Source organism: Arachis hypogaea, chromosome 4, assembly GCF_003086295.3.
Source record: "Arachis hypogaea cultivar Tifrunner chromosome 4, arahy.Tifrunner.gnm2.J5K5, whole genome shotgun sequence".
Taxonomy (NCBI): domain Eukaryota; kingdom Viridiplantae; phylum Streptophyta; class Magnoliopsida; order Fabales; family Fabaceae; genus Arachis; species Arachis hypogaea.
Window position 1 is genome coordinate 123,900,251 of NC_092039.1, and position 142,516 is coordinate 124,042,766.

Here is a 142,516-nt window from a genome sequence, read left to right on the forward strand (position 1 = left end):
CCGGTTAACACCAAGTCATCAACATATACTAGAATGGCAGTGAAGCTTTGAGATTGTTTCTTAATGAAGAGGGAATGATCATCAAAAAACTGCTTATAACCAGCATCCACAAGAGTCTGAGTGAGCTTAATGTTCCATTGCCTGCTTGCTTGCTTAAGCCTATATAGAGATTTTTGCAATTTACAAACCAAACCTGGTTGTGACACAGCCAAACCGGGTGGTATCTTCATATAAACTTCTTTGTCCAAATCTCCATGAAGGAAGGCAGTGTTGACATCCAGCTGTTTCAAATGCCATTTCTTTGCCGCTGCTAATGCTAACATTACTCGTAGGGTAGTCATTTTGACAACTGGACTAAAAGTATCACCATAATCTACTCCTTGCACTTGAGTGAATCCTTTTGCAACTAGCCTCGCTTTGTGCCTTTCTATGGTGCCATCGGGATTGAATTTTACCCGAAAAACTCATTTGCAACCCACAGCCTTCTTGTCCTTTGGGAGTTCAGTGAGACACCAAGTTCTGTTCTGATCTAGAGCTGTCAATTCATCTTGTATTGCCTTTCTCCAACATTCATGTGCAGCCGCTTCCTCATAAGTGCTAGGTTCTTGATTTGAGGTGATGATTAGAGAAAGTGACTTATATTTCAGGGTTAGTTTATCATATGACAAGTGTTGTGAGATAGGATATAAAGAGTTAGAGTTGGAAACATTGCTAGAGTGAGCTGTGTGGGTTGTCATACAATGATAGTCCTTCAAATAAGCAGGCGGTTTCTTGACTCTTTCAGACTTTCTAGTAATGCAGTCATGTGTGATGTCAGAGTGTTGTGATGCAGGTGCATTATCAGTGTGTGGTGTGGTAATGGGTGCAATGGTGTGTGAGGAAATTGGTGAGTGCATTGAGCTTGAGAAATGTTCATTTGAATCTATGAGTGTGGTATGTGTGGGTGATTGCAAATGATGTGTGGATGGTGTATCATATTGAAAAAGATCAATGCATTGTGGAGTACGAATGGGCACTACAGAAATGTCAGTGCTAGTGGAATGTAAAAATGGAAAATGAGTTTCATAAAAAATTACATTTCTGGATATGAAAATTTCCTTTGATTTTAAATCAATAAGTCGAAAACCCTTTGTTCCTAATTTAAAACCAAGAAAAGCTGTTTTTCTGGCTCTTGGGTCTAATTTTGTTCTTGAATTTGTTAATGTGGAGGCATATGCAAGAGAACCAAATACTCTTAAATATGAAAGGTCAGGTAAGTTGCCATACAAAAGCTTATAAGGACTAGCATTATTCAGGTTAGTGCTGGGCAGCCTATTAATTAGGTGAATGGCGTGAGCAACTGCGTATTGCCAAAAACAATGTGGAATTCCTGATTGAAATAGCAGTGCTCTAGCAACACCTAAAATATGCTGGTGTTTTCTCTCTACAATCCCGTTTTGCTCTGGTGTTTCTACACAAGAAGTTTGGTGTAAAATTCCAGTTGATGCAAAAAAGGATTTTAGAGTGAATTCTGGCCCATTGTCGGTCCTTATACACTTAACTTGTTTTTCAAAATGTACTCTGACAAAATTCACAAAATTAATAACCAATTGTGATGCTTCAGATTTGGTTTTCATAAAAAAAATCCAAGTGAATTTGCTCTTACCATCCACCACAGTCAAAAAATACCTATGTCCTTCATTGGAAGGGACAGAAATAGGACCCCAGATATCCATATGAACTAAATCAAAACAATCTTTTATTTTAGTTGTACTAAGATTAAAAGATAATTTCTTTTGTTTTGCAAAATGACATGAATCACAAGGAAAATTTGAAGCAATACTATCTATAAAAGGATAATACTTCTTCAGAAAAATCAATTTATGCATGGGTATGTGTCCTAATCTAAGATGCCAAATGTTGTTGTGCTCACTGTGTGAAGGTGTGGTGGGATGAGTAGTAGTAGTAGTTACCGCCAATGAAGCTTGCTTTGTTGGAAGAGGGGGAAAATGAGAGAATTCTGGTTCTCTACTCATTGTATATAACCCTTCTATACACTCAGCAATGCCAATCATTTTTGATGTGGATCTATCTTGTATCTCACAACACTTATCATTGATTAACAATTGACAATGTAAGTTTGAGGTTAACTTTGACACAGATATCAATTTAAAATCAAAAGAAGGAATGTATAAAACATTTTTGAGAAAAAAATTTTTAGAAAATGTGATTGTGCCAATGATGGTGCTAACAGTTTTGGTTCCATTTGGCAATATCACATTGATTGGATCAATATTTTGAAAACTTGCAAAATCTTTTAAGTCAAAAGTCACATGATCTGTTGCACCGGAATCAATGATCCATAGTGCAGATTTTGGAGTGATAATGCTCATAATTCTCGCATTAAAATGTAATGCAATGGTTTTACCTGGAGTGGAAGTGTGAATGGAATTAGTCAAAATTTGATTTGCATTATGAGGTTGTTGCTGCACACTTTTGTCTTTGATCAACTCTAACAAGGCAAATCTTTGCTCTGGAGTGAATCCAGATCTTGATATTCCAATGTTCTCTTGGAGACAATTGAGCTGGAATTGTTTGTCACTGAGTATATCATCATGCCCCTCAGTGATCACGTGATTGATAGTGGTGTTATGTTGCTGCCATTGGTAGAAGTGGGAGGAGTACCCATGCTTCTTATAGCATACATCTTCTGTGTGGCCTTGCTTGTTGCAATGAGAGCAAGCCAATGTAGCTCCACGACCTCTGCAATGGGAGGATCTGTTTGCCATGTTTGCCATTTTGAGAAATCAATGAATCACAGAGTAATAGAGATTCAGATCTTCTTCCTTCCAACTCGTTGATCGGAACAGCTATGTTCACCAAGAAAGAATCTTGCGAAATAGCCTCTCATCAAACTCTATTGGATGAGTTTGAAGGAAGAGGTAAGAATGGGGGAAAGAAAATGTCGAAAGAAAAATTAGGGATAGAAAGAGATTGGCAAAATTGGATTCGCAACTTTTTTTTTTTTTTGATTCACAGCTTGGTTGCTCTCCACGCTCACCGCACCATGAAGAAAATCTCATGCCCTAAGCTGTTCAAGCTGTGATGTTGATGGTTTGATGAATCAGAAAGGATTAAGAGAGGGAGAGAGATAGGTTCTTCTCATTATTGGAGAGAATGAAAAATCCCCTTAGAAAATATTTGTTGAGTTATTACACCTTATATACTATGTACTTTTTTTTTATGTACTCTCACTAAAAAATAATTACAATGGTAAACCTATTATTGATAAAGAAATAATCTAGGTAACAATATATATACTTTAATTTTTGTTGTCACTCAAGTAAAAAATAAATATTAACTTAATTAATATAAAACTATCAAATTTAGAGGATATAAAAATATGTATGTTTTTTAAATAAACTTACGACAAATCACGTGGAAATCATCCTTTTTTGAAAATGATTTAAGAATGGTTGGATTAGGTGCATTTTTGGTGGAACTAAAGCATCTTTTGAAGGTCAAATACTCAAATATCATTTTATGAAAAAATAAAGACTCGGAGAAGACTTAGGAGAAGACTTTATTTCCGTCAACTAAAAGAAAAAAAAAAGTAAAGAAGAGGTTCAAAGGAAGAGAGAATAATCAAAGAAGACTCATGTCTATGCTCATAGATATATCTGTTTACTTATTAAGCTTATGGATGGATAGATGCATTATTCATTAGAACTTCAGAAGAACTAGAAAAGAGTTGGAGGGAGTTCAAATATGGAGGAGAAGGTGTTTACAATAGGACCATGGGGAGGCAATGGTGGAGATAAATGGGATGATGGGTGTTTCAGCGGTGTCAGATAAATTCATGTTGAGCATCGTGACTACATTATGTCACTCACTTTGGTTTATGATAACCACGGCAAGCGTTTCAAAGCAACAAAACATGGAGGATCTAATCCAAAACTTAAGGCCAAAAAGGAAAAGGTTATAATCTTATAATATATACATTAACAAGCTTATTCTATTATTTATTTTCCTTTCTTTCTTCATTTTATATTATTTATGTGTCTTGTAGATTAAGCTAAAATACCCAGGTGAATTCCTTGTTGGTATTTCTGGGCATTATTTTCCCTTGCAAGCTAGGGATGGCGGTAATCCGTACATACGGTCATTGAAATTCATAAGTAATAAAAGTATACTGAATCCCAAGAAAAAGGGGGGTGCCATTAATTTCGTCCAAGAAACCTATGGACCGTACGGAGTTGAAGAAGGGACACCATTCGACTTCGCAATGAAGGATTTAGAAATTGTGGGATTTCATGGTCGGAGTGGTTGGTATCTGGACTCAATTGGGATCCATCTGCGACATCGCCAAGTCAAAACAGAGAAAGGGGATCACCCTCTAAAAGGTGCCTCCAACTCTACCCATTACTCCATCAACTTTTAAGAATGTTACATTTTTCGTTAGGTGATTGTTTCCACCATAAAAATTCAAGTACAGTTAACTTGACTTGAAACTGATAGATAAGAGTTGTTAGAAAACAATTTAGTCAAACCTAAAAATTGACTAAACTAAAGATCGACTCCTTATTATTTATAGATGGAAATTCAGGTGCAGTCAATTTTATGTGAAGTTAATAATTGAGAGCCGTTAGATGATTTGACTGATTTGACTAAATTTTCATTTAACGGCTCCCAACTATCAACTTCACGTGAAGTCGATTGCACCTGAATTTTCTCCTTACTTATATCATTTTTTCCATTTACTAATTACATTCACTTTATCAAAATTGAACCACTAAATTAATGTACATAAAATAGTAATCATTTGAATTTTATAAAGCTAGATTGATTTTGGTGTGACAGGACCTGAAAAGAAGGCTGATTATTCAGCCTTAGGAAAATATGGGAAAGATTTAACAGGGGTGGCTAAAGCCGGAAAACTTGACAAAGTTTCTAGAAGGGATGGTGATATAAGAAGGTGTATCCAGGTTCTTTCTCGGAGAACGAAGAATAACCCCGTTCTTGTTGGAGAACCTGGTGTTGGCAAGACTGCCATTGTCGAAGGGTATGTAATGTGTTGTGATGCTCCATAACTACATACTTTACTACTATTCTTGACCTAACACTATCTTTGAAACAGGCTTGCTCAAAGAATCGTTGAAGGAGAAGTTCCTCAAGTTCTAATGAATCGAAGGGTATGCGTTGGAAACATCTATTCCAACTCACAAACCTGAGTCCTAAACTCAAATCTTTAAATATAACTAACACACTTAGACATATATTAAAAATAAAAAATATTATTTATATACTAAAATTAGTTACTAAAATCAATTACGATGTATTTATATACATGTATTGTTAGTTTATTTTTAATGTATATTTTATATTTTAAAATATATATTTTATACTAGTGATTGATTTTGATATACACATAACATACTCAAAAACTAATTATGAGTTAAACCTTCTCTGTTTGCAGCTTGTTTCCCTTGATATAGGTGGCCTTGTTGCAGGATCAGAGTTAAGGGGACAATTTGAGGAAAAGTTGAAAGCCGTTCTCAAACAAGTAAGCGAATCCGAAGGTCAAATTATACTTTTCATTGATGAGATCCACACTATTGTGGGAGCAGGTATAATTATTTGATCGACTATGCTATCTAATCTATACATTAAAATTAACTATCAAAATCAACACAAATATAAAATATATATTAAAATATAAATACATATCAAAAATAAATTAAATTATACGTATATTTATATATAAATATATTAATAATAAATTTTAATAATTGATTTTAATTTTGATATTCAAATATTATTTTTGTTATTAGATTTAATTTACTTGTTTTGACATCTATCTCATCATTCCATCACATGTTTCTAACAAGATAAAAACTCACATGTATTTATTTTAATGTAAAGTTGTTAATTAAAAGTGTTAAATAATAAATTAATTAAATATATTAAATTATTTGATGGTTATTAGTGGTGAGAAGGGGGTTGAATCTTAACCCATTTTTTTTAAAGTAATACTTTTTGCCCTTTGAACTAATTTCAGAAAATTTTTCTTGTTTTTGTCTCAACCAAATAAGAGATATTTTTTAGTTTTGTCTCCTACGCAGTAAAATCAGAAATAGAGTAGAAGAGAGATATAATCACACCAAGAAATATTCTGGTTCAGCTACCAAGTGCAATGCAGCCTACATCCAATCTCCATCACAATAATGATGAAATTTCACTATAATCATCTTGATTACAAACACCAATTCTCTCTAGGAACTACCTTTCCTATCCGGGACAAGTCCAAAATCTAACCCCAATCCTAAACTTGACTTGGTCACCTACCAAGCTTTTAACTGCTAAGTGCTAACCCAACTTACAAGGAAATTCCCACAGAATCATGACCGAATTGTGGGACAAGATATTGCTGTGAAGGCAGTGGCGGAGGCTATCCAACGTTCAAGAGTTGGCCTTGCGTTTCCTAACCGTCCCATTGCTAGCTTCATGTTTATGGGACTACTGGTGTTGGAAAAACAGAGTTGGCTAAGGCACTTGCCTCTTACTTGTTCCACACGGAAGAAGCTCTGGTTCGCATCAATATGAGCGAGTACAAGGATAAGCATATGGTTTCAAGACTCATTGGAGCTCCACCGGGATTCAGAGGGACTGGGGAGGCAGGCCAGCTCACCGAGAGGGTTCGCCGCCGGCCATATTCTGTTATTCTGCTTGATGAGATTGAGAAGGCTGACCGCGGCATCTTGGATGTTCTGCTTCCAGTCTTGGACGATGGAAGAGTGACTGATGCAAGTGGTCGCAAAGTGAGTTTCACCAACACTGTCATCATTATGACCTCCAATGTTGGATCCAATGTCATTCATAATGCCATGGAAAGACAGTTAGGATATGAACACATGAAGAAGGAAGTGATGGCTGCTGCACAGAAAGAATTCCGGCCTGAATTCATTAACAGAGTTGATGAATTTATTGTGTTCCGGCCTCTAGAACCTGACCAAATAAACAGCATTGTCAAGCTTCAGGTAAATTGATTGATAATCTCTTGGATTTGCATAACTTTTTTTTTCTTTTTGTTAGCCCTATGGCAAAGTTCTTTCTATTGAGGCCAATAAGAATTGAATTATGATGTCATGTCATGAAACTACTCCTTCTAAAATCTTATCTGATAGGAAGCAGCACATGAATGGTTATATCTCTAATAATATCGAATGTTTCTTTTAAATACCCATCCTTCCTTCCTTTATGACAGTTGAATGAAGTGAAGAAGATATCCAAGGAGAGTCAGAAGATGGAAATAACAGTAAGGGATAGTGCTGTGAAACTTATTGCTGAGTGGGGGTATGACCAAAACTATGGTGCTAGGCTGGTGAAGCGAGTGATTCAGCAGAAAGTGTTGACCGAACTCACCAACGGGGTTCTAAATGGAAAATTTAAGGAGAACGACAGAATTTTAATAGACAGAGATATCACAAGCAAAGAGGAAAATAAACTCTCCATCAGGAAGCTTAGACCAGGCTCAGCATAAACCTTTCTGGCTTTCTTTTCTTCAGGTTTCAATAAATGGAATGTATGGGAAACATTCTAATTTAATTTCTTGTGTTAAAAGTTCTCATTTTTGTCTTAAACAAGTGTTCATCAATAATGTCCTATTGCGAAGTGGTGGGTTTTCTATTGGCACTCAGAGTGTTGCGAAATGCTACCTGTTACATAGATGTGCAACTTGTTCACCTTTATGTAAGCCTAAAAATATTTAATTTTTTATTTATTTAAATAAAAATCCAAGTCTTGTTTTTTATATTTAGAATATTAAATAAAAAATGCTTTGGAAATTTTTAAAAAATTATTAACAATTTAGCTTATTCAATCCAGTTTTATCCCTTAACCAAACACAAACAGAAAGCCAAGGGGAATCAAGCTTCAAACTCATTTTACAAGAGAAATGTAGTAAAAAGTAAAAACACTATTTCTGCCTCAACTGCTATACAAGAGTACCAAATTAAAAAGCACATTCACATATTCAACAAGTTCGAGTTTGAATTTTTTATTTTTTCATTTTTTCTTTTGCATCAGACACACACGGCAAGTTTTAATCTTTTAGATCACACTAAATAAGTATAGTAATTATTTAAAATATATATATATATATATATATATATATATATATATATATTAAACTATTAAGATTTAACAAGTGATCCTACAAATTGATTTTTTAATTATTAAGTTCTACTATATTAATTAAACAATAATAAAAATTATAATTTTACAAAATTTTAAAGATTTAAATTTTAAAATAACTACTATATTATTTAGTGAAATTTAAAATATTAAATTTTTAAATATATAATCAACAATAATTTTATAAACTCGTTTAAATAAAAAAATTTCACTATAAAAAAATTACGATCTAAAAGTGTAAAATTTTAAAATATAAATGATAAAATAATTTTATAATAATTTAATTATTTTTATTATTTTATGTAAAGATAATTTTATTTATTAAAATCTAAAAAATAACATTAAAATTAATATTAGCAAAATTATTTTAAATTTAATATTATGAAAAAAAATAAAAAAATATATAAGAACTAATTTGATTAATTTAAAAAAAATTAGAAATGAAAATGACTTATATTTCAAAGACTATTTTAATTATAAATAACATTTTTTATATGTCAAGTGACACGTGGTGTATTAAGTGTCATTGACCTAACACGTCAACTAATCATCTTATGACACATGATATTAATTTACCACGTGATCATATTATGCGACACATTCTCATCTAATTAGTTTTCATCTATTTTGCACCCTAGTTGATTTTCTAGCGAATTTGGTACGAAAATGTTGTGTAATTTAAACAAAGGTATCACTTATCACGTATCACCAGATTAATTTTATTTGCAAACTCTATACTTTCAATAATAAAAGTTACAAATATATTCTTAGTATCATCGTCCTTGACGAGTTGTTGAATAAATATTAAGTAATATTTGGAGCGGGAATGTCTCGGGTTTCACTGGTAGTAGCGTCTCAAATTTGTAGATGAATTTTACATTTGTTGAGTTATAGAAGATGAAGTAGCTGTACTAATTCAGCTTCTGAAAAGAAAGCTGTTGGGCGGGGGAAGAGGATGAAGATGATGTTGTGTCTATGCCTATAGAAATTGTGTCACCGTTCTGAAATTCTTGGCGAAGAATACGTTGGACAAGTTGATCCTCCACTTTATCCAGAATCACTCGCCGCACTGGCCTTGCACCATATTGTTTGTCATCATCCTCCAAGTTCGCAAGAAGTTTGATAGCATCAGGCGTTGCCTGAATTTTCATCTCGCGCTGACTTGCATATCTCTTCTCCAACTCCTCCAACTATATTCCAATTTTTTATTTGATGAATTTAATAAATTATATTAATAATTAAGACCTAAATATATATATATATATATATATATATATATATATATATATATATTTTTTAATAAGGGACACAGCAGAGTGGTGGAGGTGGTTTATTTTTGAATGATAGAATATTATAATAATAGTAAATATATTATTATTAGTATTATCGATTAAATAATTATAGAAGCTTAACATGTATGTTATTTCAATTTTACAATTTAATAAATAGAAAGAATGAAAATATTATTCAGACATCTTGAAAGATAGTACCAAGTGTGATTTTCTCATATGAATATATAGTTGTCAATTTATTTTTCGGTAGTCAAAATAGTATTTTTCGTATTAAGAAAAGAATTAACAATAATGTGATAAGAGAGGGGATGGAATTACCTGTAACGCGACAATGGCTTCGATTTGGTCAGTGCTGAGAGGCAAGAAGACAAGAAATTCATCAATGCGATTGATGAATTCAGGTTTAAAATGGGCGTGGGAGCGTGCAGCCTCCATTGCGTTCTTCTTGAGATTTTCATAAGGTAGGTTATCGTTGGCGTCACTGAGAATCTTCTCTGATCCAACATTTGAGGTCATAATGATGACAGTATTGGTGAAGTTGACCAAGCGACCTGCTGCGTCCTTTATTTTTCCTTCATCCAAGATGGGAAGCAAGACTTCTAGAAGCTCCGGATGTGCCTTCTCGATCTCATCAAACAGAATAACGGAATACGGTCTGCGTCGAATGGCTTCAGTGAGCTGCCCTCCTTCTTCATGCTGCTTGTACCCAGGGGGAGACCCTATCAAGCGTGACACCGCATGCTTTTCCTTGTACGCACTCATATCGAAGCGCACCAACGCTTCCTCTGTGTTGAACAACAAATAAGCAAGTGCCTTAGCCAGCTCCGTCTTTCCAACTCCCGTGGGTCCCATAAACATGAAGCTTGCTGTCGGACGCTTTTGATTTCCAAGAACTACTCTCGAGCGTTGCACCGCCTTAACTACTGCCTCCACCGCATGCTCTTGTCCTACCACACGCTTATGCAGCTCCGTCCCTAATTGCAACAATTGCTCAGACTCTGATTCTGTAAGTTTTTCAAGGGGTATTTTAGTCATTTCGCTTACTACGCTAGCAATATCTTCTGCTGTAACTTCATCTCCTAGCTCAAGATTAGATTCGTTCAACTCCACCTTAACTTTATTCAACTCGTCCTTTGCATGTTGAACTTCCCGTTCCAAGGAGAGTGCAATGCTTTCTTTAAAAGAAGCGTTATTCACTGGACGACCTCTAGTATGAGGTTGGATCAGATTAATCATGTCATCATTCTCCATCTTATGTTTCTGCTCCGGATACCTTGTTAGTTAGTTACATTTTGTTTCTTCGTCTCTACCTTTACTCATTTAAATAAACACATCTAAAAAAAAATTTTAAGATATTTTTTAATAATTAAAATTTAATATATATAATTAATTAAATTATATTATTTTTATTAAAATTAGGTCAGACAAATTAATTTGACAAAAAAATAATAAATCAAATCTTTCACTAATTTAAATTAATATTGTTTTTTTTATAAAAAATAATTATAACATCTTTATTATAGAAAATGAATAAAATACTCTTATTATATATATTAATTTTAAAAATTCTAAATTCTAACTCTTTACTTTTCTGAGTCATAGGATTAGGATTTAGAATTTTTAAAATTAATAAATATATATTGATATTTTAGTTATTTTTTATAATATAAATATTATAGTATCTTTTATAAAAAATATTAATTTAAACTAATTTAATATTTAATTTATTAATTTTTTAATTAAATTAATTTATTTAATTTAATTTTAATAAAAATAAAATAACTTAATTAAATTTTAATCATTAAAAAAATTACTTAAAAAAATATTTTTGATATCTTTATAATACTTGCCAGTCTTTTGATGTCTTGGATGTCATGGATTATCCTCTTTCCTCTTTTCATCGTATCAGATTCATCATTGGTTTTAGTAACTCGTAGTTTTACTTTAGAGGCAGCTCGATCTATCACAGCAATAGCTGCAATTTTCAATTAGCTTAAATCAAGAGTTCGTTATTACAATTACTATGAACACGTTAATTTCAGATTGTCAGGCATCATTACGTAGTAACAGAACAGTCACAACAATAATATTTTAATTAAGAAACATTATTTTCTTAAAAAAAAATACTCTGATTCATATTTTAGTATCATTTTTTAAAAATTTATACACATATAATAAAAAATAAATATAATTACGTGTAAAGTGATATTATTAAAAATAAAACAAAAAAAATATGTTTTTATACTATACACGTAAATTTAAAATGTCTAATTTATTGAGGCATAAGATGTTTTTATTTGTGCAAATGCTTTATCACAATTACATTAAGGAAAAAGATAAAAGATCTCATTTAATCATAATTTAGAATTAAAAACACTAAATGAACAAGTACTTTTATAATTAAGTTACGATTAATTTTTTTATATTTTAATAAATATTTCAATTCTCATTTTATTTAGAGTGTTAATTCACATATTCATCAGCCTCGATAATTATCTCAAAAGACAACGAAATCTTTTAACAAAAAAAATACCAACCCGACTCCTGAGAGACTAATTAATTCTTGTGCCAAAAAAAAGTTAATGTTATTTTTTTTAGCACAAGGGTTAATCAATCTCAAAAAAAAAAAAAATCAGGAACCAGATTAAATGTTTTTTTTAGGATTTCATTGTCCTTTCGAGATAATTGTACATGGTTGGATAGATGGGGTATTCACTTATAAATTATTGTGCTAAAGTGATTAAACTTAGTTAAAAAAAAACTTGACACACCACTCATATTTACCTTTGCTAGGGAGAAGTTTGTTAGTTATGTATCGATCTGATAGCTTTGCAGCATTCTGAAGTGCAGGTTCAGAGAAGGTTACTCCGTGGTATTCCTCAAATAATTTACACAGTCCCTGTAATATTTTAACGGTGTGTTCAACTGAGGATTGATCAACTTCAACAGTTTCGAACCGACGTACCAGTGCTCTGTCCTTCTCGATGTACTTACGATACTCGTCGAATGTTGTCGCCCCAATACATGACAGCTTTCCCTCAGCAAGCATAGGTTTTAGTATATTAGCGGCATCTGAACCCGTTGCAGTTTCTAAAGTTTGATACATTATTACAAAATAGATTTTAAACAATTCAAAAGAAAAAAAATCTAAATATAGTAAAATTTTGATAACACAATTCAACTACCAATTCAACTTATTTCTGTTTGCAAAATAAATAAATAAATAAATAAATAGCAATGACAATTATAAAGTTGACATGGTTCTAACATACCATTATCTCATCACTCATTTTTCTAATCTCAGTCTTTTTGTCAATGAAAATGAGATAAGTTGAAATGTAAATATTTTGCCAAATAATTTTTACTATATTTTAGAAGTTATTTTAATGGTTTTCACAAAAGAATTTCAAACTTGATAATGCTCCTACCTGCCTTAAGAAGCAAGTGAATCTCATCAATAAAAAGCAAAATATGACGGTTAGATTTTGATACTTCTTCGACAACATCTTTCAGCTTTTCAAGCCTCCCATCGATAAGAGCATTCACGTCAAGGGATATCAGCTGAAAGTGGATAAAACTTTTAATTTTACAACTCCAAGCCAACATGCAAAAAATTTCAACTTATTATACGAAATTTCACTAGTATTTTTTATGAAGTAGTTTTTTTTATTGTATATGAAGAAAAAATTGTTACTAAAAATAAATTTTATACACACTTTAATTGAGAAGGCTAGAAGAATATAGTAATTAAATTTAAGAATATCACATATTATTTTTATGTTTTATGTTTTGATTTTGTCTTTTTATGTAATTCAAATAAAAAAGTATTTTTTGTTTTATTCAAATAAAATTAAAAATATTTTTTAAGTTTTATATTTACATTTTTTTAAAATATATCTAAATATAAGATAATTTTTTATTAAAATATAAAATTTAATTATTTTTTTGAAAATTGAATTCAAACGGACTCTAATAACTAGAAACATTTTATTTGGATCAATTTTAAAAAATTACTAACCTATCATATATAATTACAAGGTACCAACATTACAAGAAAAACATTGAATACCGGTAAATTTATTGTCAGGTTTAGCAATGGCTATTATCGACAGATTCAGCGACGATTTTTTCGTCATATACGAGCAAAATTTTGTTCCCATAATTGATACCGTCAGATTTTTTATTCCGCCATTAATCCAATAATAATTAGTGGCGCAAAACCTTATTTTACTAGCGCTAAATTTATTGAAAAAAATTTCGTCAGTATATTCTATCGGTATAACAGTGTAGTGAAACACGGCATCTAGACACTTTACCAGCAAAAATTTTCGACAGTAAAATTGGGATAAAATTTAAAGATACTCTCTCTCTCTCTCTCTCTCTCTCTCTCTCTCTCTCTCTCTCTCTCTCTCTCTCTCTCTCTCTCTAAAGCTGCCGCCTCCACCCCACCACCTAGAGCTTCCGTTGTTGCTATCGAATTTACGATAGATTTTTCAAATGATATAGTAGCACGAAATCTCAACTTATGGCGCCAACATTACTGTCGGAGTTTTTCTGACAATAACGTACATCAGATTTTTGTCCCTGAATAATCATATTCTATTGCTAAATTTTGCTGTAAGTTACTGTTGGAATAGAAAATTCAACGATAATCAATTACCAACAAAATTTATACCGTCAAATACAATTCAATATAAATTCTAAGAATAGTTATATTACCGTCGAATTATTTTCGTTATGCTATAGATAAATGTAACGATAATTAATATTTTTTGTAATGTGATACTTTTATAACTAAATAATAATAAATTCTCACTGTCCTAATCTTTCGCTATTGTAAATAAAGATTGAATTGTAAACAGCTTAAATAAAGCACATACCCTACGCTCTTTCAGTAAATCAGGAACATCTTTGTCAGCAATTTTTTGAGCAATTCTGTTTCAAAGACAGGATTAATTCCGATGCAACTCTAAAAAGAACACTAATATATAATCATCTCTATTGTAGTGGTTGACAATTAGGATAAACGTAAATCACCTAAATAAAATGAATTCAAAGTAATATTATCTGAATGTTTTAAATGATTTTTTTTATATTTATCTTTTTTTTTAGATAATAAACTTAGTATGGTAAAATGATTTATCATTTACACCTAAACTAAACCGTGTTATCTTACCACAATAGATTTGTAGTGTGTAGATTAGAAGGCTAACTTTTATATCCTATTACATTATCCTATGATGCAGAATTCGAATCGAATGAATAAATCTTTAGATCATACTAATATTTATGCTAACTTTTCATATATATATATATATATATATATATATATATATATATATATATTGTTAAATTATAAAAAAAAAAAATTTTTGAGAGTGAGAAGTCAAAGGCCCCAAACAAACAAGAAAAAAATAGGAACAAAAAACAAAACAGCAAGGAATAAAACTAATTACACGCTCTAATAAGTCTTGTGCAAGATTATATTGAAAATTTAAAACAGCAAGAGTGTTAGTAAATGGCATTGGCAACACACGTAAAAGAATTACCCGTGAGAAATTACTGTCTTGCCGACACCAGCCTCACCAATTAGTAGAGGATTGTTGGATGATCTCTTGCATAGAATTTCGATGCAACTGTCAATTTCGTTAGATCTTCCTATAACTGGGTCAAGTTTTCTGGCTTTAGCCTGCTCTGTCAAATCACTCCCATATTTTCCCAAGGCTGAATCGGGCCTTATTTCAGGTCCTATATATTACAAATACAAAGCACCGCAATGAGGCTTAGGGAAATTACTGGTAGATTAAAAAAAAAACAGCAATAAAAAAAAATTATTTCATAGAAATAAGGACTTTGGAATTTGGATCACCTCTTGGTCTAGAAGCTTGAATATTGGTTTTTCCTTTCAGAATGTTAATAAGATCTCGATGATAAATGACCCCGATTGATTCCAAATCCGGACTACCTCGTACATGAAAGCCCACAATTCGTACGTTTTCACATGTTAAATCAAATGCTTCACCTTCTTGGACTCCGTATGATTTATTTTTGTTATTGTTCCTCGTGAGTGTCAACGACCGAATGCGTCGTGGAGGACCCCCATTCGTTGATCCCGGTTGAGAATAGTGTCCGGACACACCGATAAGGTATTCTTTTTTTCCTAGCTTAAACTGGAGTAGTTATCGGAGACACAAATTTAGAATTTGTTAGGACTTAGTAGTTAGTACTGAATTGCAATCGAACCAAATCTGGATAAATCGGCAAAAAATCAAAATGAAGCCCTATATGCAAGATATTTTTTCTGGTGTCCGCCTGTATGCAAGTTTGAATTTGGAGAAATCATGAGCAAGAGGCCGAGGGTAGACACTTCGCTGAATTGTCTTTGGATATATTTTAAGGTGTTGTCTACCATGCCTAATTTTTACACTACATGATACAAATATAAAAGGTAAGACCCACACTCTCTTCTCTCACCTTTTAGGCAAATTAGGCACCATAGAACTCTCCATATTTTAAATACGACACCTATTGACACACGTTGTTTGTTATGTTTAATAGTGTCGTAATAAAAAATAAAAAATTTTTTGAATACGTTTAGAAACACTTAAATATTATCACATGCCAATGTATCAAATCTTATTCTTAACATCTATTCTTGAAATAAATTTTTAAATAATATATATTATTATTTATTAAAACAAAAAATATTTTAAATACTCTATATAAATAAAATAAGATTCAATAATAATTTAAAAATTAAATTATATTTTAATATCAATAAAATATTAAAATATTATTACAATTTATCTAAAAATACTTTATATTTTAAATATATACATGTCACCGTGTCTTATAAGATTTTAAAATTCATATGTCAGTGTCTTGTATCATATCGTGTTGTAATTGTTTCATGTCCCATATTCATATCTGTTAGAAACAAGAGACCAATCTAAAAGAAAGTATTTTGTGTGTTATTCAGTATGAGGAAAAGTATAATGTATAAGGGGTATATATAGTTGCTAGCAGAATCAAAGTAATAAAAGTATAGAATCTTACAACTAATATACAAATACGCTATATAAGTACAAATGATACTAATTGATCTAATTCGATTCTAATGATTCTCTTAACATCCCCCTCAAACTCAAGTGGGAGCTAAAGATACCATCTTGAGTTTGGATAACAGAGTCCAAAAAGAGTCAGATGATGAGCATTCGTAAAGATATCAGCAGTCTGATCCAGTGTTCCAACAGCGATGAGACGAACAAAATCAATAAGGATATGTTGCCGAATAAAGTGACAATCATTCTCAATGTGTTTGGTGCGTTCATGAAACACATCATTATGGGCAATCTGAATAGCACAACGGTTATCACAAAAAACATCAGTTGGGGATGACTGAGGAGCACCCAAATCTTCGAGAAGCCAACGAATCGAGATAATTTCAGCAGTGGTGTCAGCGAGAGCATGGTATTTAGTTTCTGTGCTTGATCGAGCAGTGAATGTTTGCTTCTTAGCTCGCCAGGAAATGAGAGAGTCGCCAAGAAACAAATAATAACGAGTAGTTAAACGACAATCAGCAGGATCACCAACCCAATCAGCATCTGAGTACGCCTAAAGGGATAAAAATGAATGGGCAGAAAAATAAAGATCATGGAATAGGGTACCTTTGATGTAGCAAAGAATGCGAAAAACTGCCGCATAGTGAGTAGTACGAGGAGCTGACAAGAACTGACTAAGAACATGAACCGGATAGGCGATGTCTGGTCGGGTGACAGTTAAGTAGACGAGTCTTCCAATTAACTGTCGATAAAAAGTAGGATTATCCAAAACAGTGCCATCTATAGGAGTAAAATGAACATTAGGCTCAAGAGGAGTAGACTCAGTACGACTATCTGTAATTCCGGCTCGAGCAAGAAGATCTGAAGCATATTTAGCTTGAGAGAGATAGATGCCATCATCGGTGGATATGACTTCTAGACCAAGAAAATAGCTGAAAAAATCAAAATCTTTTATCTCAAAAGTACGTTGAAGGAATTTCTTGAGATCAGAGATACTATCAACATCATCTGCAATAATGATCATGTCATCAACATACAGAAGTAGAATAACAACTCCATGTTCGCTTTTACAATGAAGAGACCATTCTCATGAGGGCTGCAAGTGAAATCAAAATTGCATATGGTAGTGCTGAAATTATTAAACCATTCACAAGGAGCTTGCTTAAGTCCATAGAGTGTCTTGCGAAGGAGACAAACTTTGCTAGAAGGACAAGGATAACCCGGAGGGCATTTCATATAGACCTTCTTTTTCAAATCTCCATTAAGAAATACATTCTTCACATCCATCTGACTGAGAGACCATTTTTTGACCGCAGCAATGGCAAGAAGAGCCCGAACAGATGTAAGACGAACAACAGGAGCAAAAGTCTTTTTATAGTCAATACCATACTCTTGCGTACAATCTTGAGCAACCAACCGTACCTTATAACGGTCAATAGAATCATGAGAACGGGTATTGATCTTGTATACCCATCCGCTTTCCACAACTTCCTGATTGGAAGGAGGATCAACTAAATCCCAAATATGTGCCTTTTCAAGTGTCTGTATTTCTTCCTACATTGCTTGTTGCCAATGTGAATTTGTGGAGGCTTATCAGAATGACTTAGATTCATGTTGATGAAGAATAGTAGAAAAACAATGATAATCAAAAAGATGAGGAGGTGGATTTTTTACCCTACAAGAACGAGTGGAAGGAGGAAGCATGACGGTAGGAGCAGAATTGTCATCCGATTTGGAATCATCGGGAGATGGAGAAGGCGGATGTAAAACTCGAGAAATTAGTAAATAATTAGCCAATAAAATAATTATTAACCAAAAAATTAGAAAATAGAATTTTATAGTTTAATAGAGTAGAGAAAATTAAAATAAGAATTTTGACACCAATTTTAAAAGATTTGGCCCAAAATTGGACCGAACGAACCGAACTGGACGAACCAGACTCGTATTAGGCCCAAGGCCCAACCCACCACACTAAATCAAATAAGCTTCAGCTCCTCCTTCCCCTTACCATAATGAAACACGCTGAAAAATTGGATTGGGGGGAAGGGAAGGATAGTTCCATGATACCTAACCCTTGCTCATAATTCAAACCACCATAACTCTCCGCTCAGAGCTCCGATCGTCACACCGTTTGCGGTCATGCGTCCAGCGCGTCGAGTTTTATGATTCTATTGGATAAATTTCATAGGTAAGCTTCAATCTCAACTCATATTCTCTACCCATTTGATTTTCGAGAATTGTGAGATTCTATGTTGAGATTTTATCGATTTTGGTATTCTAGGCTTGATTTAGCTTTTGGAGCTTATAGGGATTGGATTTTTTTCCCTGTGGGTATGGTAAGAACTACTAACCCTAGTTAACTCTTTGATTTAGTGAGTTGGGAATTAAATTGGATATGTATATATGACAATTGTGTTAGGTATATGAATATATGTGAGATGGAGTAAGAATTGAATATACTAGAGGCTTGATTGGAAGCTTGAGAAGCTGAATTGTGGTTAGGAAGGCTTGAAAGCATGCTTTGTGGAGGTGTCTCGGGTTATACGTGAAAAACGGCCAATGTATGGTTTAGGTTTCTCATATTTAATATCTAATGTCTTGTGAAAACTTAGGGTAGATGACCATAGGATCGGAATGAATGTATGAGTATGAGAATTGTTTAGTGATTTAATGAGTCATAATGAATAAGGTTGAGTTCTGGTTATTGTTGATGTTGGTGACAAAATGTTAAATGATAAATTGTGGATGTTTGATAAGTTATGAGAGTGAATATGTGTCTGTGATGAATTTTGTTGATTTAAACGATGAATTCTAAGTATGGGATTGTGCATATAGGAGTATAATTGATTGAGTAAGATATGGAGGTTTGGTATTTGAAATGGTATGTTGTTGTGCGGAACATGTGTGTAGAAAGTGTGATTTGAGTTTGGCTTTTAAAGGAAATAGAGGTTGAGTTTTGTGTGAAATTGGTTTGTGGCCAAACTTTGGTAAGGCATAACTTGGTTTTCGGACCCCTAAATGATTCCAAATTTGTTTCATATAAAATTGGGTTTGCAAAGTCTATGCTGTTCGAAGAACGAAGGAAAAATGATTTAAAATGAAAAAGTTATGTGTATCGAAAGTTTGAGGCTTTAAATCTAATTCCTGCAGATTTCAGACTTAGCCAATTTTTGGAAAAATGTAAGCTCACGCGTACGCGTGGCATGGAAATTTCGCGCACGCATACACTGCCCACTACCTTCCCCATATGCGTATGCGAAGAAGCTTATGCGTACGCGTATTGGGCCAGAATGCATGTCCACGTGTACACGTGACATGAGGTGCTTGCGTACGCGAAATGTCCTTGTGCGACTGGATGCTTCTGTTAGGTACCCGCGCATATGCGTAATAAGGGAAAGCGTACGCGTAATGGGCTATATACGCGCCCACGCGTATGCGTGGCCCATGCGTACGCGTGGCCCATGCGTATGCGTGACTCCCCTGTTTTTAGCAAAGCCATTTTGTGTTTTAAAACTCAATTTTGAACTTTCAAACCTCCATTTTACCCTTTTAGCCCTAGAACATAATGATAAGCTTAGTTATAAGTTGGAGATAGAAAATAGAGGTAACTTAGGAGTGAAGTAAAGGTTAAAAATGAGGAATTGTATAAGAAGGAGGTGCACGTATGAATGAGTTCTGATACTAAGGTTTGAATGATTGATTTTCTACAAGTAATATAAAATGTATGTGGCAAGTAAGAGAGTAATGCAAGAAATTGAGAATTGATGATATTAATTAATTGAGAATAATAGAACATATGATTAATGAGTAAGTGATTATGATTTATTGAGGAAGTGAGGTAATGTCGTGAGTATGCTGGAGATGCATATGTGAGTTAAAGGTTGAGTATTTTGAGTTTGGGGTACTGTCCTTCCCACGTCAGCCAAAAATTTTTCCCATGGATAATATTGAGTTTGGAGGTGTTATCTCCCTCAAGTCAGTTTGGGGTATTACGTTCTCCATGTCAGCTTAGGAGTATTACAGGCATGCATCATATGCATTTGTATGTATGGCTTGTTTGTGCATTAATTGAGATTGCCTAATTGATTATAATATACTAATTGTCATAATTGATATTTGTATTATCTGTGTTCTACCTGTGCTTGCTTTGTCTGCTTGTTTGTCCTTGTATTTACCTGAGATGGAGGAACGGAGGGAATAGTGGAAAAGACTTAGTATTAAGGTCAGGTTTAAGCTAGGTTTAGATATTCTTAGAAGACTACCCTTTTATGGTTTCTGTTTGATAACTTAAGCTTTAAAATCTGAGTGTCGGTATTCTAGGATTGCCTCTGGCATTTCCAGAACCTTATATCTTATATGCGTGGCACCTTTACCACGCTGAGAACCTCCAGTTCTCACCCCATACTGTGTTGTTATTTTCTTATGCAGGTCGAGAGGCACCTCGCTAGGCGTCTGGACTGCTGAAGCGGAGCGATTTCTGGGTTAACTTTCTCTCCAAGAAACTTGTTTATTTTGTCCCTCTTAGAGGTTCAAGGAGAGTTAAGGTTTTATCTCTAAATGTTGGGTATTTTGGGATATGTATATATGTATATAAATATTCTCTGGCCAACCTTGGCTTCGCAGGCTGAGTTGAGAGCTAGTTATTTTGTATCCTTGACTCTCTATTCTCACTTTCCGTCTATTTACACTTATTATCTTTATATTTCTTAGCACGCAAATTATCTTGTTTCCTGAACGTTGCGCTTTTGGTTTGCGTTTTTGTTTTATCCGTTTTTTAAAACTCCTAGTTAAATATCTCTTTCACTATATATATATATATATATATATATATATATATATATATATATATATATATATATATACTTTTAGAGGTTGTAATACATTATTATCTCAATCTTATGACTTAAACATAAGATTAAGTGTGGTAGAGTGTTACAGCAGAAGAACAGAAGGCTGTGGAGGGTGACTCGAATAATAATTAGTGAATTGGCTATTAAACTTGTAGAATTAGAGAGAATTATTTTGATCTTAGTTTTTTGAAATTATTTTATAAAAATAATTATAAAAAATAATTTTGATTAAAAATAATCATAAAAAATTATAAAAGAGAGAAAATATCATTTTAGTGTTAGTTTCTCAAAAATAAAAAAATAGTTATAGAAAAACCATTTTGGTAAAAATAATAATAAAAATAATTATAATAACTTATTTTTAAAAATAAAAATAATTAAAAAATAATTTTGATTTTGTTTTTAGAAATTATTAAAAATAATAATAATAAAAATAATTATAAAAATCATTTTAATAAAAATAATCATAAAAATAACTATAAGAAATTATTTTTAAAAATAAAAATAATAATAAAATAATAATTATAAATATAATTAAAAAATAATTTTGGTGTTATTTTTTTGAAATTATTTTAAAAAATAATTATAAAAAATTATAAGAAAAGAAGAGAATCATTTTAGTGTTAGATTTGATTTTCTTGTCATTTGTCAATATTTTATTTGTACGTTAAATTTATGCCACCCTTAGTCATCAAATTAAAACTAAAGCCACCAATATATTTAAATTTTTTCCTCCAATATATATATATGGGAAATGGGCCGAAACTTGTCAGATCGGTCCGTGTAACTCGCCAAAAAGACAGACCGATGAAAAATTTGAAACTACCATAATTAAAAAGCTCGCCTAACTTGTACCGCCTAATTCACAAACTTTGGCGGGACGGGGCAGACTTCTCCGGCGGGACTGATAATTTTTTTTGTAATTGAAGATGATAATTGAAGATATTTTAAATTATAATTTTGATTATGTTCTATATTTAATTGATTAGAGACTTGAAAATGATTAATTATATGTTTTGGACAATGTTTATTTTAGGATAAAGTACTAAATTGGTCCCCTATAATTGGGCGTAATTCTGTTTTAGTCCTTAAGATTTAAAACATCATATTTGAATCCAAAAAAGTTTTATTTAGCTTCAATATAACATCAGTACAAGAACAAGATCGATAATCTGGAGAACAAATACAAGTTTCAGAGGCATAAAATCAACCGTGAATGCATCAATATATTTATTTATCATTTTCTTTAGTTCTATAGAAAATATTTCATTTAAATTGTAAAAAGAATGATAAATAAATGTATTTATGTATCTACAGTTGATTTTGTGCCTCTAGAGCTTGTACTTATTCTCTAGATTATCGACCTTTTTCTTGTACTACTGTCATATAGGACATTCTGTTATTTATTTAATTTTGACCTCATAATGGGACTACATTGCAACTAAATGAAACTTTTTTAAATTCAAATAAGACATTTTAAACCTTAAGGATCAAAACATGATTACGCTCAAACATAGAAGACGAATTTAGTACTTTATCCTTTATTTTATTTCTACAACGTTAGTTTTATTATTTTATTTTATAAAACTTAGTTGATACTTATATTTATTACATATTTAAAATTATAAATACTTTAATGTTTGTAAATTTATAAATTATAATTTTTTATATTATTAAAAATTATAAATTTATTAAAATATTATAAAATTATATATATTATTGAATATTTAATAATTTATTAATAAAAAATAAAAAATAAATTAAAAAATTAGCGAACTTAATCCATCAACCTACCAAAATCTACCGTTAAACAGGATGAAAAAGAAATTTAGAATTAAGTAACACTAGCTAGTTTGTATGATTTTCACAACCCTGACCTAAAGAGAAGAAAGTAGGCATGATTATTGTTTACCGTATCTTTCTTGGGGACAGCGGAGTCAGGATGGCCATAATTTTGTCCGTCTTTATTATCATAGAGGACACGAAGTGACATGATATGACTATTATACCCCACTGTGATTGCTGTCATCCTTGGGTAAGATCCATCTTCGCGCAATTCGTCTTCACTGCTTGTGCCTCCCACATGTTTCTTTTTATCACTATTATTCCACCACTTCGGAGCCATAACTCTCTTTCAGACTCGCTTCTTCTTAAGTCTCTGTTACCTTATATGCATGCATATATACATTTCTATCAAATTAATTATATGAGACTATGAAAGTCATTTTATTATATTAGTAAGTAGACCTATATATATATATATATTCTTCTTAAGTCTCTAATAATATTTATTTACTTATGTTTCATTGAGGTGAATAACTGGAAAATTTTATGAATACAAATTCTAGCTGTCTATAAAAATATATAAGAAATTTATAATCTACTACGAATTTTTTTCTGACAGTTTCATTGTAATCAAGACCCTTTTAGGTCTTATTTGACTCTTTCAAGGTGGAACCTTATTATAAATACTAAAACACATAAACGAAAAAAAATGCTTGAAGGGAAAAAAAGAAAAAGAAAAAGATCAAATACTTTTATTTTTTTAATAATATTTCAGAATGGTTTTGAAATAGTTTTTGTAGTTGAATACTTAGATTTTTAACAAAATTTTATAGGGAGTCACTCAGATAAAGACGTTGAAAATGTAATTTTTTAAAGATGTTGTTCAGTAATTAAAATTTAATATATATAATCAATTAAATCATATTATTTTTATCAAAATTAGGCTAGACAAATTGACTTAACAAAAAAAATGGTGAATCAAATCTTGAATTGGTCTAAATTAATATTATTTTTTTTATAAAAATAACTACAATATCCTTATTATAGAAAATGATTAAAATACTCTTATTATATATATTAATTTTGAGGATTATAAATTTTAGTCCTTTATTTTTTTATGGAGGGTTAGAATTTAGAATTTTTAAAATTAATATATATAATAAGAGTATTTTAATCATTTTCTATATAATAAGGGTATTGTAGTCATTTTTATAAAAAAATAATATTAATATAGACCAGTTCAAGATTTAATTTACCATTTTGTTGGTTAAATCAATTTGTCTAGCCTAATTTTGACAAAAATAACATGATTTAATCGATTATATATGTTAAATTTTAATTAATAAAAAATATCTTTAAAAAAAAGACATTTTAAACAGCTTTATTTAAGTGACTCCTAATTTTATATTCAAAGATATCTTGGTATTAAAGAATGACTTCTCTTAGAAGAATATGTCTTTTTGTTAGTCTATTTCGTAGGTGGCTAACAGAACTGTTTTAAGTGGCTGCTAATACGTTGATGGGTTATTATCTATGCGTTAACTGATGATTACTTTCGAAGAGAAATAAAAAACAAGTGTCCTATTTTCATATTCGAAAATAAATTTGTAAAATTGTGGTGACGCGTTGGTTTTGAGTTTTTTATTAAAAAAAGAATTAATTGATAAAGATTTTTTTCCAACTTATTGAATGAGTTCGATAAATTGAAAAAATAAAAGGAAAATTAAAATAAGGTAAATTATATTTTTTGTCTCTGAAATTTGATAAAAATTTTAAAAATATTCATAAATTTTATTTTGTTTCAATTTTATCCCAAAAGTTTTCTATTTGCATCAAATATACTTTCGACGACTAAATTTTCAAAACATTTAAGACCAATCTAATAATAATGCATGAAAATTATGCTTGATTTGCTTGTGTTGAGGGTTGTTCTTATGAAATTATTATTGAATTAGTCTTAAATTTTTTGAAAAATTAGGTGTCAAAAATATATTTGATGTAAATTGAAAATTTTTGGGACAAAATTGAAACAAAATAAAACTTAAAAATAATTTTAAAATTTTTATAAAACTTTAGGAATAAAAAATATATTTTATCTTTAAAAAAATCATTGAAAACGAGACTGAGAGTTCGTCAAAAATATTTAATAATATTAAGTATTTATATTATTTTAATAAAAAATACTTAAAAAATATCTATTATATTAAAAATAACTATTTTTTGACATATATATTGAAGGATATTTATAAATTTAATTAATTAATAATATTAATATTATTGATATTATATATATATATATATATATATATATATATATATATATATATATATATATATATATATATATATATATATATTTGGCTATGTGCCGAACTGCGGATAGCCGGATAGATAATAAAAAATAAACAATATTTGACAGTGTACTAGATACAAGTATGATAAATAAGAATCTTTTATTTTTGATATTAAAGTGATAATAGTATTTTTTTTAAATATAGATTGTTGGAGTGTAATTTTTAAATATAGAATTATTTTATTAGATAAATAGAAATTGGACTATTTAATTTGTTAAAAGTATAGAAATTGGATCTCGTTCGATTTGTATTAAAAAAATTGAGGTACAAAAATCGAATTCTTCAATTTGTATATTTTTTACAATTTTAAAAAATATAAAAAATTATAATGTTTAGATATATCACTATTTTTATTTCCATACTAAAAAAAATAACCAATAAATAAAACATAATATGCCGTCAAAAAATATGATTAACATAAGTTAACACACGAGTATATACTAGTTATATATTAAAAAAATAATTTCTACTAAATTTTATTATAATTTCTTAGTTGTTAGAATTCTCTACAAATAAAATTTTTAAAAAAATATTAAAATTATTTAACATGCACTTTAAACATTATAACACAAATTGAACTATAACCAAAAAATTAAATATTCCTTCCACTACTTTATTTCTTTTTTTTCTTTTTATTTTGATTGTACTCTTAATTTTAAAATGATGTCAAACTAAATTTATATACTCTCTAGATTTTTATTAATATACTCTTTGGCTTATTAATCGACCACGTTTGAGTAGTGATCATCATTATGATCGACAAATTATAAAAAAAAAATTAGTAAAACACCTGAATGTTTCATTTTAGAATCATCTATCTCGTACTTATCGTCTATGGTCCTGAGATTGTCAGAGCATCGGATATACATTATTAAACTAATTAATGAGTAAAAAATGGGAAATATATAGTTACGTCTGTTGTCTACGTAGTAACGATGAATAAAATAACTATCATCAATTGTGGCCGTACCTGTATTTGTTCAAGAATATTATTTAGGAGCTGTAATTTATATATATGTATTCAATAATATAATGCATCTTACAGCCAGTGATAGTTTACCAACTAATTAAGGAGGTATACCGATTTCATCCACCTATAAGCAAGAGATTAAATTATTATTGCATCAATTTCTTGTACATATGCTATCTATTTAAAAAATACATATAAAAAAATCAGTAGTCAAAGTCCCCATCCAAATCAATCACCTACTATGCATAATAATTATAAAATTAAAGTTGCTTGTTTAATTTTTTTAAGTTAAGTCACCAATATATATAATTTAATTAATTTGATTTGGTTGGTTTTTCTTTTAACATAAAGAAAGACTTTGAATTGGTTTTTGTTTATTTGAATATATCAACCATATAATATATAACAAAACAAACAACCAAATTATAGTAGATGTCTTCTGTACGGGTTGAGAGATGGATCGAGAGCTTGTGGGGTGGTATAAATGCCGAATTATTTGATTGGAACAATGGGAAGTGGTATCTGCAAAGACATTCCGATATCCAAGTCAGAATGGATCTGAGAGGTATAAGATATGAGGAATGGATGAATACTTGGAGGGACATGGGTCCTCTATTTATAGGTGATGGTGAATATCTTATCTTATCTTGCTAAGATAAGGGGGACGTTTGAATTCGAAAGTTGGTTAGGAGCTTTAGTGGGCCGATTTCGGACCTTTTAGAAGGGCGATGTGGTTCGGACCCGGGTAACCGGGTTTGGAGGTTACTCCGTGGGCCCGATCCGTAACAGTTGCCCCCGCAGCGGGAGAGCAAGCAAGGTCGGTCTTCGTCGCTAGAGGATGTGGTTTCAGCCGTTGGTGGCCTTCTTCGTTTTGCCAGAGGGGAGATTCTGACAGATCTGCTTATCGCGGAGGGTCGGCACGTCAGGTCCTAGGATGGGTTAGTTCGTAGGGTCTGTCAGTCTCGTAGTCCGTGTTATAGTTGGTGTGACTTTTCCCTTTTCCTGCGCCTGTTTGGTTTTCCAATGCGTGTTGTCAGTTACGTTTTAAAGATAGCATTTATTGCGGGGAAAACACTTGGGCTGCCTTCCCAATTTTGTCCTTCCGTGTTTGTTGGTTGCTGAGGACATTTTTGGTTTTTTCGCTCTTCAATTGTTTTGGTTTTTTGCTCTCTTTTCCCTCGTCCGTTTCATTTTTCCAGTCTTCTTAGTTTTACATCCTCTTCACTCTTTCCTGCTTTGTTCTTCCTCTGCGTGTTTGGGTCTGTATTCGTGCTGCCTATCTGTTTTGCTCTCATCTTTTGTCAGTAGCTTTTATCAAGTTGATACTCTCTCCCTACATCTTTCATTTTTGTTTTCCTATGTTTGGGTTGCATCTGGCCGTACTTTTGGCGATGTTTCTTCGAAAATGAGGGTTGTGGTTTTACTTGGGGGAGGATGAGCACCACTGTAGGCTTAGTTTTTGATAGGTGGTGGAGTTTTTCTTTTCTTCCATAGCTTTTTGCCGTGTAGTTTTTGGTGGGATGATAGTGGTGCTCCTCCTGTTTTAGGCATGTCTCAGCAGAAAAGGGAGGGTGTGGCTACTTCGGTGATTCCAACAGGGGCGTCCCCCGCCTCTATTATTGGGTGACCTCCGATGTTTGGGGGACGCCATCCCGGATTACGGAGGCAAATCTCCAGCGGCTTCACAATCAGGGGGCTGTGTTTGGGGGTGGCGATGCTGAGCGCCAGTATGAGCTCGTCGTCCCCGGGGTCAATGAGAGGGTGTGTTATTTGAACTTAGACTCGCCGACCGTCCTGGACTGGAGTGGGTGTATGAGTCTATGTTCAAGAGGGGGTTTTTTAAGGTGCGCCTTGCTTAGGGGCAGCATCCTTTTTGGTTAACACTAGAGGGGGAGCGCCGGTTCCTGACCTACTGGAATTTTGGTGCTGGGCCGTCCTACTTGACGAAGGTTACTTATGAGGGCTTGTCCCCGGATGATCGGGATATTGCTAGTGTCCTCTGGCATCTTTTTGGGGAGTGCCCTTTGCACCCTTGTGATGTCATGGGGGATCCCGAGGCTTGCCGTACTTTCCTTGGTGTGTTTTTATCTTTTGGTTACTCTCTGGCTGCTTTACCGAATTTGGGACTTATGCTTTTTTCCTTTCCTTTATTTTTCCGTTGAAATGGCTGGTGGTCTGACAACTCTTGCTAGGTTGAAGGCTCAGCTGACCCAGGGGACTCCTTCTGGCAGTTCTCCATCCACTCCCACTTCCCGCCCAGCCGATGACACAAGGGCTGTTTCTGAGGAACTTATCTTGACTGAGGGTGGTGCCCAAGGGTCGAGTCACGGCTTGGGAGTGGCGAAAGTTGACGATGAGGTGGTTGTCGTCTTGCCGGAGGGTGCTTCATGGAAGTGGAGGCGGTCAGAGGATGTTGACAGTGAGAACCTGGTAGAGGGGGATACTATGGTCCTGTCGGTGATGGATCATCGTTTTGATGCCCCAGGCTTCATAGACCAGCACCTTATGCCTGGCACGGAGGAGTTCTTTCATGAGTGTTGTTGAGTTAAGAAATTAACTAAATAAATTAAGTGATGATAAACATTATTTTTGGACAAAATAAATAATTAGTGTTGATTAATTATAATTACATGTTACTAATTATTTATAAATTGTTGCAGGCCAAAATTTGAATTACAGCCTAAATGGAATGAAAAATAAAATAACCAAGCTGGTGGGCTGAAAAGCAAAAAGAGAAGCCCAAAAGAAACAAAGTCAAAGAAATCAAAATGGGCCAAGCAAATCATATTCATACCCAAGCCCGAATTGAGTTCAGCAAGCTTTTTCCCTCTCACTTGCTTTCACAAACTCAACGTTATTTTTTCTCTGACCATGTCAAATCACAGAAGCAAGAGAAAGTGCTTAGCTCCTAAGCTATTCAAAGAAGAGGAAAGAAAGAGAAGGTCAGGCAAGAAAGGCTGAGGTCAAATCAATAAGTTCAAGCCAAATCCGGTTCTTGGTAAAAGTAATCCATTTCCGTTTGCGTGCTCCATATCTTCTTTTCTACCTCCCAACACTCTGCAAGTCCGAAAATGGCACACAAGAGAAAGTTGTTTTCTGCCCTAATCTGCTGTGTATCCATGGTCTTAAACAAGACTTGGGGACCAAGTTGGTTTTCAAGGGCTCAGATCAAGTTGACTATTGGAAGATTTCTATGGTTGCTGTTTTATGGCTTTCGGCCAAGATGAGGAAGTCAGAAGCAAGGTTTCTACTCTAAGGTTTATTGAGAAAAAGTGAATCTGTGGTTGGTGAAGCTCAAGGCTCAAGGTGTTGACCTTGGGAGAAGATCCCAGCAACATGCAAGGAGAATAAAAGAAGACTTTCTGCTCATTCAGAACCAAGGAGAGTTAACCAGAGTATTGAGGTTTTGTTCTGAGAAGTGTTATTTGAGAAAGTTCAACTAACTGGACAGTGTATCCTAATCAAAGGTGCATTCCGCCAGTATGAAGAACTGAATCAGAGGCTTGCTAATCTGGTTTTCGCATAGCACAAAGGCTGTTGATGAAGTCAATCTCCTTCATGTTTTACTGATTGTAATGTACTTTTCTAAGTTTATCTTTCTTTAATTTCTTGTGAGAAAAGGCATTGAGAGAAAGCTCAAGTAAAAGCCATGAGTGAAAAAATGTTGAGTGATACACTTGAGAGAAAAGCCTAGAGTTATTTTCTGATTTCTTTAGGTTGGTTAAGTGTCTTGTATCTTGTACCTGTTTAGTATCCCTTTCTTAGTTGGGTTAGCACTAAGAATGAATAGTTAGGTGTTAGCATAGCCAATGTCAAGTTAGGTTAGAACTTGAGTGTGAAATTGGTGTATGTAATACTGTTAACTATAGTGAAATTCTTCCATAGTTGTGGAGGAGACTGGATGTAGGTTGCATAGCACAAGGCAACCGAACCAGGATACTTGCTGGTGTTAGCTTTTCTCTTCTCTGCTGAGTTCTGTTTTCTGATATTCATGAGATAAAAATAAATTTGTCTCATAAATTTCTGCTACTGTGTTCAAACAGAACCTGAATTGAAAGTTTGTTTAAAAGGGTAATAACTGCAACTAAAAGGAAGGCATAGATTCAACCCCCCTTCTCTAAGCCTACCATAACCTTCAATTGGTATCAGGAGCTAAGGTCTCAAGAATCAAGCTTAACCGCTTGGAGCAAAGATCCAATGGCGAACAACTTGGGCACAACCACAGTTGCCTACACCCTCACTGAAGGCTAGTCAAACAACCGGCCACCTTTCTTCAACGGGAAGAACTACTCCTACTGGAAAGAAAGGATAAGGATTTTCATTCAATCAATTGACTACAACATATGGAAGATTGTCGTGAGCGGTCCAAAGATCCCAACAAAAACAAGTGCTGATGGAGTGGTGACTCCAAAAGAAGAAGCTGAATGGAATGAGGATGATAAGAAGAAAATAGAGATGAATGCTAAAGCAATCAACCTTCTTCACTGTGCTATCAGCTTTAAAGAGTACCGGAAGGTGTCTAGATGCAAGACAGCCAAAGAAATCTGGAAAAAACTCCAGGTTACACACGAAGGCACCAAACAAGTAAAAGAAACGAGGATTGATATGCTGCGAAAAGAGTACGAGATGTTTAGCATGAAGGATGGAGAAAGCATTGATGAAGCGTTTGAGATATTCTCAATCATAATCAACAACCTTGATGCTATGGGTACAAACTATGCAGAACAAACCTTGGTGAGAAAATTCCTTAGAAGCCTCACAAAAGAATGGGAAAACACTGCCACTGTCCTAACCGAGAGTAACAACATAAGTCCCATAACCTATGATGAGCTGAGAGGAAAACTCCTTGCCTATAAAGCCACACACAAAAATACAGACTCAAAGAAAAAGGGAATAGCCCTCAAGTCACAAATAGAATCGAAAGAGAGTGAGTCTAGTGATGGTATTTCAGATGACGAGCTTTTGTTTTTTGCTAGGAGATTTAGAAGAATGATGAAGAACAAGGGAAAATACAAAGGTTCAAGTTCAAAGGAGCACAAGATTGACTTGAGTAAAGTGACGTGCCATCACTACAAGGAGGCTGGACACTTCAAGCTAAATTGTTCAAAGCTCAAAAAGGAGGACAAAGGAAAGAAGGAAAGGAAGAGAGTACTCATGGCAGCTTGGGAGGATCTCGAAAATGACTCAAATGAAGAAGAAGAATTTGAAGGGGATGACAAAGACTGCTTCATGGCTGGAAACAACAATCTTGATGAGGTAAACTATTATGATTTGACCATTGAAGACTTGCATGCTATTATTGATGATCTAACTTTAAACACATCAAAACTGCTTGATAAATACAATGAATGCAGATCTGAAAGAGATGTGTTAAGAGCTGAAAATGATTTTTTAAAAGAAAAATTGAAGGAAACTGAATGTGCTTTGGACATCATTGAAGAAAACAGATTTCTAAAATCTGAACTTGAAAAATTAAAAGGAAAGCACATTGTGGATCCTTCTCATGAGTTAATTGCTGAAAATGAAAGATTAAATGATATGATTAAAAGGATGAATGGTGACTTAGCAAAATTTACTCAAGATTCTAGCAACTTGGACAAATTACTTGCAAGTCAAAGACCATTGTTTGAAAAATCTGGTTTAGGCTACATAGCCAAGGAAGATGCAGTTTCTAATACTTCCTCTATAAAATTTGTGGCTTCTTCATCAAATACCAAATCAATACCAAGCAAATCAGGTATCGGATATGTTTCAACTTGTGAAGAAAAATTTGATGAAGTATACACAAGTGAAACTGAGCCTTCACCAAGAACTGGTCCGAGTTCAAACCGGCCAGGTTTGGGTTACATTTCGAATAATGAAACTGCTTTCAAGAAACCACCATTTTATAACAAAACCTCATTTTCGAAAGGTAAAAATGTTCAAAAAAATTCTGGTGAAATGCTTTTGCAAAGAGGCATAACTTTAATAAAAATCAGTTTGTCAAAAGAGATGCATCTCATCCAAAAATCAGAAAATTTCAACCATTTAATCATTTCAAGCAATTTAACTCACCTAAAATTCAGCGACACACATCAGAAAATCATTGTGTTAATTGCAAGAAAGTTGGTCACTCATATGAACAATGCTTCATTGAAAAGAGAGTTGTAGGAAACAAAGTCTACAATGTTGTTTGTGATTTCAATGCACTTGGGCAACCAAGATGGATTAACTTCAAAGGATCCAAATTAATTTGGATACCTAAAGCTACTTGAAACTCATCATGCAGATTTGCCTAGCATCCAAGAACAAAAAGGACATGTGGTACATAGATAGTGGATGTTCAAGGCACATGACTGGAAGGTCAACCTACTTCATCAAACTAAATAAGTATGATGGAGGTTTTGTGACATTTGGAGATGATGGTAAAGGTAAAATTATTGCTGTTGAAAAAGTAGGTAATGAGCAATCTACTTTCATTGATGACGTACTTTTGATATGTGGTTTAAAGCACAATCTTTTGAGTATAAGTTAGCTGTGTGATTTAGGATATTTAGTTGTTTTCAAAAGGCTTGAATGCTGTGTTGTTAATGAAAAGACAAATGAAGTGATGTTTGTTGCCAAGCGTTTCAATAATATGTATGGACTTACTCTTGATGAACTAAAGGATCAAAATGTAGCTTGTCTTCACTCAAAAGAATCTGAAAAGTGGTTATGGCACAAGAGATTGGGTCATGCAAGTATGTTTCAAATAAACAAACTTGTAAAGAAAGAATTAGTAAGAGGTCTTCCTTTGATAAAGTTTGACAAAGACATCACTTGTGATGCTTGCCAAATGGGAAAACAAACAAAAAGTTCTTTTAAAGCAAAGGAAGACATCTCTACTAAAAGATCACTTGCGTTGCTACACATTGATTTATTTGGTCCAACAAGAACTCAAAGCCTAGGTGGTAAACATTATGGTTTAGTGATTGTGGATGACTATACTAGGTTTGGTTGGGTTTTATTTCTTGCACACAAAAATGAAGCCTTTTCGGCCTTTGAACCTTTTTGCAAGAAAATTCAAAATGAAAAGGATTTAAAAATCTCTTCTATAAGAAGTGATCATGGAACTGAATTTGAAAATAATTTATTTGAATCCTTTTGTGAGGAATTTGGAATATCTCACAACTTCTCTTGTCCAAGGACACCACAACAAAATGGTGTGGTGGAAAGGAGAAATAGAAGCATACAAGAGATGACAAGAGCTATGCTTTGTGAGAGCAATGTTCCAAAATTCCTTTGGGCTGAAGCGGTTAACACGGCTTGCCACATTTTGAATAGAACAATCATAAGAAAATTTTTGAAGAAAACCTTTATGAACTTTGGAAAGGCTACCCACCAAACTTAGACTACTTACACATCTTTCGATGGAAGTGTTTTGTTTTAAATAACAAGGATAATTTGGATAAATTTGATCCAAAGGCTTATGAGTGTTTGTTTGTAGGATATTTCATAACTAGTAAAGCATATAGGGTTTATCATCAAGATGCTAGAATTATTGAGGAGTCCATACATGTTATATTTTGTGATACTAACTTGGTACAAAGCATTTTGGAAGATTGTGATGCAGGAAATCAAGCTCAAAAGGAAGTTGAAACTGTGCAAAATCAAGAGAAAGGACATTCTGGTCAAAATGAACCAGAAACTGCAACTGCTAAAAATTCAAGAGACAATTCCATTTTGTCTCATGAATCTGAAGAAAATCCTAAAGCCAGCAGCACCCAGAATCCTCTGATATCTCAATCCACATCCAAGTCCACCAGACCTCGTGAATGGAGATTCTTGAAGAATTATCCTGAGAAATTTGTCATTGGGGACGTCTCTCATGGAGTGCAAACAAGGTCTTCCACTAGAAAGGCAAATGAAGGATCAAACATTACCCTTCTTTCACAAATTGAGTCTCAAAACGTTAAGGAAGCACTCAGTGACCCTTCTTGGGTTAAAGCTATGGAGGATGAGCTTCTTGAGTTTGAAAAGAACCAAGTATGGACTTTGGTTCCAAGGCCAAGTGGAAAGAAAGTGACCGGCACTAAGTGAATTTTTCGGAACAAGTTGGAAGAAGATGGTAGCATTGCAAGAAACAAGGCAAGGCTAGTGGCACAAGGATACGACCAAGAAGAAAGAATAGACTTTGATGAATCCTTTGCCCCTGTTGCCCGAATGGAAGCCATAAGACTTCTCTTAGCTTATGCTGCACATTGTGGTTTTAAATTATATCAAATGGATGTGAAATGTGCATTTTTAAATGGAGTGATAGATAGAGAAGTGTATGTGGAGCAACCTCCTGGTTTTGAAAATAAAGAGCATTTTGACTATGTTTTCAAATTATCTAAAGCTCTCTATGGTTTAAGACAAGCTCCTAGAGCTTGGTATGAGAGACTTAGCTCTTTTCTTTTGAAAAATGGTTTTCAAAGAGGCACCACCGACACAATTCTATTTATCAAGAATTCTAATGATTCTTTTATTCTAGTCCAAATATATGTTGATGACATTATTTTTGGATCAGCAAATGAATCCCTTTGTTCTGAATTTGGAAAACTCATGACAAGTGAATTTGACATGAGTATGATGGGTGAACTTAATTTCTTTCTTGGGCTACAAATTAAACAAACTGAAAATGGTATTTTCATTTATCAAGAAAAGTATGCCAAGGAATTAGTTAAGAAATTTGGTATGGAAAATGCCAAACCCATGGGAACCCCCATGCACCCTAATTCTAAATTAGATAAAGGAGAAACTGAGAAAGATGTAGATGAGACTAGGTATAGAGGAATGATTGGTTCTCTTATGTACTTAACATCCTCTAGACCCAACATTGTGCAAAGTGTTGGATTGTGTTCTAGGTTCCAATCCAAACCTAAAGAGTCACATCTTTCAGCAGTTAAAAGGATCATTAGATATGTTCATGGAACATCCAATCTTGGTCTTTGGTATCCTAAGATTGATGATTTTTCTGTAGTTGGTTATTGTGATGCAGATTTTGCTGGTGATAGAGTTGATAGAAGGAGCACTTCAGGCCTATGTTGTTTTCTTGGGAAGTCCTTAAATGTTTGGTCAAGTAAGAAGCAACCAATAGTGGCCTTATCCACTGCAGAGGCTGAGTATATAGCTGATTCTTCTTGTTGTTCTCAGCTTTTATGGTTAAAAACACAGCTTGCTGATTACACATTAAATGCTGAAAATATTCCCTTAATGTGTGATAATATGAGTGCCATCAATATTTCTAAAAATCCAGTTTTGCACTCTAGGACTAAGCATATTGAAGTGAAATTTCACTCAATAAGAGAACATGTCCAAAAAGGGGATATTAATATTCAATTTGTTAAATCTGAGGAGCAATTAGCAGATATTTTCACAAAACCATTAGCTGAGGATAGATTCTGCATGCTTAGGACTTGTCTAGGAATTTTGAGTTATAATTCTTTATTTGAAAATGCTGATATAGTTGCTGGAGCTTTTTGTCTCATAAACAAGTATGAGACAATTCTGGGCAGGTGATGAACGTTCTCTTCAATTCAGAGTGTTCTGGGCTTGTTTCAAATGAAAGATAATCTGGGCCAACCTTAAAATCAGATCTAGAGTGGTCCAATGTGTTTCTTTAAATCCAACTATCTCTGGGCCCATATATGAATGTTACATTTTTTTGGTTGATGGGCTGTGTGTTTATTTTTTTTGAAATAATTTTTCATTTAATGTTTATAATCCATAAAGATTTTTCAGTTTAATTTTTTGGTTTTTCAAAATTTAAAATTCATTTCCTGTTTTATTTTCAAATCAAATCAAATCTTTATTTTATGAGGTTAGGTCTTTTCATGTCATTTCAAAAAGTGATGCAGTTGCATGGTTTTGGAAATCCACTTTTGGGTACGGTTACCAACACTCCATCTCTTCCCTCCATAACTTCTCCTTAAATCCTTCAGTTTCTTCCCTCTCACTCCACTGTCTCTCTTCCATCAAAAGCCTAAATCTAACCAAAATGGGAAGAAAGTTATTGCTAAAAGAGCACCGCGTGAGAAAATCCATAAACTTCCAGGATATCCTAGACCATCAACTCGTTCTCAAGACACCACTTTTACTCCCTCACCTTCTCCTCCTACCTCTCCTCCTCGCACTGCTCCCATGGCGCGGACCAAGACTACGCCAAGGTACCCTGCCCCTGCCAAGCCAACACCACCACCGAAGGCCACAACTTCCAAGCCAGGCTCCTCAAAACCTGGTTCTGCGAAGCCTAGCTCCTCCAAGGGCAAATGTCCGGCGCCTGAGGAACCTGTTCCCAAACTAACACAACCCAAATCTAGGTCGGTTCCTGTGCGGTCTCAACGAGGTAACCCTTATCTCCCTCTCAAATCTGTTAGAGAACCCGACATTGATCCTTTTGCTCACAAATCACACTTCATGACATCTCACTCAAAATATAACCCTCATCGTTTCAAATCAGCCATGAACCACGATTTTTATGATAGAGTTATTAAGTATCGTACTCTGTGTCCCTCTTTATTGTGGATTTACCTAGCTTGAAAAAGAAAGGTTTTTCTTTTGTTGAAAATTTAGAATTTTTAGAATGGAATCACTTTTTCAAAATCAAAAAACCTGTGTATCCTCTGTTAGTCAAAGAATTTTATGCAAACATGACTTACCATGAAGGAAGTGTGCACTCTTATGTTAAGGGCAGAGACATTATTTTAAATAATGAAACCATCAGTGATTCTTTGAAGTACACTGATGTTGGGCCATGTGCTTATACATCTGTAAAATGGGATGAAGAAGTTGGTATCTCTTATCATGATGCTTTGGCTCACATCTGTGAACATGTTTCCTTAATTAACGGCATCACACCCACTCACAAAGCCCTAGGATATGAACGTGCTCAGTTGCACCGTATTGTCAACCACATTTTACTTCCTCAAAGTAGTTCATATCAACGGGTTTCTTACACAGACACACTTGTTTTGTATGCTTTAATCACTAAAACAGAAATCTCCTTTACCTATTTGATGGCTAGATACATGTTTGATTCTGTTAGAAATGTGAAAGATAAAGCACTACCTTATGGCATGTTTTTAACTTGCATATTTGAGAATTTTGGTGTTGACCTGTCCAATGAGGATTATGAAAACAGACATTCATACCTAAAAGGGGGTGGTTCAGTGAAACAGCAAAAAGGACTAACTCGATCTGAGAGAGTGGTTCTAGATGATGATGATAAAGAGTTCATTCCAAATGACTCTCCTCCTCCTTCCACCGAGGGTACTTCCATTTTCACTGGGAAGAAATCAGCTGTGCTGAATGTGGTCAAGGATGTTGCTCAACAGTTTGTTTCCCAATCAAATCACATGATTGCCATGAGCAAGGAACAAAGGAAGCTAGCTAGCAAGCATGAGAACTTCCTGAAGAAATCAAGGGATAGGGTGGCTGTGCTCATGACCTTCACTGATAACCTTCAAAATGATGAAGACATTGCCACTGATAACCTTCTCTGATGCCTAGGATTTGTCTCATAAAAACTGCTACAACTGCACTCATTTTGTCTCATGAACTCTGTTTTATTTTGCTACTGTTTGGACTACTTTTGTTGTCTCGGATGACTGTAATAACTTTAGATACTGCTGCACTTTTGGTTGTTTAGTTAGTTCTTTGAACTGTGATCTAACTCTTTTCTACAGGATACAAGGCATTGCCTCTGTTGATAATGCTTATTATCCTCCCTTGATGACAAAAGGGGGAGTAAAAGCAATAGGATGTGATGTGTGTTGTGTGTCCTTAGAATTTTTTTTGGCATTACTACAGCTACTAGTATTTCTCTTGGAATTTTTTTCTGGCTGTTGCTTTAATTTTAAGATCACATGTTGAATCTTTTAGCTGCTAATATTAGCTGGATGTTGGGCTAATAATGAGATGTTGCTTGTATGATATCTCTTAGACAAAATTATTGTGCATAGCTCTCTATAGCATTCTCTTTGAGTACTATGGAAAACAGGAACAAAGAGGAAAGCATAAATCCAGGGGGAGCTAATATTGAAAAAGAAAGGGAGAGCAACATAAGAGCAAATGACAAAAATCAAAAGGAGTTTCTAAACCTTACTCAAATTCATTTCCTTTTGATTATTGCTTAAATTATGTTTGTCATCAAGGGGGAGATTGTTGAGTTAAAAAATTAACTAAATAAATTAAGTGATGACAAACATTATTTTTGGACAAAATAAATAATTAGTGTTGATTAATTATAATTACATGTTACTAATTATTTATAAATTGTTGCAGGCCAAAATTTGAATTACAGCCCAAATGGAATGAAAAATAAAATAACCAAGATGGTGGGCTGAAAAGCAAAAACAGAAGCCCAAAAGAAACAAAGTCAAAAAAATCAAAACGGGCCAAGAAAATCATATTCATACCCAAGCCCGAATTGAGTTCAGCAAGCTTTTTTCCTCTCACTTGCTTTCACAAACTCAACGTTATTTTTTCTCTGACCATGTCAAATCACAGAAGCAAGAGAAAGTGCTTAGCTCCTAAGCTATTCAAAGAAGAGGAAAGAAAGAGAAGGTCAGGCAAGAAAGGCTGAGGTCAAATCAACAAGTTCAAGCCAAATCCGGTTCTTGGTAAAAGTAATCCATTTCCGTTTGCGTGCTCCATATCTTCTTTTCTACCTCCCAACACTCTGCAAGTCCGAAAATGGCACACAAGAGAAAGTTGTTTTCTGCCCTAATCTGCAGCGTATCCACGGTCTTAAACAAGACTTGGGGACCAAGTTGGTTTTCAAGGGCTCAGATCAAGTTGACCATTGGAAGATTTCTATGGTTGCTGTTTTATGACTTTCGGCCAAGATGAGGAAGTCAGAAGCAAAGTTTCTACTCTAAGGTTTATTGAGAAAAAGTGAATCTGTGGTTGGTGAAGCTTAAGGCTCAAGGTGTTGACCTTGGGAGAAGATCCCAGCAACATGCAAGGAGAATAAAAGAAGACTTCCTGCTCATTCAGAACCAAGGAGAGTTAACCAGAGTATTGAGGTTTTGTTCTGAGAAGTGTTCTTTGAGAAAGTTCAACTAACTGGACAGTGTATCCTAATCAAAGGTGCATTCCGCCAGTATAAAGAACTGAATCAGAGGCTTGCTAATCTGGTTTTTGCATAGCACAAAGGCTGTTGATGAAGTCAATCTCCTTCATGTTTTACTGATTGTAATGTACTTTTCTAAGTTTATCTTTCTGTAATTTCTTGTGAGAAAAGGCATTGAGAAAAAGCTCAAGTAAAAGCCATGAGTGGAAAAATGTTGAGTGATACACTTGAGAGAAAAGCCTAGAGTTATTTTCTGATTTCTTTAGGTTGGTTAAGTATCTTGTATCTTGTACCTGTTTGGTATCCCTTTCTTAGTTGGGTTAGCACTAAGAATGAATAGTTAGGTGTTAGCATAGCCAATGTCAAGTTAGGTTAGAACTTGAGTGTGAAATTGGTGTATGTAATACTGTTAACTATAGTGAAATTCTTCCATAGTCGTGGAGGAGACTGGATGTAGGTTGCATAGCACAAGGCAACCAAACCAAGATACTTGCTGGTGTTAGCTTTTCTCTTCTCTGCTGAGTTCTGTTTTCTGATATTCATGAGACAAAAATAAATTGTCTCATAAATTTTCGCTGCTGTGTTCAAACAGAACCTGAATTGAAAGTTTGTTTAAAAGGGTAATAACTGCAACTAGAAGGAAGACATAGATTCAACCTCCCCTTCTCTAAGCCTACCACAACCTTCAAGTGTGATGTGACTTTTCAGGCGAAGTCGCTTTATCGCTCCCTCCTCCGTTCTGCCGTGATTGTGCAGAAGGTTGTGCCTGTGATGGCCCAGATGGGCCTTCTGGACAAGAAATTGCGTCAGTCTCAGGCTGAGGTGGCGAAGCTGAAGGAGCAGCTTACAGTTGCTGAGACAGCGAGGGAGAGGGCAGTGAAGGCGTCCGAGGAGTCTGGTGCCGATGTCCTTCGTCTGTCTGAAGTTGAGATGTCGCTTTTATCTCAGCTTGGGGAAGAGCGGAGGAAGGCCTCGGACGCCGAGTCCCAAGCAGCCGTACTTCTTTTTGAGGTAGGTGTCTTGAAGACTGACGTGGCGGTTTTGAAGGCTGAAGTTGAGGGTATGAAGGAGGAGAAGGCGGTATCGCTGGCCGATGTGCAGGGGGTGATATCGACGACTAAAGAGACGATGAGAGCTCAGGCGCAGGTGCTTGCTCTGGATGCCGATGTGTTTGCTATGGGGGCCTTCAAGACGTTCAGGATGGCCGTATCGTTGATTTGTAGAGCTTTGGTTTGTGTATTGCTGATTTAAGTACTTTGTAATTGTTTTTCTTGATGTTTTGGCCGTGTGGCTGTGACTTTTGGATGTTTTTGTGTTTTCAAACATTTGGGCCAGTCGTGCCATTTTATCTTTATTGAGTCGTGTAGTTAACTCTTGGTTTTTTTAGTAGTTGCTTTTGGGCTGGTCGGTCCTTTCATCTTGTAAGCCGTTTGTATTGGATTTCGTTTCCTGAGTCGTTGTGACTTAGGATGCTCGGTAGACCGTTTTAGTCGTGTGTTATGGATATCCGTTTGTAGGCCTCGAGGTTGATCGGTTCTCGATGTTGGCCGTTTACTCTTTTGCCGTTACAAAAGTATAGGGAGAAACAGGGCAAGTGTATTTTTAAATGAAATTTTATTAGGTTTGGGCCTCGTTAAAACCCTCCGTTTTGGTTGGAGGGAAAGAGTACCCGAAAATAGTACAAGGAAAATAAAATAAAATATTATAAGTGAAGTCCATTATTAGCTCTTTTACTTTAGTTAAGTATATCTGGAGAAGAGGGTCTCTTGTTTGGTAGTCTTCGTTGATTGGGAGCTGACTACCTGGGAGTCGCTGCAAACCTCCAGAACCTTGGTCCCGACTTCCTTGACTAGCGTCAATCCAGCCAGTAGGGCCTCGTATTCTGCTTGGTTGTTGGAGATCGAAAATTCATATCGGACAGATTGTTCGATCACGATCCCGTTCTGGTTTTCGAGGATCACCCTGGCTCCGCCGGAGGTGGTGTTAGATGAGCTGTCTACGTGTAGCTTCCAAGTTTTGAAGGTGGGGCTTCCTGGCGTCATCTCGGCGATGAAGTTTGCCATGGCTGCGCTTTGATCGCATTACGAGGTTTGAACTTAATTTGGAATTGGGATAGTTTGATAGACCATGCTAGCATCCTCCCCTCTAGGTCGGGCTTTGTAGGAATTGGCTGACCGCTTGGTCAATTTGGACCATAATGGGATGGGTCTGGAAATATTGTTGGAGGCGTCGGGATGCCGTGAGGAGTGCGAAGGCGAGTTTCTCGAGGTGTGAGTAGCGTGATTCCGTATCTTGTAAGACTTTGCTTATGAAATAGATGGGTCGTTGGGCCTTATTATCATCTTCTCGGATAAGCACTGCTGCGTGTGCTTCTTCCGTTATAGATAGGTATAAGAAGAGGATTTCTTCGGTTTGGGGTTTAGCGAGAACCAGAGATTCCGCTAGGACCTTCCTGAAGTGTTGGAATGCCTCTTCGCATTCTGCTTCCAATTAGAAGGGTGTTCCTTTCTTCATAAGTTTGAAGAAAGGGATTGCTTTTTGGGCTGACGCCCCGAGAAAACAAGATAGTGCGGTTAGTCGGCCGGTAAGTTTCTGGATGTCCTTGAGGTTTTCCAGGCTTCCCATTTCGAGGACGGCTCTACATTTCTCGGGGTTTGCCTCTACCCCGCGTTGCGTGATGATGAAACCGAGGAATTTTCCTGCTTCCATGCCGAAGGCACATTTTGTCGGGTTAAGGCGCATTCGGTGTTTCCTCAAGGTGTTCATCACGAGCTTGAGGTCATCGATGAGTTGCTCGCCGGATTCGGTCTTAGCGAGCATATCATCTATGTATACTTCAAACTTGGGCCCAAACAGGTTTCGTAATATCTTGTTGACGAGCCTTTGGTAAGTGGCTCTGGCATTTTTCAAGCCGAAGGGCATGACTGTGTAACAATATGTGCCGTCGGGGGTGATGAAGGTCGTTTTCTCCTCATCGGTTTGGTGCATGGGTATCTGGTTGTACTCGGAGTACGCGTCCATGAAGGTGAGTTATTGGTGACCAGATGCGGCGTCTACCAATACGTCAATATTTGGCAGGGAGAAGACGTCTTTTGGACATGCTTTGTTTAAGTCCGTGTAGTCAACCCACATCCGCCACTTTTCATTAGCTTTTTTTACCAGCACGACGTTAGCCAGTCAGGTTGCGTAGGACAATTCCTTGATAAAGCCTACTTCGAGGAGGGCTTTAACTTGTTTTTTTTTTTTTTTTACCTCGGAAGCTCAGTCGGGGGACATTTTTCGTCTCCTCTGTGCCACAGACATGGCCTTGAGATCTACGGCTAGTCGGTGGGATATTAGGTCGAGATCTATCCCTGGCATGTCAGCGGAGTGAATGCAAATAAGTCTTTGCTTCGTCTTAGGAAGCGCAAGAGGTCTTCTTTGAGATCGTATGGGAGATTCCGGTTGATGAAGGTATATTCTTCTTTGGTCTGCCCTATCTATAGTTTATCCATGTCTCCCTCTGGTTCCGGTCTGGGTTGTCCATCTTGTTGGACATCCAGGTCGGCTAAGAATATGCCGGCCGCGTCGCGGGATCTCTTCCGTAGGGCTAAGCTAGTGTTGTCGCATTCTACTGCGATTTTCCGGTCTCCGTGGATTGTCCCGATGGAGCCGTCTTCTGCGGTGAACTTCATGAGAAAGAATTTTGTGAAGATGACATCAGAGAGGTCGTTGATTGTTTTCTTCCGATGATGATGTTGTTGGCGGTGGAATCTCGGAGGAACAATAATAAATTCAATTGTCTGCTTTATAATTCTTAAACCCGATTTGATCCGATCGAATTACACAATTTAAATCGAATATCTTTAAATTTTTTGATAGAAAGACAAATATATCTCTGATTTTTTATTTTGCAAATATTTGAAAAAAAATTAGGTTTATTATTATTGTTATAAAAAAATCGATTTTATTCTAATTTATTAAAAAATTCAAAAATAATTAATTCATTAATACGTCTAATAATAATACGACAGTACGCCGTCTTTACAAAAAGATTTTACGCGTCTTTATTGAAGTATCCTTTTAATTTATTTTAACATATTTCTTTTACTCCCTATCTTCTAGGGACTAACTTGGATAACGCGTTAGTGACGTAGAGCGGTTTGGCAACTGGCTTATTGTCCTTTTGCTGATGCCGAAGCGTGTTAGCTCAATCATCCTAGCTAATCTAGCTTTTCAAAATATTAAAGAAAATGACTTATATTTAAATTATGGAAAGATTATTAAAAAAAATTATAATATTAATTTAAATAAAAAAATATGCTGCAAATTAACATATATGTATATAAACATCGACATCTTTATAAAATAATTGATGAGCATTGTAACAAGTTTTCAAGAAATAATGTTAGTTGACTTGATCGTACCATAAATAAATGTAGAGAGTGTTAGATAAATAATGACTATTTTAAATATTATGAATAATCACCAATCAAATAAAAATACACTACATTTTTAAATTATTTACTTAAATTTTAATATTAAAATAATTATCTATATATTTAATAAAATAAAAATTTAATATATTTATTATTTACATTATTTAATATTTTCATTAGCCTACCTATATTTTTCTATAAAAGTGGTAGTGATAGAAACAAAGTTTTTGCTCTTATTCTACTTAGACTTTTAGTATGATAATTAACTTGCCACAATGGCTATGTTAATTAATACTAATTCACATACATGTCATAGACAGGAGGACATAAACGACATCACTTAACACAAGAAGACCTGTTTAATTAAGAAAGACCATGTAGATGTGTCCAAGTTAAAGGACAGTTGTATAGTCTCATAAATATATATGGTGAATGCTAATATGCTATGGTGCCTATTTACTAAAAAGAGTTAGAAATTATTATTTAATTTAAAAGATATAAAAATAAATAATTTTTAAAAAATTAAAATTTACTATAAAAATAAATTAGACAAAATTTAGACAAAAATTTATAGGCACCATAGAATTGACCAATATATATATATATATATAAAATAACAAAACCTACGTTCTTGTTCTTCTTGTTTTTTCGAACCAAAGATAGACCTACATATTTCTAAAAACTTGCATACTTGTAACTAAAGAAATAATATAAAAATACTTGCATAGTATATACAGAGATAAGAGAAGACTTCGAGAAATTAAGAATGTAACAAAACCCCTGAATGTTGCTAGTGGAAATGAATTTCTAGTGGCAACAAATTAAAATATAACGAAGACGACTTATTATTATACGGAGTCTTTGTTTATATGGAGAAAATTCTGTGAACTGGGGCAGAAGAACCTTACATGAGGAAAAGCTATAACCAATCGCAAAGGATCAGAACATAAAAGGTAATCCGAAGTCTTCTTGATATAAATAATTGTAAATTTGAAAATTAATCATTATGAAGCCTGACTTTTATAGAACCTGCTGTGAGGAAGGAAGCATGGATTCTTCATCAGCCTTAGAGAAATATGGGAAAGATTTAACAAAGTTGGCCAAAGATAAAAAACTTGATCCAGTCGTAGGAAGAGAAAATGAAATTCAGAGTTGCATACAGATCCTCTCGAGGAGAACTAAGAACAATCCTGTGCTTATTGGTGAGCATGGTGTTGGAAAAACTGCAATTGCTGCAGGGTAAGATTCAAGTCTTATGTCTTCTTCCTTGCTTTATTTGTTTTTGGTAACTGTTTTCTTCCTTGCTACAATTTTTTCCCTTGTGTTTTGTCTTTACAACATATGTCTTCATTTTTAAGGTTAGAAGTTTGAGTTTTGTTGTAATTTTTCTATTAGTATTTATTTGATGAGTAATAGTAGAAAGACAAAAAAAAAATAATTTATCTTATTTAATATTTATTAATTTTAATAATAATTAATAAATAATAAATAAGATAAATTTTATTTTTGACTTTTTTTACTAAGTATTTCTCTTATTTGATTTAATTTTAAGGCATTTTTACCTCTTAGTGTTTAAACGGCTGGTTAATTAGTTTCTTCTTTAATAAAATTCAAGCATTATTACTTAATTTACCTAACCAATTTTAGTTGATTTAATAACAAAATCTTAAATAAAACTATATGCGACTAATCCGTCAGATTAAAAAATAATGTCTGAAACCAAAAAATTACCTAATTTTCCAAAAACCCTTACCATTATTTCCCTTCCGTTTTTATTTAAGTATTCCTTATATTGCAAATGACCTGTGAACGTACCTAATTCTGACTTTGAAACAGAATTGCTTGGAGAATTGCTGAGGGAGATGATATTTTCTTGGATAAACGGGTATGTGTTTTGTACAAATATTTACTCCATTAATTCTTGAATAATGAGATGAAAGTGGGCATGAAGAGGAGCGTGGATTATTTATTCTTTTTCACGGTAGCAATACAAGTACTTCCTATATTTTAAAATAATTGTTTTATGAAAGAAACACATCAAAAAAATTATTATTGATTTTTTATATTATTTAAAATTGTAGCGGTATGTAAAATTACTTTTAATTTAATTAACATATATAATTAATGAGTATCTAAGTAATCTAACTATCACGAAAACCAAGAGTGTTATAAAAAAATAACAAAAATGTTACATATATAGTAAAACATAGCTGTGAAATGAGTCATAATATATTTATGTATATTTATACTATTAATTCAAATTAAATAATTAATTATCAAAATAATTAAACCTATCATAATAAAATAATCAAACCTACAATAGATTAATAACTAAACTTGTTTATAATAGTATAGCGAAATTTTTTTATGAGATGTCAAATAATAATTTATATATATAATGACTAATAATTTGTGATTAATTTTTCGTGTATACGTAAAATAATTAAAAAAATAATTATGTCATCTTAATATTAAAAATGAACATTTTTAAACCTTCCATTTTTAATAGGCATTTTAAAAATTAAAACTTGAATTATTAACAAGAGTATGATCTTAATACAATAATAGTGTAAAGAATTTTCTACAATCATTTAATTAGATTAATAAATTTAGATAATTTTTTAAATAATAAATTTAAAAATTAATTATTTTTAATAATGTGATAATATACTTCCAGTTATCTGTATAATATCTTTTTAAAATTTTTATACTGAGATTGGTAGAACATAAAAATAAAATTTTATTAATGTACTCTCTATACATTGGTGATGTGATAAACCTTTTTCACTTTCCAGCTTATATCCCTAGATGTGGGTGCACTTGACGCTGAACCAAAAAAGTTTGAGCAACGGATGAATGCAATTATCGACGAAGTAACTAAATCTAATGGCGAGATTATGCTTTTCGTTGATGACATCCACAAGATTGTTACGGAAGGTAACAAGTTTGAAATCTTTTCTAGTTCGGATTATTTTTATTGGTTTTAACCAATGCACTATTGATATGAACTAATGATTTTTTTTCAAATAAATATATTAGAAATTTAAACTGAAAATCTTATTTTATTTTTTTATATTTTAACAGCTATAGTCCTATACTATTCAAAATATTTACTATAATAATTTTTCAAATTGATTTGGTAAAACATTTTAAAAAATTATTTTGATTTTTAAAAATATAAATATTTTGTTTTTATTTTGGTAAATAGAAAAAATATGTATATATTAATTACAGCTTTAAAAATTTGAGATATTTTAAAAATATCTAAAAGTATATTTTTTAAAGTTAGATTGTAGTTATTAAAATTGAAAAATTTTAATATAAATATATAAAGATATATTAATAACAATTATGTTAGGTGTTCACTAAAATTAATTATTAAAATTTAATTTTTAATATAAAACATATATTAAAAAAATTAAATAACATATACATTTATGTATAAATACATGATGGTTAATTTTAACGGTTACATAATATTAAGGTAACATTTAAGTTTTCATCTAATATTAATAATAAATATTTAAATTTATTGCTATATTTTTAATTATTATAGTCTATTTAAATTTTACAATTATTTTATTAAATATAATTATTATTTATACTTATTAAAAATTAATTTTAGGTTGATTTATTAAAGACAAGAAAAATGACTTTAAAATAAATTTTAATAAAAAAGAGTGTTAGGGAGCGAGCAACTTTTGTATTTTGTAATTATGAATTAGTCATCAATAATTTTTGATGATGTGAGATTATATTCAATACTAAAAAATCACTCATTTTTTATAGTTAAATACCGGCCACAAAATACAAAAATTACTCGTCCCTCTAGTTTCTCTATCAATAAATTAATTTTAAAGTGGAAGAGCTGACATTCTTGACAGATCTGTTAAGGAGAACTATTTCTCGGGGAGAGCTGCGGTGTATAGGAGCGACAACAATGGACGAGTATCATAAGCACATTGAGAAAGATCCCACATTAGCCCGTTCGTTTTCTCCGGTTTATGTTCACGAACCCTCTATTGAAGAAACCATTTCGATATTAGAGGGATTGCGACCAAAATATGAGCAGCATCACCGAGTCCGCATTTCTAAACGTGCACTTAAGAAAGCTGCACTGCTATCAGATCAACACATAATTGGAAAATTTTTACCTGCCAAAGGTAATTAAACACTTTTTATCTTAGCTTATTTAATTTTTGGTATCTGGGTTTTTAGTTTGTCTTGTTAACTTAACCTGTGAAACGAGTAATTGCTAGCCACTTGGAATTTGGAAATTGCAGCTATTGAACTGATTGATGATACAGCTTCTGCGAAAGTAGTGAATATGCAAGCGGTTTCTAAACATGTTGGGAGTGATAAGAGCAAGTTGATCCCGGAGTCAGAAACGGAGAGCAGCAGCGATGAAGTAACAGACGACAATATTGTTGAAGTTGTCAGCAAAAAGACCAAAATACCCGAGTGGAAGCTGAAACAGTCAGAGGAGGAGAAGCTGTTGCATTTGGAGGATGAGCTGCATAAGCGTGTGGTAGGACAAGAGCATGCGGTGGAGGCAGTAGTTAAGGCGGTGCAACGCTCGAGAGTAGTTCTTGGAAATCAAAAGCGTCCGACAGCAAGCTTCATGTTTATGGGACCCACGGGAGTTGGAAAGACGGAGCTGGCTAAGGCACTTGCTTATTTGTTGTTCAACACAGAGGAAGCGTTGGTGCGCTTCGATATGAGTGCGTACAAGGAAAAGCATGCAGTGTCACGCTTGATAGGGTCTCCACCTGACGAAGGAGGGCTGCTCACTGAAGCCGTTCGATGCAGACCGTATTCAGTTATTCTGTTTGATGAGATCGAGAAGGCACATCCGGAGCTTCTAGACGAAGTCTTGCTTCCCATATTGGATGAAGGTAAAATAAAGGACGCAGCAGGTCGCTTGGTCAACTTCACCAATACTGTCATCATTATGACCTCAAATGCTGGATCAAAGCTCGTCCTCGAAGACGCCGATAATATGACGAATAAGCTGTCATACCAAGAGCTCAAAGAGAAAGTAATATCTGAGCTTCAACAACCTGAGCTCATAAATCGAGTTGATGAATCTGTTGTCTTCCAGCCTCTTGACACTGACCAAATAATTAGCATTGTCAAGTTAAAGGTATCCATCATCCTCTTCTATAGCTTGCCACATATCTTAATTACTTGTTCTTTGATATTGCTAACAAGAAAACAGAGATAGAGTTAAAAGAAACAATAAATATGTATTGAAGTTGTTGTTTTACATGATACAGAAATCACGCTATTTATAGGAATATTACTAACTAATCTCGTTCAGATTATACTAGGTAACTAATGATTTTCTTAAACAATATAAACAACGGGTTTTAAAATTGGTCTAATTCAAATAAAACACACTATACTCTAAATTACTCACATAAATCTTAATATTAGAATAACTATCTTCACACATAATAAATTGAACATCCGATATATCCATTATTCACATTGTTTAATATTTTTATTGTCTACCTATACTTTTCCATCTCATAAATATTTATCTACTAACTCTCAACCACTTATTCTTACTTACTGGAGAGTGCTAGGGGAACAATGATTATTTTGAACAACATGAACAACCACCAATCAAATAGAAGTATACTACATCCTAATTTAATGCTACTCATTAAATTTACTCTTTTAACCCTATTAATTCACATTATTTACACATTGTTCAAGAATGTTATTAGTTACCTATATTTTTCCTTGCTTTAATAATTGCATTTAACTACTTGTCTTTTTGGTTACTCTTGTGACAGGTTAATGATCTCTCACGGAAGATGGAAGAAGATAAAGGGATGAAAATCCAGGTGATGGAAGATGCTTTAAAACTTCTTGGTCGGTGGGGGCGTGACCTGAACTATGGTGCATGGCCGGTGAAGCGAGTAATTCAGAAGAAAGTGGAGGATGAACTTGCCAAGGGCATTCTTGGAGAAAAATTTAAGCCGGGAGACACAATCGTAATAGACGCAGTAACATCCTCTTCCTCAACCTCTTCCCGAGAGCTTTCTTTTACCAAGCCTCAGAAAGATAAATCATCTACGAGTAATGTTTTTCCGTTCACATTAGTAGCGTAGTCTGCCAAAGGTTCAGAAGTTTTATATCTTCGAGGATAACAAAAAGCTATCACGTATTATTCTTTTTGAAAAATGTTATTTGTATACTAAAATCAGTTACTAAAATCAGTTACTAAAATCAGCCATCAATGTATTTGATTATTTGTGTATAAATACATGTATGGTTTAATTTATTTTCAATATGTATTTATATTTTAACATGTATTTTGTACTGATGGCTGATTTTGGTAGCTGATTTTGATGTACACTTAGCATAACCTATTCCTTTTTCATCATCATCAACTCAATTATAAAATCAATCCAATACCAGGAAAATTTAGTACATGAAACGGAACGATACAAGACAACTTTTTAATACTTGAAGAACAACATATTAAACTTCCTCGTGCCTTTTGCAGCTAGATATATCTTAAGTGCTTCTAGTTTTCCTTAGTGCATTGTATATATTAAACCCTTGTAAAAATGTTTGCAATAAATGTAAAGAGAACTGACTTATGCACTTATTTTTATGTATATATTTTTTGGACAAATTACAAAAATGTAAAGAGAACTGTTGAACGGCCTCTTTTAATTTGTCTAAAGAGCTTTTTGCCCTTGTTCCATTGTCCCACGTATCTTTTCTCCTCATGGTCTCTTTTAAAAGTGGTGCCTTTGGGAGTATCAGAGTATGGTCGTTTTGGTTGTAATCCATATGGTGCGAAAGCAAAATTTGTATAAGATTGACGCTATTGACAACGCTACATATTTCTTTTATTCTCTAATAAATTGAGAGATAATATTAGGAGAAATCATAATTTGTTATTAGCTTTGAGAGATGGCATCATTTGGTTAGTTCTGCTTAGTTAGATATAAATAGCTATTTATTTGAGTTTAGCGAAATATGCATCTCCCTACATCAAAGAGGCAAACATCTCTTTCTTAAAATTTTTATCTATAGCATATGTCATTAGCTATATCATTTGAATTATTATTCGTTGGCTATAAAGATAATATTTTCATGTAAAGAAATTATTTTACCCCTATAAATAATTCAATTAAATATATTCAAACTATTTAACAATTCATAGTATCATCTTCCAAAAAAAAACATCTTTATAGAAATAACCACCACGGTAAAAATGGGCATAACATAGTTTTAACTTTTAAAGTAGTCAGAACTTGAGCTTTTCCTTCCTTGAAAGACATACATTGCAAAACAAATGCAACACCTTATAAGCCTCTCCATTCCATTTCCACGTGTTCTATTATACATGGAATTTATAAATGAAGATTTTCATCCTGTTTTTCTCCCTCAACCAAACACCCTAAAGTTGAAGGCCAAAGGGAATCAAGCTTCAAACTACCATATTTTTTAGAGAATAGTACTGTAGTAGTAAAAGCACTATTTCTGTCTCAACTGCTATACAAGAATACCAAATTAAAAAGCACATTCAAATATTCAACAAGTTCTAAGTTTGAATTTTTCTTTTTTTTTTTCATTTTTTCTTTTGCATCAGACACACAGGCATCAAAAGAAGAATTTCAAAATATATATATGTGTGGGACACGATGACAAGCTGGTAGAGAGTGTTCTTTTTCAAATCAACTATACCAAGTGACTGAGTGAGGCAACACCTATATGCTGGGACCAGCAACAAAAATACAAAACCATCTCCTATGAAAACTGTGTAAGAAATTTATGGCTGACCGGCCGCATGCAGACAAGTCTTGGAACAAGTAGCTTTGTGATCGTCGCCAAGTTGAGTACTCTTTATCTGCGGTAAGAACAAAACATTCAACCAAGAATTTGTAAGTCTCTGAAAGTCACACATAGATTATACGTAATGATGAAGCATATGTCCTAATTAATTAACGACCTAAGAAAGATGACATCTTCTGTTGAACCTGGATGCTATAAAATAACACAAACACATTTCTGTGGCTTTTCGTCATTTGGTGGTTTCTTATCTGTCACAGGAGATAAAAAAACAATTAAGTATAAGAGGGTGGAGAGTTTAAGGTTTAAGGTATTAGGTAAAGCATCAAAATTAATCTTCATAAAAGATGTAACCAGAAATAAGTGAATGAAGAAGGCACCAAAATGAAATCAATTAACAATTCCTCAAACAGAACAGCAGCAGTTTGATCCATTTAAAGAGAATTTGGCACCGGTGTTGTACTAATGTAATCCATGCGAGTGTTTAATAGGGCACTTCACACTTAGGATTTGTTTGGTTGGGGAACAAAAATCAGGTGAAAATTGATAGGGTGAGTTTCATGTGTGTATTTTACTCATCATTCTCATCAATAAAAATCTTCACACTACTTTTTACCTTCAACCAAACATAGCCGTAGCAAAGTGGGGTATGATATAATTGTTAATGGAAACGCAAAGTGATGGTTTTCTAAGAAAATTAAGTCATAGAATGATATCTCACTTTTGGTAACCAAAAATTATTTATCAGCTAAAGAATCACATAGACGAAGTGATAAGAGACAAGTAAAAAATCCCAAAATAAGCTATGTCCATCAGCAAGAAAAAACATAACAGCATGTTCCACCAGCTCCAATTAAAAGGAAATTAAAGCATATCATTTTGGTGAAGCAGTTAATTAGTAAAACAGATATCTATACAAGTAGCTTATGCCAATGCCTCGAAACAAATATTATACCTTTTTCCATAGTTGGTGGTTGCACAACCACATGCATCGTTGTGACTGTGTCGGGTGCATCACATAATGGGCTCTGGCATTCCCCAACTGTTTTGTTGTTCTCCAATATTTTTCCTGCACTAATTAGCTTCACATCTTTTACGGTCCTTGGTCCGTTCTCCTTATCTTAAAAACAGAAACACAACAGATTCCACACATCACTTAAAGGTCCGGCAAAAAGTTTAGCGTGTACTCAGTAATATATTGAACCAAGAATATAAACATTTGCATGTACGACAGAAAAATGAAATTTAATGCTTCGGTATTATTCTAGCAAATAACTTTCATCATATCTTTATCTACAAGTAAGTTGGAGCCAGTACAGAACTGGTAAGCATGGATCTCAGAGATAGTATATAAAAATGTACTCACATCAAACGAGATACGCATTAAACAATGGCACGGACACTTAGCTAATAGCTACAGATATACACTAAAAAAATTACTACATAATAATAAGAACAATTAAATTTTTTGAGAAAACGCCAGTGTATAAATTTAGTGAAATAGATAGCATATAAATGTCTCCTTGTAAGTGACAAATCAAAAGGTACTAATGCTAAATGAAACAAGCAAGACATCATTGGATAAGGTTAAGAACAAACGAACTTTAAGAAGAAACTACTGAACAAGGCATATATACAAAATGATTTTCAACATTTTATTGTTACAGACTGAAAATGGGAGCCCAAAACATGTTCTTTTTTCACAAATCATGAACAGAACCCCTTTCTATGAAGTGAATGATGTGTAACTCAAAACTTTAACAATTTCTGAAGGTAAGCTACCTTTAATAAAAAGAAGTGATCAAAATGAAAGATTAGTACAAAGGTGTGTTCAACATATCTATACACAAGAATCTGCAGGCCTCATCCCTCCTTTATACAACAATTTCTCAGTTCTCACCATTGATAACTTAGATAATATCAAGAATACCAAAAAAAAAAAGAATTCAAAAAAAAGATAACATCGCAACACTGACCTTTTGGCCACTGAGCAACAATACTTTCTTTCAATGTTGCAATACTAGTGGCAACAGGAAAACTTTTGGGGCCAATATCAGAACCATCAATTAACCTAAACTTGATCTCCAACTGATCTTGATTCCCAGCCATGACCAAGAGATCTAAGGAACTTTGTTGAAACTGGAAAAATCCAATAGCTTCAGTTGTTAGTACCTCAGAGACTAGGGTAAAACTTTTCAGTGAATCACTTCAATTGAGTTGTTCCACTCATGAATATAACAGGATTTCACTCAAGAGTCTATGAGTGCTCTGCAAAATCTGACACAAAAGGGGGAAAATAAAGTTTGAGTGAGAGTTCTCTCAGGGACACATCCACAACCACAAAACATGCAGAATCTGATACAGGAAACCACTCATACTAAGATAAAATAAGTAAAATTTGAAGGTTCAAAACAAATAATAAAAAACTCAAAGCATAAGAATATCAATGAAGAAAAATTAACAATAATTGAGCAGGGTCCATCCATGGGAGAAAAATAAATAAATGAAGATAAAACAGAATAAAATGATTGAAATCCAACAACTAAGCTCAAAAGGGAAAAGCATCATGAAAAAATTCAACAGGAAGGAATCCAAAAACAGTTATAGCAAAAAAGGTAAAAAATAGATCCAATCCCCAAAAGGGTATGCATCAAACTAAAAAAATCATATCAAAGTTTCAATTTTTCAACTGGGTCAGGATTAGAACAACAGAACAGAACAACAAAGGGTATAAGAAAACCTGAAAGTTGAAGACTTTATGGTTGCTTATGAGTAGGGTCTTATGGCACTGATCTGGGTGATGATGATAATTGAGGCACTCACAAAAACTTTGTTTTCAGAAGAACCAGGTGGAAGAAGAAGAAGAGAAAGTGGATGCTTCCTTTTCTTTGAGAAAAAGTGTGTGCCTTGTGTTTTATTTTGTGCAACAATAATTATAATTAATAATATTAATAATTAATACAGTAGCATTAAAATTTGAGAAGAAAAAAAAAGTGAATTTTTTTGTTAACAAGAACAAGGAACGAGGCTGCTTCGGAGTTTTCAAAGTCTTATAAATCCATGGTCAAATGTCTCCTTGTCCCTTCCGATGGCTGTGGAAATGGAAATGAAAATGAAAATGGAGAAGTTAGTTAGTCTCATATCATATTATCATTACATATTTCATGAACATAATCTAACAAGATCAAATAAGATTTTGTGTGGTTTATTGTTGAGACATAAATAGAAAAAATGGATATCGTATAATTTTGGAATTAATAATTAATAAACGGTCAAATGTTTCATTTCCAAACTGAGTCATATCATTAATTTTTATGAGATTGATTTTTGTATGTCAATCTAGAAAAGTTTTAACAATCTTTGGTATGGGAATAATTATTTTATTTATTTCGTCAAAATAACGTTATTTGGTATTTTAGTTTTGTAAAATAATCCAAATTATTTTCTAACATTAAAGGTCAATTGGGTGACCATCTAATTATGTAGATCACATGCTCACAATACAAATAAATAATAAAAATTTATACTTATTATTTGAACGTTATCAAATAGAATAAATTTGATTCAATGATACATAAAAATTAGGCTCTTAATTTTGTTCAATTGTATATAGTGAAATTATTAAGTATTCAACTTTTAGTATAATAATCTCAAAAATTATGTCACTGGACCACTTTTAATTTTCTAGAGTAAATGTCGTTTTTGTCTCTAACATTTGGGATAAGTTTTAAAATTATTTCTAACGTTTTAATCCTCCTATTTAAATCCCTAACGTTTCAAAATTGATTAACGTTGTCCTGCGTTGACGGTGGGACAAAATTGAGACGATTTTGAAACGTTAAGGACTTAAATAGGACGAAAACATTGGGGACAAAAATGATACATATAAATAAATTTTAATTTTATCCTTTAATAATATCAATTTTTTACTATATATAGTATTCAATTATTTTTTAATTATATCTAAGTAAATTACACTTAGTCATATTACTTTCATTTTAAATAAATTATTTTTTTATAATTTTACTCTTAAAAATTTTTAGTTATCATGAAATATTTGTAAAATGACTAGTATATAAATTTGCTAAAAAGAAAAAAATAATATTTATATAATAAAATATAAATTATACATTTTGTCTCTAATGTATCAAAATTCTTTAAAATTATAAAAAAATAAATTTATTTAAAATAAAAATAATGTGATTGAGTGTAATTTATTTAAATGTAATTAAAAAATAATTGAATATTATGTATAGTAAAAAAATTAATATTATTGAAAGATAAAATTAAATTAAAATTTATTTTTATGTATCGTTTTTGTCCTTAACGTTTTCGTTCTATTTAAGTCTCTAACGTTTTAAAATCGTCTCAATTTTGTTTCGCAGTCAATTCTGTTAACAGATCTCTAGCGGCAGGATAATATTGAGTCAATTTTAAAATATTAGGGACTTAAATAGGACAAATAAAACATTAAAAATAACTTTAAAACTTATCCCAAATGTTGGGGACAAAAACGATACTTTACTCAATTTTCTAATAGAACTAGAAACGGTGATAATTAATTAATTATATGTACTATATAAAATATTTTACATTAAAACTTTATATACATATATTGTAAATTGTAAATAGGACAATAAAGGGAAAAAGTATATTAGATGATATCAATTTTAAAGTCCTTACATTTAGCTGAAAAGAAAAATCTTAACTAGTCTAGTGTCTTTTCAAGTTTTAACTATTCCTTTTCATATAACAAAATGTTTGTGATGGCTATAAAATATAAAAATACTACTAGAAATAAATTTTCTCAATAATGGGTATCCCCACGAAAAGGCAACGCAGCTGAGAGTGATTTAAACCTGAACATTTAATAGCGTCTCCTTAACTTTTTCCTTCTTTCCATAATATTTTTGTTCATATTTACTTGTAGTACAAACTTGTATGTGCCGCTTTTAGTATAAAAGGTTGAACCAATTTAGATTGGTCGAGTAGTCAATTTACTATTCATCTGTTTAAGTAAGTATTGGGGTTTAAATTCTGTCTTGTATATACAATAATTTATTAGCTAGCGATAGACTCTTAAATAAAACTTAGATTTACGACAAATTATTCTTTGACCTGTCAGACCAAAAAATACTATTAAAAAAAACCTAGGTTGTTAGTCCATTTAATAATTTTTTAGACAAAAAATATACATAAAAATATAGAATTGCTGCATGATTATGTAGCAATTGTAACTTGACGTTACCACTACATATTGTTTGGGCTATTAATTTAATGGATTATTTTTTGTATAGAAAAAGGATTATTTTGCACATAAGCAATTAAGCATGATTAGATTTACCAATATCTAAAACTCAAGTTCTTGAATGATTTGAATTTTAGGAACCCTTATCGGTTATCATTTTTTTAAAACTCAAATTTGACTTCCCAATGCACCAAATACGTATCTGGTCCATTTAGTCAAACTTTAGATGATTTAACGAAAAAAACATAAAACGTTCTATTTATAATTGGAACATCTCAGTTATTTCTTTCAAAGGAAAAAAAAATATAATGTATACTTTTTCAAAATAATATAATGTATAAATTGTTCATTCAATAATGCCCTTTTAACATGAGATGTATAGATATTATGTATTTATGTGAATATTATAATTAGATTAATATTATACATTTAATTTTTTTATAAATTAAGTTTAATTAAATTAAATAATAAAATTTAAAATAATATTATTTATAATTAATTTTTGTTAATATTAAACCAATTTAATAAAATTTAGTTAACAAAAATATTTGGATGTATAATATTATTCTTATAACTATTGAGATGTGATAGATAAATAGATATAGGATTTTGAATTTAATATATGATTAATGAAATGAATCTTCTGATATGGTTAGGGGTAGAAAATAGATCAATTAGCTTATTGAGATCTGGGGTCTAGCTAGGTTTAACCTTCTCAAAGTTAAAATCATATTCAAATTATTTATTAGCTTAATTAGCTTTATATTTAGGTTTGTTAAGAAGCCTATTAGGCCAATTTAGGCCGGCTTGGACTTATTAAAATCTAATAATATAAACATAATTATGTTATACAAACATAGGAGGAATGGATTGTGAATTTTCAATTTTGGACCTTTCAATATGTAGCACACACAATTACCACCGGTCTATAATGTTTATTTGACATTTTAAACACTTTTGTTTTCTTTCAAAAAATTTTGAATCTTAGGCCACAATTTAAAACTTATTTAAAATTATAGGCCTCAAATAAAGCTAAGGTCAGGCTGAAAGAATTACCTATAACAGGTTATAAGCTTGGTCTAACTTAGTTTAATTATTTTCCTACAAGTAATATCAAATTTTACTATGAATTAGATATTGTATAGGTAGAATACCCGCTGATAATTATTTTGAAAGAACTACGAGACTTTTGATTAAAAAAAATACCCAATTCAACTCTTGATCTTTTTTTGGACTGATTAGCTCTTGTATAAAAAAATAACATTGACTTTTTTTTTTCACAAGAGCTAATCAGTCCCATAAAAATAAAATTCAGGGATCGAGTTAGGTATTTTTTTTTGTCAATGGCCTCGTTGTCTTTCGAAATAATTGTTAGAGGCTGTTTAGGGTTTTTTCTCTATTTTATTTAGGTTTAATCATTCTGTTAGTCCTTATAATTTTATTAAATTTTTAATTAAATTTTTATATTTTTTTTAATTGAGTCCTTATACTACTTTTAATTTTATAATTAGTTTCTTTATAATATAAAAAATATTAAAGTTAATTGACTATTTCTTTGTAAATTGAAAGTATTCATAATTAAAAACCTACCTAAATCTTTGATCGCATGTATTTTGAAAAAAATATTCGGTTAATTTTAATATTTTTTTATATAAAAACGACCTAATTGTAAAATAAAAATAGTATAGAAATTTAATTGAAAAAAATATAAAGACCTAATTAAAAATTTGATAAAATTATAGAAATTGATAGAATAATTAAATCTATTATTTATTTTCTTGATTAATAATTAAAATGATCACATAATAAAATTTTGACATGTGAGAATCTATTCTCACCCCTGAGCAATGAGCATATGGAGAATCTAATTTGATATATTGTGTAATATATTAGAAATGTGAATGTGTACAAAAGACTAGTCCAATGCAAGGACACAAAAACAGTCTTAGAAAGCAGCCAATGTTATTACAAACAAATAAAGATGAAATGATAAAACTTGAAATTATGACAAACCCTTTGGCCTTTGGGACAATAATAGACAATAGTCCTTATCTCATGATAGCTGACACTCTAAATTCTGTACAATATGTGGGACCTATTACAAGATAAGAGTTACAAATGTACAGCATCAAACAGATTCTTCATATACCAGATTGATCCTACATTATTTCTTGTGGTCCATTACATAGTATTTATGAGAAATGATCATTCATATGGAAGACAAAGGATAAAATAGTCTTTTGAATGTTATTTGTTAGTTAAATTGATTTTTTTAAATTTATTCAATCAAATTGGTTTTTTCAATTTTTTACTAAATATTTTTGTAGCCTACAATTCTTAAAAAAAATATATATTCTTTATTTGTTGAATTTGTTTGTTTTTCATTGATTTCGCTTTATTTGTGAGGATTTAAAATATCATAATAAATTTAAAATGTAACCATAGTTTGTAGAGTTTAAAATTTTTTTCTAAATATAAATAAATTCTCCACAAATAAGTGAAAAATATGAAGGACTGATTTAATTTAGTATAAATTTGGGAGACTAATTTAACTAATAAATAAAATTTAAGAATTTATTTTGACTGCTTACTTGATCATAATTATATTATGATAGTTGTGTATTTAGATTGGTGTTTAAATGAGTATATAAGAACTAAACACCTATTTTCAAATACGCAATTATAACTTTTCATTTTATAAATATCATCTATCACTTTAATTTCTTTTTAAAGTTTAGGGTTTTTTTTTTAAATCATATATGTATAAAAAGAAAGCGAGTTGGAATTCACTTTGTTATTATGATTTATGGAGGTTCTTCCTGAAAAATATTATGTAACTATTTTACTAATATTCATTGAATCAATACGAGACATATTTCAATCATGGTCAGGAGCGGAGTTAGAAAAAATATTAGAGGGAGCTAAAATTATTTACACAATAAAATAATATTAAAATAAATTTTGGGGAGAACTAAACTGAAATTTATATATAATTTACATGTAAAAAATTAAAATTAGAAGGAGCCGTTGCCCCCCTTTTCCAGTATGTAGTTCCGCCCCTGATCATGGTAGAGTTAATTAGTGTGGAGCCCATGCAATTTTTTTTTTATAAAAAATTGATTTACGAGAATCATGCATGTTTAATCTTTATAACAAAAATTCTTGTGAAATTGGCATTTCAAGTTTTCCAAGTCCGGAAAACTTTTGATATGGTTTATATTAAGATTTTCAGTAAGGTGATGAGTAAATTTCTGAAAATTTATATTTTGTATATTAATAAAATTTTTTAAAATAATAAATATGAACACATTATTTTTAAATTAATTTCTCTAATTAAAATAAAATATCTTAATTTAAATTAATTTATTTACGTTTATTATTATAAAATATATTTTTAATATTTTTTAAAGATTAATATATTCAAAATATAAATTTTAAAATTTTATTTATCACTTTATTCTAAAATTTTCGGAAGAATAAATTCTTTATTAAAGGGGCACAACTATGTAGCACTTGTTAATTTTTAATCACTAAGCCAAATTATTGATAAATTATGAAATTCCAAAGTAGAAAAATGGAAAAAGGGGCCCTAATAAAATGTAGGGTCCATAATATTTTATTCCCAAAGTCTCAAGATATAAGATCCTTCATCCACTTTGAAGAGATCACAGACTGAGTGAGATGAAATTTTGCTGTTGGGTGCTATGAATAATAATAATACATCAGAATAGTTGTAAATGGAATTCATGTCATCACCAACTTAGCAACACAATGCACAAGAATACAAGATTATTCTCTCATATTTTATTTTATAATTATTTAAAATTGCAACCATGTCAATTCAAGATAGTACAATCTCTTTACCAGAAAGAATCTCTCTACCAACATGACCATGAAAATAGAATTAGTTGATATGCTAGGTGATTTATAAGTTAGTGAAGAGATTTTGAATTTAAGTTTTGGAAATGGAAATTTTTTTATAGATTATATATAATGAAGAGTATTTGAAAAAATTAGCATAAATCCTTTTCATAATATATAATATAAAAATATAGATATAAATATATGTAACGGTGCTATTTATTATTATTTTTTAAAAAAAAAATTTGAAGTAAAAGAGCTCAACACAATAAGGTAGAGCAACAAAAGAACCAAGAACTAAACAGTAATAATAAACAATCCACAGTCATCTTCGACATTGTCATCAACAACTATTTGGATTAACTCTATTTCAATCCTTATAACTCGTAAGCGACCTATTAATAATTTCCGTAATTCCTCCTTCTTGACTTCTGAAAATTCTGTCGTTCTTTTTCATCCATATATGCCAAACAATAGCAAAAAATTCAATTAGCCACCTATTACGTTCCTCCTATCTTACCGTTACTCTCGTCCAGCTTTTAAAATGTTGCTTAATTGTCCCTGAAATAATCCACAATCTAGCGTAATCAAACAACCAAACACACCATACCTGCCAAATAAACTAAAAACTAAAAATAAGTAGTGGAAGTTCTCAATATCCTTTTTGTATAAAATACACCCGCTATCCAACTGATCAATAACGCCTAGCCTTCGTAATCTTTCCTATGTTATTCCCCCAATTGATGTCAGTATCACAAATGAGTTATTAATTATTTGTTATCCCCTGATTATATTTTTTAAGTCAGTCATTTAATTTTCTATTATTATTTCACTTTCATACTTATAAATTTTAATAGTAATAAGGTTTTAACTTGAAATACATGTGGAGGGGGAAAAAAGAAGACCTCTTCCTCCATGAGTTTATACTTTATAGTCATCACAAATGGAGACAAGAATAGAAGAAAGAGGAAAGCACAGCTATAAGCAAAGTCATCATATAGGAAAAATAAAAAATGGGATATTGATAACTAATTGACATAATTAACAACTGATTGTGACAAATCAGCCACTATTATTGACCTTAAATCAAAACAGAACAAAACAAAACAAAACAAAGGCACCTACACTTGCACCAAGAGCGAGTTAAGCATTGTCTCTAATTCCACCCACAAAAGATATGGTATTAAGATTTTCTTTTTCCCCAGTATTACTCACTTTATTTTTAACCAATATGATTGTAGCTTCTTAAATTTTACAACTAGAAAATGACCAAGCTTTTTCTACCATATTTTGTTGGTGTCTGGACAAAATTAAACAAGAATCAAAAGACGATAAGAGAAAAAAAGCTAAAAAGCTTTAGTAATGTCTCTTTAGAAGAGATGGTCTAACGTCTCCCCGGTCTCTAGTCTCTAACCACACCAGATAATCTCTGCTATCCTTGCACCAGCTTTGGCGAGCCAATCAGCAGCGTTGTTAGTGTCACGGGGATCATGCTTTTTTTTTTTTTTTGGTCAAGTAGATTGGACAGCCCCAATCCTAGGCATTACACCCATGCATTACACACTCACACAACCCACTCACACACTACATGGGAATACACACAAATGTGCAGCTCAATGGGAGGCAATCAAATTTGCCATCTGACCCAGGCCTCAGGCTGTGGCGATCATGCTTAATAAGATTGAATTGAACATTCCAATGTCGAACTACAATATGTTAGTATATAGATTTCGAGAAAAATTATCTTCAAATTTCAAATACTTGAAATGCAGAGTTCGAGAAAAGGTCACATCTAAAGGGTGGAATATATATAACCTAACCTCATAATTAAATCGGTAACTGTTTTCACGACTTGAACCTATGACCTTAAAAGCACACGGAAACAACTCAATCGTTGCTTCAAGAATTCTTTTTTGGAGGAAGCGTAAAGATTTTCATTAAATTTGTAAAGAACATATGCTTTATTGTTCTTTTGATTTTTTTTTTATTATAAAAACAACAATCTTCCTTTTACCCTTATTCGTTATGTGTCTTTGACATTTGAACCATTACGAAGAGTAACAAAATTGTGAGAACAAGAGGGTACCAAAATGAAGAGAGAAAGATTATGATCAAGGAATTGAAATTTGCAAAGGAAGGAGAAGAGGAATAAAGAATTTTTCTGCACATTTCCAATGTCTGGTAATCGTACACAACGAATAACAATATATATCCTACAGACAGTTCCCCAATTTAATGGATCCGTAACAAAGCCATCATCATCATCATCTCGAGAACTAATTCTAGAATTTTCCACCATCATCATGATTATCAAATCACAAAATAGGTGAAGGGTAAAAATTTGTACTAACAAAAATTAAGAAACTAAAAAAAATGAAGGGGAAAAAGGCTAACACTAATTGGGTTGGAGGAGGGCTCACAAATTAACTGTCCTAATAGCACTTCTTTTGTTTTCAACACCAACTATTTGATGAAACCAGCCTCTGACCTTTTTTCCTTTAATCTTCTCCAGCATTCAGTTTATTCTGCAATTTTCAACTATGGGATCTTTTGCTACATATAATCCCATAGAAGACCAATAATAGTATCCTTTCACCAACAAAAAATAGAGGACGCATGTCTATGTCACAAGTTCACAACTCAAAGGACTCGAAACTGATTCAAAGGCCAATGCAGCAGGGATGGAAATTTGTATCTGCAAAAATGGTAGGGGGTGGTGGCAGCAATCCCACCCAAAATAATGTGTTTGATAGGTTTTGCTCTCTTAGCCAAATGTTTCTATTTTGTCTTCTCAAAACTCTATCTTGAAGAAAATCTCAAGCTGCAAAAAGTTTCGATGAAACCTGTATTACTTGCCCCATTCATATTTCACTTTTGTACACAAACCGTATTGCTCCTTATCGACGAATTACGATTCCAGGATATGACAGTTCCTAACAAAATCATTTGAATAATTGACATACTTGGTCCAGAACGGCCTTAGATGTTCAAAGCCAATTTGTAACCATGGTTTTGACTGGCCATTATAGTGAATGACAGCAGCCTTTTTAACATGCTCAACATTGGTATTGTTCTGATAACCCAAGCCTAGCATGTGCCAAGACGGATCAATCGGGTGAACATGACCTTTAAATGCGATCAAAGCAGGGGGCAGTGTTCCAAGCTTCCACATTGTCAGGTTTGACTTCAGATTCTGTCATAGGGAAACTTTTAATAATATCTTACTTGGAAAAAAAGAAAATTTGAAGACCAAAAGAACCATCGAAACCATTACCAATATGCCACACTTCTCAAACTATTTTGCATAAGTACTTCCCCTATTCGGCAGCAACGCATTTTTAAAATTTTAGTTTTTCACATTCACTCTGCGTTGGCTTGAGCCTATCCACCTTAACGTGGAAAAAATGCCACACTGAACATTAAGGTAGAACCTTGGTAAATGTTTGAGAAGGGTTGCATGTTGGCACATAGTTTTGATCAGTGATGTGAAGGCAAAAAAGCCAAATAAGGAAAAAGGTCATCTATGTTCTAACTTATCAATTTAGACACAATGTTTAAGCCACTCGATTTCATGCCACACAGCATTAATTTAAAATGCACAAATTTAGTATGACTTTTAAACTAATGAAAAGAAATTAATCTTGGATAAACTGAGGTTGTATTAGCTAGAGGAATATGGATTTCTACCTCTCGCAGCCAAGAATGATATGTCTCTCTTATATTTGTCTTTCTCCATGCACGCAAATCAAAGATATTCATCCCATAAGCCCATGCACACTCATCAGGATCCAAATTCTTCGCAATGAGGGGATGGGAAAAATTGAAGTAGTTTCTGAAATGCTTAGACATTACCCACTCATCATCACCTCTGCAAGTTTCCACAGCTCCGTTAACTTTTCCCTGTAAGTCAATTTCCCAAAGTGGAGACAAGTCACGCTGAATCACCACATCATCATCCAAAAAGACCACCTTATCGAGGTTTGGGAAAAGCTGATTGACACACAAACATAATCAGCACAAGTCTATTGAAAAACAATTTATGTTTTTGAAAGAAAATAGACAAGAATAAGAACATTTTCTCAATCTTCAAATGTTTTGAGTAAAAATTGGCAATCTTTAGCTGTAAATGCTGATGAAAGCAATCTAAATGCTTCACAAGTCCAATTAACAATTACTACTTGCCAAGCAATACTAGCAGGTATGAGTGGGAACAGTCCACATCCCTCCACAGTTTCAAGGTTTATGTTCTTATTATATCATCTAGAAATTCCCACAAACTTGTTTGGGTAGGAATGCAGGATAGACCAACATTTCACTTCAAATTATTCTACATCATTTTTATTTTTCAGTTGATGGTTTCAATGCTTACTTCATGCACTTAATTTGCGTAAAAAAGTGGCATTCTGTCCCCAGAAGCACTTTTCCCACAACTAATGCAGTTCATCAATATTACATTCTCATAAACTGACTATGCAAAATTTTAAATATAAATATTCAATTGGGAGTGATCAAGCATACAATCATTTCTATAGTCAATTTATCACTTCTTTATCTTTCATTCTCATAAAATATATATTATATTCTACATAAAAACTTTACATAAAAAGTTGAAAGTTTCCTGAACAATTAGAAGGATAGATAGCAAGATAGAAAAAGAAAATAAAAAGGGAATAATTGTTCAATACAACTTACCTCTGGTAAGTATATACGCAGATGGTTGAGCAAAGATATGTATTTTGGACTTCTAGCCTGCAGTTTAGATGCAAATTTACGCGGATTGGTGTCACTGAGATTTGCTCCAGCAACATGGTTCCCATGATAGTAATTCCTGATCCCATTTTGATTTTCTACAGCTTCGAGTACTGGAATGTTTTCTCTAGTCAACCACTCGAATTGGTGAACGCCTTTGACTTCGACTATAGCAGGGTTGGCAGGATTTAGTGCAAACCATGAGTGCATACCCGCATAAGTTTTCTTATCAGTAATCACATGGAAGACTATCTTCTCGGGATTCAGAGACGACTGGACAGTAGAAGTGACAACTACTGAAGCAGCCAAGATGTTATCAGTTGACAGAATAAAATGGTGGTAAGAGTTGTCGGACAATAAAGGAAGCAACTCTGGGGGAGGCAGTTGCTTGCGTGCATGGGCATTTGATGAGTATTCATCAGTCAAACGCAAAGAGAGACAATGGATCCCTTTAGGAATAGAACTTGCTGCAAAATGCTTATTCATTAGCTCTGCAAATTTAGACTCTCTGATTTCTCTCTCAAATTTCTCCATCTGTCTCAAAAAGCATTACATTGTAACGAAAAATCAATATAACTGTCATTTATTATAAATTTCAGCATAAGGACTGTGATATCTAGCAATTTAAGATAAACGAATGTGACTGAGCTATTTGAGATAAATTAAAGATGCAGAGATCCCCAGCAAAAATCACACACCAATATTGGATATGCGCATATAGTTTTTTGAACTCCTGATAGAGATGCATAAAATGATTATCATTCATGTGTAGTTAAGGTTGCAAAATGACATCATTACAAAACAGTAATGACAAATTAGGTCAACAAATTTTTGCCAACTGCATATAAATTAATATTTAGGAGCACCATCACATGTTAGAAAAAGAATGGAGAAAAATCCCAATTATTATAATATAAAGTATAAACCTTAATATGAAAACAGCACGTCGTTGAATTTTAACTTCTTCATAATTAAATGACAGGAAGTCTAATTTTTTTTTTGTCTTTTTCAAGTCTCCTAGAGGAAATTTTATCAAGAAAAGGAGGATAGTAAAAAGATCGAGGAGGACAAGAGATCCTCCATACATAAGGTAAGAGTAAACAAAAGAATACATGAAACAAGTTTCCAAACCCTCACGCCTCATCATATCTAAAAAGTGACATCCCTCTTAAAAGATCCTGTGCCTTGAACCCTACACTTTGTTAACGTCTTATGTATATATTAAACATAACCAAGAAAGACATACTTTATGTTAATGTAACAAGCAGCTTACCATTCCCCTTAACATAAATGCAAAAGTATTGGCATCATATTGATTGTTCTTCATATCAGCAACCAATTGATCAAAAGAATCTGGCAGGTTTAGATCAGGTGGGATTTCCCCAGTCTTAACTTCGTTAAGAATCTTGTAAAAATCTCTAACCAGTCTCTGCAGAATCATAAATATTATCACCATGAGAGTTCAGATTAGTAGTGCCATAATAAAATCTTTAGAAGTCATGATGATAAAATTTATTACCCCTGAATCATCAACCCTACCGAGAAGCCTTGGTCCCAACCGCCTACCTAAACAATCTGGAGCACAAAACATGGAAACAATAAGCATTCTAAAAATACCAGAAAATAATGAACATCTATAATCACCTAACTGACAAACATGAAATACCAGAGGCTAAACACGGCAAATATTGCCCCACAATGTTTTCATTCATTAGCGGTTTTTCAGCTAAAAAAACACACAAGGAAATATTAATTCCTCACATGACAGAATCAACACCTCACTACAGATTTCATCAATATTCAAAGTGGGAGAAAAACTCCCTCCATATGAAATGCCTAAATGGCAAAAATCAGCTGACCACACCTCAGCTTCAGATCCTAAATCAAAGGGGCACTCATGAACTATCTAGTACCTTCAATAAATAAACTAGCATCCCAAAATATCACTTGCTTACAAAAGGAAACAAATCCTAAATCACTTATTTCATCCAAGGATGCTTAGCCCCTCACTGACTCACTTGTTCAATTTGTGCACTTTAAACAATCCAAATCCGCATATTTGGCAACTCTTTTTTTCCATGACCATTTTCATTCCAAGCTATTCAGAACCTAAAATAACCTTAATCCAAACACAACCTGGAATAAATCCATCATCCAAGAAAACCAAATCCTAAATCACTTATTTGATCCAAGTATGCTTAACCCCTCTCTAACTTCTATGAATGTGTGCACCTTAGAGGAGCTAAATCCGCATATTTGGCAACCGTTTTTTTATTCAAATTAAATCCATGATCAATCCCTCAATATATTAAACTCAGACAACACATATATCAACACGGGTAAACCTCAAAATCAAGATCTACATCTACATTAAAAACAAAACAAACTGAACAAAAACAACATTGAGAATGTATGAAATATAAGAATAAGGTGGGATTTAGAATTAAAAGGGGTACCAAATGAGGAGCACTTGTTGACACCTTCAAGGGTGACAAGAGCCGTGAGAATGAAGACAAAGGGCAACAAGAATGCGAGTATGAGTATTGTGTGGAAAAGGGTTCGATAAGAGATGTGGCGAGCCGCGACCTTGATCTTCATCAATGCACTGAACCCATTGCTGCTCGATATCGTGAGGCTTCTCATGCTAGGCGAGAAGTGAAGCTGCATCGTCCTCTATGCTGATGCAGCCCCACCGCAGCACCAACGCTACTACACTCTCGCCAAAACGCAGAAGCAGAAGCAGAAACAATAACGAAATAAGAAGAAAGAGGAAGAGACGAAAACGACACCGTTTGAGATGGCGTCAAAACGCGCCACAGCATCAGATCCAACGCCGCAGGACCCAAATGCGCCAAAGCATGTAATCGGTTCCGCGAACGAGAGATCGGGTTCGGATCGGGGCTTCCCCAATCTGGGTAGTGGTGGAATCTGAAAAGTTCGGGTTTTTCTTCTTCTTCTTCTCCTTATGAGGTCTTCTAGAAGACCGCATTGGGGGGTTTTGGGGGTATTTGTTGCCGAATCGATCCCTTGAATCGATAGTGAAGAATCAATAATCAAGGGGGAGGTTCGTTTTCTTCTTCTGGGTTGGGTTCTGTCGATGAGGTTGAAGTTCCTCTCCCATGGATCAAAGAACAGAGAGAGAGAGAGAAAGAGAGAAAGAGAAAAGGGAAGAGAGAGAAAATCTGTGGTGTGTTTTTTTTTAATTATTTTTCTTTTTTCTTTCGTTTTGCTGGTTGATTGATTACTTAGTTTCTGTTTACTTCTTTTTTTTTAATTTTTAATTAATTATTCTCAGATTGTTGTGGGTGGCCTTTTCATTGGTCCGATCTATAATTTCGTTTTCCGGGACATTTTTATAATTTTATGGGAAAAATAAAAAAGAATGACTCAAAACTCAAAAGCGTGTTGGTGATAGAGAGAGAAAGAGAGAGGTATGAGGTGGGTGGTTTGACCTTGAGATTAGGGAGTAGGAAGCATGATGATTATCATCTTTGGAGCCAAATTTAGATTGTTTTCCCCCCTTTCTTTAGGGATTATGTGGATAGCATTATGTAGGAGAATGTAATGGTTAACAATTTTGGGATTATTCTTTTTTCTGCAAGTGGAATCATGGGGTTACTTACTGCCTACAACAGTAAATGGAATGTAACAACTCTATCACATGCATCATGCACTAATTTGTTTTCATAGGCAAGGTGAGATAAGTGATATAAATTAATATGATAATTTTTAGTATTTTTTAAATTATAAAAAAATAAAATAAGAGTTTGATTTTTGTATTTAAAATTTTTTAATTTTTTTAAAATTAAAATTAAAGGATTCAATTTTTATATTCTGAAAATTTGATTTTTATATTTTAAATTAAACGATGTCATATTTGAGATTAACACTTCAATCATTTATAATTATGAAAAATATTATTATTAACCCAATATAAAAGATAAAAAGTGTAGTTTTAATACCTGGTATAACGTGAATTGTGTGTGTTTATAAAACATGTACATAAGATGGGTATAGTAGCTGAATAAGCCACATAGTGCCAAATTTAGGCCTCTCCAATTTAGGAGCAATAAGCATAAAGCTACCAAACTTGACCATATATTAAAAAATATTACTAGTTGAACAAAAAAAAAGGATCACTAAATCAGTTATAAACACGAAATATATATTTAGAACTGCCAAATATATATATTTATATATAATTAATTAATGACTAATTTTTTATAGACATAACATAATTAAAAAATAATTAACAATTGAGAGGTATTTTTTTTGGTTGTCAATTGAGAGGTATTTTATTATTTTCAGCTTCTAAATTCTCTTTTTGGTTCACAAACCCTTTGCTAATATTTTTTTAAAAAAAAAATTGTTTGGGGCTTAAAATAATTTGGGTCAATAATTGTTTTGGACCCAAAACTTTTCTTTTGGGTTTTTTTTCTACAGCAGCTCTAGTGCTCTACACTTCCACGCTATCTCCTTCTTCCCCACAGAGAGAGAAAGAAAAACTAGAGAGAGAAAGCTGAGCTAGAGAGAGAGAGAAAGAGAGTGTGTGGCAATGAGTGTGGCACCTTCACGACAAGAAATTCTCTCTCTTTTCCGTTCGCTGATACGAGTTGCTCGAACCTTCCCAGATTATAACATTAGGGAATACATGAAACGACGCACCATCGATGCGTTTCGCGACAACCGCGCCCTCTCCGACGCATCTTCCATTTCCACTGCTTTCTCCGACGGAAAGTCTCAGCTCGAGGTTGCAAAACGACAGTCCGTTGTGTACTCTCTATACGCCCCTCCACTCAGGAGCGTCATGGAGCTCCAAAACCCTAAAACGCCTGCTTAAACCCTAGTCCACTACGGGTATGTAATCCCAACCTGTATCAATTCAATTTTGCTGCTTTTCTTGGGAATATTCGTGGGTTTTCGATTTTATGGTGTTTGATTGGGCTCTTACTATGTGAGTCTTTTTAACTGCGTTGGTTTCTATTGGTGCCGTAGTGTTAGTTCTGGATAAATTTGGAATAATTGTTGCTCAATTTAGTTCCTTTTTGAAAGTTTTTATTTATTATCTGGTGTTGTTTATATCAAATTATTATTCTCTTGGGTGTATGTGCCATGTAATGTGTGGGATGTAGTTCTTGTTTGGTTCCTAGAAGAGGGTTTAGGATTAGGGTTTAAGTGATTTGGTTACTAAAAGAGAATTTTGTGTTCAAATGTCTTGTTTGTAATTGTACTCAGTAGTCAGTACTCACTAATCAGTTAAATACATGTTTGCTTATAGCTATAGGCCTATAGCATGATCCCATTTCAGATTGCATCAATTGATGATTTTTTTTTTCCCAAAACATGTTTGGAAATTGGAAAAACCATGATGAATTATCATTGTATGTTAAAACATTCCCTACCGTAGTGTGTGCTTGACATGTCTATAACTCAATTATATTGGTGACATGCTGTATTTACCCCATCACTATTGGAATTATTGCAGGTTCCGAGGATGGCTCTTATTTTCTGCTGACAAAAGGACACATCAGACATGTGTGATTACTTGCCTTTGGAAGTGCAAATCTTTTGAGAATTCTATAGTATCTAAGTTTATGTATGTGATTATAAAGTTGAGGTAGTAATCTTCACTATTAATAATTGTGAAACCATTGATTTGTTGTTAGAATGAGTAAATCATTAGTTGGTTTGTCACCAAAATTATAATTTTGTTTATTACTATTGAAAGTTCCAATTTCTATTTTTCCATTTAACTTGAACAATTAACTTACCATTTGCTTCATGAAGAATAGAGAGATAGAGTATTGGCAACTCAACTGTATTAGTTACTCATAAGGACGAGCGCATAGGAAAATGATTGGCATTCATAAAGTCATAACTCATAACTTGTGAGGATGAAACAACCAAGAATAAAACCACATCACCTTGATCAATTTTCTTTGTATCTTTCACCTGCCATGTATTCCTACTAATCTCGAAACAATAATATTATGACTGAGAAATCATTATGAAATATAATGCAAGGAAAAAGTACCAAACCTATAATGCATTTAGTTCAAATATTAGGCCAAGCTGCTGCACAATTAGTTTTGCTTTCAAACAAATGCATGCTTAGGTTCAGTTCAATTCTATATGAATATCAATTGCATTCTCATCACTGAGTTCCCCTTTATGCGCTCAATCGGAAACTTGGGCATAAATCACCATTCCTGTTTGAATTAGGAAATGAGCAACCAACAATCGTTTACACAAAAACGAAATGAGCTCTAACAATCTGGGTCTAATCAAATAATCTAGAATACAAATTAAACAAGTACACACTCAAATTGGATTTATGACTCTAACATGATCAAGTTGTTGTTACCTCTCACGTAAAAAAACTCACACCTTTACTCTTCATCAACTCAGCTTTATTTTCCATCTTAACAGGCATTGGAGCAGAGAACAGAATTCTCTCTTGGTGCCCCTGATTCACTACATTTCTGCCATTATTTTTGATCCCCCTTATATTAGGGTTCCTTCTGCCATCATCACTGCTACGTGACGATCCTCCATTTTCCACCAAGGCTGCATCTTCTTCATCATCCTCAGCACCCTGAGAAGAATCCACAGCAACATCTTCAGCTGCATTACCAACAATCTCAAAAACCTCTCCTTGGTCATAATCACTAGATGAACTTCCATCCAAGCAAGCCACATCTTCACTTAGATCCGGTTCGTAAGAAGCACTGCTGCCGCTATACACCTCACAGATCTTCCCATTCTCTGCAAATTTCACACTTTTCTTCACCCTAGGTTGGACTCCTTGTTTCTGAACAACAAAGACCCCATTTTTCTTAGGGGGCACTACAACATTGGCAACTCCATCACCGTAACCATCAGCATCATCGTAATTATAATCATAGTTACCACCAACACCATCACCATGATCATGCTCTAAATCTCCTTCATTGGTTTCGGAAAGCTTACACAATCTGCTAATTCTCTCAACCCTGCCCCTCAAATTCTGCAAGAGCTTCCTCCTCTCATCATCATCACCTGAATCTCTAGGTTTGTTCACTCTCTGAGAAACCCTGCCGCTCTTTGCAGCCTTGACACAACGTGTATGCTTCTTCACTGCAACCCCTTCGATTGAATCCAGAAACTGAACCAAATCCCTACTAATTGATCTCTTCCCATCCACAATCATCGGATCACAACCCTTCAAGAACAACAAAATCAATAATCTTAATCTATCCCTACTATTAACATAAAAAGGGGGGAACTATTAACCCAAAAAAAAAAAACACAGAAAGAAGACCCAAGATTGGTTTACCTCAATGGAATCGAGCTGGAGAAGCAAGTTGACAACTTTGTGGGAGAGAGCAACAAAATCGAAGTGGGTATTGTGGGAAAGGGAGGATTCGAGGGAAGTGAAGGTAGACTTGATGAGAGCGAGGCGCTTGAGGTCCCTTAGGGTTCTCGATCTGCGAACGAGGTAGGAGCGGAAATGGGTTTGGATGACACGCGCTGCAGCATGTCGGAGAGAGAGTGATGAAGAAGAAGAGGAAGAGAGGGAGTGGTGAGTGAGGGAGGATTCGAGGGACTCGATGCGGTGGATGAGAGAAGAGATGGAGGAATGAGGTTGATGTTGAGGTTGGTGTTGGTGTTGGTGAGTGAGGATGTTGTTATGGGATTTGGGGAAATGGGAGCGGTAGTGGGGAATGATAGTGGGGTGGTGGTGGGGTTGTTGTTGTTGATGAGAGAGGAGTGAAGAAATGGCTTGGAGAAGGTGATCTTGTGGTTGTGGTGGTGGTGAGGTGGTGCAGCAAGTGTAGGTGTAGGTGGCTGTGGGGGGGTTGCAGCAGCAATGAGTGCAAGAAGGAGGAGGAGGAGGAGGAGGGGGTTGGTTATGGTGGTGGTGGTGGTGGTTGTAGTAGGGAGAGGCCATTCAGTGTTGTGAGTAAGAGACCTCCAGCTTCAGCTTCAGAAGGTGGCTGTGACTCTGATTCTCTGAGGACTGAGGTGGTGTAGTGTAAAGGTGTTTTGGGGGGACATAAGGACATTTTAGTCATTCACTCACTCATTGCCTTATTTGGGTATTTAGGTCAATTCCAATAATTAATAATACTTAATTACTACATATCTTCTTATTCTCTCTAATAACTTTTTTTTTATAAAAAAAAACTAGTGTTATAAATAAACTGGATAACACTACATTACTAATCCATTTTAATAACTAAATCCAATCAAATTAGTCTAATAATTTAAGAATTGATAGCTTGTTCATTTAGTATTTTTTTAAAATTATGAGTGGTTTTTTATTTATTTAAAAATTTTGATGTTTTGGTTTTTATCAAAATTAATCATTATGCTACTTGTGTTTTATATCAAAATTAATCTAAAAGGGAAAAGTTTCTTTTCAATTTAGAGATTTACACAATGCAAAATAACAGTTTTTTAATCATATTGCTAACTGATACCAATAAGATGAGATAAACAGAAATTGGCAATAATTTTTTGACGTGTGGAATCTCGAGGTTGGAGAAAAAAGATGCCTACATATGGTTAAGAGAATATGATATGATGATAGGGAAATTGGTGTCTACTCAATGCTCATGCTTTTTTCTTTTCTATTCTTTCTGGTCTGTGGGTCTACTCTCTCAGTTACAGCATCATGTGTAAAAGTGCATTTTCTTCTAATTCAACTTAGTTGCAGAAAGGATTAAAGGTTCACAATACTTAATCTAGTTTAACTTTGCTCATAAGTTTTCAAACTACAGCAACAAACCAGAAGAGAAAAGAGAATATGATATGCCGGCTCATATATTGCTAGTCCAGTTTGTTCTTTCAAGCTAGCAGTGGAGATCAGGAATGAAGTGTAAAAGGACAGAAGATGCTGATTTTCCTAAAAAGAGAAGTAGTAAATTTGGATAGTATATTTTCTTTGCTTTCACATGCTTCTTACATTGCCATGCAAGTATTATTCATTTGGTTCTACTGATGAATATACAATGGCAGTAAAAGATTATGACCTTCCAGATTATATAGTTCAAACAATGAAGGCAAAGTATTTGATCAACCTCTATAAAACTTTAGGCTATTGCTCAAATGCTGAATACGCTGTAAAATAATGTCACAAGAAAGACAAGTAATATTCCAGTGAGTAACTAACAAAAATTCATTTTCCATTGGATAGTATATTTTCAGATGCTTTCTTCAACATGGCAGCATGCTTTTGTCCGCGAAGGTGGAAATTATAAACTGTTTCACTATTACATACCACATTACATATAGAACATACTTTAACTGCTGCGGCCGCTGCTCCTCCTTCCAGAACTTTCTTCTTCTTTTTCTCCAAATCCTCTGGAGTTTCAATTGATTTCCTCTTACACTTATTCCACAATTGTGGCCCTATAACCGGATTAGATGACCCATCGGCCGGTGGATGGACTTGTGGCTGGGGTGGTCTTAATAATTCTCTTAGTTTCTCTACATTCTTCTTGTGCTTCTTTCCTAATTTATGTTGATCCAATACCTCTTTGCTGGTGCAATCTATCTTGCAAACTTCGCAATATGCAGGTTGAACATTCACAGTTTTAGGTTTCTTCTTCAGCAGCTGCTTCCATTTGTTATTGCCAAGAGGTTGTGCTTGTGCTTGCGCTTGTGTTTGAACTTGCATAGCTGTATTGGTCCACCATGCAGCGGGATTAGTATTTGCAACAGCCAACTGTTCTGTGCCATTTGATGCCATAGAGATCTGAAATGGGTTGTATGCATTATTTCCACATTCAAACCAATAATAATACACGATGCAATTAAAAATGATACATAGTTGCACACATATAACTACTTCCCATTGCATTCTATCGCTGAATTTCACAATTCCACAGTTTCATCGTTCTCTTCTCTTTCCATGAAGCATACATTACAATAAAATTGCAATGGATAATCTGCAACCTAATCACTTTCAGAAATGCCATCAAACGAGGACATCATAGCTGATGTATTCAATTTCATTTTGAACATCAAATGGAATTCTATAATTCCTGAACAAACATTTCCCACCATTTCCACAGCATTCCAAAACACAATCAATCCCTTTATCACAATCACAATCATTTTGTTTTTCTTCTTAAATTGCTAACTCAAATTTCAAATTGCTTGACAATGAAGTATCACAATAATCTCATTTCGTTTCCACCACTATCAATAAATTTCCTTCTACAACCATTGTCATTTACCAAAAAATACACTAACCAAAGAACAGAAAATCACAAAAATTGAAACTTTAAGCAGAAAAGGGATACCCACTTACATCTCCATAAGCAAGAGGGTCAGAACCATATTGCATAACAGCTCCTCCAGCAGTATCACCCCAATTTTGAGCATTGGGATCATAGTAGTACCCAGAAGAAGCCACCAACGAATTAGGGTCAGTACCCACAATTTGGGTTTGGGTTTGGGTGTATGAGTAATTTTGGGGAAGAAGTTGTTCATGACCACCAACAGCTTGGGTTGTTGGCAATGGCAATGGGGGAACATAGGAATCAACACCCGGAGGGTTGACCACAGGTTCTAAAACAGTGTTGGGAGGAATTGAAGAAGGAGGGTTAGGGTTTTGAGGGTAAGGGACGAAATTGGCGGTGTACGATGATGAAGATGGAAGAGGAGGGTATGAGTATGAATATAATGAAGGTGAAGAGGGTAGTGTTGGGGTTTGGGCTTGGGCATGCTGAAATTCAGGCCAAGTGGTGTAGTCCATGGCTATGGCTATGATGATGCTAAGGATTTTGTTATGATTAGGGATTTCAATTTCGATTGCATAGGGGTAAGGGGTTTGGTTATGGAGGACGAAAACAAAATGTAGAAAACACGTTAGGAAGCATTTCCCATGATCAAGATCAGTAATAAGCATAATTCTCATAAACGAATCGGTGATAGAACTACTACTAGTTTATTAATTTATTGGTATAATCATATATTATTGGTTGAACTATTTAAATTATAATAATAAATATAAATTTTATAAATATAATTTAATTTGTATATCTTATATATTTAAAAAATAATAATAAATGTAATGAAAAGCAGCTCAGCTGCACTCATAAGAAGACCCAAGTTTAAATTAAAGGAGGAATTTTTTTTATTAATTGTAAGACTAAATTCCATTTTGGAGATTTACGCTATTATTTAATTTGGTCTCTAAAATTTAAAATTATCTATATTAGTCCTTCAGATTTAAATTCGAGTACTAATATGGTCTCTCGACTCTTTCCGATGATGACTAAATAAACGGAATGTTGATTTGGCACTCTCCCTACCACGCTAGATGATGAGTAAACGACATCGTTTATTCTTGGCGCCCAAACAAGTCAAAAATGAAGAATAGTGGAGTTAGAGAAGAAGAAAAATACTTTTTTTGAGTCTTTATCGTTTCTTCTCCTTTCATATATAAAGTGACAACATTTCTAACTTGTTTGAGTGCCAAAGATAAACGACGTCGTTTACTCATCATCCAGCGTGGCAGGGAGGGTGCCATCTCTTTAGTCATCGTTGGAAAGAGTCGAGGGACCATATTGGTGCCCAAACTTGAATATAGAGGACCAGTATAGATAATTTTAAATTTCGAAGACCAAAATAAATAATCGCGTGAATCTCAAAGACTAAAATGGAGATTTAATCTAATTGTAACTCGTTCTAACTAATTTTTTCTGGCTTGTATTGATTTTGACCGATTTTAATTTTTTATTTAAACAGTCAAAATACTAGATTAAATCAATTTAAAATTTAATTTATTAATTTTATGGTCGAACCGATTAATTTAATCCGATTTTAACCATTATGGTAATAAATATATATATGTATATTATTGTATGATGGACTAATAATAGGTAAAAATTCACTTGCCAAGTTTTTTTTAAATAGATAAAATACTTAAACAAAAATTAAAAGAGAAAAAATTAATATCATATATATTGGATTAAGACTAAAACTAAAATTTCTTCCCAAAACTCAAAATTTTAGTCCTCTTAGGGCAGGTCACAAAAAATTGTTAAAAACCAATGCGCAAGTAAAGTGAATAATTGTGAATGGCATCAAAATTATCTAAATAAATTAAATATATAAATATAAAATTATAACAAAATTTGAATTATAAAATCATTTAAATTAAACGCAGTCGAATTGATAGAATGTTAGTAAGCTTGGAATGGGTTGAGAAGTTTTATGAGACGTGGCTTATAGGTGGCCTAAGAGGTTTATCTGATCATTATTTACTGTTAATGGAAGACAGTAGAATGAAAGGGGGTCCGAGACCATTCCAAAATTTAGACTCTTGGTTCACACATGAGGGATTTCTTCGAATGGTGAAGGAGGAATAGCGAGGTTTAGGGGACATTCATTTTACTGAAAAGTTAAAGGCGTTGACGATACCTTTGAGTAAATGACACAAGGAGAATTTTAGTGATATGGAGTTGAGGATTTAGAAACTGGAGGATGAAATCAAGAAAGTAGATGAGTTGGTTAGTGGTGGGCCTTATGAAGAAATATTGGAGGCAAGAAGAAGGGTCGTTGTTAGCTGCTGTAAGAAATGGTACATTAGGAAGGAACTACACTGGAAGTAGATGTCAAGGTCTTGGCATGCTAAGCACATGAACAAGAACACTAGATATTTTCATAACTTAGTCTCAGCAAGAAAAAGGAGCAATTGGCTTGATGCTTTAGTAATAAATGAAAGATTGGTGAGAAATCAAGTCAAAATCAATATTGCTATTCGGGACTTTTACAAGAGCTTGTATCATCAGGAAGTGTCACCATTGATAGGTTTTCAGGATAGACTAGTTAATCGGATTTCGAATGAGGAGGTTGCAGAGTCGGAGAGGATGCATCGGTTGATGAGATAAAGGATGCAGATGGGATTGTGAGTCTTCTAAGGCTCCTAGTTGTGATGGGTACAATATGAACTTCAGTAAGAAGTGTTGGAGAGATATTGGGTCAGTTCACTACAGTTGTCATTGATTTCTTTCAGTCTGCTACCCTACAAAAGGATTCTAACATGGGTGGCTTTGGCTCCAAAGTTTGTTGGAGCTAAGGAGATTAAGGATATTCGACCGATAAACATGGTTGTGTGTATAAAGTCATATAGAAAGCGTTAGTTAGGAGAATGAGGAGGGTAATGCCAGGATTGGTTAGGGAGACTCAAAGTGCTTTTGTGAAGGGAAGAAAAATCCATGGCGGGCTTTGATTGCGTGTGAAACTATGCAGTGGCTAAAGATGAAAATGAACAGCTGGACGATAACTAAGTTGGATTTCCAAAAAGCCTATGATAGAGTAAGGTGGAACTTTGTGAATATTGTACTTCAGAAGATGGGATTTGGAAAAAATGGAGAGGGTGGATTAAGGAATGTATTTGTACGACATCAATGTCGATTCTGATAAATAACTCGCCATCTAGATCATTTAATATGGAATGAGGCTTACGACAGGGCGATCCTCTTTCTCCATTCCTATTTGTTCTTGTTGTTGATGTTCTCCATAGGATGGTAGGAGAGACAGTTAGAAATGGCAGGATTGCTTCTCTGTTGGTTGGGCGGGACAATGTTGCGTTGTCTCACTTGCAATTCGCGGACAATACCATACTATTCTGCCCTCAGGAAGAGATGTCTATTAGAAACTACAAGCGACTCTTGCGGTGCTTTGAGCTGATGTCTGGTCTGAGCATTAATTTTGATAAATCTAGTTTGATTTCGGTTAATTGTGAGCAGGAGTGGTCACGAAGAATGTGTAGATTGCTAGGGTGTAAAGAAGCTTCGTTGCCAGTTAAATATCTTAGCATTACTTTGGGAGCAAATCTGAGGTTAGTCAAGACTTGAAAACCAAAAATAGATAAAGTGGAAGAGAAACTCAACTTGTGAAAAACGAAAACGCTTAATAAAGCTGATAAACTGGTCCTCATCAAATCTGTGTTGAATAGTTTGCCAGTTTATTACCTCAATTTATATAAGATGCCAAGAGTTGTGGTAGAGAAGTTAATTTTCTTGCAGAAAAAGTTCTTGTGGAGTAAGGAGGATGACAATCTTGTGGAGTAAGGAGGATGACAATCTTGGGTTACTATTGGTGAGGTGGGATATTGTCCAAACCCACCCCAAAAAAGCTAAGAGGTCTGGGAGTGAGTGATACAGTCATTCAGAATACAGCTCTCTTGTTCAAGTGGTGGTGGAGATTTTTGAAGAAAGATTGTCCATTATGGAAGGAAATTGTGTGCTCCTATAATAATTTGAATCCAAATATTGTTCTCTCTTGCCAGCCTATGGCAAAGAAAGGATGCCCATGGAAGAATATATGTCAGTTACAGATAAAAGAGCAACAGATGAGAGACAATATGATCAGAGGATTATCTTTGGAGGTAGGAGATGGTAGAAAAATTCGCTTTGGGGAAGATAATTGACTACCATGTAGTATGCTGAAGTTAGTTTTTCTAAGACTTTTCTCAGTTTCAAATCAAAACAAATCAGTAATAGGAGATTGTGTGTTCTGAAATGGAGTAGAGTAGATATAAAATTTTCAATGGAGAAAACAATTATTCCCATGGTAGTTGAAGTTAGTTAATCAACTCCATGTGGTCTTTCAGTCAGTCACATAAAAGAGAGAACTGACTAGTGTGAAAATTTGATAAATCAGGAGTCTATTTTACTACCTTTTTTATGCAGGTTTTGTAGGTTAAATTATTACTAAAGGATATTACAAGCTACAATTTTACTAGTTCTATTTGGAAGGACTTGGTCCCACCACGAATTGAGTTGTTCACTTAGTTTGTGTCAATGGACAAAGTCAATACTAAAGAGAGATTAAATGAATTTGGCATCATTGATCAAAATAATAGTATTTATGCTTTATGTAAATAGTATTTATGCTTTATGTAAATAGGATACTGAGAATGATTACTACTTATTTATTGGTTGTGTTTGATTACTACTTATTTATATTGGTTGTGTTTGATTACTACTTATTTATTGACTTATTTATTGGTTGTGTTTGATTACTACTTATTTATATTGGTTGTGTTTGATTACTACTTATTTATTGGTTGTGTTTGGTTGTATGCCTATAATAAACTATGGTGTATTCCAGATTTAACTTAGCAACATTTTGAGAATTAGACTTGAAAATTAGATATTGTAAAAGTAATCAACAAGTTGATTAAGAATTAACAAGTTGATTAAGAATTACAAAGAGTGGAATAATATTTAATCTTTTAAATTGTTAATAATATTGTCAAAGATGATTAAGAATTAATTTATATTATTGTTTAGTACTTTTGCATTGATGCTCTTTTTTGTTTCAAAAAAAAAATTGATAATAGAAGCAGACTAATTAATCAAAACAAAAACAAGTTATGATAATCCTATTACATTCATAACAGCCATAAGCAGTAGAAATGAATAGGAGTACAAAGCAAAACATCTGTAAAATAAACATAGATCCTCCTACTTTCCCATAATTTATACCTCATTTTATGTCAACTACTATGGGTAAAAAGCAAAGGAGGTGTAAAGAACCAAAAAAGGAAAATAGATCTTACAAAAAATAATAAAGAATCCTCAAATTTAACCCATATTGCAGTGTTTGTAAAACTTGATCAATGATCTTGTTTGTTCCTATGCCACCACAGCAGGCATGTCCTTGAGCCAAGCATCAAGTGGCTTACCAATTGAGTAAACAATGAATCCAATATCACGCAACTTATCAGCATCAACAATGTTTCTTCCATCAAAAACAAATGCTGGCTTCTGCATGTTCTCATAGATCCTCTGGTAATCAAGGGTCTTGAACTCATCCCACTCAGTAAGAATGCAGATTCCATGTGCATCCTTTGTGGCTTCATATGCATCCCAAACCACACTCACTTTCTTCACGGTAGAAGGACTAGTCGGCTGCAAGTGGATCGGATGGTCCCAATCGAACTTGTTCATCGACAGATCCCTCTGGATTTGGTCCTCAGTTACCTGTGGATCATATATGCTTAGGTTGGCCTTGTCGCCAAGTAGCCCCTTGCACACGTCAATGGCCGGAGTCTCCCTTGTGTCACCGGTATCTTTCTTGAAGGCGAATCCAAGAATGGCAACCTTCTTGCTTGAGACAGTGTTGAACATTGATGAGACTACACGGTTCACGAACCGGCTCTTCTGGTAATCATTGATCTTGATGACTTGCTTCCAGTACTCGGCCACCTCAGGAAGGCCGTTGCACTCGCAGATGTAGACAAGGTTCAGGATATCCTTCTGGAAGCAGGATCCACCAAATCCAACACTGGCATTGAGGAACTTGGGTCCAATTCTTGTGTCAGTACCCACAGCAAAGGACACCTGCTGGATATTTGCCCCAGTAGCCTCGCAAAGCGCCGACATTGCATTAACAGATGAAATCCTCTGTGCCAAGAAGGCATTGGCAGCAAGCTTAGACAGCTCAGCAGACCACAGGTTAGTGGTTAGGATTCTCTCTTCAGGGACCCAGTGAGCATAAACTTCCTTCAATGTTTGGAGAGCTTTCTGGCCTTCTGGGGTCTCCCGGCCACCGATAAGGACACGGTCTGGCTTGAAAAGGTCTTCAATTGCAGTTCCCTCGGCAAGGAATTCCGGGTTTGACAGGATCTGGAACTTGATTCCCTTGCTATTGTGAGTCAAAATTTTCTCTATAGCCTCAGCTGTCTTGACAGGGACAGTGGATTTCTCAACAACGATTTTGTCTGACTTTGAGACATCAGCAATCATGCGAGCAGCGCTCTCCCAATAGGTCAAATCGGCTGCTTTGCCGGCTCCAAGACCCTGAGTTTTCGTTGGGGTGTTGACAGAGACAAACACAATGTCGGCCTCAAACACATGCTTTTCAACATCAGTGCTAAAGAAGAGGTTCCTGCCGCGGCATTCCTTCACAACTGCATCAAGGCCGGGCTCATAGATGGGTAGCTGGTCGCTATTCCAGGCTGCAATACGAGGTTTGGAGATATCGACAACGGCGACTTCAATGGATGGGCACTTCAGTGCAATGACTGCCATTGTAGGACCCCCAACATATCCAGCACCAATGCAGCAAATCTTCACCATTCTTTCTTTCTAAATTGCCTAACCACATAGCGATTGCGAAACGAATCAGTAAGAACATAATCAAGCCAAAGAAGGCATTAACAATTTTCATAGCAATCATTTCACATCTAGTACTACTAATGCAGCTTAATACAGACACTATTGAAAACTTTTCAACTATAACAAACATGGAAAACAACATGCTTAATGCCTATGCCTTAAAAGAGTGCAAGACTTAACAAGTTTAGGAACAAGTCACATGAAGAATAAGCCAATTATCAATAACTTCACATCATGGAGGTTCCATGAAATCTGAGATTGTCTTCATTTTTAACAATCTTAAGCAGAAACAACAAGTGATTTCAAATTGTAGATTGCCTTTGTTTTAAGAATAGACAGAAAAATGAACAACATAACAACATGTTACGTAAAATTAGCTAGAAGTTAAAAGATGCAATGATTCGGATCAGTAAATACCAAAATTAAGAAGACAGAAACCAGATCAAGCATGAGTAGAGAAGATCCACATAAAAGAGGAAACTTGAAGTGATGACATGAAAGAATCCAGATCTAACACGCGCATGCAAATTTGAATGCTTGGTGATTTGATAGTAAAGCTTAAGCAATTAGCATGAATAAAAAAAAGGCAGATCTAGCTACAACTGAAGAACCATGAGCTAAATGCACTTGATTACTGAATTCAATGCAAACCACCTCGAATTCCAACAGATCCATTGTTAATTTTCCTTAAAACAAGTTCACAACACAAAACCATCGACAAATAACACACGATACATTTGAATCAAGCTCAAAAATTGAATAACAGAACAACATAGATAACTGAATATAGCAGAAACAGATCTACTAAGTTTTTCAGTGAAAAACATAAACCCACCAATCAAAACATAAGAATCACGCACACACGTAACGAAAAAACAGAACTTTCAAACGAAAAATGTGTGATCCAACAAGAAGGGGCATAAAAAAACGAACTTTGGCATAAGACACAACGAAAACACCGAATGGGGCATCAAGATTTTACCTTGAGAGATGAATAATGGACCCTGTTGACTAAGAAACAGAGCAGAAGAGGAAGAAGAAGAAAAAAGAACGATTTTTGTGGTGATGTGTAAGAATTGAAGAGCATGAGAAAGCTTATATATACCCAACGAAAATCTGGGTTCTGGGACCCCAACGTGTTATTACCAAAAAGGACATGCTTCCCGGTCGGTGCCAAGAACCTTTCTATTTTGCTGTAATTTTTGGTTAGTTAGAAGTTAGAACATAGAACATATATTCTATGATTTATTTCTGATATGGGATCATATTTTTACTATGTTTGGTGCGAAAAAAAATGTTTTTTTTTTTATGTTTGTAATATAACAACTACTTATAATTTAATAAATCTTTGGAATTATTAAAATGTGCATAGTATTATTATGTAAGTACCTTTTATGCATGTGTAATGTGTTGAATATATAATATATAATTTGATGAATTTAAATATTCAATTCTCAATATTTGATTCATGTAGAACACTTTAGGATTATTATTTTAGTTATATTATATTATTATATATTTACATACGGACATTTTAATATCTTACAAGTTATACAATAAATATATAAAGCATGCCATTCATTTTAAAATATTTGTGAACATAAATATTTTGTAGCAAATGAATTATAATTCAAATTAAATGATATAGTTTTATTATACTCACTTAAAAGATCAATAATTCAATTTTTTTTATTTTTGATGAAAAAAAATATTTTGTAGCATATAATATCATAGAATATTTCATAGTATTGTAATTGATGAATGAAATAAAAGTATACACAAAGCAAATATTAGAATTACATTCTTAAATACATGTTTAACCAAAATTTTCATAAAAAAGAAGTTTAATAATAATTATGCAAATAAATCATATGATAATATTATTTTTTGTTAGTCATAGGGTAGGGGCAAATATGGAAATTTAGATGAGTTTACAGAAAAGCCCATGGATTTGATTGTTTTACTTTGCATATTGTAACTGTAATGCAACTGGCAAATATGGGTTTACAGCTTCTTCGCGCGTTCCACGCGTTTTATTTTCTGTGTGTTCAACTTCGGTTTTTTATTTTTTTTATTTTTTTTTTCGAGTGTCAACTTCAATTTCAAGCATCACAAAAAATGAAAAAAAAATAACGATTTTGCCATTTGCCACCTTCCAAGAAGAACCTCCCATCATGTATCACTATTTATTCTATATATTCATATTTCTATTTAACTTAATATTATTATTGTCAGAATAAAATTCCCTTTCATGTGATTTCTCCACTTTTTAAATGGTTGAAACTTTGATGGTTAATAACTTCTTTAATCTTTTTGTTTCTCTCTTTTGAGTTGTACGTAACTTGAATTCCGATTTTGAATATTATATTGTATTAATTGGTACCATAAGCATAAAGCATATGCAATAAAAGGTTGTACCTTAAGCAAGGGAATGAAGGAATAATGGAAAATGCATCATTAGACTTACCTAATGTGAGATTCAAGTAAAGATCTCAAGTTTTAAGTCTCTCGTAAAATGTGGAAAAAGCAAATATAATAAAAAAAAATACAAATCAAATTGCCAAAAAATGAGAAGGAAAATTAATCATAAGAACTTTTGTGGTGTATGGGATGGGATGGGATGGGAAATGAAATGAAAGACCACTTTTTTGTTTTTTGGTAGAAAGGGGTTTGATTTTGACCATTCAAATAAATTACATAGGGATAATTTTTTTGTTGTTGTACAAATGCATCAAAGAGAAAAAAAAAACTCACAAATTGCATAATTATAAATGGTTTGTAGAAATGTGTTGAGCTATCCTTTCAAAAAAAAAAAAAATGGTTTGTAGAATATTCACCACTCTTATTTCCCCCTCTTTCAACATAAAAAGAAAATATACCCATGTTTTGTTGACCCTATTTTCTTGTATTACATTAACCACAATTTTCTCTCAAATTTTATTTCTTTTAAAATATAAATTAAGACACACATGTATAACATTTTAAATGAATTGAATGATCAATTCGCTCATTTGGTTAAATAATTATTAAAAATTTTTATTTTTATCTTGTGTATATAATAATTTATTTATCAACAACAAATTTTTAAATTAAAATTTAGATCCACAACAAACTAGTTATTAACCTATCCAATTGAAAAATATCATGAAAGAAAAATAATAATAAAAATATTCTTAAATATCTCTAGAAATAGGATTAAAGGCAAATCAATGAAAAGCATTCATTAGTGACATGATACAAGTCCTTGGATTATTTTCATTTGGCTATTCCATCAATTATATTTAGTGATTGAAAATTTGTCATTTATACAAACAAATGCTTAACAAAATATCATGTCCTTTTCTTTTCCTTTATAATTATGATAATAATATATGAATAGGTTGTAATTTGTTCTTTTCCTTTCCATTTCATTCTAAAGTAACAGTTTTTAAATCATCAAATTCTGAATATAATTATTGAGAGGGAGAAGAGGAGCAGAATTTTTCATGTGCGTTTAGGTATTGACCAAAATGATTATAGTACTTCCTTTGTTATTAAAGTAGATGGTGCAATCTTCAAATCTAAGAATGGACTTTGCTTCAGAAGTTAGGAAATAAATATTTGAGTGCAATTGAAGCTACAAATGAAGAAAAAATATTAGCAATTTTCTCGATAACAAAAATCTTAGAAAAAAAGATCTTTGAAGTTTGAACAGTCTTAGTGAATGAATGAAAGAATTAATTCTTTTATTTTTTCTTAATAACAGAAAAATGTCACTTTCTTTGTTTTTATTTTTCTTTGCAAAAGATACACAAAATTATCTGCCAATTTTAGTGAAATGTCTTTATAAAATTTCTAAATTCTCGTGGTTTGTATATATCTTTTTTCTTTTTATAATAAACAGAGATATTTTTATTGTTGAATAGATTTGGTAATGGACCAAACATAATCTATGGACTTGTCTCACATTTTCAACAAGTGTTAGGCCATTGACCATATTCATGGCTTAATTAATATAATCATGTTTAATTGGACCACAAATGAAGCCTAAAGTTCAGAAAATTTGTATGATTATCACCTAATTAGCTTAGACTTAAGGACTTTTTTCTTGGTCTAAGTCCCACAGGCCTACATAAGGTTGCTTCATCTCCAACTATTTAGTAAATTGGGCAAGTATGGTCCAAGTCCACCACACTAGAGAGGCAGGAAGGGGAAAAAAATGCTGATAGTGTAAAATATCTACAAAAACTATATACCCAAACAAACATCAAATTAGCTTTGTAATCTTGATTATTAAAAATAAAAAATAAAAACCAAGGCAAGTTTTTGGCAAAGATAGATGAGGGTTTTTTTTTGTAATATTTCTTTCGAGCTCGATACAAAATAGAAATGGAATTTATTTATTTAGAAGGGTGTTCATTTTGTACTTTTATAATATCTAAGGAATTAGTTATTGGCTTTTTAATTTGATGAATATTCTGATGCAAACTAAAAAATAAATAAATAAAAAATAAAAAATTAAATTAATCTAATAATTAGTTTATTAGTCTACTTAAATAAATCTCAGGAGTTCGAATACGAAAATACTAAATTATCGTAGGAAATAAAAAAAATGATCTTTTTTATTTTATTTTGTTATCTCTTTTTAATGCTTTATCGGCTAAATTGCATAATTTATTAATAATTTTGTTATATCTATATTTTTTTTAAGTTAGAAGTGAGACTTGAACTATAATTTGAACTATAATTTGTTAAAATAATAGACATTATCTTAAATTAATATTTTTAGCAATTAATAATATTCATCTTTTTATACGAATATTAAGAATATTTGTTGTATGAATGATATTATCTGCCTAATAAATCAATATTGCTTTGTAAATTCATATATTTCTTTGGAAAAAAAATCATATGATTGACATGAATAATAATAATTGGCAAAGAAAATGGAAAACTAGCCGTTACGAAACAGAGCCTTGCGTTCAACGTTCCAATCTTGTGTTTCTCTTCTTCTTCACTTCACAAAACACCAAACAAACAAACATTCACAACGCACAGATTTCCCGAAACCCACTTACTACTCTCTCTATTTTCTTCTTCCTGCATCGCCCAACCCTAACCCTAAACCGGTGGATTTTCCGATGGAGACGGCCACCAATAATCCCGCCGCACCAATAACCACTCCAGCCAGGGGTTTCCGATCAAAGAATCAAGAACCCTCCAAATATTCCGAGAATGTCAACCCTAACAGTAATACCATTCCGTTTTCCAAACCCTTATCCAATCCTTGTGGTTCTTCTTCTTCTCCTTCTCCTTCTCCTTCACCTGTTGTGAAGAAATCGTGTTCCAAGTCACAGAAGAAGCCACAATCCTCAGCAGCAAAGGAGGGTGTTGTGAATTCCGTGAATTCCGTTCAGAAGAACAAGATCAGGCAGAGGAAGTTCGTTGTTGCAAAGAAGAATAAGAACAAGAAGTTCGAGGGGAGTGGTGGTGATGGTGATCGGGGTTCAAACTCAACGCTGTCGTTTTGTAAGTGCAAAGAGAGCAACAAGAACAACAAGTGTCTCTGTGTGGCTTACCAGAATCTCAGGAAGTCACAGGAAGAGTTCTTCAAGAACAAGCAAGCACAAGAACAAGAACAAGAGCAAGAAGATGGAGCTGCTGAGATTGAGAGAGTGATCATTGAAGAAGAACAACGACAACAAGAAGAAGTCACAGGAGAGGATTGTGGTGGATTGGGGAATGTTGTTGATTTGGCTGTGAAGAGGAGGAGGGAGAAGTTGATGGACGAAGCAAGGAAGAGTGTTCCTGAAGCTGGGCCAGGCAAGGTGATGCATTTGGTCAAGGCATTTGAGAAGCTCCTAACTGTTTCCACCACTGGAAAGAAAGATCAGGATCAGGATCAGGATCAACTGGCCGAGGCGGTGCCGGCGGAAGAACAGGAGCCACAAGAGAAAGAGGAGAATAAGGTGAAGAGAAAGGTTATGAGATGGGCACTGCCAGGGTTGCCACTTCCTAATGATGCAACTGAAAGAACTCAGGAAGTGTCTGGTTTTTCTTCATTTTGCCCGCCACAGGCGATTCTCACATCCGAGAGCCTTGGCTTGGATCCGAAGGCTTCAGTTTCGTGTTCATGGGATAGCAGCCGTGGAAGGTTTGACAATAACTGATAACTACAATTCCAAAATTCTTGTTTGATATATAAATGATATACAGATGTGTGTGCAAAATGATATATATGTATCTATGTTATAATACTTATTTAATAGTAGCATTTATCTGTTTGTGTTGATGTTTGTTATACTTTTTATTCAAACTGCAGTGTATCTAACAGGACTTCTAATGGAGGTAGAAGAAGCAGAAGAAATGTAAGTCTTCTGGTTTGGTTACCTTTTTTGGGCAAAAAATGAAGATTTGATTGAAAATGTGGGTTTTCTAAATTTGAATTGAATGGATTTGCTTTTTTCAGAGTTTGGAATCAACTAGCACCTTTGGGGGAAGCAGGTGGAAGAAGAAGCAGCAGCTGAGAGTCACCAGCCAAAAACCATTCAAGCTAAGAACTGAGGTAATGCCTATTCTGATGCAACAAATTGTGATTGATTGAATAATTTTTCCATTGATTTTTGAATTGGATAATAACATGGATATTGTAATTCAATGCAGGAAAGGGGGAAGGTGAAAGAGGAAGAATTTGTGAAGAAGATACATGAAATGATGACAGAGGAAGAGAAGCAAAGGATACCAATAGCCCAAGGGCTTCCATGGACAACAGATGAACCTGAGGTGGCCATTTTGCTCTCAAAATCTTGTGTTCAGTTCACAACTCATATTTTTTCCATTTCAGTGACATGCTTGCATTTGCTGTATAGCCTGTATTGAGTTACTCAACTATCTTCTGTGCTAATATATATTTCAGTGTTTGGTAAAGCCTCCTGTCAAAGAAATCACACAGCCGATTGACCTGCAGCTTCACAGTGATGTGCGGGCAATGGATCGTGCTGAGTTTGATCATCAGGTACCAACTCTTATTTTCGTTTGTTTAATTTTGCTTCATTAAGTGTAATATTGTGTCATGAGCAGCATCATTGTAAATTCTGGATCCATATTTCATAGATTTGTCGCTACTGCAAGCATCTTTCATTTTTAGAAAAATACAAATCGGTAGACAATAGAACACTGTTTGATAAATGTTGAACCATTCATGAATCATGTAGGTTGCAGAAAAATTGAGTTTGATAGAGCAGTACAAATTGGAGAAGGAGAGGCAACAAAAGGTGCTCTATTACTATTCAGATAACTCCTGTGCTAATCTACCATTGACATAACTAACTCCTTTCGTTAAATGATGGTTCTTTGTATGTAACTACAGATGGCAGAAGAAGAAGAAATCAAAAGGTTAAGGAGGGAGCTTGTTCCAAAAGCACAACCGATGCCTTATTTTGATAGGCCTTTTATTCCAAGGAGGTAAGGGTTGATATAGTCCTATGATGATTTAGCAATCTAAAGAGACGTACAATCGAAAAAACTCATTTGAATGTATCTCTCACATTAGTTTGTTTTGCCTTGTACAAGGTCTGTGAAGAATCCAACAATACCTAGAGAGCCCCAGTTTCACATACCACACCACAAAAAGATCAAGTGTAGCTTATCCTCTTTGAGCGAATTGAGTCCATAAATCTGCAAATTTTGTTTGTTATAATAATAACTGAATGATGTGTTCTTTTCAGTCGTCCTGTGAACAATATTCAATTTTCTTCACGGAGCGCAACCAATGTAGTTGCATTCTTTTCAGTCATCCTATTGATTTGGCCTTGGCCCACTGTATTGTAGTTATCTTTGTACAGTGTTAAATTGATATATATGCGGAACCTTTTTTAAGGAAATAAAAGTCCAAGATGAATCATCAGTTCTCAAAGATAACGGATTTCACTACAACACCATACAAATAAGAGAAAACTCCGAAAAATTTTCATTCCTCTGATGCACTCAGGGAATTTAATTATTTTTCATAGATTTAAGAGCAGTGTTCCGGCATAATTCAAGATCCAATTTTAGTAATATATTCCTTAAATATTAAACCAAAAATGCACAACTCTTTTAATATAACTCAATTTGTTTCAGTCTTACACGTGATAACAAGGTAATTTTAAACAAAACCTCACCCAAAACTCCAAACTAGAATGGATACAGACAGATGAAAAAAAAAAGATAGTCCCCGAGCAAAATTAAATCCTAGTAGAGGGCCACCATCAGTTCCCAATAGTATGATGCCATTCTCAAGGAGCAACCACAATTCTCCCAGCTACTTGGTCAAGATCTCTTCGTCCGTTTGAAGTTATTCTCCTACCCCTGAAATACGACAGGCATAAATCAGTTTCAGAACCAAGATGGAAATAAATATTCATTCTTATGTTCTTTTGTGTTTGATGAAGAAATAACATAAAAGATGAAGTGTTGAGGCAGACTGTTACTTCGCAACACACAACTTACCCTTTTGGATCAACCTCAATAATGGTCATGCTTTCCAGCTGTTGCAAAATGTGTCTAGCAATAGCACCACTGCTCTCGCAGAAATGTGGGGGGCGGCTTCCATTCCTCTGGCTACCACCATAAATCCTCTTGAAAGCACCAACACCAAGACCACCTCTCAGATAGATCTTTCTTGCCATAGAAGCTGTAATGAAAATTTAACTATACCAGTCTAAAATTATGTAAAAAAGACAGTTTATGAAACAGTATAGGCAAACACAAAATCTCATGCTAGCACATGTACAATCAAGTACACTAGCAACCTTACCTGCTCTAATAAAGTACCAATCAGGATCATAGGGAGCAAGCTCTTTAAACCTAGCAGTTTTTACAAGATCTGTCCATTCAGGAAGCTCCATCTGTACATGTTCAAGAGCAAGATACAAAAATTCTATGAAGAAACACAGGAGTGATTATATAAATTAAACTAGCAATCCAACACATATGAAAGGATTATCTAAACAAAAATTTGCTTTTGGCAACTACATTAAGTTAATTGACCATCATAGAAGCACCACAAATTGGATCATTCTGTCTAGGAGAATAAAAGGCCTTATGGATAATTACACATCCAAAAGTTACAGCTACACCAATCAAAGTTATCCACAATAAACATCCTAAGTTCAACTAACATCGTTAATAAGATAATGTGCAATTTAAGCACATAATTTGTCACAAAGGAATCTTGAGAGATTTTGAAAGTGATATTAGCAGTAATTATTATCGACAAAAGCAGATTTTGTTTCTCCCAAAATAAAATGACTAAAAAAGAACTAAAAATTGTAGAAATAAAAAGAAAAAAAAGGACTCTTTAGAGAATAACAAGAAGCAAAATCAGGACTTTCGAGGACCCCATTAAGTGGCATGAAATATGTTTTGTTTTTGTGAGTAGATTAGGAACTAGAAAGCCAAAAGTGTAATTTACCTTGCCAGAACGCTTAAGGTGAGAAGCGTAGGCTTTAACAAACTCGTGAGGAGAGACATCCTTCACTGTCCTCGAAGTTGCCATTGCCGAATCAATGTGCGTGGCATGAACAAAGTTTCTTCCTTTCTTTCAGATTCGTATTTATATGAATCAAAATTGGGTTAGTTAGGGTTTTTCTTTCATTATTGTACCCTACTTTCTGGGTTTTTTTTTCTGTTCTTAGTATTCGACCCACTTCGGTAATTGGTATTTACAATTGGGCTTGTGTTCACAATTTTAGGCCTCACCAATTCTGCTTAATAGCAAAAACATTATTGAAAAGAATATTTCGTGACAATATAATATTAGATAATTTGGTAAAATTGTTTTACGTGATTAGTGTAAATTTTTTTTTATTAAACACTATGTTTGACAAAAAAAAGTATTATATGTTATAATCAGAATATTTTGAAAAAAGACGACTGAGATCAATATAAAATATTTATTAGCTGTAAAAAATATTATTTCATACTAAAATCATTATAAAAAAATTAATTATTGTATATTTATATATAAATATATATAATTTTATTTATTTTTAATATATATTTTATAATAATTATTATTTTAATAATTAATTTTAGTTAACATAGTTATTAATTGGATAATGCTTCTGTGCAACAGTGCAAGTATTATAAAGACATAGATACGGTGAAAGCTATGTATCTAACATGTAACATCATATAAAAGATGGGAAATAATATAATGCAATGGGTGTCACTTGATGCATAATAAATTGATACTATTATTATTATATATTTAATTTTTTTATAAACTAAATCTAATTAAATTAAATAATAAAACTTAAAATAGTATTAGTTATAATTGATTTTTATTATATTAGACCAATTAATTAGATTTAATTAACAAAAAAAAACTTAGATGTATAATATTATTCTTACTAAAATATACTTAATAACTTATGTTTAAATTAAAAGTTAACTAAATCAATCAAATAACACCATGAGCAATAATTAAACTAGTATAAAGATACATCTCTTTATTTCTCTCTTTTCTTTACTACTTGATTAAGGAAATTAATGAATTCTTTTGATAGTATTAAATAAAAAAATTAGGCTAGCGATTTCTAGCGTTCCCCTAAGAAAAAGAGACAACAAATGCAAAAGACAGTGAGCTAGCAAAGTTAGGATTTTATTGTTCCAAGTTAGTTGAAACTCGAAAGTTGAAACCGTGACGCTGATGTTTTCTTACCTTTTCATTGGAATCATCGAAACCAAAGCCACACACTGTTAAAACCAGTGTTCCTCCTTTGTAGTTTCCATCATTCATTGCAAGCTTTTCTCCATTTCCTCGCACACCATTCTCCATTCCTTCTTCGACCTCATCGCCACAAAGAATTCTTATATTCTCGCTCACCCATTTTGCTAGATCACACTGTCATTAATCGGTTTTTGATTTGTGGGGTTTGTTCAAAATGGCGTCTTGCACTATCCCTTGTCCCAAGTGTCTCTCTTTTTCACATTTGGGATTGAACTCTCAGACCACACAACGGAACATGCACGTGGCTGGGTTGGGATTGAAGAAATCCCAGTCATTTGGATCTTTGGTTTGTGATTCAAACTCAATTGGGGTTCAGGTGTGTGTGATTTGTTCTGATTCCAAATGTGATTGTTTTTTTGTTCCTTTGTCGTGCCTGGTTTATGTAGATTACATGTTTGAGATTTTGATTCTATGGTTTTGAAGCTGAAAATGTCGCTATAGAATGTTCAATTTTGATTATATTCTATCACCTTCAATTTCGATAGTGAAGGTTTGAAGCCTTGATTTGAAGGTAAGAGATAGTTTTCAAGTTTATTGGCTGAATTAAGAAATTTGGGTGCCGTGCAGTTAACTTGTTTCTTTTTTAGCATTTATCAGTTGTTAATTGTTGTCTATGTTCTCATTTTAGCAATTCTATTGTGTTTGGCATAAATTAGTGTGACCCATTATCAGTGTCTTTTCCACATTGAGACTCCTTTACTTTTGGAAATTAAACAAGGTAACTAACTTTTCTTTGATATAAAAGGTAAAGGGTGAAGCTTTTAACATATTTTATAAGATCCTTTAAATCAGGTATCTGAATGTTCATGAAGGAATAGGAATATCAATATAGCTATTTTATTTTGACATCATAATTTATTGCTAAGCATAAAAGGCTTACTCTCACATTTGGAAACTGTAGACATAAAGAAGAATAACAATATCTAATGCAAGGATAGAGTTCTATTAGTAGGTGATAAATGTTTCTGCTAAGACTATTTCCTATATTTGGAAGCATTATATCCTGAAGCTTCCCATTATTTTTGGGTTTACATTTCTAATATGCACATTTGTGATGTAGATTTCTATTAATTTTTTATGCTTATGTAATGTGTATAATATAGTTTCATTTTTTTTCCATTCGTTTTTTTAGCACTGGAATACACTATTTCAATTATATTTGATGGATCTGGGTTGCATTTGTGAATGAAAGCGCATAGGTCACTACAGACATAGTTTAGTCATGAGTTCATAATGTGCTTAAAACTGAAGAAATGGTACAGACCAAAGTATTTTCAGCTTTTTATTTTTTATGTTCTTTTTTTAATCATTAAATACTACAATAAACTAGTGTCAGAGGTTTTGTATCTATACCTTTCCTTCCTGATTATTTAAATACTCAATTGTTAATGTCATGTCCTGCAGTGCCTTAATACAAAGAAATTTTCTGCCTTGAAGTGTCAAGCACAGCCTAAAGAGGTCAGTTCAGATCAAGTTTCTGTTCGAATGAAAATTGTCACAAGAGGGTGCTAATCCTTCTGTGCAAATTAGTTCTTATATAAGATTGAATTACGATTAGCACCACTGCTGCTTTGTATATTGTAGGTTGTTACTCTTGAAAATTCTTCAAACTCTGCACCTGCACTTGTCAATGGACCTATACCTGCTTCTTCATCAAAAGAGAAAGACGACGAAAACAGGAAACCTGCTGGGCCAAGCACTTTTGCAGATCCAGCTTCCATGTCTGCATTCATGAATCAAGTTTCAGACCTTGTCAAGTAAGACCATATGCCACATGCTGTGTAGACTCGTATGTTGACATTTTTGTTCTCTTATGAACATTAGGCTTTGCAATATTTCTAAATACTTATATATATTATTTTCATGGGAAGACTTGTGGATTCTAGAGATATCGTTGAGCTACAACTTAAGCAGGCCGACTGCGAGCTCATGATAAGGAAAAAGGAAGCTTTGGAGCCTCCACCGGCCATGGTAGCTCCGGTGTCTTTTCCTTATCCTACATATCCTTCTATGCCTTCACCACCGCCACCAGCTGCTGCTGCTCCTGCTCCTGCAAGCGCTGCACCTTCAAAAGCAGCACCTGCCTTACCACCACCTGCAAAAGCAAGCAGGTCATCTCATCCACCCCTGAAATGTCCAATGGCTGGGACCTTTTATCGTAGTCCAGCACCTGGTGAACCGCCATTTGTCAAGGTATGTGTCAACATGACTGTATAAACAAATGTGATTTAGATATTGCACTTCTTTCAAGGTGCCATTAGCCCATTATACAAATAGACTACTATAGTTAGAACTAATTATTACCATGTTTACATAATTGGTGCCTCATTTCATTCTGATCTTTCAGGTGGGAGATAAGGTGCAGAAAGGGCAGGTTATTTGCATTGTTGAGGCTATGAAACTGATGAATGAAATTGAGGTATTTGTGCTGTCCTTTTATATCTCTGTTTCAAAATAACTGTCAATTTAAACAAAATGGAAAAATTAATGTATCAAGAGTTCAAGACAATTGATGACTTTGTTCAAATTGATGATTATTTTGATATGGAAGAAATATTTTATTCTTCTAATGTATGTTTTTAATAATAATATTATCATTGTTTGGCTTCTCATTTATTCTGGAGATTTGTTGAATCCTTATATAGATTAATATAATTCTACATAGATATATACATAAACTCATATAGTCCAATATAACCAAAACTCCCAAATTCTTCTGTCTCCTCATTCTTTGCTTCCCAGGCTGATCAATCTGGAACAATAACTGAGATAATTGCCGAGGATGGTAAACCAGTCAGCGTCGACACGGTAAGTGCACGCACACACACACTCTCTCTCTCTCTCTCTCTCTCTCTCTCCCCCCCCCCCCCCCCGCCCCGCGGAACTTTGTACATCATTTGTCTAACTGAATTTGTTGTGGTCCATGCAGCCTCTTTTGGTAATAGTACCATGAGTACCAGGAAAAAGAGAGCTTAATTTGGTTGGAGCTGTGGGAACCTGCATTGCTAGATAACATGTCTGGCACTACATGATTTAAATTATTCATTGTTATTGTTCAGAAATTTCTTGTGTGATAATGTTTTTTCCTACTTTTAAGGAAAATTCACTCTGTCCGTTTATTCAAAGAGACATTTTAGACATAAGAGCCAAATCACTGTCCAATAACACTTTCTTCTTTTACTATTTATTGGTTTATGTCAATTCATTAACTTGATGTCTTGTATTCAACTATTATACTTACACAGATTACTATGATACAAAAATAGTGAAAGGTTTGAATCTTGTATAGAATTAGACAGGGGTGGCAAGCAGAGAAGCCTATCCTGCCCCGCCAAAAGCCCGCCTCGCCCCGCGCTAATGAGGCTGTCTTTTTTTTTTTGTTTTGTCAAGATGAGATGGTTTTAAAATTTCACTCTGTCCCGCTTAACAGTGGGTTGGCGGGCTAAGTTCGCACAAATCTCCTTTTTTTTATTATTAAGTATTAAATAATATAAATTACTAAAAAAATATTAAATAATATATATCATTTTATAATTATTTTAATAAATTTATAATTTTTAAAGACATAAAAAAATTATAATTTTTAAATTAATAAACATTGAAATCTTTATAATTATAAATATGTAATAAACATAATCTTAAACCAAATGTTTTGAAATAAAATAATAAAACTAACATTATCGAAAGTAAAATAAATATTGTCCAAAATATATAATTAAACATCTACAAGTTTATAACATAATCAATCAAACGTAAAATATAATCTAAAAGACTAAATTAGAACATTTTCAACAAAATTTTAAACCCAGCGAAAAAGTCCGTCCCACCCCGCCAAAACTTACGATTTAAGCGAACTTTTAACGTGTGGCTGTCTCAATTTTCTAATTGGCGGGTTACACGGGCTGACCAGCGAGATTAAGCCCGTTTGCCACTTTTAGAATTAGGTTTTCTTTGAAAAAGTTTTTTTTTTTTTTTTTTGAGTATAACACTATAACGTATCAAAATTAGTTTTACAAGATAATTTTATAAGAATTCTAGTACCTTTATTTAATAAATCAAACTAAAAATAACTTTTGATAAAAGTATTAGATTTTTTTAATTTTTGATAATTATAAGTTAATTTTAAAATATCTTCTTAAATATTTTTAAAAATATTGTTAACTTTTAAAAACTAGAAGTAGAAGCCCTTTTTATTTATCAAATATAAAATGAGGTCTTCACTCTTACAAAAAGAAATTTGCCTTGGACATTGCAACAAATTAACTCTGGTTTGTCGTGTTTAAAGTACCAAAATTGGCCAAAGGATATGCCTCATTTCAACATAAATGGAAAAGAATGGAAACTGGAAAGGAATCAAATGTTATTCAAATTAATTCAATTCCGAGAAACTTGAGACCTCATGCCTTACTAAGATCTTATCACATATGCATAGCTATCAACTTAGGTTTCTCTATTCTATTAATGACCAATTATTTTCTTTTATTATTTTAGATTATTACGAATCTGATGTAAATGGCAAGTTCCACTAGACGCACTAATCTGTTAATGCTTTTGTCATATATAAAATTAAATATTTTATATCTTTTTCAAATTTTTTATAATCCTATATGATATATTTATAAAATACTTTACTTAAATAGAATATTCTCTCTAATTTAATAATTTTATTTTTGTAATATTATTTTCTCTTTAAAGTACGGAAACTTACATTTTATGTGCTTATTTGGGGTTATTATTTTGATAAAAAATATATTTTTTTAATAAAAAAAGATTTTTTTATTTTTTATCATATTTGGCAAATTTTTAGTAATAAAAATAAAAGTACTAGAAAAATAAAAAAATATTTTTTTTGAGAAGTTGTAATTTACATTTTTTTAAAAGATTTTTTTAAAAAAAAATACTTTTTATGTAATAAATAAACAAAAAAGTACTTTATATTATTATACCTAAATATAATTAATAAATAAAATTTTTTTTGTATAAAATATCTAAACATAAAATTACTTTTATTTTTATATAAGATCTTCTAAAAAAATAAATAAAAAAAAATTCTTTTTTAAAAACTCACCCAAACAAACCCTATATATTCCGCCTGTAATTCATACAAAAATCATATACTTCTAAACCTTCTCACAAATCTAATTTGTGGTTTAAATATTATCTTGATTCTCCTATAAGAAATACTAATAGCCTTAATTCATAACACAAATTAAACCGTTAATTTTACTATAATCATATCATCGTATATATAGTTTTCATTCTATTATAAAAGAGGCATATATGTTTATGACTATGGCTATGGCTACGTCTCGTTGTTTGGTTCCTTTGGTCATTTTCATGTATTCCTTAGCCATTTCAGGTGCCATTGATGGTAATTGGTATGATGCTCATGCAACATTCTATGGTGACATGCAAGGTGGAGAAACCATGAGTAAGTAACTGCAACATTGGATTGCAATCACAATTTTAGACCATGCTACTCAATCATAGCATACTATCATGATTCATGTGCATGCATCATGCATGCATGTAATATTCACGCTTTGTTTTTGGTAAAATTTATAAATACTTTATTTTGTATTTAATAAATAAAAAAAATCATACATTTAAATTTATAATTAAAGTTAGAAATATTTTTAAAAACATAAAATGAAGTATTTTTAAAGTTAGCTTATATTTAGTAAATATTTAAATTTAATTTTATATTTATGCCTACATGGCGTTATTCAATTTTTAAAAACTATTTTATTAAATACATTTATTATCACTTGTGTTTGTTGAAAATTATTTTTAGATTAATTTATCGAATATAAGTGCTACAACTTTTAGACATCTATCTTTTAAAAATTAACTTTTGATAAACTACTTAAGTAAAAACTTGATTATTGGACAATGAGTTATAGCTCAAATGACATAGTCTTTCATACTCAATTAAGAAATTGGGAGTTCGAGTCTCCTATCTTTGGTAAAAAAAAAAAAAAAAAAAAAAAACTTGATTATTGTTTTGATTTTTGTGATTATCCAGATGGTGCATGTGGATATGGGAATTTATTTGAACAAGGGTATGGACTTGCAAACACAGCACTAAGCACTGCTCTATTCAACCGTGGACTAACATGTGGTGCATGTTTTGAGATCCAATGTGTGAATGATCCACAATGGTGTATTAAGGGTGCAGGAACAATCAAAGTAACAGCAACAAATTTTTGTCCTCCAACTAACGAAAAAGGTCGTCCACCATGGTGTAACCCTCCACAAAAGCACTTCGATTTGTCCATGAAAATGTTCACAACAATAGCAAACTACAAAGCAGGGATAATCCCAGTTCGTTATAGGCGCACTCCATGCATTAAACATGGTGGTGTCAAGTTTGAGTTGAAGGGTAACCCTCATTGGTTGCTAGTGTTGGTTTTTAATGTTGCAAATGCTGGTGATGTTACAAATGTTAAAATAGCAGGTTCAACCACACGTGCATGGATTCCTATGACACGTAATTGGGGGCAAAATTGGCAAACTGGTACTCCATTGAATGGACAAGCATTGTCTTTTATGGTTACAACTAGTGATGGCAAAACGTTGACGTTTAATAATGTTGCTCCTCCCAGTTGGCGACTTGGACAAACTTTTGAGGCCGCAACCAACTTTTAGTGCCCTCTTCAATTCATTACCTAAGTATAATGTAATGTTGTTAATTACTGTCATCAAGTATATATTCTATATCTATATTATTCCATCACCTTTGAATACCACACTACAAATAAATAAATAAATTCAAGGTGTCTCTCATTTGCATTGTGTATCATTTACTAGGCCATTTCTCAGCCTAATTCTTTGATTTTATACGATATTTCATTCCTTTTTTTTTTTTCTGATTCGAGTATAATGAACGACCTGATATATTTTTAAAATACTAAATAATTCTAATAATATCCTCTAAGAAAATAAAGTGATTTGCAATTAATTATAAAATAAATCCATAAAATTTACAAATCAAATCAATTTCAATTTAGACGGAAAGTGAATCGAGCTGAATCGAGCTAGACCAAGATGAAACTCGACTCACGAAAATTAAGTTTGACTCACGACTCGACTCATTAATAATTGAACTTATTTTTTAAGTTAAAGTTCAGCTCAAGTTCAGCTCACCAAAAAACTCAGTAACACAAATAACAAAAACATAATTTATAATTCTATATCAATAACTTATAATTTATATACATTAAAAAAATATTAAAAAAACAATTTTTTATATTGTCTTCTATTAATTATAAAATTTTTATTTATGTCCTAAATCAAAATTATATATAAAAAATGACTATAAAATTTTAAATAATTGAGAACATTAATATATAAATGTGTTTCTCTTATCCTCTTCTATCGTGAACAATTTAATTAGATTTGTTGCATTCTATTTTATCATCCATTCAACCTACAATATATAAATTAAATATATATAGGATATGTGTATTAATAGTTTAATATATATAATCAAATCAGGTCACGAGCTAATGGGTTAAATTTATCCAAACTCAAACTAAACTCATTTAATTTATAAACTCAATTTCAAACTCAATTTCAGACTCAAAACGCAGTTCATGAACTCACGAATTTAGCTTATCAATTTATTAACATCAAATTATTAACGAGTCAAACTCACGAATTTAGCTTATCAATTTATTAACATCAAATTATTAACGAGTCAAACTCGAGCCGACTTGACTCACTTTGAGCCCTAATTCCAATATAGACATCTCACTATAGAAAATTCGAACTCATTATGCGTTAAAAATTAGCTCAACTTCGTACCCTTGTCAGTGAGTGAATCAAATATAGTCTTATAGTTTTTTTATTTGACGACAATTAACTGTGTTAAGGATATACATACTAAAACATACTTAGAAAGTGGATATAAACACGGCAATCCATGCAAGGCACCCATATCAACAATAGACAAGAAATTAGCATACAGCAATGATGTTCAATTTCTGTTGCAATATTGGACATCACAATGATAAACGCTCACTTCCAATCAAGCATGTCCAATAGCCAAAGGACTTCTTCCTTTGAGTTTGCCACATCACAGAAATCCATTTGGATCCCAAATACATCAATCACCTCTTCATTCCCATCTTCCATAAACAGCAACGAGATCCATGCCCGGATGCCGGATAAAAAAGGGTATACAGGGGATATGTCTAGGTAGTCAAACGCCAAGGCTCTGTACGAAGACCGATCAATGTAATCGAACATGGACTTGTTTATGATGCGAGCAACCTTATTCGAATCCTTTCGACCAACCATCACAGAGACACTTACATTCTGATTTTGTCCTGCAGGGATGGTAAATCGAGGCTCAACAGGTAATGTCATCTTGTACTCAGAACCCTCCAGGTGAAACTTGAGCAAGTCACATACTCCAGATGGTGGAATCTTAAACCCAGGTTGAAGGACAGACCCAGGGACCACTTCTGAGAAGAGCAATGTGGTTTCAGCCCAAATGTCAATGAAGAACTCTAAATCGTCGAAAGAAATTCTTGGTGGGAGGAGAGTTCTTCGGTGCTGGCGCCTACAAAAAGTTTGATATAACTTATAGTAGGTTACAGATGGTGGGTTAGGACGCTTGCACATTGAAGGCCATCTGTTGGAACAAAGACATTTCCATAAATAATCATCGCTAGCTATGTCTCTCCACTGCTTAGAAACAGCCATACAAGAAGCAAGGTCAGCGCCATCCAGTAACGGGAAGACAGCCTTCAAAACCTCCTCAAATGCCATTCACAGTTGCAAGCTGCAATTAAAAAATGGAGTAAATTAATTAATGATCATTCAGACATTCACTACAATGAACAATAAAACATAAACAACTGAAGGATTCCTAAAGACTGTATAATAATCTCTCGAATTGAAGTATACAGTATAACAGCATTACTTCGCTCAATCATGTATATATTAAGTACTTCGAAAGTATAACTCTACCACGAAATAATTTAATTTTTGTATATTTAGAAACACAATGTAATCGAGATAAAAGTAATGAAGTTGTGAGGGACTGGATCATCTGGAACAGTAAAATACAGTTACTAGGACAGTATATTCTCTGGAAAAGTGAGATACAACTCCAGTAACAGAAAATTCATAATGCTCCATTCCAGTAAATTGCTCTATAACAAAGCAAATATCTTGCATCAGCTTTTACTAACTTTTTTTAACCCCGTTAAAAAGGGTATGTTTGGTTACATAGGTGGGAACCAGAGACAAATCAGCATTTTGCTACAAAAAAGAAGCATATATATTTTTATATTTATCCTCATATTTTGTTACTCTATCAAGCAACTGTAAATTGATTGAGTCTAATTTTTATTTTCAGCTACAAATTTCCTAAATACTCAAACAAGCACACCAGAATCAACATTGAACAAACCACATGATTGACAAATCGCAAATGAAACATGAGCCCTAACTGAAGATTTCCATTGCGAAATTCCAAGCCAATACAGATTGAGTAATTTAATCAGAGTGTCATTAAAGATGATGCCACCACGAATCACAAACATCAGAATCAAAACCAATCAACATACATGAACAACAGCAACCATCTATTTTGATTAATTTAATTAGAACAAAAAAAAGGTTTTTTCCCCTCTATTTTTTTTCCTAGTTGATTCAGTTTTATAGCACTTTGACTCAAAGTAGAACAAAGCATTTCAGCCTCCACATCCCACAGCTTCAACCAAAACGCATCCAAGCATAACAATAATAATAAAAAAAAATCGCGATGACCAAACAATTGTCCTAAAAAACAAAATTGAAGAAAACAACACAACACAATCGAAATCAGAATCAAGGGGGAAAAACAAACTGAAGAATACAAAATAAAAAAATTTGCTAGAGAGAGAGAGAGAGCGAGATGAAACCGTTGAATGCGTGAGAAGATCTGAATAGAGATCGGAGAGAGGTTGATGGTGGGGATTGGGAATGCTGAAACCCTAAATCACAATAGATGCAACAAGAGGAACAATGCTTGATTTGGTTTAGGTTCGAAGTGTGAGAAGAGATATCATCGCAGTCAAAAGGAGAGAAAAGGAAAAATCAGAGAGCAATGAAAACCATGAGACTGTGTCGAGAGAGAGAGAGAGAGTGCGAAAGGGTAAGACGGAAAGCGCAAATTCGGTAAATTAACAAATGTACGGAGAATTTCTTGGTTAATCCAACCTTAAATAATTTTTTTAATTTATGTTGTGATACTGATACATTATTAATGTAGCTATCTTTTTTTTTTTTATCTAATATTAGATTTAAAATTTAAATTTATTTTTACGTTTTCTAAACTAATCACTTTCCGATATATCATAATATGAATAGAATAAAAATGAATTTATGGGAACGCTGCAGGAAAAATTTTTTTAATAACAAATTAGTAAACTAACTACTAGATTAATCTAAGTATTTTTGTTATTTATGCTATCTCCTAATTCGACAAGTTGAGGATTAATCTATCGTCAATCTGAGCTCTATTTAAGGGTTACAATCTAAAATCCAAACTCTCAATAACTTCTGATATTTATGAGTATATATTCATTTTGATCCTCAAAGAATTTCAGACCACACACTTTAGTCTCTAACTAAAATTAATTACTCGATTGGTCCCTAACAATTAATTTCGTCAGTCACTTAAGTTCTTTATTCCGTTAACTCTAACGGAGGACAAAATAGTTCCTAACAACTCTAACAGGGGACAAAATGGTCTATGATCTCCTCTGTTTAAAAATGTTTCCCAATTTCTATCATATCTCGCATAACACTAACAGTCTAACACTGTAACTTCAAGCTATACAATGTATACTGATAAGGAAATAGATAGGGGATTAGGAGTTATATCACAATAGATAAGGATTATTCAGTAAAAGGACATACCCAAAAAAACACAAAGGAAACATAAAAGATAGATAAGGATTTTCCTACTAGACCTCTAAAATACCTGTTCTTAGCAACCTAAGTCACCGGAAAGGATTTCTTACTAGATCTTCAAAGAACTTGTCTTTGACAACCTAAATCAGAGGGATGAAAATTGAATCACTTAATCACACTAAAAAAACGTGCAGAAAACAGAAAATTTTATTCATCAAAGTGATGTAAATTGTCTCACTAAAGGTGTTTAAATAGACTCCTAACAAACTAGATAAAAGATAAGATAAGATAACTAATTTAAATCAGATTTGATCTTATTGGATTAGATCAAATTTGATTTAAATTTTAAAATCCTAAAGATATGATAACTAATTCAAATTAGATTTGATCTTATTAGATTAGATCAGATTTGATTTGATTTAAATTTAAAATCTCTAAAAATATTACTAAACAAATCAAAAGTAAGTCAAATCTTCTAACAAAGTCTAACAACAAAACAAACCTAAAATAAAGGCCTAAAAATTCGAAAATAAATAATAAATTATGCCTCCCATTGAATTTGAAAAGCTTTATTGGGCTTCTTGTTGTTTTGCCTTAACCCAATGGGCCTTATGAATCGTTGTCCTTTCAGCACCATTGTTTTTGAGACGGACTCTTGGTCTTCTTTATGTCAAAGACTGGCATGGCACAATTCTTCTAGAATTCAGATCCTTGAATATGACAAGATTATCGTTCTGTCCCTTAACTCTAAGATGACGAAAATGACCTCCTGACCACGTATCACATACTCTATAACTTTAATGTTCACAAGAAAAAAATCTTCAACTTATTTTCAACCAATTCATACTCAGGAAACTAATGACTATATCTCTCAACTACTTGTCGTCTTCGATAGATCCCATGAATCTAGACAACAAGTTTGATTTGTTAAGACCCGTCGTTGTCGTTGCCATCTCCTTCCTCCTCTGCCCTATCATCTTCATGACCACATTGTCCACCATTCCAATTGCTTCCTTCAGCTTCTTCTCCGAACCAATGTTCAATAATCACTTCAGTTTTCATATGAGCGGCAACGGCGACATTACTCGTACTGATAGCTTGGACGCGAGGTCGAAGCTATCCGCCAACTTAGACTCCGGGAAAGAAGGAATGAAGCACTCGGTGTCTATTTCAAATGAGAATTTGCATATGATATCGAAGGAGAATCTTCTCATAATGTCCTAATGTCCAACAATTTATATTGCTAGCCGGAGAGTGGAGAAAGGCGTGCCCTTGGGGTAGTTGTGGAACTTGGTCTTGAGGATGTCGTGGAAGTGGATGCTTCTGGTGGGTGAAGTGCAGAGGAGGCGGATGTACCAGTCACAGAGATTTAGGAAGTGTGTGGTCCATGATATGTTGAGGTAGGTGCGACACGTGTGACAATTACACCATAGCTTAATCTTGGAGTTAAAGAGGATGAAGAAAAAAATGAAAAAGAAGACTGTGAAGAAGGAGAGTATGAATTTTAGGGTTATGCGAGATATGATAAAAATTGGGGAAGAACAGTATCGTTTTCGAATAAAGGGGTCATGGATCATGTTGTCCCTTGTTAGAGTTGTCAATGATCATTTTGTCCTCTGTTAGAGTTGTCAGGGACCATTTTTTCTTCCGTTAGAGTTGACGGAGTTAAGGACCTAAGCGATTGACGAAATTAATTGTTAGGGACCAATCGAATAATTAATTTTAGTTAGGAACTAAAGTATTTGATCTGAAATTCTTTGAAGATTAAAATGAATATATACTCAATATTTATTTAAGTGAACAAGTGAACTGATAATTGGACCAATTGTTAATCCAAGTTTTTCTTTGATAGAAGTTTAGGCAACTTAAAGTATTGTGACCCAAAGTTAGAAGATGGGTTGCTAGAAGTGGATCTATTGGTGTGCTTTGATGAGGAGGAGCCCAGCAAATGCAGTAGTCTCATAGTCAAAAGTTGTCTTGCTAACAAATGAAACGATCCGATCTATATCTTTCAAAGATTTGAGTAGCCCACCTTAATTTTTTGATAAGATGATCTTTTAAAAAACAAGAACATGACCAAAATATTCTTTATATGACAAAAAAAAAACGGTGTATGGATTCAAATCCTAACTATGATTAGAAAATAGTTATATAGAAGTAGAACTATAAAAAAAAAAGGAGAATATGTGTATCTTATGGATTCACAGGCATTCCGTCCCTCCTCATTTTAAAGGTCTCGGACTCAACTCCTATCAACAACAATTGAGGAAGAAAAAATGGTAAGTATATGAAGAGTGTGTGTTGTATTTAGGATTGTGGGTTGTCCAATCCACCTGAGGTACCTAAAATTGGAAATTATCCAATCCACCTGATAAAAAAAAAAAACTTGACCGGAAAAAAAAAGAATAAAATCTAAATTTTTATAATCATTGGGATATAAATAATTTCTCATCATAAACTTATCCGTCAATTTACTTTACTCAGGTGTTTTTCTTCTTTAAAACTGCACTAATATTAGTGTCATTTTAATACATAAACAAAAATTGTAGTCATAGTTCTAGTTATGCATCCATTTCATGGGTTTAAAAGTTGAGACAATAAGTTACAAAAGTACTAGCTAGGATAGTCAACTAGTTCACAAACAACTTTAAATACAACTAAAGTCACATATACTCTTGAGTCACAAATTATATCACAAATTAAAGACACACTTTCTAAGTTGAATTGAAGCACCACTAATATATATGCTTATTTTACTTGAGCATATATATAACACATAACTAATTAATAGTTATATGCTTTTATCCATTCAACAAATCTATTAAAGTTTCTATTTGAACTACCCCCTTCTTTAATATTAGGTGATTTCTTCCAAACTCATGGCAATTTTGTGGGTAAGTTACCCTTACTTATGTGTTATCATCTCAACCATTGATCAAAATTTTTTTTAAACTTTTATTAATTGATTCATTAAATGTTTTCACACTACATTGTATTTTATAGTATTTACATTATACCACACTAAGTATTAATACTGTAACATAAATAGGTACAATATACAAATAATTGATTTTACAAATCCCTCCCCAAATACCATACAAATTAAAACCTTCCCCAAATATCATTTCAATGTCTACAACTACTTCTTCTTCTACCTCTCAAAATACAGTTCAAAGGAACTGCTTCTTCTTCTACCTCACTGCTTCTTCTACCCTTGTATCCACTACTCCTTCTTCTCTACCCTTCCTATAGGTCATGGGTGTGATTTTGCATGCGATCCACCCGAAAAACCTTCCTCTAATACCCCTGTAATGTCCACAGATTCCTCTTCTACCTCACTGCTCCTCCAACCGTTCCTGTAGGTGAAGCGTTTGATTTTTTCGGCGACCCACTCGCAAAACCTTCCTCCAAAAACCGCTTTAATGTCCACAACCTATTTTTCTACCTCATTCTTCTGATTTTTTCGGTGACTCATCGTTAGTGAATCGACTTTTTTGAATCCCATCGAAGATCCTGCCTTCTGCTTCTTCGTCTAGGGTTACGCGGGTGTCCTTTTTTGTGACTCACAGACAGAGTGAAGTATTTACGAAACCGTTGAAGAAAGTAACTCATCCCCTAGGCGGAAACGGTTCCGGCGACCCACGAGGAAAACCCTCTCGAAAAACTATTGTAAGGCCTATTGTTTCTTCCTCTAGCTAATTCGTTTATTTCGGTTGTCGATTTTAACAACCAAATTTGCATGATTTGTTCTGTTATTCACTTTCTTTAATAACCGTTCATCGAAGTAGATTGTTTCAATTTTGAATGCAATAGTTGAGAATATTTTTTCATGGTTGTGTTTAATGTTAATCAGATTGATGGCCAGTGATGCATGCTCCTCAAACACGAGACGAGCCATAGTCGAAGCCGGCGGACAAGAGGAACTAATAGCTGGATATGCAAGTTCAATTTCGCTGCAACCTGGGGATGTAAAAGATGGTGTGGCCCCAAAATGCTTCTGCGAAAAATATGCCATCTGTTACATGTCTAAGACAGACACCAACCCGAATAGGCTATTTTTTGGATGCCCATTGTTAAAGGTAAGCACGCAATTCTTCATGTATGATCACCAAGTTTATGCTAAATTTGGGTTTATTTTGAATTTTTGGAATGGAGGTTTAGAATATAGATTTTGGTTATTTTCCCTAGCTCAAGTTGTTGTGGATGTGATTTTGAATTGTTTGGAATGGCATGCCTATTGGTTATGAAAATGATTTGATTTTGTAAGCGATTTGCTGTTAAATTGGGTTGATATTGTATATAATTTGATATTGGTGCTGGTTAATTTTGAAAAATGATTGAGGCATGAATTGACATGGAACCTGATATGATATAAAAAAGTGCTTTAAAATTTGAAAGAATTTTTAAGATCTAGTCTTTAGGGATTAATTACAGTCACATATATGGATTAGATTGAATTGGAGTGTTTTGTACAACCATACATTCATTGTGTTCTATTTTATTTAGGTGACAGAAGCACATTGCACATTCTTTCTCTGGGTTGATGACCACATTGTAAGGGTCAGAGAGGGGGAGGCTACAAGGAGATCGGGTGATGGGAAGCAGAATCATGTTGAAGAATATTTGGGAATGGATAACCTGATAGCATATGTAGAGGAAAGAATAGTAAACCTAGAGAAGCTACTAAACAAGAAATGTATACAAGCAGAGTTGAGGAAGAAGACTAGAGAAGCAGCTGCAAGAGAGAAGGAGGCTTCATCAACAAAGTCTAACCATTAGATCAAAACCGGAAACTGAAGCACCTACATTAGGTTGAGAAACTTAAGAACAATTTTCTTCTTTCAGAATTTTGCTGCTAGAATGTAGACACACAATTGCTTGAAGCTTTTAAAGCAAAAATTGTCGATGTCGTTTATTTGATATGGGCAACATGGTTGGAATTTGATTATGTTTTACCTATAGATACGTATATGTTTTATGGTATTTATTTTTGTGACTTAGTTATCAAAGTTTCCTACTAATTTCAGTAGCATATGAAGGCTAATATGTTGTAGTAAGTCAGCCTGAATACCAGAAAATAGCAACCTTTTTATTAGTGAAACGAATGCTTAAGATTGCAGTCATGTCATAACTCAATCTTCGGCAATTCTGTAAGAGTAGGAAGGAGAAGGGCATGACAATATACAACGATGAATTGGTGACTTCCAGGACAAATCATGCAGCCACCACAATAGATAATTGACAAGACATGTTTTTCTTCTTATATACTAGTGTGCATCATAAATTTTAAGTTGTGAGATAATGAAGAAGCTGAAAGTAAACTAGAATGTTATGTTAAGCTTTGGAAATTTGTTGAATTTCAACTTGTTAGTCAAGTTTAATTGCTTTCCTTTCAGAAAATTTTTTGCATAGGTTTCCAAATTCCTAATCCCTTGAACCTAAACAAATCTTAACACTTGTAGTTTATTTAATCATGATGAATGGCCACTGCTTTGTTCTAATACACATCAATTGTTCAGCAAAGGAGAGTAGCTATGATGCTTTAAATAAGCTAGCCTGTCTGTTAACATAATGGATTTTAAAGGCTTCAGCTCATCAGGTATTGAAGTTGTAGATCATCATCTTTATACCCTTGCACATGATGTATAATACTCCAATTGAAAGATCTGACTTTTTAAAAAATCATAACTTCTCATTATTGCTGAATCCTTTGTTTGCTCAATTTATTTGACTTTATTCACTCCTTCATGCACTTTATTGAATTCCTATTACTTTATAAGCCAAAGTAAATGAACGAGTGCTAATGGGTTGATCATTTCAGAGACATTGCCGTGGAGGTAGAGTGCAACCTGGAGTTTGTTATGGAATGCTAATGGCTTATTACAGGTCTTACCATGTACTGGGTTGCTCTGTTTTTCTTCTTATAAAGTAATATTCAACGAGTGTATGACTTATTGCAGGTCTTACCGTGAACTGGGCTAGGTTATGCCATCGTCCAACAAATCAGTGGTGTATACAATTGTTCTCTTGAAACCCAGGGCCATCATGTAAGTTTGTCTTCTAACATTGTCCGTTTATATGTCCGTTTATATGTCGTCTTTTTTGGTCGAATCGTGTTACATAGGAAAACTTTGGTAGAATTATAGGTCGAATTTTGTCTCGATTCACGATTATCCCGGATGAGGTCTGGTTAGGTATTAAGGTAAAATATAGTATATGATCAAAGGTCATCGATATTTTTTTCCCCAGTGTTAGTTTATTTTTTTGGTAGGTATTCCCCAGTGTTAGTTACTTTAATTAACTGAAAAAACATTTATTTTTTGGTAGTTCAAGTATATCTAAAAGTAAAGTGGGATATCTATCAATTTGGGCCAGCTACAAATAGAATTAGTTGATAATTCAAGTGAGGATTAATGCAGCAACTGGCTTGAAACCGGTCAAGCCCAACTCTCTCCAGAATTTTAAAACAAAACCAAGTTTTTCAGGTAACTATTTATTCCATTCATGTGTCTGTGTACCCTTACTTTGATCAATCTTTTTTTGGAATAGCATTTTTTGATTGAATATTCGCCTAAAATATTAGTAGGTTAATTGATATTTCTCACATAATCCGTATACTAGGATGGTTAGAAACAGAATAACACCATTATAAATCTCATGTACGTGAGAAACACTACATGACACATCGAATTAGATAGATTGTAGTTGTTATGCAACCATTTCTCTTAATTTTGGCTCTTTCAAACCAATGTAAAACATACACTAGTAAAGACAAACTTAAAGAAAAAACACTTGGAATTAATCAATGTCATAACAGTTAACTGGGGATTTCATTAAAAAAAAAACATAATTAACATCAACTGGAATACCAAACATAGAGGTTCAACCAAGTTCCACAATACATGTAGTCCGAGTAGATCTAAATGTCAATTATTTTCAGACAGGAAACATCCCTGCAAAATACTTGAGTGTAGACCTTACTGTGATCGGGTGTGGCATTTCTGGGTATCGCCATGCTCTCCTCACCAATAGATTTCTAGTGCCATGTTCGATATCGTATTCTGTCAACACAAGCTCTCTGTACCTGTAATTGATGAGTAACTCTCTTTCCTTTGAATTGTTCACCAACAAAAGTAGGTTATCATCCACGAATAGTATTGGATTTTCTCTGATGCTTCGACTCGCAAACCTGCAGTATTGCTCTAATATTTTGTTTCCACCGGCGTCTTCATTCAAGTGCCAAATTGCTGCGACATAACCAAATTCATTGTGTGTATGAGCGAGGAGTGCAACTTTTTCCTTGTGGGTTAGTAAATTGTGAACGGTATATATTGCACCTACTGGAATAGACACCTTTCTAAATGATTCATCTTCAACACTGTAACATAAAACAGACTTGGGTGTAGCATAGCTATCTCCTGTACCAGTTATCCAATATGCATGACCATTATTAAAAACAGAGTTAGGGTCAATTTTTTCTACACCAGGGAGACAATCAACGCAGTGAAACCATGTAGAACGCCTTGAACAATATCTAGAGAAAAAAACGTAGGCATCAGCTATGTCTCTTTTGCACGTATGTATGATTGTGTATGCATCTGAGTTTGGTACATGACCGAAATCATATACTGGGAAATATGATCTACCGTGGTCCCTGTGGGGGTCAGAAATTTCTCTAGACCGTTGTGTTGTCAGATTCCATACTAAAAGTCTTGTGTCGTCTTGTTTACGGGAGAACTTGAAACATATGTTCCCGTTTGACACTCCCACAATACGAAACCACCCATGGATGCCAACTCCGAAAGGTTGCTGAACATGCACTTCTTCTCCGGAAGTAGCATTCACTATATATAGTGAATCTGAATCCATTAACAGTAGTGAGTATCCAACATGAAACAAGATATGTTGATCTAACACTTTCTGCCTTCACATGTGTTGTATGCATGTCTCTGGTTGGCGTAGCCGTTGGTTCCAAAATTTATTCAAGCACATACATCTCCCTACACCTTTGGCACTACTTCGCAAGAAGATTTCTTGTAGCAGTTCATCCGGAATAATCGGCAAGGGAAGTTGGAATTTAGTCATTTTACTCGACGCGCGTTTCGTAGTCTTGGTTTTCGGTTGGATTTATGCTGTAGTTTTTGTATGGTTGAAGTCTGTTGTTCTCTTTTAAGTAATGAACCTAAATTTCTCTAACTTATTAATTGTGTGAGATATTGCATCCAACGAGAATTGATGTGGCAGAATATTGTGTTTACCGGTGTTATCATAACCAGTTTGAACTAGGTGTTGTATACCATTAAATTTGTCTCGTCTACCAAAGTTTTTGCCTATCCTAGTAATTAAATTCCGTTGGAATTCCAACATACTCCAATAAGCTTATCTTTGATTTTTTGTTCATTTAGTTTGAAATTAGAAGCAGCCGCCAATTTTTCCATGTGTCCTGCATGTGTATTTACCTTATCTTGCTAAGTTTTATTTTACTAATATAGTCACTCATCTGTTTACTTGATTTCCAATATTGTTGGCCTTATCACACCATTACAACCCCTCATCCTAAAGAAAATCATGTTACTCCCAATTTAATCATTTTCGCAGATTCAGTAGAAAGTATTTTCCAATACCTAATTAGGATGTTACCACTGCTACACCCTCATCCATGTAGCAACAGGAAAATAACAGTCTAGTCTTCCACATGAAAAAGCATTTGTTACCAAATTTTCTTATAAATAATGACTGGAATAAAAAAATTCTTCTGATGGTAGACTTGTGTGAGAGTTGATAAAAAATAAACCAACAGATGTATATACATTAACAAAATAACGATTTTCAACACGATAATTTACATTCAGAAAATCAAAGCTATTAGACAGAATACTAATCGAAGATGTCCACAAAAGTAAATATGTACATATAGACATGACTACCGAAAACACTTTTACAAAACATTACTTCACCATTAAACCTTAAACAAATTAATTTGTCATGTTCTGTCCTACGATGATGGTATTCTCTGGTTCACAGACGAGTCAGAAGAGTCAGACGGCGAATTTCTTTCATATATATATATACTCAAAAGATTAACTCTACATGCATGATAAAATTTACAAATTTCTAACCCATCACCTTATTATTCATAACATGTAAACAATTCTATCTTGAGAAACAAATTAAAGTCTAATTATAATTAAATACAAACATATTCCCTATATCATGTAAGAAATAATTAATTTAAGGCATGAAAAATGTTAAATATAAAAAAAGGGGTGTGAATTCTCACCATCATTGGCAACAATGAGTCCATCATCAATAAGCTTTTGGATGTTGAAATGCAAGGCCAATAATGAAGCTGATGCAGGCCAAAATGCAACTGCTCTTATTCCCATCTTCTTTGCAACTTCAATTCCCCATCCAAAGTTTTCATCAATCACCAAACAGCTGATTTTATTTCCATTATTATTATTGTTATTATTAGATTTGTTGATATCTTCTATGAGCATTTCCAACTTCTTAGGCATGACCTTACATGTTGATTCTGTCAACTTTCCAAGCAGAAGATTTCTATTGTCACCATCCTCTAACCGATCTGGGATTGAAACTAGTTCAATCATTGCATCTTTATTATTATTATGATCTGCTACTCCTTCTCCTAGAGAAGATTTCATGATTTGATTGTGAACAAAGTCAATGTTCACAAATGTGACTTTGATTCCATGCTTCACAAGTTGATGTGAAAGTTTCATGAGAGGAATTACATGGCCTTGTGCTGGAAATGGTATAACCAAAATATGTGCTTCACACATTTTCTTGCCTCTCTTCAAATTTTAAATTCCACGGGAAAAAAGGTTACAAGTCAATAGCATTATCATTGCTTCTTATTAGTAGCTCTTATATGGCCACAATTATTGATATATCACTTTTTTCCAACTTATTATTAAACCAAGCCATTTAGATAAAGATGTTTAAAACATCTTTTTTTAAAGATATTTTTTATTAATTAAAATTTAATATATATAATCAATTAAACCAAACCTTGATAAAATCGTAAGTCAAAAAAATATTGATATTGATATTCAGATAGAAGTACTTATTTGAATTAGGTGTTACGAAAGGATAAATATATATCCTAAATTTAAAATTTAGTCAAATTATTCAAATCATTTAACAACTTTCACCTAATTTCAAATGAAGTTGACTGTATTAAATTTTTACCAAATCTAAATTAGTAAAAGCGACTCTCAAAGACTCACAGAAAAGTTGTAAAGATGCGTAGGCTTATAGGAACCTAACATGATTTAATTAACAATTCTGTTAAAAAACCAACTATTAGAAGGATAGTCAATTAGGGTCAAATTAATTAAAAAATAGGGAGTTTATTATAAAAAAAAACTTTTCACTATTTTAATTTTTTAAATTTTAAAATTAAAAATATAAAAGATTGACTTGAGTTAGTTTAGGTTATAATTGATTTTCTAAACTTTTTTAAAAATTAAATAAATAATCAATTATCTTATTTTAATTTAGTCATTAAATTTATATGATTTAATTTTGACTCATTATAGAAAATTAATGATTTTTTTTTAATTCATTATAACATAATAGATAAATATTTATATAATAAAAATTAAATAAATTAATTAATATACATAATTTTAAATTATATAATACTTAATAATTAATCAAATTAATTAATTAGTTTATTAAAATTGATTAGATTTAATAAATTAAAAGAGATACATAAAAAATACTCTAAAAAATATGCCAAGCCATATAGGATAAGTTTTAATAATCCCTCGTGTTTTAACCCAAAGCGGAAGAAGAAAGCCAAACATGCATCGAACATGGAGGAGGAGGAGAAGAAGTACAAGAGCATTGACGACATCCTCCCTCCTGACCTAATTCACAGAATCTTACTGAAAGCGCCTGCCAAACATCTCGCTAGCCTCAGGTGCGTTTCGAAGCTGTGGTACTCTTTAATTTCCGATCCACAATTTGTGGAATTCCATTTTCAGTACTCTCCCGCAGTCACCAACACATTCATCTTCATAGCAAAAGGCTGTGTGTCATGCTTCGTTGACTTAGACGCACTACTTAATGAGAACAATGATGCATTACAAGTGAAAAGGGTGTCTCCCCCTTTCAAGATGAAATCACCGCCTGATTTTGAGGTCCTGGGATCGTGCAGAGGCTTTGTTCTCTTACGTGGGAGGGAAAATTTTCTTGTGCTATGGAACCCACTGACGGGATCCAGCAAAGGAATATCCTACTCTCGTATTGCTTCTCGTTGTAAGAACAAGGGCTACTGGATTCTCCGCGAGTTCCTTGTTTATGGATTTGGTTATGATGCATCACAGGATGATTACTTACTTGTTGTAGCTTGCCATGATAAGCATGGCCAAGCTCACTTTAATTGCTTGTCCTTGAAAACCAATTCATTTATTTATTTTGATGCTGCACCCCCCAAACCCTTGGGTTTTTATAATTGGAATCCTCGTGGTTGTTCTTTAACGGCGCTATTCATTGGGTGCCTTCCTATCTTCAAGATTACAGGGATGCTATTCTTTGATCTCAAGGAAAGGACTTTTTCAATGATATCTGCACCGGAACAAATGTTAATCAGTGCATGCCGCTCTCCAGGTCTCGCCCTACTAGGAGGCTGCCTAGCCTTCTATTATGGCAATCTTGATAGCATTATCACTGACATATGGGTGATGAAAGAATATAAAGTGCACTCATCTTGGATTCTCTGTCAGATTCCTTGCTTTGGCTTTCGGCCTCTGTGCTTAACCAGTGATATGAATCTTATTGGAAAAGGTTATACTTGTGATAAATTGGAGTTCTACATATATAATCTCAGAGAAGAGAGGCTCCAATATTTTAAGGAAAAGTATATAGAACCAACTAATAAACAGCCAAGAATGGAACAACATAATTAATTATAATTAGTTTTATTAATTTATAATTTAATTTGTTTGTTAAATTATTGTTGACCACGTCCAAAACATAAGGGAAGATACGCTAGTATTAGGAGAGAATCACGGAATAGATGCTTTGATCATTCATTAGTTGGTTTCATATAATTAATTATGTTTGATTAATACGTAACACATGAAACATATAAATCATATCCAAAACCATCCAATTTACAAAAAAAGAAACATCCATGTGTGATGCCTCTGGTTTACCAGTTGGCTGATTCTTGACTTATATAGAGTTGGTTCTAGCATTGTTGATATTTTAAATATCCATGTTTTCCGGCTGCCGTTTTTGAAGCCAATGGTGTGTATACAGAGAGTCTCTTGCCACTACCCAGTGACATTAAGGATAAGGATGAGAAGGAGGAGGAACAGGGTATGTAACTATTCTCCTATGCTTTGCACCAACCCTTAGTTTTCATTGCATTGTGATTAATGAGAAAGTAATGTGTGATATGCATCATGCATCTAGTTGCAATCAAACGTGACTTTTGTATATGGATGATGAAATTTGAATTTATCAATGCTTATGGAATCATTAATCACTGTCTTGCTTCCTATAGACCGGTCTTGTGGTGAGGTTTCCAAAGTTTAGATCTTTTTCATGTCTAAAGCTTTGACTCATTTGCAGGCCATCAATTTCTCCACGAATTTTTTGAACTACTTGATGTTGCTAAAGGTTCGCATTACGAAGGATTCAAACAAGGAAAGAATACAAGTGAACAGCTTGACACGTGGAGAAAAACATTTGAAAAGTGCAGATGAAGTTTAGTCTCTTTAAATCCAGTATATCTTTTGAATCAAATCTACTAATAATATTTCTTAGTTGGTTATGCAGAACTTTAGATGTTTTATTTTGCTGGTTACATAATATACTTTTTCTTTTAATCTTACCTTTAGCATGGTTGTTTTTAGAAGTTCACTAGCAAGTGATGGTAAACCCAGAAAATTGATAGTTAAGAACCATATGAGGTTGATAGTTAAGAACCATTATATAATTTGATGTATTTGACTAGATACTAGATAGTCATCTAACTATTCTTAAATATCAAATTGACATAAAAACAACTGCATGTGAGTTTTCAATATATATCTATATATCCTCCCACCAAATTCAAATCAAATACAAATAAGAAAACCACCAATTCATGTTCCCAAGTTTTCATTATAATTACTAAGTATTAGAGTATGTATCAGAAGGAGGAGAAAGAATATAATGAGTACAATACACTATATGCTTTCTTGAGTTCACAACAAACAAACTTAATCACACAATTATGTCATAAGAACACTTATTTACTTAAGCATATATATATATATATATATATATATATATATATATATATATATAGAGCAGTATAGCACATATCTGTTTATGCTTTTATCCAGTCAACAAAATCATTCAAGTTTTTGCTTGATCTACCACCTTCTTTAATATTATTGATGGCCATGTTTCTTAATTCCATAGCCCTTACTTTAAATTCTTCACCTTGAAGCAGTTTCTTGATCTTACATATTATTTCTTCTCTAGTAATGATTCCACCAACTGGATCAAGTCTCAATCCAACTTTCCAAACATCACATATTAATGTTTGATTAAAAAATTGGTCAGCAAAGTAAGGCCAACATAGAAATGATACTCCTTTTGTTGTACCTTCCATTGTAGAGTTCCATCCACAATGACTTATGAAACAAGCAATCGAAGGATGGCTAAGAACTTTCTGTTGAGGTGCCCATTGAATCACTTTTCCGCGGTTTCGCACTCTTTCTTCAAATTCTTCAAGAAAAGATTGGTTTTCTCCATTGTTGATATCTGGCCTTATAACCAATAGAAAAGGTCTATTAGATAGTTCAAGTCCAAATGCAAGTTCTTGCAATTGAGTGTGATCAAAGACAGTGAAACTTCCAAAAGCAACATAAATGACTGAATTGGTTTCTTGTTGATCAAGCCAATTCAAACAAGTTGAGTCTTCTTGCCAAAAATTCCCAGCTATGGATCCAACGTAGTTTGTTGCTAGAAGTGGACCTATTGGTATGATTTGTGGGACAAAATCAAGTGTTGTAGACTCATGCTCATAAGTTGTGTTGCAAATGATTTTATCTGCAAATTTCACACTTTTATTGTTCCCTTTCATATAGTGAAAAACCATTTTTTCTGTGGTCTTGTCACCCAAATATGCCCAAACAAATTCTTTGGTCCTCATAGGAGGCATCATTGGTGACAACTTAATTGTCTCATCTTTTATAGGTTGTCCTGAAATATGCAACATAAATTGATAAATCATACAACAAATATATACATTTTAATTTCCTTAAAATTATTTTCTATCCTTATTATTTTATGAAATAACATGTGATAGAGAAGTGATATTATTGATTAATTAAGAGTAGCAATACCCACTCTCTAACTTCTATATATGCTATAAAAAAAAGACTTTGCTAGGTAGACAATGATTTTTGTGAATAATGTGAACAAAGGCTCTAAAATTGGCCCAATAAAGTAAAAACACACTACACCCCAAATTATCTACATAAATTTTAATATTAGGATAATCATCCGCACACCTATCGAATTGAACATCCGATATATCTATTGTTCACATTGTTTAGTATTTTCATAATCTAACTATATTTTTCCAAGAAGAAAACTACATAGAATGTATAGAAAAGAAAATATATGCTTGCCATATATGTAACTTAACCTACCTTTTCATCCACTATAGGAAAAAAAAGATAATAACAATTTTTACAATAACTATTATAAGAGATGAACAAATGCAACCTAAGGTTCATTAATTATTAATTATATAAGATGGGAAAATTCAATTACAAATATTGTTACCTACTTCTTAACAAATTATTGTAGGTATATATATATAATGTTTAGTGCTAATGATGAAAATTCTCACCATCATTGTCAATGAGTCCATCATCAAGAAGATTTTGGATGTTGAATTGCAAGGCCAATATTGAAGCTGATGCAGGCCAAAATGCAACTGCTTTTATTCCCATCTTCTTTGCAACTTCAAGTGCCCATCCAAAGGTTTCATCTGCCACCAAACAAGTTATTTTGTTGCTCTCACATTTCTTGTTGATATCTTCTATGAGCATTTCCAACTTCTTAGGCATTACCTCAAAAATTGATTGAGTCAATTTTGCCAGATCTTTTCTATTATCAACATTCTCTAACCCATCTGGGATTGAGACTAGTTCAATCTCATTATTGTTGCCCACAATTACACTTTTTTCTCCTAAAGATGTCATGATTTGGTTGTGAACAAAATCAGTGTTCACAAATGTGACTTTGATTCCATGTTTGATAAGTTCATGTGAAAGTTCCATTAGAGGAATCACATGACCTTGTGCTGGATATGGTATAGCTAAAACATGTGCTTTTTCACTCATTTTGTTGCTCTTGTATTTTTTTTTTGTCCCAGTTAACTTGAGCAAGGCTATAAGGTTTCTTCACTTATATATATATATATAGTATATGATCGGTAAATATTATTATTTTTTATCAATAATAATTTATATTTATATTTATAGATATTTTGTATACAAAAAACATATAATTTATATTTATATTTTTTAAAATTTTACATATATAAATTAATATAATTTATATTTATATTTTTTATAATTTATACACATAAATTAATAAAATTTATTTATTAAAAATAATTTAATATCTATATTGACTAAATAATAATAAAAAATACTAAAAATTAGAAACTCCAGAAAATTTCTCATATATGTTATAAAACTCCCTTACATAGCATATATACGTACGTACATTTTATATATACTAAAAACATTTTTTTTAGTATCCTCGTCTATATATATTTATTAGAACGTAAAGTATCTATTATTTTTACGAATTTTATATGTAATAATTTTAATTAAAAAAAAAGTTAGATTAATAATACGAGACAAAACTAACACAAATGGCGATGTATCCAAATCTCGTTATCGTTATTATATTAATTTTGTAGTTCTTTTCATATGTTTCATCTATTGGGTTTTTACCTTTGCTCTGTCCTTTTTCACTTGTACTATAACACTTGGCTTACCCGGCTTCTCAACAATTCTTAATTGGAAACTAAGAACTTGAATTTAAGTATATTAAAATTAAAGTACTTATCGTTTGTGGCATAATTATTAATAAAATAAGTATAAAAAGCTTTTAATTAATTAATATTAATTAACTTTTTATTATAAAATTATTTTTAACACTCATTTTCTAAAAAACGTAGAGTTACAATTTAAATGTATATTACCAAGAAAAATTTAAAATTTAAAATTTAAAAATAATCTAATGCAGCTTCGAGTATATGTTTATCACTAGATAATAACTTTTGTAAACAATGTGAATAATGGACTTTATAATTGACCTAATAAAATAAAAAAAATACTCCACCTTCAAATTACCTCTTAAATTCTAACATTAAGATAACCATCCGCACACCTAGTAAATTGAATATCCGATATATTCATTGTTCACTTTATTTAGTATTCTCATTGGCTCTCTATACTTTTCCTATGTTTATTACCAATACTTCGTTCTTGGCCATTCGGAAAAATTCCTATAGGGTTCATTTTGCTGTCATGACTCAATTTTTTATTTGCTTGGGATTGTTTCTTGTATTCAACCATTTCGATCAATTTTTTTGTGGAGTGAATGTAAGTTAACGACTTATTGCCAATTTGCCATGTATGTACTATGTAGCTTACTTAATTCACGTGGACGGCCATCTAATAACATTTGTAGATTAGCTCAAAGTAAGTACATATTTCATCCATTATTTCATAATATTTAATGGTTTATGTGAGACAAGAACTACAACAATAAGTATTTTTGGTCATGTATGAAAAATTATATTGGGTATACCATTGCCCTGTTTTTTTTTTTTTGTTGTCTTTGGACAAGTTGCCCTGTTTTTGTTTAGTAATTCATTCGTAAAAAGTTGAAACCACAACAATAAGAATAAATATTCGTACAAATGGGCTTATGTTGGGTTTGGAGGCTAAAACCAAAGCCCAAATCAAACGAGATTATAGCTAGTATAGCAGTGTGAGTCTATTTTGTACATGTAGTAATCCATTTACTAGCAACCCACGAAGAATTAATTCTTAGCCAGTCGAATCAAAGAATATTATAGAACAAAAATTATATATAATGACCAAAAAGAAAAAAAAGAAAGAAAAGTAGTAGAGATATGTTTTTCTCTTGATGTCAAGCACTCATGCATATATCAATATCATCTTTGGGGTGTTAATTTGTAGGTTGTACTTGACAAATAGAAAAAATGTATGTAATTTTGGAATTCAGATAAAATGAAAAAATTACTAAAGTGATAAAGCAAAATATTAATCAGTAATTTAGAACTCTTATCATATGTGAGTTTTATTATTTTAATTTAAAAATGAATAATATTTTATTTTATCATTTTATTAACTCACTCATCTTAATCCATAATCTTACATTGTCTCATATGAGAAAGTTCTGCTAGTTCAAGAGAGATGGTTTGTTGTTGCAATATAATCATGTTTCTAGGTCAAAACATATAAAACAACCAATTTATTTCCCTCTTATAATCTTCTTAATACAAGTCTCACATTTATTAAAAATAAAATCTCTAGATAGATTATAAACATAAAATATCTCTCATTTCATGAACTAATTTTTAAGGTTTAAATACAATCAATTTCAGTTCTAATACTTCTTTTCTCTCAAAGCTGCTCCTCCAAAATAAAGGAAAAGTTATCATCATTGGAGGCAATAATAGAACCACAAATGTGTTACACTAACGCCTTTATTTCCCATCAACTTTGCAACAACTTTTCAGGCAACCTTTCATTTTTGTGAAAGAAAAATTAAAAGCTATCTATCTCTACTTTTTTTACCCCCCAGAAATTCAACCGACTCCTGTCTTAACAACTCACATGAGATTATTAAATCAATTTGTTACCAAAAAAGATGTGTGGATGCAAATAATTAACATCTTCGATTAAATTTGAATTGCCCTTCAACGACTAAAAAGAAAGAAAAGACCAAGACCAAAACAAAGTTAGACTATGATATAGAAATTAACACTCTGATCTCATATTCTTTGTTATTTGTCCATTGATGCATCACCGCCACTTCCATTAAATAAAAGACAAAGACTATATTGCATAGCGACAACTGTAGAAAATTAAACACTAGCCGCCCCCGACATAAATTAAAATGAGTATATATATAGGAGAAGAAGAAGCAACAATGACAATTTAACATTTCTTTTTGTTGCCTAACTAATCCGTCGAGGATCGGAATTTCATTTAAGGGTCTGTTACTAGCCAATAGATTGCTGCATGCACAAGGCAGAATTCGAACTCCTAACACTTGGTTAAGCGAATGAGTGAACTGATTACTCGATCAATCTAAATTGGTTCAATTTAACGATATATTATTATTATTCTACATATCTTACACATAATCACTATCACTATCACTATTATATTCTAAAAAGATAACTTTGGTGGAAAGACAAGAAGTGGAACTAGTTGATGATAGCTAAAATTGTTTTGACCATATAATAAATTAAATACCCTTAAGAAAGACTATACCAAATAAAACACAAGAAGATTGTCTTGTTCTTATTACTTTTATCCATGTGAAATGAATCGATCAAATAAGAATTGAATAAGTTCCAACCAGCAAAGAGCATGGCAACAAATAATATAAGATTATGGTTAACGAAATCCTTTTTTGATTGCCAGCCTCAAAGGTCTTCATCACTTTATTGATAATGGCAGGAACGTATGTAAGTCAAGACCCCAATATCAAGTTGTGAAGTGTCGAAAAATAATAATCTTTGGATTTTCCAGCTATAAAATCTCATATTATCTAAAACTGAAAATCCGATCATCTTTATAGGCAAGAGTGCGTGAAACAAGGGTTATTTTTTGAGTTAGCTTTTGAAATGAGTTAAAAATTTTTAATATGGTATGAAAAAATATTATAAAAGACAAATTTTAGTTTTTTCCGTTTTATTATATATTCCTATCTTTAAATTAAGAAATTACCGGTCATGACAAATTTAACATATTGATACGAAAATATAAGATGACGTAATTATTGTAGGGAGTCACTTAGATAAAAACATTTAAAATATTTTTTTTTAAAGATAATTTTAAATAATTAAAATTCAATACATATAATTCATTAAATTATGTTATTTTTATTAAAATTAGATCAGATAAATTAATTTGGCTAAAAAATTAATAAATTACACCTTAAAATGGTCTAAATTAATATTTTTTATAAAAAATAATTACAATATCTCTATTATAAAAAATGATTAAAATATTCTTATTATATATATATATATATTGAGAATCCTAAATTTTAATTTTTTTCTGTGTCAGTATAGGGTTAGAATTTAGGGTTTTCAAAATTAAAAAATATATATAATAAGAATATTTTAGTCATTTTCTATAATAAGGTTATTGTAATTATTTTCTATAAAAAAATATTAATTTAGATCGGTTTAAAATTTGATTTACGGATTTTTCGATCAAATTAATTTGTCTGATCTAATTTTGACAAAAATAATATAATTTAATTGATTATATGTATTAAATTTTGATTAATAAAAAAACATCTTAAATAAAAGACGTTTTAAGTATCTTTACGGGAGTCACCTCCATGATTGTAAGGTATAACTATTGTAATTAGTATAAAATAATTAGCATAAAATATAAATCTCAAATTAAAAAGAAAAGTGGAATATCAAAATTATTTTCTTGGCTCTAACTTGGACCACAACTTAGCGCAAATAATATCTCAACTCTCGTCCATCATGCATGCACCAATGATTTTTCTTCTACGCGCTTGGTACTATATATACACTTCAGAAAATAATAAGAATAAAGTGATAAATAAATTTTAAAAAATTTATATTTAGATAGATTAACCCTTAAAAAACGAGTATCAATAAAATCTTTTGCAATAGTAGATTAACCCTCCTGTGAAGTCCTCCATTGATTGAAAGAAAAAAAAATCACAAATAATAATAACAACTCTGATAAAACTATACATGCAACACAAATCATTAATAAATATAAATTCTCATTTTATAGAGTACATATATAACAGTGAAAACTCAGGTAAAGTCGATTTAACGTAAAGTTGATAACTGATAGTTGTTAGATGATTTAACTGATTTGACTAAATTTTTATCTAGCAACTCTTAGCTATCAACTTCAGTTGAAGTCGACTGCACTTGAGTTTTCACTATATATAACATAAATTTAATATATAAAATCACACCAATTACAATTTCACTACCATTTATTTTTTTCATTAATATAACAATACACAACTTTAAAAATTCCCAATTTTTTTCATCTCAATTTTTATTTATACTAATACATAACTATACTCACTCCTTGGCCCAATTGATAAACTCATTGAGATTCTTCTGACCTTCTTGCTTGTTCTTGATCACAATCTCCTTGAGTCTCAAACACCTCTCATTGATTCCTTCATCTCCAAGTAACATCTCCACCTTCTTCTTTATCTCTTCCCTTAAAATCAATCCCTTCTCAAATCCAATCCCAACTTTCCAAACATCACAAATGTAAATCTTGTTCATCAATTGGTCACTCACAAAAGGCCAACACAAGAAAGGAACACCACTATAAACACCTTCAATGGTCGAATTCCAACCACAATGACTAACAAAACAAGCTATGGCAGGGTGGTTTAGAACTTTTTTCTGGGGTGCCCAATTAACAATCTTACCTTTACTTCCATGAAATTCATCTGGGTATAGCCCATAATTTCCATTATTGTTTTTGCAACCATTAATTCCATTTCTTACAACCCAAAGAAAAGGCTTGTTAAGAAGATCAAGTCCAAGAGCTAGTTCTTTGAATTGGTTCGGCTTAATAGATACCATGCTACCAAACGAAACATACACAACGGATCGAGGTTGTTGTTGATCCAACCATTCTATACATGTTTCATCTTCTTTTAAGATCAATGATGATGATGATGATGATGAACTTGTGGTTTGATCTGCCATCAATGGACCAATTGGTAGGACCTTTGGTGAAATAGAAAGTGCTCCGGGTTCAAGATGAGAAGTTGTGTTACAAAGCCACCATTGTGCTTGATTCAGAGTTTGAATCTCTTGCTTCATGTGAAGGAAGAAGAAAGTGTTGTCTAAACAGTACCATGGCATGGCTGATGGGTCCATCTTTGGTATATTTGAAGAAAGATGAATCTCCTTATGTTCTTTGGTTGGTAGGCCTGATCATAATTTTCAATTAAACCAATATAAGTAAGATCATAGCAAGTAGTTAATTAATACTAATTAGTGCTTGCCATTTGTTAATTAAGATATATTCTCTTTAGACCCTACATACACTTATCACAATTGCATGTGACATACACATTAAAGTTTTATCTGGAAATCTATGTGTCGTTATAAAATATATATATATATAACTTTATTTATTATGAACTTAATTAAAATTTTAAATAAGTGATTCCATAATTACAGACCCATCAAACACACTTTGAGAAAAAAAGATAGCTTGTGACTTCTTATGAATGCTTTCTAATTATATGAAACTATGAAAGGGACTAACAAATAACAAGCAAACATATTACTAATTAAAAGTTTTTTTTTTTTGTTACCACGCGAACCACTCGACCAACTCAAGTTAGTTACTAATTAGAAGTTATAAGATATATAATATCTTACCATTTTGAGAATCTATGATTCCCTGATGAATGAGGGTTTGCATAGAATCAAAAGAGGCCAAAGCAGTTGCAGAAGCAGGCCAGAAGAGAGCACCTTTGATACCCAAATTGAGAGCAACTTGCAAGGCCCAACCCATGTTCTTAGTCACAATAACACAAGTGATCTTGTTATCACAATCCATGCCATTCACATCTTCTATGAGCTTTGGAAGCATGTCAACCATGGTGGTTCTTGTGGTCAGTATAACCTTGCCTTGGTCACTTCTATCATCATTAGGGTCCACACCATCTGGCAGGGACACCAACCTCATCATCTCTGACTCCATGCCTGAACTACTGGCTGCTTTCTTCAGCTTCTTGAAGTGTTCATCAGAGCTTAAGAAGGTGATTTTGCAACCATGGTTTTTGGCTAGAACATGGCAGAATTGAAGAAGGGGATTCATGTGTCCTAGTATTGGGTATGGTATTGCAAGAAAGTGTGGGATCCCCATGTTTCTCAAAAGATTCTCGGAATTTGGAACTTGGAATTTTCCTCTTCCTTTTTCTCTTATATTTTTTTTTTTATGAAAAAGGAAGATTGGATTGATATGAATGAATAACTAATAATACGTAAGTTACTGAACACTCTTATAAGCTATATATAGGGAATTATTTATTGAGAGGAATGATTTCATTTTCGGTTCCGCTACGTTACCAACGGTATATCTGCCAACTTCTACCAACTCTTATTTATAATTGTGTTTCATGGAAGTGTGTTCATGGATGTGTATAATAAAAATGTCTTTTTTATAACTGTGTTTAATAAAAGTGACTTTATAGATATATTTTATGGATGTGTCTCTTTATATATGTATTTAAAATATATTAATTATTAAACACATCTACGTATAAATAAAAATTGGCAGAAATTAGCGAATAATATGTTGGTACCCTATACTTTTCCTTTTATTTTAGAGGCATGTGACTTTATGCTATTGTATGTATATATTCTTGTCTATTATTCATCTTTCTACATTAGATCAACCGTGTGTCCGTGTGTAGTGAGTTTGATGAACGGGAAAATTTTCTTTCTTTTTAAAGTAATAAAAGTAATAAAAGTGTCACAAAAAAAAAAAAACGAGTCACCAAACAAAAAGTAATAAAAGTTAGTTTTGCGTATATGAATTTTAAATATTATATTTAGCATACTCCTAACCAAAAAAAAAAATCAATCTCATCTCTAACCAGTTATCTAATTAAGCGTGATCATTTAATTATTTCTTGTTTTACATTCGCTCTTTTTGGTTAGTTAATATTAAGAGAAAATGACAAATTAATTCTTAATTTTTTTGTTTACAGACATTTAAGTTCTTGAAAATTTAAAAATACATTTAAGTTTTTAACATCTTTAAAATTTAGACATATCGATCTCTAAGTCAAATTTGTCTGATTTTAAAAACTCTCTTGTATATACATTCGTATCAATCAGATTAGTATAACGGGAGTCACGTTTGATTTTTCTGTTGAGTTTGACAAACACAAATAAACATGAAGGATTGATATGTCTAAATTTTAAAAAGATCAGAAACTTAAATAATGTATTTTCAAATTCTCGAATACTTAAATATCTGCAAATCAAAAAGTCAAGAATTTATTTGTCATTTTCTCTAACATTAATATATAATACATATCCTCTCTAGCTAGTTTTGTTTTGAATTATTTTTATTTATTTATTTATATTTAGCTTCTTAAGAATAAAACATTATATATTTATAGAATAATAATCAAGAAAAATAAATAAATGTGAATTCAAAGAAAGAATTCTCCCAAAAAACTCAACAAATATTTATTTTATCACTACAACAAAAATTACTTTTAGTAGCAATAAGATAGCAGTCATTATATGTCTTATTTAACTTATGTTTTTGTAATAATTATATATTTGTCATTATTATTATATGTTATAATGACAATTATATATTTTTTGCCGTCATTAACAAAATTAAAAAATGTATAATTATTACTAAATTTTTTTAGTAAAAAACATAAAATAATTAATATCTAACTATTAGTAAATATATTAATAACTATTTTAATTGTTGCTAAAAATAAAATAAATAACCAAAAAAATAATTTTACTAGCAGTGATGAATATACTATAAAATACTAAAAGAGAAACATAACCAATGCTTTTTTATTTCACACGGCATTTTTCAATCCGACAAGTTAATGACTAATAATTTACTACGAATTGAAATTATATTTAAGAATTTGTTGTTGGTCGATAAATTACTATATGTATAAGGCATGATTCAAACCTCTAATATTTGTTTAAGTAAATTAGTTACGTAACCAATGTTAATATATCTAGGATTATTAACTAATAAATTCATTATATTTATTTGATTTATATTTAAATTATATATATAATTGTAATGTGATTTTAATATTATATTTATTATATTTTCATAACAAAAATATTATAATTATGATTTTTTTTTTATGAAATAGAATATATATTGTGCGCCAAAAATTAAATAATACGATATATTGATTTTTATATTACTGCATTGTCAGAGGCTGTTGGTCCACTACCGGACTCCGAGACCTGAAAATTTAGTGACCCCCGTCAACACGTTCTGGCCCCTCAATTTCAAAAGGAATTTTTTTGGTGCAATTTAAATTAAACATTTTAGGGTTACTAATATCTAAGAAATACCAAATAAAAAGTGAGTGTTGTGGGAAAAAAAAGGTTAAAAAAGAGTCGACATAATAAATTGGAAATTACACTACAATTTAAAGATGAGTTTATTTTAGATGCAATATAAAATGTTTTAGATAATCGCATCATCGTATCTATTAATGGGTAATCACTTTTATCGTTAATAGAAAAACATAATTCGTTTTATTAATATAATTTTACGTAATTATATGTACTTATAAAATTATTTTATATTAACAGTATAAAATTTAAAAAATTTATTAACCAATTATATAATTAAAATTGAGTTAAAAAGATTTAAAATCATCCAATTTGGATTAAAAATGTAAATTTTATAATTTAAAAATTTACAAATAAAATTTAAACTCAAAAAATTATTTGAAACAAAAAATATAATTAATTATAAACAAACACGTACTGGCATTATAATTAACTATACATATATACTTAAGTATGTCGGATATTACTCATGAAAAAATAAGAATATAAAATTGACCAAAAACATATTTAAAATACAAAATCAGAACGTATATTTTTATAATTAAAATTTGGCCCTAAGTCAGACCAATAGGTGAAAGGATAAAAATATCTTTCATTTAATTAACTAGCTCTAAAAGTGACTTCATCCCCAATTTCACTCACATTTGGCAAAAGAGAGATAGAGAGCTCGAGAAAAAAAAAAGAAAAGAAACCCTAAATACTATTCACCTTTTTCTTTAAATTCATTTTTCTCACAAGCTGGAGTTCCGATAGATGACATGTTTGCGGCTATATGTTCTTCTCATCTCCCTCTACGTTTTTATACTACTTTTGCGGTGAGTAATCGTGATAACTCTATCCTATTTCTTCACTCTTTACTGATTTTGCATTTTAGGTAGTGTGGGTGTTGAATTTATGATTTAGATGCTTTAAGGGAAGTTCAATGTCACATTCTAACAAGGTTTTGATCCATGTTCATATGAAATAAGGTAAAGAAATTTTTTCCCTTATTTTTTTCTAATTTATGTGAAAATCCTAGTATGAATAATGTGAAATTTGAATGAAATTAGATTGAATAGAGTTAGTTGAAGCTTGAATTTGTAAGAAATTGATCGAGTCTTGGTTTGGCCTGAGATAAAGGTTCAAGAGGTTGGAACCGCCGTCAACTAAGGTACGAGTTTCAGTTTTGGATATTCACTATATAATGCTATTGAAAACCTAGGCTAGTTGACCTTAAGATATTGTTGAATTGATGTTGTTAATGTTAATGGTTTAGCATGAATGTCTAAAATTGAATGATGATTTGAATGTGAAATGAATTATGGGCTAGAGGGTGTGAGTGATTGAGTTATATCTCTTGATATGTATTAATGTGTTGAGGTGTATCTGTTGAGGTTGAAATTCTTGTAGATAGTATGTGATGTATGTTGGATTTGGGATGATTAATTATTGATTTTTTATGCATCATTTCATTTTTGTGCGTACACACAAGGCTTGCGTACGCACCCTCAAGGGACCGAGGCAGGTTTCGTGCATACGTACGATTGTGCTAATTTTTCAAAAATGCTGATTTTGGACTGTTAAACCTTTCCGACGAACTTGTAATTCCTTGTAACCTCCGTATAGAGTCTGAGAATTATTTTAAAAGCGTTGAATATACTTGGGGTGAGTATAATAGATTGAACTGGATAATTATTGGATGAAAAATTCTTAAGCGGGATATAAATATTATACGGATGGCGGTTCGTCTTGTCCATGATGAGGTCGGTGGCTTTGTCCCGCTCACGAATTGATGAGGTTGATTACTTTAATAAATGAATGGGGTTATGATGAGTTATATCTTCTAAAATTGGTTGAAATTGTGATTATGGTTGTAAATGTCAAAATGTGATATGATGACCGAATTGGCAAGGACGTGGTTTTGTCCCTCTTGCATGATTATGAGATGTGGTTATTAATTGGTAAGGACATATTTTTCGCCCCGCTTGCGTTATTGATATTGTGGGGATGGTGGTTCGTCCTTCCTACGGTAAGGACGGTGGCTTTGTCCGCTCACGGATAGAGAAGTTGAGGTTGAGGATTCTCTCTCTCTTGTTACATTGGGAGATTGGATAGAGGGTTGAGAATTCCCTTCAATTTAGTTTTTGATTGTGATGTGAACGAGTTAGGTTGAGAATTCTCTATTGTTGCACCACAATCTCTCTCTGATTGTGAAGTGTAGCAGACACTATATCTCAGATATCATTGTCTTCAGTGGGATGGTAGAAAGTCGAGAATTCCCTTCTTGTTAATATATATATATATATATATATATATATATATATATATATATATATATATATATATATATGTTATGTTTTTCGTAGGGATACGCGACAGAGTGATAATGTCTGGGTTAGCTACTAGTAGGGCTAGAAGTGAGTCAAGCCAGCTCATGAACCAGCTCGAGCTCGACTCGTTAATAGCTCGATAAGCTTAGCTCATTAGCTGGTGAGCCGAGTTTGAGCTTGGAATTGAGCTCATAAATTAAATGAGCCGAACTTGAGTTTGGATAAGCTTAGCTCATTAGCTCGTGAGCTAGCTCGATTATATTAGCTCGTGAACTAGCTCGATTATATATATATATATATATATATATATATATATATATATATATATATATATATATATATATATATATATATATATTAATACACATATAAGATATATTTTATATATTTAATCTATATTTTAATATTATATATACACATTAAAGTAATAATATATAATTTTACTTATATATTTTGATTTATTCATTTGTCAATACAAAAAAAATTGTGAGTTCCAAAATGAATTTTTATCAAGTTCCTAGTTTCTATTTTTTAGAAAATAGAAAATATAATTAATTATACGGTCTACTCATTTAGAATTTTAATAAATTAAAAACCAAAAGACAAAGAAACCTAAAGGGATAAAAATCATGAAATAGTGTGGCAGTAGCACTTTTATATTCACAAATCACAAATCACAATGGTTATTGGTCAATGATAATGAACAGAGAGAACTAGAGAGGAATAGGAAGAGTTTTTTCCAAAAGAAAATCTCGTGACTTGCAATGAATTAGTGATTTACTTCATTCTCTCAAATAGCAAATTGGTTTGTTCATCGATCTACTTTGAAAAATTCGATTACTTTAAAGTCTGATCTTTCTTTTTTTGGGAATCAATTATCAAGTAAGTTATATTTTTTATGTTCTTTCAATTTTTTTTCTCTTTTTGTTGATTTTTTTAATCTTTAGAGTTCTTTTTTTATTAATTGTTCAACACATTTATTTTTCTACTGACAGTATCATAGAAATTTCTGAACTTGAAAATCAATTGTTAATGTCTGCTTCAAATGAAAACGCAAATAATATACAAAATGAAGAACTACTTCTTCTTATTGATGGAATATCATCACCAGAAATACAAGTGGAACTTGAAGCAGAAGCATTAGACAACAATGAAGGAAAAAATTAAAGTGGAGAAGATGAAGAGATAGAAGACAATGAAGATGAGGGTGTTATTCACATAAATAAAAGGAAGAAAATCTCCTTTGTCTGGCAACATTTTAAAGAAGTGAAATTGTCTAATGGGGTTGTGAAGAATCAATGTGTTCATTGCAAAAGAAAATACGCTATAACTGACTCAAAAGCTACAAGTCAATTGAATAGGCATTTGAAGAACAATTGTCCTGGATACAGAAAAATGGTGTTGGCAAAACAAAAAAAAAATTGAACTTCCCTCAAAACGATACAGCAGAGCATCCAAATGTCATTGGTCCCATGTTAGTAACTCCTGGTGGAAATTATGATCATGCAAGATAAAGAGAAGCAACTGTACATTGGTTAATGATGCACGAGCATTCATTCAGCATTGTTGAAGAATTTGATTTTTCATTGATGATCAAGTGCAATAATACAGCTTATGAAAAGATTGGTAGAAAAACGCTGAAAAGTGATTGTCTCAAAGTATATGAAGCTGAAAAGAAGAAGTTAAAGGCAAGTTTAAAAGATGTAAGTAAAATCAGTTTAACTACTGATTTGTGGCAGAACTAGAAAATTGAGTATATGGTTATCACAGGTCATTACGTTGATACAAATTGGATGCTGCAAAAACGAGTTCTTAGTTTTGTTCATGTTCCTCCACCTCGACGTGGTGTTGATATTGCAGATGCCATTTTTAAATGTCTTATTGAATGGGGTATCGAATCAAAGATTTATTCTATATCTGTAGATAATACATCCTATAATGACTCATGCTTAAGGACATTGAAGGACATGATTTCAAGGCATAGAAAATTACTTTTTGGAGAAAAGTTGTTTCATGTGCGATATTGTGCACACATCTTAAACTTACTTGTTCAAGATGGATTGGGAGAAATAGCAGGAACAATTGAAAATATACGTGAGAGTGTGAAGTTTATCAATCAGTCTGAGGCAATGTTGCGTACATTCTCCGAGATTGTTCAACAATTGCAACTTCCTGGGAGAAAATTGATTCTTGACTGTCCTACACGATGGAATTCAACTTATCAAATGATATCTACAGCATTGCATTTTAAGGAAGTCTTCCCTCGATTCCAAGATCGTGAGCCAAATTATAGATATCTTTCTGACCACGAAAAATGGGATAAAGTTGAAAAAATAGCTGAAGTTCTACAAGTGATCAATTGTGCAACCAATATCATATCTGGAAGTGAATATCCTACTACCAACCTTTATCTTGCTGAGGTATTTCGCATTAAATTAATTTTGGATGAAGCTGTTAATAGCGGACCTTTTTTTATCAAGGAAATGACTGCCAAAATGAAACTGAAGTTTGATAAATATTGGAGTGAATGTAATCTTCTCATGGCTGTTGCTAGTATTTTGGATCCCAGATGCAAATTGACAGGTCTTAAAATGTGCTTTCAGCATATATATAGGCAAGAAGCTACAAGAAATATGACATTGGTGCATCAAATTATGACAGAAATGTATCAAGAGTATGTCATTCTATCCAACGAACAAGAAGGATCAACTTCACTAAGTGCAAGTGGCGAAAGTAGTATCAACTCTACAATGCAAAGTTCAAACTCCTCACAAACTGGATGGTCAATAATGATAAATTTTGTAAAGGATGAAGAAGCAGTTCCAGCTTTAAAATTTGAATTAGAGACTTACTTGGATGAACCAAAATATTTTTAAAGAGAACATGATGTAACTAGCTTCGGTGCTTTAGAATGGTGAAAGGTAAATTGTGAAAAATAGAGGATATTATCTAGAATGGCAGCTGATGTTCTTGCTATTCCAATCTCAACTGTGGCTTCAGAGTCAACTTTTAGTGCTGGTGGAAGGGTAATTGATAATTTCGATCCTCACTAAATCCGACTACAGTTGAAGCTTTAATTTGTGGAGGAAATTGGCTTCAAGTTTTTTATGGCCTAAGAAACAAGTCTAAGGTTGAAGATAGCTCTGTGAAGATTACAATACCAATTTAAGTTGTCAAATAAATATTCAAAACTTGATAGCTGATAGCTATAAGATGTAATATTTTAAGTTTGTTAAATATATGGATGCATTGTTTTTTATTTTGTTATATTAAAATTATAATTTTTTATATAGAACTATAGATTATGTTCCAGTTATTTGAGCCAACTCGTGAGCTTTCCATGAGTTGAGCTTGAGCTTAAGAAATAGGCTCGATTGTTAATGAGTCGAGTCGTGAACCAAGTTTAATTTTTGTGAGCCGAGCTTGAGCTTTGTCTGGCTCGGCTCAGCTTGACTCACTTCCAGCCTTAGCTACTAGATATATCGAGTCTGGCAATTTACCGATACGTGAGATCACAGCCAGTAGGACATGCATGCATCATGTGTATTTGTTTGCCATTGCTTAGGTGTGCATAAATATTTTGATTTGTCTATTTGTTAATCTTGTTTAGCTACTAATTGTATTACTTGTTCTAAATATTCTTATTTATAATTGTTTGGTATGATTGTTTGTTTGTGTTTGCATTCTATTTTGAAAGTATAGAAACTGAGAACAATGAGGATGAATGTTGGGAGTGGACGAGACTAGTAGTGAATTAAAGTACTTTTATCTAAGCAAATTTAATCCTGTATGAATTAGTTAAGATTTTTGGGAATTGGATTCTTGGGAAGTTGGAGATCATAATAGTTTAGAGGGTTCATATTTTCTTATGTAATTTTTATTTAAAACTGTTATCCTATTGGAAACTTTTGGATTTTTATCTATTGTTGTTATTCTATTTTTTAGATATAGGACGCAATGCAGCTCGCTGAAAGTGTGGGATTTCATACTATGAAGCGAAGAGAATTCTTTTGAGATTTATTTTGGTACTAGAAATTCTCTTCCTTTTTAAAAGTGTATTGTTGTATAACTTAAATTCTTTTTAGAGGCTTTTATTTAGAGAGATAAGTTTATATATTGTATTCTCCCTAATGATGTATAATTTTAACTGGTATTTTTTTTGCAGGTTAAGACTAATAACTATTATATATCTTTACTTGAACTTATATATCTGCTTATGTATATGACGTTTATTGTTTTAACGCGTTCATATGTGATTAAGGGTTGACAATGTTTAATTTTTTCACAAATTCCTAATTATAATATTATTTTTCTATAATTTTATATGTATGTTTTTTTAAATATTGTAATGTTTTATCATAGTTAATTTATAATTATAACGTAAAATGTTATATAATAAAGTGTTATAGATAGAACATTAAAATTACATTTTTGATAGATATTAAAATAAGTGTCAACCTGATTAAAAGATAATACTACAATAATATTTTTCAAAAAGAAATAAATAAAATGTTATGATAATATAAAATAATATTAAAGGACACGGAGAGAGATTTTGTGAAAGTAAAAAGTATGCGAATATAGCAAAAAATAAAGTGCAAACGTGAAGTGCGTTTTGGTTTAAGTGCTAATAAAGTAATAATAGTTTATAATTTCATATTACTTTTGCTTCCTCTTTCTTTTAGCATCCAATCCTACAGTAAATTAAAGTTCAATTCATTCCGCTACGAGATTTTTCGTGTCATGGTCCTCATGGAAACAAGTTCAATTTTCTCTCTCTCTTTGTTCTTTTGGTCAACACTAGAGTCAGCTCAGATCAGTAGTCAAGGCTAATTATGTGGACCATTTTTACTGTGGATCTGGAACCCTACAATAAGCCCAAGCTGCATGCATGCATCAACGCAATTATGGAGTCAACACCCTATTAAGTATTAGTCAATTTTAAGTTTTTAACTAACAAACAAATAAACTTATTTATTCTACGATTTTTTAAATCACATTTTTACTCCTCTCAATTCTACTCTTTTTTTTCCCTATACATATATACACACTAATTTTAAGATTTAATTATTCTGTCATTTTCTATAATTTTATCAAATTTTTTATTAGACTCTTATATATATATTTTTAATTGGTTTCAATATATACTACATTATATTTTGTAATTAAGTTTTTACCGTGATAAAAACGTTAAAATTAATAGAATATTTTATTTAATTATATAAAATATTCAGTCAAATTTTAGACATATTCATTTTATTTAACAGAATATTCTGTTAATTTCAATTATTTTTGTCACGATAAGAATTTAATTACAAAATTTAATACAGTATATAGAGACTCAATAAAAAAATTATAAAAACCTAATTAAAAATTTAGTAAAACTACAAGAATTAACAGAATAATTAAACCTAATTTTAACCACCACCACCATTCGCCTACCACTAGTGATTGTCTCCTCTCCCTTGCCAACCACTGTCGACCGCCTGTCACCATCCATCATTCTTCATCATCTCTAGCCGCTCTAAATCCTAAACCTTAGATTTTAAATTTACTATAATATTTTTAGTCTATTTATAACTATAACTAGTAAAAATTATGATCATAAATTTATGGTCATTATATTGTTTTTGACTTTAAATCACAATTTTTTATTATGACCTATTTTATCGTGGACTCGTCGCAATAGCTCTATATAATCACATTTGTTTTTTTTATTTATGATCCCGATTTTTTATCACAGTTATCATTTTTTCTATCTAACACATTAAGCCGCATACAATTTAAATCATGAACATAGAATAAACTATGATCATCGTTTTTTTAAACCATATATACAACGATAATTTTAACCACTATCCACCCACCACCAGTGGTTGCCGCCCCTCCCCTCTAGCCACTGTCGACCACCCACCACCATTCACCGCTTCCAATTATCTTAAATTTTAGATATTAAATTTTAAATTACAAATTTTAAATTTTAAATCATAAATTAATTTTATTTTATTTTACTTTTAAGGATTTTTTTCTTAAATTTTGGATATATTTATTATTTTTGGTTTTGGATTTTTTTATATTAATTTATTTTCAATTATTGACTAATTTTTAAATTAGCTGGTTGAATTAATGTTGTCCTTCTATATGTTCTTTTGCATGCATATATTATTTACTAATTGCAACGCGGATTTAATTTGTTTGTTTATGGTAACTACTAACTAGAATGGTTTTGACCAATAGATAGGTCAAGCAGTTGAATTTTCTAATGTGTTCACAGTTTTGAATTCTTACATTCCTCTTTCTCTGAATTTTTCTGACTAACTTTTTAAATATATAGGTTGAATGTTTTCTATGAAAAGCATGTACTCTTTACAAATAAAAAATTACATAGATTGTTTCAATAATTAATATGTACCGTGCAAACTTCTTGATCATATATATACCCGAGATATTACTATTAAATTTCTCTCTTATCTTTGGAACTAATTTTGTATTCTCCCTCAGTTAAAGGGCAAATGTTATTCACATAATTAAGTCAAGTCAATCCTATTGCAAATTAAAGCTCTTATACTATTGACACTTGACAGGTTCTATGATCTCTTGGAATTGAGCTGTCTAACCTGCCTATTATACGTGTCAAGCAAGACAGTGACAACATGTGTATAACTTTGACTGTATATACTAATGGCGCATTGATAAAAGTAATTACTAATTAGTAGTTTTATTTATAAATTAATTAAATTAATAATTATTTAAAATAAAAATTTATATCTGAACGTTAAAAGAAACATCAAAGTCTATTTGTTCATCATCATCTTTTAACACCTATCAAAAAATAAAATTCATCTTCCAACAATAATTTTAAAAATTATTCTGAAATTTATCTAAAACTAATAAATTTGAGTCTGAATATATAAGGTACAGATTGTTTTTAAAATGAGATGTTTTTCTGTCTCTTCAGTATATTATCTAAACTCTTTGAAGAGATTAGGTGAGGGTACATATAAAAAATTTCGATGTTTAAACTAACAATAAATTTAAACAAATATTTTGTAAATTAGAGAATTTCAAGAATACCTTAAAGAGTGTCATAATATTTATCTAGATGAACCAATAACCACTTTATGAAGTAATTTTACTTTTAGTGGCGAATAATCATTCTTTTTTATTAAAAAGATTGTTAAAATTTTTTTTTAGATTATTAAAAGAGATTATAGAAATTAGTTATACATTTAAATATATAAGCAAAGTTAGATCTACGTCGCTGTGTCGAATATCTGTGAGATCGACTAGGTCATAATATAGATCTAAATACTAGTATAATAAAGTAGTGTTGATTCGACTTTAATCATTTTAGGTCTGACTTTATTAAAAGATCAGAATATCAACAGAAATCAATTTCAAATTTCAAAGTAGTTCTAGGATGAAAATTATTTTAATAATTCAAATAAACAATGTTTATCTTTAAAGAATTTAATTAAACTTTGCTACAACTTGCTTTACTAATGTTCAGATCGCTTTTTGTCATGGTTGTTGGCTTATGTTGCTCCGTGATTTGGTACTTAGACAAGTTGGTACTTTGATCAGCTTTGATTCATTCATGGTGAAGGTAAATGCTTTAGCCAATACTTACATACAGAATATATAATATACATACATAAATACAAAAAATAGACATATTTAGTGACCAAACTATATTATATTTAAACAAAAAGCAATGAGAACTACATAACATGTCATGCATTTTTATTTTTACTGTATTTCTACAAATTTTTATACTGCCTCAGAGTAAGTATAGAATGATTTAGCGCTTGTTCTTTGTGTTTAAATAAAGTTTAAAATTTGTGAGAACGAAAAAAGTTGAAGGATATTAGATTTTTATTTTTAAGGTTTAAATTTCTTTTTCTGTTGGCTTAAGAAAATTAACATAATTATTTAAGTGATGAAAGTTGCATTTTTAGTATTTACTCTTTAGACCCACTATTAACTAATAATGCTACAATTATTCATTGTAACAAAAAGTCAAAATTTCAACCTTCGTTGACTAAATAAGTCCTATGTCAATCTCTTCTAAATTAATGAATATTGTAAGTACGTAGCTTAAAACAATAGGCATCTTAATAGATTATTGAGGTCTTTGGCATAGCTTGCATTATTTTTGTTTGCAAGTGAAAATGATGAAAAGAGATCAGACACGCCATTATGCTCCAGACAGAAAATGAGTTATATTCCTAATGGATTGGCTGGATACAAATAGTTGCACGAATTTCATGGAAAAGATGAAGGCCAAGAATAATTGATAAAGGATGCAACGACTGCTGACCCGTGATATATATATATATATTAGAAAGATACAATTTATGATTTATCACCATCTTTGATTATATCAAAGATAATAATGTACAATTATTTTTCTCGAAAATATTTAGTAACTAAAATAAATTAGCTAAAAATACGTAAAATTTATTTTATTTAATATTTATTAATTATTATATAATAATTAATAAATATTAAATAAGATAAATTTTTATTTTTTTATTTTTTTAGTATTATCGTTTTTTTTTTAACTGTTCATCCAGTATTCGAATAGCTATATTTACAAGTTTCGAACTTCAACCTTATTTAGGCTATATTAAGGTTTAATTTAGTAAAATTTTTATTTTTTATTAAAAATAATTTATAAAAATTAATTTTTAAAAGATAATCTTTTAAAAAATATAGTATTTATACTTAGTAAATCAAATTAAAAATAATTTTTAATAAATACAAGTAGCAACAATTACGTTTAGTAAAATAGTTTTTAAAATTTAAAAATACTATAAAAGACATAAATTTAAACGTTAAATTTAAAAATTAGTTAATATATGAGATTATATTAGACTTTTAATTTTTTTTAAAAAAATTTATCTTAGTTATTTTTGAAAGTACTCTGATTTTTTAAAAACTACAAATACAAATACATAATATTTTTATTTACCAAACATAAAAGGATAAACTTATACTTTTAAAAAATACCAACACTTTTTCAAATTTTTTTTTCAAATCAAACCTAAATCTCTTACCACTTTTGAGTTTTGATCAATGTTTATATTTTTTTATCCTAGTGAAAAAATGTATATGTTTCAATATTTTATATATTTATACTCAAAATGACAGTTAGGTTAACCCGAAAACAGGAGCGGAGTTACATACATAGAAAAGGGGTGATGGTCCCCTAATTTTAATTTTTTACATATAAATTATATGTAAATTTTAGTTTAGTCCTTTCTAAAATTTTATTTTAATTTTATTTTATTGTATAAATATTTTAAACCTCTCTAATATTTCATCTAATTTTGTCTCTATCTGAAAAATGTCGATGGTTCGTCGATCATCATTTTGAATATGGAGAAAATTTAAAATTCTAAGTCAATTATCCTGATTTTCGAGGTACTTACAAATCAACAAAGTATTAATCATTTTAGCCAGAGTCATAAGATTTGGGATCTTATATAGTATCCACCATGTGCCAATGATATTAAGAACCGTGTAGGAAATTAGATTTAAAATGGTAAAAACTTACCTAGAATTATTTTCACAAAATTATTTTCACGTGAAGTCCATAAATAAATTTTTTTAGATGATTTGATATAAAGAAAATTATTTGTGAGTTTTGCGGTTTAAAATATATAACAAATATGTAATTGTGTGTAAGTGTAACAAATACAATTCGGACACAAAATATACATACATCTGGCGATAAAGTGAAAAAATCATTTATTAACCCACGATACACTTTTCAAGTTTTCCTTCAATTTATTATTTTTACTTAATGATAAAGTAATAAGGTTAAAACTCAAGTGCAGTCGACTTCACGTAAAATTAATAGTTGAGAGACGTTAGATGAAAATTTAATCAAATCAGTCAAATCATTATCTAATCACTCTTAATTATCAACTTTACGTAAAATCGATCGCACCTGAATTTTTACCAAGTAATAATATCATTCTCATTCCTTGACCCAATTGATGAACTCATTGAGATTCTTATCACCTTCAACTTTGTTCTTGATCATCATTTCCTTGAGTTTCAACGATCTCTTTTTGATTCCTTCATCTTCAAGTACCATTTCCACTTTCTTCTTTATCTCTTCCCTTGATACCAATCCATTTTCATCCTTCTCAAATTCAATCCCAACTTTCCACACATCACAAATATATGTCTTATTAATGATTTGGTCACTACAAAAAGGCCAACACAAAAAAGGGACACCGCAACACACACCTTCCATAGTCGAATTCCAACCACAATGACTAACAAAACAAGCTATCGAAGGGTGACTCAAAACTTTCTTCTTTTGCATCACCCAACCAACAATTTTACCTTTGTTTCCCTTAAAATTTTCCGGGTATAATAATGGGTTATTATTATTATTCTTGTTAATAACCCAAAGAAAAGGCTTGTTAAGAAAATCAAGTCCAAGAGCGAGTTCCTTGAATTGTTCCTTACTAGGTGATACCATGCTACCAAATGAAATGTATACAACGGATTTTGGTGGTTGCTGATCCAACCATTCCTGGCATGTTTTTTCTTCACTTTTGTTGTAATTAGTTGCAATCAATGGACCTATTGGTACGAGATTTGGTGATATGGAAAAGGGTCCTGGCTCAAGATCAATGGTTGTGTTGCAAAGCCACCATTTTGCTAGCTTTAGGGTTTGAATCTCTTGCTTCATGTGATGGAAGTAGAAAGTGTTATCCAAACAGTACCATGGCATGGCACTTGCATCTATCATAGGCATGTTTGAGCACAACTTAATTTTCTCATGTTCTTTGCTTGGGAGTCCTGATGAAATTCCAAAAGAGATAATTAACTATATATAGAAGATATAATTGCTTGGGACTTATATATATAAATGTATTTAGTAAGGAAGTTCATGGATCGGATCCAATCCACATATCCGTGGTATTTATCCGGATTTGATTCGAAAATTGCGAATATGGATTCGACCCGCAAAGTTATCGGATCGAATCGGATTCGATCCGCACACTTATATGATCAGATTACGGATTTTATGTAGCATCCGCATATTTGCGGATCTGCAAAAATAAATAAATAAATATTCTTCTATACTTAGTTTCAACTAATAATTATATATGTTTTATTATTTTAATTTTATTATTTAAAAAATATATATTTAATATTATTTTAAGAGTAAAAATATTTAAAAGAGTAAAAAAATGAATTTTATTAATATTTTTTTAATAAAAATAAACTTTAAAAAATTTTTTATATTTTATGAATATATCCGATATTCGATCCGATCGGCAAATATACGCATCGGATCCAAGCTAGTATTTAAATATTTCTAGG

The 142,516-nt window shown here is 32.4% G+C and overlaps 16 protein-coding genes, 2 long non-coding RNA genes and 1 pseudogene across 22 annotated transcripts in view; 8 read left to right on the plus strand and 11 right to left on the minus strand.

The window, feature by feature from the left end:
• The first annotated feature begins 3,617 nt into the window (after positions 1 to 3,617).
• LOC112795391 (chaperone protein ClpB3, chloroplastic-like) lies at positions 3,618 to 7,636 on the plus strand (annotated as a pseudogene).
• A 1,231-nt stretch (positions 7,637 to 8,867) lies between these two features.
• Positions 8,868 to 23,630, minus strand: LOC112795392 (chaperone protein ClpB3, chloroplastic). Its single transcript, XM_072233927.1, has 9 exons — positions 23,288 to 23,630; positions 15,334 to 15,634; positions 15,014 to 15,212; positions 14,345 to 14,399; positions 12,893 to 13,025; positions 12,249 to 12,554; positions 11,315 to 11,439; positions 9,783 to 10,724; positions 8,868 to 9,362 (listed from the first exon to the last, which is right to left on the minus strand). Exons 1-9 carry the CDS (start codon positions 23,498 to 23,500, stop codon positions 9,084 to 9,086), a joined length of 2,553 nt encoding a protein of 850 aa, XP_072090028.1. The 5' UTR covers positions 23,501 to 23,630; the 3' UTR covers positions 8,868 to 9,083.
• A 20,965-nt stretch (positions 23,631 to 44,595) lies between these two features.
• Positions 44,596 to 50,688, plus strand: LOC112797839 (chaperone protein ClpB3, chloroplastic). 2 transcript variants are annotated; one of them, XM_025840944.3, is made up of 7 exons: positions 44,596 to 44,927; positions 45,001 to 45,213; positions 45,811 to 45,859; positions 46,770 to 46,911; positions 47,859 to 48,137; positions 48,258 to 49,117; positions 49,776 to 50,688. In XM_025840944.3, exons 2-7 carry the CDS (start codon positions 45,023 to 45,025, stop codon positions 50,091 to 50,093), a joined length of 1,839 nt encoding a protein of 612 aa, XP_025696729.1. In that variant the 5' UTR covers positions 44,596 to 44,927; positions 45,001 to 45,022; the 3' UTR covers positions 50,094 to 50,688. The 2 variants fall into 2 exon arrangements, with proteins under 2 accessions (XP_025696729.1, XP_025696730.1); XM_025840945.3 differs by having other exon boundaries at positions 44,608 to 44,927; positions 45,018 to 45,213.
• A 485-nt stretch (positions 50,689 to 51,173) lies between these two features.
• LOC112797840 (membrane-anchored ubiquitin-fold protein 2) lies at positions 51,174 to 55,111 on the minus strand. 4 transcript variants are annotated; one of them, XM_025840947.3, is made up of 5 exons: positions 54,530 to 55,111; positions 53,766 to 54,066; positions 52,745 to 52,909; positions 51,950 to 52,040; positions 51,174 to 51,847 (listed from the first exon to the last, which is right to left on the minus strand). In XM_025840947.3, the coding sequence occupies exons 2-4, from the start codon at positions 53,896 to 53,898 to the stop codon at positions 51,985 to 51,987; spliced, it is 354 nt and encodes a 117-aa protein (XP_025696732.1). In that variant the 5' UTR covers positions 53,899 to 54,066; positions 54,530 to 55,111; the 3' UTR covers positions 51,174 to 51,847; positions 51,950 to 51,984. The 4 variants fall into 4 exon arrangements, with proteins under 4 accessions (XP_025696732.1, XP_072090031.1, XP_025696731.1 ...); XM_072233930.1 differs by having other exon boundaries at positions 53,766 to 53,928; positions 54,530 to 55,107; XM_025840946.3 differs by lacking the exon at positions 51,950 to 52,040.
• Positions 55,112 to 63,038: 7,927 nt separating this feature from the next.
• On the minus strand, positions 63,039 to 69,167 carry LOC112797841 (probable galacturonosyltransferase 14). The gene is made up of 6 exons (XM_025840949.3): positions 68,104 to 69,167; positions 67,167 to 67,222; positions 66,921 to 67,076; positions 65,591 to 66,181; positions 64,586 to 64,888; positions 63,039 to 64,091 (listed from the first exon to the last, which is right to left on the minus strand). The coding sequence occupies exons 1-6, from the start codon at positions 68,312 to 68,314 to the stop codon at positions 63,807 to 63,809; spliced, it is 1,602 nt and encodes a 533-aa protein (XP_025696734.1). The 5' UTR covers positions 68,315 to 69,167; the 3' UTR covers positions 63,039 to 63,806.
• Positions 69,168 to 70,045: 878 nt separating this feature from the next.
• On the plus strand, positions 70,046 to 71,347 carry LOC112797845 (uncharacterized). The gene is made up of 2 exons (XR_003199877.3): positions 70,046 to 70,504; positions 71,133 to 71,347. It is a non-coding gene; the product is annotated as an uncharacterized lncRNA (long non-coding RNA).
• Positions 71,348 to 71,836: 489 nt separating this feature from the next.
• Positions 71,837 to 74,809, minus strand: LOC112797842 (BAG family molecular chaperone regulator 8, chloroplastic). The gene is made up of 2 exons (XM_025840950.3): positions 72,963 to 74,809; positions 71,837 to 72,848 (listed from the first exon to the last, which is right to left on the minus strand). Exons 1-2 carry the CDS (start codon positions 73,575 to 73,577, stop codon positions 72,015 to 72,017), a joined length of 1,449 nt encoding a protein of 482 aa, XP_025696735.1. The 5' UTR covers positions 73,578 to 74,809; the 3' UTR covers positions 71,837 to 72,014.
• LOC112797844 (uncharacterized) lies at positions 74,794 to 76,579 on the minus strand. Its single transcript, XM_025840952.3, has 2 exons — positions 75,945 to 76,579; positions 74,794 to 75,386 (listed from the first exon to the last, which is right to left on the minus strand). The coding sequence occupies exons 1-2, from the start codon at positions 76,551 to 76,553 to the stop codon at positions 74,808 to 74,810; spliced, it is 1,188 nt and encodes a 395-aa protein (XP_025696737.1). The 5' UTR covers positions 76,554 to 76,579; the 3' UTR covers positions 74,794 to 74,807.
• A 4,422-nt stretch (positions 76,580 to 81,001) lies between these two features.
• Positions 81,002 to 84,040, minus strand: LOC112797843 (UDP-glucose 6-dehydrogenase 1). The gene is made up of 2 exons (XM_025840951.3): positions 83,753 to 84,040; positions 81,002 to 82,749 (listed from the first exon to the last, which is right to left on the minus strand). The coding sequence occupies exon 2, from the start codon at positions 82,729 to 82,731 to the stop codon at positions 81,286 to 81,288; it is 1,446 nt and encodes a 481-aa protein (XP_025696736.1). The 5' UTR covers positions 82,732 to 82,749; positions 83,753 to 84,040; the 3' UTR covers positions 81,002 to 81,285.
• Positions 84,041 to 87,772: 3,732 nt separating this feature from the next.
• LOC112797846 (microtubule-destabilizing protein 60) lies at positions 87,773 to 90,544 on the plus strand. Its single transcript, XM_025840953.3, has 8 exons — positions 87,773 to 88,903; positions 89,072 to 89,117; positions 89,219 to 89,314; positions 89,413 to 89,532; positions 89,666 to 89,764; positions 89,964 to 90,023; positions 90,119 to 90,213; positions 90,322 to 90,544. Exons 1-8 carry the CDS (start codon positions 87,891 to 87,893, stop codon positions 90,422 to 90,424), a joined length of 1,632 nt encoding a protein of 543 aa, XP_025696738.1. The 5' UTR covers positions 87,773 to 87,890; the 3' UTR covers positions 90,425 to 90,544.
• Positions 90,545 to 90,822: 278 nt separating this feature from the next.
• LOC112797847 (small ribosomal subunit protein eS19z) lies at positions 90,823 to 92,511 on the minus strand. Its single transcript, XM_025840954.3, has 4 exons — positions 92,204 to 92,511; positions 91,547 to 91,637; positions 91,240 to 91,423; positions 90,823 to 91,098 (listed from the first exon to the last, which is right to left on the minus strand). The coding sequence occupies exons 1-4, from the start codon at positions 92,285 to 92,287 to the stop codon at positions 91,026 to 91,028; spliced, it is 432 nt and encodes a 143-aa protein (XP_025696739.1). The 5' UTR covers positions 92,288 to 92,511; the 3' UTR covers positions 90,823 to 91,025.
• Positions 92,512 to 93,331: 820 nt separating this feature from the next.
• Positions 93,332 to 96,794, plus strand: LOC112797848 (biotin carboxyl carrier protein of acetyl-CoA carboxylase 1, chloroplastic). Its single transcript, XM_025840956.3, has 7 exons — positions 93,332 to 93,839; positions 94,928 to 94,981; positions 95,108 to 95,280; positions 95,395 to 95,716; positions 95,871 to 95,942; positions 96,266 to 96,331; positions 96,453 to 96,794. The coding sequence occupies exons 1-7, from the start codon at positions 93,678 to 93,680 to the stop codon at positions 96,474 to 96,476; spliced, it is 873 nt and encodes a 290-aa protein (XP_025696741.1). The 5' UTR covers positions 93,332 to 93,677; the 3' UTR covers positions 96,477 to 96,794.
• A 2,027-nt stretch (positions 96,795 to 98,821) lies between these two features.
• On the plus strand, positions 98,822 to 100,171 carry LOC112794478 (expansin-A22-like). Its single transcript, XM_025836482.1, has 2 exons — positions 98,822 to 98,954; positions 99,549 to 100,171. The coding sequence occupies exons 1-2, from the start codon at positions 98,822 to 98,824 to the stop codon at positions 100,169 to 100,171; spliced, it is 756 nt and encodes a 251-aa protein (XP_025692267.1).
• A 1,167-nt stretch (positions 100,172 to 101,338) lies between these two features.
• Positions 101,339 to 103,742, minus strand: LOC112797849 (F-box protein At5g39250). Its single transcript, XM_025840957.2, has 2 exons — positions 103,438 to 103,742; positions 101,339 to 102,311 (listed from the first exon to the last, which is right to left on the minus strand). The coding sequence occupies exon 2, from the start codon at positions 102,296 to 102,298 to the stop codon at positions 101,543 to 101,545; it is 756 nt and encodes a 251-aa protein (XP_025696742.1). The 5' UTR covers positions 102,299 to 102,311; positions 103,438 to 103,742; the 3' UTR covers positions 101,339 to 101,542.
• Positions 103,743 to 115,272: 11,530 nt separating this feature from the next.
• Positions 115,273 to 117,171, plus strand: LOC112795394 (F-box protein CPR1-like). Its single transcript, XM_025837325.1, has 3 exons — positions 115,273 to 116,245; positions 116,723 to 116,782; positions 117,038 to 117,171. Exons 1-3 carry the CDS (start codon positions 115,273 to 115,275, stop codon positions 117,169 to 117,171), a joined length of 1,167 nt encoding a protein of 388 aa, XP_025693110.1.
• Positions 117,172 to 117,779: 608 nt separating this feature from the next.
• Positions 117,780 to 119,811, minus strand: LOC112795395 (UDP-glycosyltransferase 83A1-like). Its single transcript, XM_072234586.1, has 3 exons — positions 119,710 to 119,811; positions 119,316 to 119,589; positions 117,780 to 118,660 (listed from the first exon to the last, which is right to left on the minus strand). The coding sequence occupies exons 1-3, from the start codon at positions 119,809 to 119,811 to the stop codon at positions 117,780 to 117,782; spliced, it is 1,257 nt and encodes a 418-aa protein (XP_072090687.1).
• A 4,909-nt stretch (positions 119,812 to 124,720) lies between these two features.
• On the minus strand, positions 124,721 to 127,115 carry LOC112797850 (UDP-glycosyltransferase 83A1). Its single transcript, XM_025840958.3, has 2 exons — positions 126,159 to 127,115; positions 124,721 to 125,701 (listed from the first exon to the last, which is right to left on the minus strand). Exons 1-2 carry the CDS (start codon positions 126,646 to 126,648, stop codon positions 124,830 to 124,832), a joined length of 1,362 nt encoding a protein of 453 aa, XP_025696743.1. The 5' UTR covers positions 126,649 to 127,115; the 3' UTR covers positions 124,721 to 124,829.
• Positions 127,116 to 129,868: 2,753 nt separating this feature from the next.
• On the plus strand, positions 129,869 to 135,320 carry LOC140184363 (uncharacterized). Its single transcript, XR_011880820.1, has 2 exons — positions 129,869 to 130,008; positions 135,113 to 135,320. It is a non-coding gene; the product is annotated as an uncharacterized lncRNA (long non-coding RNA).
• A 5,607-nt stretch (positions 135,321 to 140,927) lies between these two features.
• The window catches only part of LOC112794479 (UDP-glycosyltransferase 83A1-like), a 2,649-nt gene continuing 1,060 nt past the window's right edge, over positions 140,928 to 142,516 (minus strand). Inside the window, exon 2 of the mRNA XM_025836483.2 lies at positions 140,928 to 141,988. Coding sequence (XP_025692268.1) covers positions 141,153 to 141,988 — 836 coding nt within the window. The 3' untranslated portion in view covers positions 140,928 to 141,152. The remainder of the gene's footprint in view (positions 141,989 to 142,516) is intronic.

Bases quoted from the DNA above. Each gene is read 5' to 3' on its own strand.
- LOC112797850 (XM_025840958.3), bottom strand. From the start codon at position 126,648: ATGGGGATCCCACACTTTCTTGCAATACCATACCCAATACTAGGACAC. The intron at 125,702-126,158 runs GTAAGATATTAT...AATTATGATCAG, and splicing joins AATCATAGATTCTCAAAATG to GCCTACCAACCAAAGAACAT.
- LOC112797848 (XM_025840956.3), top strand. From the start codon at position 93,678: ATGGCGTCTTGCACTATCCCTTGTCCCAAGTGTCTCTCTTTTTCACAT. The intron at 94,982-95,107 runs GTCAGTTCAGAT...TGTATATTGTAG, and splicing joins GTCAAGCACAGCCTAAAGAG to GTTGTTACTCTTGAAAATTC. The intron at 95,717-95,870 runs GTATGTGTCAAC...CTGATCTTTCAG, and splicing joins GTGAACCGCCATTTGTCAAG to GTGGGAGATAAGGTGCAGAA.
- LOC112797846 (XM_025840953.3), top strand. From the start codon at position 87,891: ATGGAGACGGCCACCAATAATCCCGCCGCACCAATAACCACTCCAGCC. The intron at 89,315-89,412 runs GTAATGCCTATT...AATTCAATGCAG, and splicing joins CATTCAAGCTAAGAACTGAG to GAAAGGGGGAAGGTGAAAGA. The intron at 89,533-89,665 runs GTGGCCATTTTG...TATATATTTCAG, and splicing joins GGACAACAGATGAACCTGAG to TGTTTGGTAAAGCCTCCTGT.
- LOC112797839 (XM_025840944.3), top strand. From the start codon at position 45,023: ATGGATTCTTCATCAGCCTTAGAGAAATATGGGAAAGATTTAACAAAG. The intron at 46,912-47,858 runs GTAACAAGTTTG...CATTCTTGACAG, and splicing joins CCACAAGATTGTTACGGAAG to ATCTGTTAAGGAGAACTATT. The intron at 49,118-49,775 runs GTATCCATCATC...CTCTTGTGACAG, and splicing joins TTAGCATTGTCAAGTTAAAG to GTTAATGATCTCTCACGGAA.
- LOC112797841 (XM_025840949.3), bottom strand. From the start codon at position 68,314: ATGCAGCTTCACTTCTCGCCTAGCATGAGAAGCCTCACGATATCGAGC. The intron at 67,223-68,103 runs GTACCCCTTTTA...TTTGTGCTCCAG, and splicing joins CAACAAGTGCTCCTCATTTG to ATTGTTTAGGTAGGCGGTTG. The intron at 67,077-67,166 runs GTAATAAATTTT...ATGATTCTGCAG, and splicing joins GTAGGGTTGATGATTCAGGG to AGACTGGTTAGAGATTTTTA.
- LOC112794478 (XM_025836482.1), top strand. From the start codon at position 98,822: ATGGCTACGTCTCGTTGTTTGGTTCCTTTGGTCATTTTCATGTATTCC. The intron at 98,955-99,548 runs GTAAGTAACTGC...GTGATTATCCAG, and splicing joins GCAAGGTGGAGAAACCATGA to ATGGTGCATGTGGATATGGG.
- LOC112797843 (XM_025840951.3), bottom strand. From the start codon at position 82,731: ATGGTGAAGATTTGCTGCATTGGTGCTGGATATGTTGGGGGTCCTACA.
- LOC112797849 (XM_025840957.2), bottom strand. From the start codon at position 102,298: ATGGCATTTGAGGAGGTTTTGAAGGCTGTCTTCCCGTTACTGGATGGC.
- LOC112795392 (XM_072233927.1), bottom strand. From the start codon at position 23,500: ATGGCTCCGAAGTGGTGGAATAATAGTGATAAAAAGAAACATGTGGGA. The intron at 15,213-15,333 runs GTGATCCAAATT...TGTAATATATAG, and splicing joins TCAAGCTTCTAGACCAAGAG to GACCTGAAATAAGGCCCGAT. The intron at 14,400-15,013 runs GTAATTCTTTTA...TCTTTGAAACAG, and splicing joins AAGACAGTAATTTCTCACGG to AATTGCTCAAAAAATTGCTG.
- LOC112797844 (XM_025840952.3), bottom strand. From the start codon at position 76,553: ATGAGAATTATGCTTATTACTGATCTTGATCATGGGAAATGCTTCCTA. The intron at 75,387-75,944 runs GTAAGTGGGTAT...AACCCATTTCAG, and splicing joins ACCCTCTTGCTTATGGAGAT to ATCTCTATGGCATCAAATGG.
- LOC112797847 (XM_025840954.3), bottom strand. From the start codon at position 92,287: ATGGCAACTTCGAGGACAGTGAAGGATGTCTCTCCTCACGAGTTTGTT. The intron at 91,638-92,203 runs GTAAATTACACT...GAACATGTACAG, and splicing joins ACCTTAAGCGTTCTGGCAAG to ATGGAGCTTCCTGAATGGAC. The intron at 91,099-91,239 runs GTAAGTTGTGTG...GTCGTATTTCAG, and splicing joins ATTGAGGTTGATCCAAAAGG to GGGTAGGAGAATAACTTCAA.
- LOC112797840 (XM_025840946.3), bottom strand. From the start codon at position 53,898: ATGGCTGGGAATCAAGATCAGTTGGAGATCAAGTTTAGGTTAATTGAT. The intron at 52,910-53,765 runs GTCAGTGTTGCG...TCTGTTTTTAAG, and splicing joins TGTTGCTCAGTGGCCAAAAG to ATAAGGAGAACGGACCAAGG. The intron at 51,848-52,744 runs GTATAATATTTG...TTCTTACCGCAG, and splicing joins ACCACCAACTATGGAAAAAG to ATAAAGAGTACTCAACTTGG.
- LOC112797842 (XM_025840950.3), bottom strand. From the start codon at position 73,577: ATGGCCTCTCCCTACTACAACCACCACCACCACCACCATAACCAACCC. The intron at 72,849-72,962 runs GTAAACCAATCT...TTGTTCTTGAAG, and splicing joins TCCAGCTCGATTCCATTGAG to GGTTGTGATCCGATGATTGT.
- LOC112795394 (XM_025837325.1), top strand. From the start codon at position 115,273: ATGGAGGAGGAGGAGAAGAAGTACAAGAGCATTGACGACATCCTCCCT. The intron at 116,246-116,722 runs GTTATACTTGTG...GTGTGTATACAG, and splicing joins TATGAATCTTATTGGAAAAG to AGAGTCTCTTGCCACTACCC. The intron at 116,783-117,037 runs GTATGTAACTAT...ACTCATTTGCAG, and splicing joins TGAGAAGGAGGAGGAACAGG to GCCATCAATTTCTCCACGAA.
- LOC112795395 (XM_072234586.1), bottom strand. From the start codon at position 119,811: ATGAGTGAAAAAGCACATGTTTTAGCTATACCATATCCAGCACAAGGT. The intron at 119,590-119,709 runs GTCACATTTGTG...GATGGGTTAGAG, and splicing joins TTATCAAACATGGAATCAAA to AATGTTGATAATAGAAAAGA. The intron at 118,661-119,315 runs GTGAGAATTTTC...TGCATATTTCAG, and splicing joins TGGACTCATTGACAATGATG to GACAACCTATAAAAGATGAG.